General features: G+C 40.7%; 10 protein-coding genes and 2 long non-coding RNA genes across 13 annotated transcripts; all 12 read left to right on the top strand.

The window, feature by feature from the left end:
* The first annotated feature begins 38,884 nt into the window (after window positions 1–38,884).
* On the top strand, window positions 38,885–55,673 carry chrnb4 (cholinergic receptor, nicotinic, beta 4 (neuronal)). Its single transcript, XM_084409920.1, has 7 exons — window positions 38,885–39,154; window positions 44,091–44,236; window positions 47,870–47,914; window positions 48,096–48,205; window positions 49,299–50,037; window positions 51,161–51,448; window positions 54,301–55,673. The coding sequence occupies exons 1-7, from the start codon at window positions 39,052–39,054 to the stop codon at window positions 54,460–54,462; spliced, it is 1,593 nt and encodes a 530-aa protein (XP_084266046.1). The 5' UTR covers window positions 38,885–39,051; the 3' UTR covers window positions 54,463–55,673.
* A 1,072-nt stretch (window positions 55,674–56,745) lies between these two features.
* chrna3 (cholinergic receptor, nicotinic, alpha 3) lies at window positions 56,746–75,200 on the top strand. Of its 2 annotated transcripts, XM_084409208.1 has the most exons (7): window positions 56,746–56,887; window positions 57,647–57,792; window positions 58,985–59,029; window positions 61,112–61,221; window positions 61,815–62,590; window positions 63,780–64,063; window positions 73,890–75,200. In XM_084409208.1, the coding sequence occupies exons 1-7, from the start codon at window positions 56,827–56,829 to the stop codon at window positions 74,016–74,018; spliced, it is 1,551 nt and encodes a 516-aa protein (XP_084265334.1). In that variant the 5' UTR covers window positions 56,746–56,826; the 3' UTR covers window positions 74,019–75,200. The 2 variants fall into 2 exon arrangements, with proteins under 2 accessions (XP_084265334.1, XP_084265335.1); XM_084409209.1 differs by lacking the exon at window positions 56,746–56,887 and having other exon boundaries at window positions 57,720–57,792; window positions 58,948–59,029.
* A 5,614-nt stretch (window positions 75,201–80,814) lies between these two features.
* Window positions 80,815–83,353, top strand: LOC311290828 (galectin-4-like; the record flags this gene model as incomplete). The annotated part of the gene is made up of 9 exons (XM_084409541.1): window positions 80,815–80,883; window positions 81,030–81,118; window positions 81,206–81,404; window positions 81,503–81,616; window positions 81,946–82,131; window positions 82,261–82,377; window positions 82,617–82,705; window positions 83,053–83,251; window positions 83,321–83,353. Exons 1-9 carry the CDS (start codon window positions 80,827–80,829, stop codon window positions 83,351–83,353), a joined length of 1,083 nt encoding a protein of 360 aa, XP_084265667.1. The 5' UTR covers window positions 80,815–80,826.
* Window positions 83,354–83,909: 556 nt separating this feature from the next.
* On the top strand, window positions 83,910–84,674 carry LOC311290827 (galectin-4-like; the record flags this gene model as incomplete). Its single annotated transcript, XM_084409540.1, has 3 exons — window positions 83,910–84,025; window positions 84,374–84,572; window positions 84,642–84,674. 3 exons carry the CDS (start codon window positions 83,910–83,912, stop codon window positions 84,672–84,674), a joined length of 348 nt encoding a protein of 115 aa, XP_084265666.1.
* Window positions 84,675–85,230: 556 nt separating this feature from the next.
* LOC311290826 (galectin-7-like) lies at window positions 85,231–86,615 on the top strand (the record flags this gene model as incomplete). Its single annotated transcript, XM_084409539.1, has 5 exons — window positions 85,231–85,346; window positions 85,695–85,893; window positions 85,986–86,099; window positions 86,223–86,339; window positions 86,607–86,615. 5 exons carry the CDS (start codon window positions 85,231–85,233, stop codon window positions 86,613–86,615), a joined length of 555 nt encoding a protein of 184 aa, XP_084265665.1.
* Window positions 86,616–86,634: 19 nt separating this feature from the next.
* On the top strand, window positions 86,635–87,415 carry LOC311290341. The gene is made up of 3 exons (XR_014627364.1): window positions 86,635–86,667; window positions 87,105–87,303; window positions 87,396–87,415. It is a non-coding gene; the product is annotated as an uncharacterized lncRNA (long non-coding RNA).
* A 546-nt stretch (window positions 87,416–87,961) lies between these two features.
* On the top strand, window positions 87,962–90,053 carry LOC311290825 (galectin-4-like; the record flags this gene model as incomplete). Its single annotated transcript, XM_084409538.1, has 7 exons — window positions 87,962–88,077; window positions 88,426–88,624; window positions 88,717–88,830; window positions 88,954–89,070; window positions 89,310–89,398; window positions 89,753–89,951; window positions 90,021–90,053. 7 exons carry the CDS (start codon window positions 87,962–87,964, stop codon window positions 90,051–90,053), a joined length of 867 nt encoding a protein of 288 aa, XP_084265664.1.
* A 1,137-nt stretch (window positions 90,054–91,190) lies between these two features.
* LOC311291090 lies at window positions 91,191–91,687 on the top strand. The gene is made up of 3 exons (XR_014627514.1): window positions 91,191–91,272; window positions 91,365–91,478; window positions 91,602–91,687. It is a non-coding gene; the product is annotated as an uncharacterized lncRNA (long non-coding RNA).
* Window positions 91,688–91,930: 243 nt separating this feature from the next.
* Window positions 91,931–92,701, top strand: LOC311290824 (galectin-4-like; the record flags this gene model as incomplete). Its single annotated transcript, XM_084409537.1, has 3 exons — window positions 91,931–92,046; window positions 92,401–92,599; window positions 92,669–92,701. The coding sequence occupies 3 exons, from the start codon at window positions 91,931–91,933 to the stop codon at window positions 92,699–92,701; spliced, it is 348 nt and encodes a 115-aa protein (XP_084265663.1).
* Window positions 92,702–93,257: 556 nt separating this feature from the next.
* LOC311290823 (uncharacterized protein) lies at window positions 93,258–100,939 on the top strand (the record flags this gene model as incomplete). Its single annotated transcript, XM_084409536.1, has 29 exons — window positions 93,258–93,373; window positions 93,722–93,920; window positions 94,013–94,126; window positions 94,250–94,366; window positions 94,606–94,694; window positions 94,782–94,980; window positions 95,073–95,186; window positions 95,310–95,426; window positions 95,666–95,754; window positions 95,842–96,040; window positions 96,133–96,246; window positions 96,370–96,486; window positions 96,726–96,814; window positions 96,902–97,100; window positions 97,193–97,306; window positions 97,430–97,546; window positions 97,786–97,874; window positions 97,962–98,160; window positions 98,253–98,366; window positions 98,490–98,606; window positions 98,846–98,934; window positions 99,022–99,220; window positions 99,313–99,426; window positions 99,550–99,666; window positions 99,906–99,994; window positions 100,082–100,280; window positions 100,373–100,486; window positions 100,610–100,726; window positions 100,916–100,939. 29 exons carry the CDS (start codon window positions 93,258–93,260, stop codon window positions 100,937–100,939), a joined length of 3,684 nt encoding a protein of 1,227 aa, XP_084265662.1.
* Window positions 100,940–101,438: 499 nt separating this feature from the next.
* lgals4 (galectin 4) lies at window positions 101,439–111,602 on the top strand (the record flags this gene model as incomplete). Its single annotated transcript, XM_084409535.1, has 39 exons — window positions 101,439–101,546; window positions 101,670–101,786; window positions 102,026–102,114; window positions 102,202–102,400; window positions 102,493–102,606; window positions 102,730–102,846; window positions 103,086–103,174; window positions 103,262–103,460; window positions 103,553–103,666; window positions 103,790–103,906; window positions 104,146–104,234; window positions 104,322–104,520; window positions 104,613–104,726; window positions 104,850–104,966; window positions 105,206–105,294; window positions 105,382–105,580; window positions 105,673–105,786; window positions 105,910–106,026; window positions 106,266–106,354; window positions 106,442–106,640; window positions 106,733–106,846; window positions 106,970–107,086; window positions 107,326–107,414; window positions 107,502–107,700; window positions 107,793–107,906; window positions 108,030–108,146; window positions 108,386–108,474; window positions 108,562–108,760; window positions 108,853–108,966; window positions 109,090–109,206; window positions 109,446–109,534; window positions 109,622–109,820; window positions 109,913–110,026; window positions 110,150–110,266; window positions 110,506–110,594; window positions 110,682–110,880; window positions 110,973–111,086; window positions 111,210–111,326; window positions 111,594–111,602. 39 exons carry the CDS (start codon window positions 101,439–101,441, stop codon window positions 111,600–111,602), a joined length of 4,905 nt encoding a protein of 1,634 aa, XP_084265661.1.
* Window positions 111,572–115,827, top strand: LOC311290983 (galectin-6-like). The gene is made up of 12 exons (XM_084409795.1): window positions 111,572–111,654; window positions 112,003–112,201; window positions 112,293–112,406; window positions 112,521–112,637; window positions 112,878–112,966; window positions 113,315–113,513; window positions 113,606–113,719; window positions 113,834–113,950; window positions 114,097–114,185; window positions 114,511–114,709; window positions 114,924–115,037; window positions 115,594–115,827. The coding sequence occupies exons 1-12, from the start codon at window positions 111,611–111,613 to the stop codon at window positions 115,600–115,602; spliced, it is 1,404 nt and encodes a 467-aa protein (XP_084265921.1). The 5' UTR covers window positions 111,572–111,610; the 3' UTR covers window positions 115,603–115,827.
* The last annotated feature ends 2,800 nt before the right edge of the window (window positions 115,828–118,627 follow it).

The following is a 118,627-nucleotide window of genomic DNA, read 5'->3' as shown; positions in this document are numbered from 1 at the left end:
CTGGGGCGGGGGTAGGTCCCGATAAGCCTAGGGCTTCTACCGATCCCTTTTCGAACAGTTTGATTATTATGCAAAAATAAAAAAAAAATGTTTTTTTTTATTTTATTGATGGATATTTCATGTGTTGCTGTATTTTGTTTAAATTATTTTTTAATTGTTCCAAATAAAGATTTCATTCATTCATTCATCGACTAAAATATTTAGCTTCCGGCAGATGGCCGTACGCATCGACTTCGACCAATCGACCAAAAGAGTAACACACTCATCTGTGTGTGTGTAAGATACGTGGTGTGAAGGCAGATGACAGGAGTGTGTGTGTGTGTGAGAGAGAGAGACAGAGAGAGAGAGAGAGAGAGAGAGAGAATGTGTGTGTGTGTGTGTGTGTGTGTGTGAGAGAGAGAGAAAGAGAGAGAGAGAGAGAGAGAGAGAGAGAATGTGTGTGTGTGTGTGTGTGAGAGAGAGAGAGAGAGAGAGAGAGAGAGAGAGAGAATGTGTGTGTGTGTGTGTGTGTGTGTGTGTGAGAGAGAGAGAGAGAGAGAGAGAGAGAATGTGTGTGTGTGTGTGTGTGAGAGAGAGAGTTTATTTCATGGTCCTCATGTTATGTCTACGATGTACCACTAGCTGGTGCTAGACATCCACCATCTCCATCTCCATCTCCATCTCCATCTCCAGCTGCGTCTGCAGAAACACCCAGGGCACTTTAAATAAATCAAACTATAATAAATTACATATACAGCCTATACAATAAATAAGTTAATGGAAAACAGTGGTGCCTTGACTGACTGTAGATCAGACGAGGCTATGAAGAGAGATCTGTGTGTGTGTGTGTGTGTGTGTGTGTGTGTGTGTGTGTGTGTGTGTGTGTGTGTGTGTGTGTGTGTGTGTGTGTGTGTGTGTGTGTGTGTGTGTGTCACAAGTATTATATTTTAATTAATTTAATTTTAGTTTGATAGTATGCTTTAATTATTTTGATAGAACTTTATCATATCTAATAAAAACAGTATAATGAGTATAAAATTAATAAATTAAAGGAGAACTCCGGTCAATTTTAACATTGAGCTCATTTTTTTGTACATTTGGAGTGCTGTCAGTACAGAGAACAACGACAAAAATTGGTGTTGCCTACACCGTGTTATCCTCGTTTTAAAATTTGCACCCTGTTGACTTCAATGGGGCAAGTTTTAAACCTGCTTTTAGCCTCTTAACATCCTTGATGTGTCATTACAAGTGCACAGGTCATGTGAGTGATTCCTTCAGAGTGAACGCGGGTGAATCTGACTGCAGTAGATGTGAAAGAAATATATAAAAAATGATGTTTATTCAGCCAGCGCTCATACCTGTATTTACATCCTGTTTTCGGTCGAAGTCCACGGTAGTCGATTGTCGAGTTCACGCGCGTGATCATAGGTACTAAACCTATGCGCGTGAACTCGACAATCGAGTTTCTTTCACATCTACTGCAGTCAGATTCACCCGCGTTCACTCAGAAGGAATCACTCACATGACCTGTGCACTTGTAATGACACATCAAGGATGTTAAGAGGCTAAAAGCAGGTTTAAAACTTGCCCCATTGAAGTCAACAGGGTGCAAATTTTAAAACGAGGATAACACGGTGTAGGCAACACCAATTTTTGTCGTTGTTCTCTGTACTGACAGCACTCCAAATGTACAAAAAAATGAGCTCAATGTTAAAATTGACCGGAGTTCTCCTTTAAAACAAAGAAAAATATAAAATGCTGAAAAAAATGCTAATAATTGTTGACAGAAAAAATTATTGCAAATTTTGTTCCATGTACTCAGAATATTTTGCACCAATGTTTAATTCTATGTATATTTTTTCCGCTCTTTCTGTACTTTACATCGTTCAGCCAGTAGATGGCGACAAGTGACCATCGTTACGAGTGAATCACTGAATCATTCACTGAACCGATTCGTTCAGTAACGAGGCCGTGTCGCTCGTGTCTTCGGCTCTGGCCCAAATAACACACTCTTCATGTGCACTTGCTGTAGTGGACTTGGCGCCATGTGTTCACATGTCGAATGTCCAGAGGCGGACAGAGTACACAGCTTCATTACTTGAGTAAAAGTACAGATACCCCTTGCTAAATTTTACTCAAGTACAAGTAAAAGTACTACAGTCAGATGTCTACTTAAGTAAAAGTACTGAAGTACTTGTTTTTAAAAGTACTTGAGTATCAAGAGTACAAGAGTACATTTTCTAAATATTGCATTACTACTGCCACAGTGCTTACAACACAGCAAACACTTGAAGCGAAAACTATCATTAACTTGTTCAGAAAATTGAAATAGTCTGGCAAAGTGGGGCCACGGGTTGGCATATTCCCGGGATGGACCTGCTGCGTCTTCATCCATTGTTTCGTCCATGGTTTCGTCTCTTATCTAAATCTGACCATGGAGTTGACTTTGGCGGAAATTGTACTTAAGTACTGTACTCAAGTAAATGTACTCCGTTACTGTCCTGCTCTGCGAATGTCCGACTTTGAGTGGCATTCCAGACGATATTCCAGAGAACGAGGTGGAAAATCCCAGTTCCGAGCTGTGGTTCTGTGTGGGACTAGCTTTGCTGGCGGAGCATAAACAGACAGAGTAACCGGCAACATTGTGTCAGAAATGTAAGTTACCAAACCTTCACTTCTTGTAAACAGTTGATTAAAGCAACAATGAAGTAATAATGAATCATGAATTTAAAAATAAGTTGCTGAATGAACTCGCAGCTGTGCTTATATGACATCATCATCTACATCTCATCACTTTCCTTTATTAGATTGTGTCGTATTAAAGGGATAGTTCACCCAAAAATGAAAATTCTATCATTGTTTACTCACCCTCAAGTTGTTCCAAACCTGTATGAGTTTCTTTGTTCTGCTGAACACAAAGGAAGATATTTGGAAGAATGTTTGTAATCAACAGATCTCGGTCCCTATTGACTTTCATAGTAGGAAAAAAATACACTATGGTAGTCAATGGGGACCGAGATCTGTTTGGTTACAAACATTCTTCCAAATATCTTCCTTTGTGTTCAGCAGAACAAAGAAACTCATACAGGTTTGGAACAACTTGAGGGTGAGTAAACAATGATAGAATTTTCATTTTTGGGTGAACTATCCCTTTAATGAGGCAGTGTTTGTCTGAGAGCTGTCACACATACACACACACACACACTGAAATCTTATCTTTCATGACTGAACCTCACACACACACACACACAGACAGACACGCACGCACGTACACACGCGCACGCATATACACACACAGACATGCACACACACAAACACATACACACACACACAAACTGAAATCTTATCTGTCATGACTGAACCTCACACACTCACACACATGCACACACACACAGACACGCACGCACGCACACACACACAAAAACTGAAATTGTAGCCTATCTGTCATGACTGAACCTCACACACACACACACACTCACAAACTGTAATCTTATCTGTCATGACTGAACCTCACACACACAGACACGCAACACAGACACGCACGCACGCACACATACGGGAACGTCAAAGCCAGTGTGTAAAAGACCGGGGCTTGTTGTCACACTGTTTTCTAAAGCAAATATTTCTCGGGGTGTTGTTTATTTGGGGTAAGTTGTCACAGTGTGAACTTGCCATTAAATTCCATTTTATATTCATTCATTCCATTCATTGTTTTAATATTTTATTATAATGTAAATCAGCTGTTTTCTATGTGAATGAATTTTCAGCATCATTACTCCAGTCTTCAGTGTCACATGATCCTTCAGAAATCACTCTAATATGATGATTTGATGCTCAAGAAACATTTATGATTAAATGTTGAAAACAGTTTGAAACAAAAGCTTTGCTCCCGTGACAACTTGCCCCGTCCGTTCTGCGTGATGTGCGAGTGTTGAAGAGGTTTATTCCTCTGCTGTGTTTACACTGTCATCCACTGTTAAACCACACGTACGTGTGTGTGTGTGTGTGTGTGTAGGGCTTCACCCCTCATGTCTGAAGTGTTTTACGGTCTGTAGTCTCTGAAATCAGAGCCTCTGAATCACAGTCTGTATCTTGTCAGGCTCTATTATCATCAGAGGAAACGCATGAATCATTTACACTGGTGTGTTTCATCAGATCTCGGCTGCGTTTGGCTGATGGCAGTTTCCTAAAACTGATCGGTAGTCAGTCGGGGGTTGGGGGTTATAACTTGAGAGGGGATTTAAATTTGAGACAACATAGGACTCGGAGAACGCTCAAAAGTATGTGTATTTCTATTTGTGGGGTGCTGTTGTGGAATGGTCTGAGCAATTCGACCAAACAAAGTGTTAACATGTTGCAATCAAAAAAAAAAAAAGGTACAAAAGTTTTATTTTTAAAAAGTCACTTCCAACAACACTCATCCCGAACACACACACACTCAAGTGATCAGTGCTGTTGTGGAAACACAGGGAAACAGGGATGCAGTGGGTGGTCTGGATGTCAGGAGCTTTGGTATACACACACACACACAAACAGTATGTCTGGTTTGTGGTTAGAAAGTGTTTTTTTTTGTGGTTTTGTTGCCGTAGAAGGACTAACTGCGGAGGGAGGGAGGGAGGGAGGGGACTCAGGAGGAGGACGGAGAGCGGGTGAGGGCAGACTGAAGGCAGGAGGGACCAGGGCGGAGCAGGCGGAGCAGGCAGCCGGGGCGGAGACGACGGAGGGAGGAGCCATGGAGGAGGCAGGGCTGACGACTCCAGGGGGCCGACTGACGGGTGCGGAGCAGGTGGGAGAGAAGACCAGGGTGGAGCCGGAGAGCCGACAGGACATGGCGGGGCCGCCGGCTCTGGCGACTGAGGTGCAGGCGGGGACACAGATGGGCGCGGTGGAGACAGAGAGAGAGTGAGGACCAAGAAGGAACTGAAGGGAGTGAGGAGTCCAATAGAGCCGGGGGTTCGAAGGGATGAGGCGTAGCCAGAGGAGTGCAGTCCAGAGGTGAGGGAAGGTCGACGAGCAACCACGGTGGATCCGGGGGGACGAGGGAGCCTGGCGGAACTGGTGACCGGATGGGCCACGGTGGAGCTGAGGGAGGTAGGAGCCAAGGGGACGTTGATGGAGTTCGGGTTGCGGAGGTTGGAGGTGGAGACCGGGGATCCACCGACCAGGCTGTAGGCCGGCAGACCCACGCGACTTCACCTCCCTGAAGGTGCTAGGAGGAGCTGAGGGGCTGGCAGGCAGTGGAGGAAGGGTTGAGAGGTGGTAGATGGGAGAGGGAGGCTGGGAATTCGGATTCAGACTCTGGGACAGAAGATTCAGGCTCGGCGGAACGAGACTCTGGACTGGGCGTGACAGTGGCCATCCTGGGTGAGGGCTCAGGTGACGAGGCGGCGCCCATCTTAGCTGAAGACAAGGGCTCAGGCATGGCATGAGGAATCCCTGGCTCTGGCTGTGTTCCTGATCGAGGCCCGACACTTTCCAGACACCGGAGGACAGTTTCCCTCCAGTTCAGTCCCGTGGTGTCGGGGAGATCAATGGGACGGTTGAAAGTGGCCCCGATCAGGAACAAGGTCCTCAGGCTCTCGTCGTCGAGGGCGCTGGAGACGGCAAGGCTGCGAAAGTTCAGGGCAAAGGAAAAAAAGCTCTGGCTCTCTTTTTTTATATATATAAAAAAAGTACTACCTTTTAACTAGTAAGTCATTTAGCAGTTTCAACTAAACCTCATGTTAGCCAGCTTGAGTGAACATTATATCGGTGACAAATCAGCAGAATGTGCAACATATGATAACATATATCAGAGAAAACCAAACGTTTGAGTGTGTTAAACCAGATTAAAAGAGAGATGAGCAGATCTGTTCTTCCTGCTGTCTCTGTCTAAACATTCTGCTAAACGCCTCAGTTTGAGTTCAAGAGCCGTAAATGATGACAGACACTTTCCCTTAAAGTAGAATTTGAATGATCTGTCAGAAAGAAAGACATGAACATCTTGGATGACTGTAATTCTGAAGTGAGCTAATCCTTTAAAGGAATGAGCAGAGGCCAGAAAAATGAAAGTTGTCATCATATGTGAGAGTGTATCGGGTCGGCATCAGCGGATGTCGCATGAGGAATACACAGCTGCCGGATTTCATAACACAATACACCATACACACATGTACACGTAGCTTGTATAGATCTGTAAACTTTGACGAGGCAGATTCCCTCCAGCACAACAGAGCAACGGTAAAATGAAAACCAGACACATGTTATTTATGAATGTTAACAGACTAGTTATTCATTCATATAGTCTAGTGTGTTTGCTTTGACATGTTGTGCGTTTCGGTGACATTTAAGAGCCCGAACCGTGTGCTAGAGCTCGACCGGTGAAGGATGACCTTCTAGAGTATTATTCCACAACATGCTCACTTGAAATACAATCACATTTTCACTAACACATTGACCTTGCATGTCTTTTACGTACGCGTGTGTGTGTGTGTGTGTGTGCGTAAGCAATGTAAGCCTCCTAGTAACTACTGTAGTTCAAATATTGACGTGACGCCGAATGACAAAACCAGTCACGGGTCAATTTTCTGAAATTGAGATTTATACATCCTATGAAAGCTGAATAAATAAGCTTTGAATTGATGTATGGTTTGTTATGATATACTTGGCTGAGATACAACTATTTGAAAAACTGGAATCTGAGGGTGCATTTATGTTGTCCATCTATGTTGGCGATTGTGCTGCATTCACTCACAAAAACAAATGTTTTATATATTTACAAAATATCTTCATGATTTTAATATCCTCATGATTTTTGGCATATAAGAAGAATCTATAATTTTGACCCACACGATGTATTGTTGGCTATTGCCACAGATAGGCTATGGATAAAATTCATTAACTCACTTGATTTTTAGCAGTTTTCTAGTGATTTTCACATTGAGGCTTGTGTGTTTTATTGGAGAGCTGGTAAAAGTTCTGGTAAATATTGTTTGTTATAATGATCCGATGCGTCTTGTTTTGACCAGCGAGACGACGTTTGCACACCGTAATGATGAAGCGTTTCATTATCATTCCCAGCTCAAGCCTTCAGCTCACAGAGAGAAGACAGCGCTCATCGATGGACCGAATCAATGCTACTCCAGATGATAGTCTGTGATAGCTGAAAATCAATTGCAGGAAGGATGTAAGTGTTAAAGTACATATAGATCTGTGTGTTTTGTTAAGTGTAGCTTTTTAAGGGATTATCAACAAAACTGTACAAAATCAGTTTATTTTTTATCTTCCTGCTGCACGATTTGGGAAAAATGTTACAATTACTACCATTGTCATTTTTCTAAACTCCATGTTTGCTGCTTGTTTGTAGAGCTGCTCAATATGGCCAAACATTCTGTGATTAAATCTCAATATGACTATAAAATAATATAATGTGCTGTTCCGTTGTTGTTTTTCCTGTTATATGTAAGCCGGAAACACACACTGTATATGGAGCTTCTTAGAGAGAAAAGTTCAAAGCAATATGACACTGACCTTTTATAAACCTTTTCATTTTCTTGGCACTGTTATTTCTTTGATGTTTCACATGATTGGATAACGTTATAATATAGTCCTCATGTCAGTCAAAAACTCACGAGGAGCAAAACACTTTTGCATGCTATTTTTTGTGCATTATAAAGAGAATCAGGCACTAGAACAGTGTGTGCAGAGGAACAGTTCACCGAGCTCGATGGCCTGACACACAGAACGAATGCGTTTGGCTTTAACCGAGCCGCTTCTTTATGGTGTCAGTAGTGACATGTAGTTTGTCAGCCGGATATACGGCTTGCGCTCTAATAGAGAGGAGGATTGGGATTGCCGTCAGTGATTTATATATGACCGTGATGTGTTCAGATACTGGGGTTAATTAAAACATCAGACGTTCTTCCTCGTGTGCAGGAACGGATCCTGTGCTCTCGTGACTCCCGAACACATGCTAACAAAGGCACTAAAAACTGCTGGGTTAAAAAATAACCCAACCTTAACCACACCGCTGGGTCACTATTGGACAGAACACGCGCTGGGTTGGTTTGACCCAAGTGCTGGGTTTTACCATTTAACCCATATTACTGGCTCATTCATTTGACCCAACCAGTCGGTGAAATTAACCCTCTTGCTGGGTTAAGTCTTACTTATATGCTGGGTTATTTCGTTGCCTTAATAAAATTAGTAACAAATATTTGTTATATTACGAATGTAAAATGTTTAATACAATAATTTGTAATACAATAAACCAGAGAGGCCACTGTGATTTAAGTAAGGGTTAATGCCCGACGAGGTGTCCATTGTCAGGTATTAACGGCGAGGCGTGAACCGTCCGACGCGCAGCGGAGATACTTTGACTGCCTGTTGCTATGGTTACTCACAGCTGATGTAGGCAGCGCATTTATTTATTCATTTCGAACGGTTTCACCAGAACTCCTTTACTAGGTGTCCTCTATCACTTTTTAATGGACACCCGGCAGCCAATCAGAATCGAGTATTCACCCAGACCATGGTATAAATCTCGTTTAATTGTTTTGAAACATTTTTAATACATTTCTTTAATACTTTTTTTGTATACAATTATTACAATTATACAATGTATTCTCATTCTAAGGTAAGAAAAACATAACGTTCATTATGTAAGGTCTTTATACACCACTGAAAACATAGTTATGTATATGATATTGCATTTCTGTCAAAAGATCCTCGTAAATATTACACAATGCACCTTTAAAAGTCATTAAGCAACTTTGAACTTATATGATTATGATTTCATTTATTAAGATGTGCTGATTTATTAAGAACAGCAACAAACATTTAAAATGCGACTAAATATCACGTGGGCCTGAAACAACTGCTGTCCTCAAATTTTACAGAGGAGGACTCTTTTCCATTAATTTGATACAAGGCATGCTGGGAAAAAAAACCCAGGCGGGAAGACACTGCTCCGCGTATTTAACACTTTGCCTCCAGCAAAGACTTGGTCTTGATGGCGTGGCCTGGAACAATGGCAAAGGTCTGATATGTCCCCCTCGTCTCATCCTTGAGCAGCAATGCTCCAGTCATCTCATTTTGTGAATATTCAACCATGTTGGTCCCCACCTGTTGATTACACACAATGCAATATAACTAACATGCAAGATAAGCTTTTTTTGTGGAAGTATCAAAAAAAAATATTGCAAACATTACCAAATATTACCAAATGTGAAAAACAAACAAATTGTCTATTTATATTTAGTATTTGCAAACTGAATTATAGTAATAAAAGAGTACTTTGGACTAATATTGTCAACATTTAGGCAATAAAAGTCACAATATTACTGTAATGTTGATAGTGTCTTTAACATTAAAACTCACAAACCAACAAAGCTGTTTGTTAATCTCCTGACCGGCAGCACCGGCAGCGCTGATGATCGCCACGCTTAGATCAAATGAAAGATGACATGCGTGGTAGAGTATGTAAGTCTACATTTTTTAAGTTTTAAATATTAACAATCATTCTTAATCATTTTCTTCTCAAAACTAGTGCCTGTCCATTGACAATAATCCAGGCGGAAATTCCTTTACACTACTAATCAGATCACAATGTGACGGCACGTAGCCTACTGATGTTATTCTTCACCAGACTTTCCACACACAGCTCACTAGCTACATAAGCCTCGAGACTAACTTCCCACAGATTTTACGTGCGAGCCCTGTGAGGGACTACAACATACTGCGCTTGTATGGATATCATTCAAAACGCTTTCCTCACTTTTAAATACACGTCCACAATGAATACTATAATTACGTGATGAATTTACAATTTAAACTGCATATTTCAAAAAGGCTGCTGATATAGGCCTAGCCAGGGGCGTAGCAGCCATTCTAAAAGTGGGGGGGACAAAAGCTGTATGTGACCATAGGATGTGACCCAAAGGTGATGTTCATAACAGTGTTTTCCCTGGTTCAAAATTAGGCGGACGTGGTAAAATCCTAATAATGTATTTTAATAATAAGATAATTAAATGTGTATTTTTTTTGTAGATTATCATATCCCCTAATGTGTTTCCCACATTATTTTTGTGGGTGGAGCTTAGTACCTCTAGGGGGGGTCCGGGGGCATGGTGTTAAGCATGCTAATATGGTAACATATCACACTGAAGTAGGCTGATTTAAAATGAACATTTATTTAAAATAAAAGTTCTTCTTTTGGCAAAATTACATTTCCTTAATAGCCTAAACAGAGACTTTACGCCCTTAAATTTACTCCCTTCAAACTTAAATTGTCAATGTTTCATTAAATCACTGTTTGAAAACACCATTTTTTTTATACCTTTATAAAGGGCATTTTCCCCCTAATTTTATTAGCCTAAATGTATGCTCCATCTTTCCTTTCAAATTCTTAAATTTGATCAATATATTCAATAAAAATAAGACACAGGCTGTTACCAATCAAATTAAATAATTTACATTGAAAAAGTATAACTGTATTTATTTGGATTATTTTAAATATTTTTGAATATACAAATAATAAAATGTTGAAAAGAATGATACTTTATGAAACTAAACCGCCAGTAGGAGGCGGCAGGCGACCGTCTTAATGAGCGAGTCATTGAGTCATTCATTCAAACGATTCGTTCAATCGGTTGATTTATTCAGAATGAGGCAGTTTATGAATGGTTAATTGAATCTTTGACTCAACCGATTCGTTCAAAACGCCGAATCATTCAGTAATGCTGCTGCAACAAGTGTTGCTGTGAGATGCGCGATGATTCTGCTGTGATCTTTGTTTGGAACTATTTTCGCTGCTGAAACAGAACAAAAACAGTCATTGTGTCTAAAATGTAAGTGACTTAATTTTAACTATTTGTTTATTGAACTCTTATGAAACCAGTCACGGTTTCAATCTTGATGGCATTCAGGAAAACAGCTGGTAGTGTGTAGCCTAGGCTATATATTGTTTCTTAACTAAAATATGTTATAACTGCGCGAGCCTCAACAGCTCACATTAGGCCTATATTATTATCAACTATGGGCTATCAATCGCCACATCAAATTAAATAAAACAGAATCATCCTCACGTTTTCAGTGATTCCCTGGTTATTTTTTATTTTTATATTAAAAATTGTTTTAATCAGGGCATTTGTCCAGTTGGGTAAGTATTAGGCCTACAATTCTGCGTGTTTAAAAAAAGGAGGTAATCGTCCTCTGCTTTTTTCTGGGGTTCATTTTTTACCCCAGACGGCCAAACAGCAAAGTAACTAAACACAACGAACGAAAATTCGCAACAGCAACAAGAGATTTGAAGCTCATGACAGACTGTCTAAGTGACAGACACGCAGAGATGATTCGCGCTGTGATTGGCTGAATGTTAGTTCACTCAAGTCTGAGAACACGGGCAGAAATATTGGCGTTTGCTGGGTCAAAAAAAAAAAAATTAAAAAATGCGGGGGACAGAATCACCTGTTTCTAAAAGTGAGGGGGACGTGTCCCCCCCGTCCCCCCCGGTTGCTACGCCCCTGGGCCTAGCTGGTTTACAATTAAGGACTTAACGATGCGGCATTTTGTCAAAAAATCTGACCGGCTAGCTGTGGCTGTTTAAGGTTTCACAGAATAAATACGTTACCCCTCACATGTGACTTCCATATCAAAGACTGTATGTTGAACTGTGAAATTAGCGTGCTGTTACCACAACTTTTTTAAATATAGGTAAACATTCATATTAACTTACCATAAAACACTGCCTGCCCCCGTGCTCCTAGAGTTTGAAGTGAAGATCCAGAAAGTTCCGCAAAGATATATTTCCGTCAAAATAACCCAACCAGCTGTTTATTTGACCCAGCATGAGCAACCCAAGAATGTGTTTACAGTACCCCAAACAACCCAGCATTTTGACCCAGCACAATCAACCCAACAATTTGTTTACAGAAACAACCCAGCATTTTTTAGCTGACGCGTATTAGGTTTTTGAGGTGGTCACTGTTTTTGTATTTGTTAAAGTGCCCTATTATGGTGTTTGGGATATGACTTTTCATGTATTGTGTAATATGTCTGTTTGTGACTGTAAAAGCTCTGCAAAGTTTCACAGATCAGAGTGCAGATAAATGGTGTTTTTCTCACTTCCTGCTGTAGGTTTGTAACTCATTTGCATAATGCCCGCCTGTGGTCCTGATTGGCTGAGCAGCGTCTCTTAGCCCCGCCCTCAAACACTGTAGTGTATCTGAGACTGGAAGAGTTTGGTTCGTGTTGTTCGTGTCGAGAAGACGCTGTTTTCTGCTGACAAAGCAAATCCACTTTTCTGAGATTGATACGGTAAAACCCACGCCATCGTTACTGTTCATATCACTGTGATCAAGAGCTGAGATTCAGATATGCAGAGATGCAGAGGAACTCTCAGAGAGGCGGGGTTAAGAGAGACTGAATCCTCGATCGAAGCGTTTCAGACACTGAGGGAAAAGAGCTTATAATGCAATGGAGATTATGAGGACATTAAAGTGTTTTTTTTTTTTTTTACCTTGAATGGATGTAAACCTGTTGTAGGAGACCTTTAAGACAACATTAAGACAACATTAGATCCTGGAAAGAGCAGTGGCCGCCCAGCTTCAACATCACATGTCCCACCATGAGCTCTTCGAACCCCTCCAATCTGGTTTCAGAACCCACCATAGCACTGAGACCGCCCTTATTAAATTCACTAATGACCTCCCGCTTGCTGCTGACAATGGCCACATCACCATCCTCATCTTCCTTGACCTTTCTGCAGCTTTTGATATAGTTTCCCATACCATCCTTCTCCACCGCCTCTCTGAGCTCATCAGTGGCACAGCACTGTCCTGGATCCGGTCTTACCTCACAGACCAATTCATCACCCTAAATGACTCTGATCCAGCTCCTGCCAACCATGGCGTGCCCCAGGGCTCTGTGCTTGGTCCTCTGCTGTTCACCATTTACACACTACCCCTAGGTCATATTATCTGTAAACATGGACTCAACTTCCACTGCTACGCTGATGACATTCAACTTTATATCAGCACAACCCCTCCTCCAAGCTCCCACCCACACAACTTGCCAACTCCCTGCAGGAACTCAAATCATGGATGACCACAAACCTACTCAAACTCAACAGTAATAAGACAGAACTCATGGTGGTGGCCCCTGCACCACTGCTCAGGGAAGTTGGAGACCTGGCCCTGGTTGTGGATGGCTGCTCCATTTCCCCATCTCCTGAGGTGCGCAACCTGGGCATCACCCTGGACTCCACTCTCTCCTTCCGGTCCCACATCAACAATATCACCAAGTCTGCCTTCTACCACCTCAGAAACATCTCACGACTCCGGCTTTCTCTCACACATTCAGTAACTGAGGCACTCATCCATGCCTTCATCACGTCCCGTCTGGATTACTGCAATGGTGTCCTGTCTGGACTGCCCACCAAGGCCCTTAGCAGACTCCAGTGTGTCCAGAACTCGGCTGCCAGCGTTCTAACCCACACAAAGCCCTGGCCATATCCCTCCCATCCTCCAACAGCTCCACTGGTTGCCAGTCAAGTCACGCATCACCTTCAAGATCCTCCTGCTCACTTACAAATCTCTCCATGGACTCTCACCAAAATACCTCACAGATCTCCTCCACCCCTACACTCAGTCACGTTCCCTGCGGACTTCTGACAAGGACCTGCTGGACACCCCCGCACCAGGTTGCGAACTTTTGGGGACAGGGCTATCCCTGCCAATGCTTCCACACTCTGGAACAGTCTACCACTCCACGTCTGCTCTGCCCATGTTCAAAATGCACCTCAAAACACCCCCCCCCCCCCCCCCCCCCCATTTGTTAAGCGACCTTGGGTACCATGAAAGGCGCTATATAAGTCCAAGTTATTATTATTATTATCATTAGGGTATTGAAATAGCATAATAGGGGCACTTTAATATTTTACATCAACAATATGTTTTAATTATCATCATGATGTGTTGACTACACTGCCTTCTGTTATAAAGATCATTTAGTGAGAGTATCAGCACTGCGAGCGGCTCGATTGACGATCACAGACTCATTTGTAAATGATAAATGAGTGATGTGACATATTTGAGCAAAAGCCTTCATGTATCACAGCAGACATCTCAATGAATCAATACACTGGAATCAATTAAGGCTCAGACACTTTGAATTGCACTATTGCACAAAATCTAAATGCTTTCAAGCCTTTGAGACATTTCTGAAACTTCAACAATCTCGCTGATTTAGGAGTCTTTGGAGAACCGCCTGGTGTCTAATGAACTTCTAATAACTTGGCCACTTTTAAGAAACACAGATTTGTCCAAGCTGCCAAATTCAGATATTAGCGTTAATCTACCGGCCGGTGTGCGGAGATTTAATACGGAAACGCCTCTCTGACACCAAGTCTAAACGCAGCATTGCTCAAAATGACAAAAGAGCTCCATATAACGCAGTGTCACTGTAACATATTGGTGACGAGGTTTATGAATCTGAGCGGAAACACAATCACACAGCACTTCATCATATTTTCAGAAGCCTCTCTTGCTGACTCAGTATTTTCCATTGCAGTTTGTCATTCTGGAAGGAACCGTTCCCAACAACACGACAAGAGTAATCCAATTTTCTTTTGCCAACGACTGGAGATCCGTCTTGCCTGAAGGAAGATAGAGAGTGGGATCCTGAACATCACAGAAAACACCAGGACTGAACAGGTTTTGCTTTGAGCTCTAATGCTTCACAGCTAATATTTGCTATTATACCTTCGAAGAGACGTTATTGCTTTCAGTATTCCTGTGGCTCAACAGTAGGTCATGGGTTTGATTCCCAGGCAAAGCATGAACTGATAAAATCAATGCAATGTGGGAAAAAAAGCATCTAATAAATGCATGAATGTGAATGTTACTGTTTTTCTGCTCAGTGCTGGGAAACGGTTGATTCAGAAGGACGCATGAAAGGCCTGCAGAAACAGACACATCTTTCAAAACCTCTAAAATCCTCAAAATAAAACAAAACAAAACGTGGCTATTTTAAAATTAATAAACTCCATAAAACACGCTTTTCTCTAATTTAGTTTGTCTAATAACAATGCACAACTGTGGATATACTGTACATGCATCACTCATTCTGTGCAATGGCATTGGAAATTCATTTTTGGAATAAAGTCTTTACTCTTTAAAGATAATTCCACAGCTAGCCTTTTATACACCCTAAAAACACAACATTGAAAAATATTTTCATGCATAATCAGTGTTGGGGAAAGTTACTTTTAAAGGTAATGCATTGCAATATTATGTAACTCCCTAAAAAGTAACTAATTGCATTACTTAGTTACTTTTTAAGGAAAATAATGTGTTATGTTGCTTATGCGTTACTTTTTCTCACCTGGACTGGACTTTCATGTTTGTTTCTTAACTCTTTCCCCGCCAGTGTTTTTTTTAAGTTGCCTTCCAGCGCCTGCAGTTTTGACCATTACTTTCATGATCCCCATAATATTTTGTTGTATGAACATTAAATATATGAAAAGGAAGTACAGAGCCTCTGATTAAAAAAACAAAACAAATAATTTTATTCTAGCTTTCAAAAGCAACATTTTGAACAAAAAGCTGAGAAATGGGTTCAACTTTTCATTCACTAACATTGAGTTTTGATTTATCAGATTTTGATTTAGAGCTGTCAGTCAATACATGTGTAGATATGAAAATCATGCTTTTCCCCATTATTGTTGAATCACGGAAGCTTCACCAGTTACTTTTGCCAAGAGATTTCTATTTATGATTTAATATACATGTATCAGACAGAGAGAAACAGGCATAGAAGAATATAGGGCTATAGGTGAGGAGGTCTTCATTCCAGATTTCTCTGTTCCCCATTTCTCTATATTCTCCCCCCATCATGCCTTTATGTTTCTCTGAGTCAGTACAGTAAGGATTGAGCTTATATACACCACTGAGGGATTTACAACTTCCTTGTAAGGAAGAAAAACATGTTGCTTGAGCTTTAAAAATGGAACGTATCCCTCATGCTTACACATGGTACAATCCACTTTCCCTCAGTGTATACATTTGTGGTACATGTGCATCAGTTGAAAAACATTCCTTTCCTTGTAAAGAACATGCCAGCTGAAGTATCATCATCAGTGGAACATCTCAGTGAACGTTATATTGCACACATACGTCTAAGCAAAATATATAACTCTCCCATCTCCCTGCTCAGCACACATGTACAACACACTCTGACTTGACTAAATACATTATGAAATTATTATGAAAATTAATAAAGAAAAATAATACTAAAAAACAACATTAAACAGTACATTTTTAGTCTTCACATGGGAAAACATGCGTTAATTATTTGAAAAAGTAACTCAGATATTTTGTTGTAATTTAAAAGAAACGTGTTACTTTACTAGTTACTTGAAAAAGTAATCTGATTACTTGTAATGTGTTACCGCCAACACTTTGCATAATTATATTACATTTTGATTAGGATTACAATTATACTTTTTTTTTCTATATATACATAAACAACATTTGAAAAGTAGTAAAGATGAATGACGAAGGCATGCTAAAAGTGATGTGATCTTCATATGACTGGAATCTGTTATTTGTTATTCCACTTGATTTCGAAAGACAGACTGACTCTGTTCCTCCAACAGTGATTCTGCTAATCAGGCTATTGTTTGATGACAGGAAAGACAGCATCATTTAGCTCAAAAAGAACAGAAACATTGAAGCGTTTTATGACACTCGTGAGAGACATTAATATGTTAATGCAATTTCTAAAAGGACCGTATACCTTGAACTGTTCAGCTGCTCCACAACAAGCTCACTCTAAAAATGCTGGGTTGTTTCAGCCCATGTTTGGGTCAATTATGGACAAACCCAACCGTTGGGTTAAACATTTAATTTAAACATGTAAACCAATGGTTGCGTTTGTCCATATTTGACCCAAACAGTTGAAACAACCCAGCAGTTTTAGAGTGCAGAATCTGCTGCTGAAAAACAACATCTCTGGATCAGGCGGAAATATGATTCAACAAGAACCAATATTCTCCATCTTAACTCAAATACACTGTTAGCAAGCATGGTTTGGCCTCTCGTTAGCTTGACTGAAACCCTTGAGTTTAGTAACAGAACAGTAAATATTCTGCCTTTTCAGATGAAGAGAAACCCAATATATAAGGCTTGTGTTTTGACAGATGATGAGGAGCACTAATGGGTTTGTGAAGCTCGTCATGTCTGTGTCCTGTCCTGTAATACGGGTTATCAGTGTGTATCTTCACCAGCGTGTGTATTTGAAGACTGGGTAATATAATAATGGAGAGCACTGGGACGCTGTGATCGATGTGGGGCAGTGGGTCTGTCTCTCTACATTCTCTCTAACCAAGTAAACATAATCAGATCCAGTGCAGGAGTCTGTTCGGTTTGGTCACACATGTTCGTGTGTGTGTGTGTGTGTGAGAAGATCTCGTCTCATGCTGCTTTTTTACAGTCAAACCAAGATTTATTCAGACTCCTTCAACATGTCTCACACTATCACAGTTTATTCTCTATAGATTAGAGAACGGTGATAAAATATGAGCAGAACTCAGTTGATATTTGACTGGTTTTGTCCGTCCTTCTGTTAGACTGTCTCACACATGAATTATGTTGAATATCTGTCAGCGGTTAAATTTAACTACACAATTAGATAATACCAGTTTAGCTCAACCAATCACCAAGCAATGCTTCATTGTGTTCAGTCTGTGTGTAAAAAGAGCATTAGCAATTAAAGAAAACACACTTCAGCAAAACATGATCAGCTATAAATGTCACTGGTAGTCTCTGTATGAAGAGCTTCTGGGTGTAATATGTCACAGTTTACTTTATTCTGCTCTCCTCACTCACATTAATGAACTATAGTGTCCTGATCACACCAGTGGAACATATCACACATTATATCTGGTGTCTGAATAATCTTTGCTTTGACTGTATATTCTGTGAGCTGTAAAGCTGGTGTTCAGTCCTGAAGAGACTCATCGTACAGTTATCCAGCTAATGTAGTTTATGGGTCTGCGAGTGTCCTGTCACTGAGAACACAGACCTGGACTAAGTCAATTAGCTAAGAGGGCAGACCTGGCTTAAATCAGAGAAGAGAAGCTTAGTCAGGAGAGAGAGAGAGAGCGAGAGAGAGACTGAGAGAGAGGAGAGAGAGAGAGGAGAGAGAGAGAGAGAGAGAGAGAGACTTTTTTAACTTTAACAATCACTTTAATACAAAAATGAAAAAAATATATATATTTCCTTCATTTTTCTTCTATTTCTTCCTCTATTCTAAACAATTATACAGACAAAAAAACAAAAACAAAAAATTTAATTTCCATTGTAATCAACATCACAAATACATTGATTCACACCCCATTTATATTTAACGTTTCAATGTCATTAACCAATTTGTAATAAGTGTACTCAATTTTTAATCGTGACCTTATTAACCCACTTCGGACAGATTCAACATCACAAGACTCATTATCATTCATTTTTTCTTTCTGTGACACCCAAATGGCCATTTTAGCTTGTCCACATAAAAAGTTCATTAAGACATGGGCCTCTTTTTTACTCTTTTTATACTTCGGACCATATATGAAATACATAGGTGAGAAGACTTCTCCCAGGGTCTGACACCACCCTTCTATTATTGGAAACAACTGTTGTAATCTAGTACAGTCTAAAAATAAATGAAAAACAGTTTCTGGTATCCCACAGAAAGGACATCCCTCCCTCACCTGTAGATCAAGACGTGCTCTGTGTCTGTTTGAAGCTATTATACCATGCACTAGCCTCCACTGAAGATCTCCAGTTAGTTTTTCCAATCGACCCCGACACAAACCTGCTCGCAGCGAGAGAGAGAGAGAGGAGAGAGAGAGAGAGGAGAGAGAGAGAGAGAGAGAGAGAGAGAGAGAGAGAGAGAGAGACTGAGAGAGAGAGAGAGAGAGAGAGAGAGAGAGACTGAGAGAGAGAGAGAGGAGAGAGAGAGAGACTGAGAGAGAGAGAGAGAGACTGAGAGAGAGAGAGAGAGAGAGAGACTGAGAGAGAGAGAGAGAGAGAGAGAGAGAGAGAGAGAGAGAGAGACTGAGAGAGAGAGAGAGAGAGAGAGAGAGACTGAGAGAGAGAGGAGAGAGAGAGACTGAGAGAGAGAGAGAGAGAGAGAGAGACTGAGAGGGAGCTTCATATAAACCTCCTCAGTCGAGCTGCATCAGCTGAAAGACACGTTTATTAAAGGATTTTGTGTACAAGCAAAGCTAAAACACCACATGAAATCAAAACTGATCATGAAAGCTTTAGCATAAGTTGTGTCGGGAAGACTCAATTGTTACGTCACTTTACCTTCTCATCTATCCAATCACATTCTAATACTCATGGTATAAAAGATTGGTACTTACACTTTACTAGTTAAATGTTGTTTGAGTTCGCAGGTGCTGATGCTTCCATTCACCTCCATCCTCCCCACCACCACCAAGACGGATCCTTCCCTCCATCCTCCTCAACACCACCAGGATGGTCTCTTCCCTCCATCCTCCCCAACACCACCAAGACGGATCCTTCCCTCCATCCTCCTCAACACCACCAGGATGGTCTCTTCCCTCCATCCTCCTCAACACCACCAGGATGGTCTCTTCCCTCCATCCTCCTCAACACCACCAGGATGGTCTCTTCCCTCCATCCTCCCCAACACCACCAAGACGGATCCTTCCCTCCATCCTCCTCAACACCACCAGGATGGTCTCTTCCCTCCATCCTCCCCAACACCACCAAGATGGATCCTTCCCTCCATCCTCCCCACCACCACCAGGATGGTCCCTTCCCTCCATCCTCCCCAACACCACCAAGATGGATCCTTCCCTCCATCCTCCCCACCACCACCAGGATGGTCCCTTCCCTCCATCCTCCCCAACACCACCAAGATGGATCCTTCCCTCCATCCTCCCCACCACCACCAGGATGGTCCCTTCCCTCCATCCTCCCCAACACCACCAAGACGGATCCTTCCCTCCATCCTCCCCACCACCACCAGGATGGTCTCTTCCCTCCATCCTCCCCAACACCACCAAGATGGATCCTTCCCTCCATCCTCCCCACCACCACCAGGATGGTCTCTTCCCTCCATCCTCCCCAACACCACCAAGATGGATCCTTCCCTCCATCCTCCCCACCACCACCAGGATGGTCTCTTCCCTTCATCCTCCCCAACACCACCAGGATGGTCCCTTCCCTCCATCCTCCCCACCACCACCAAGACGGATCCTTCCCTCCATCCTCCCCAACACCACAAAGACGGATCCTTCCCTCCATCCTCCCCAACACCACAAAGACGGATCCTTCCCTCCATCCTCCCCACCACCACCAGGATGGTCTCTTCCCTCCATCCTCCCCAACACCACCAAGATGGATCCTTCCCTCCATCCTCCCCACCACCACCAGGATGGTCTCTTCCCTCCATCCTCCCCAACACCACCAAGATGGATCCTTCCCTCCATCCTCCCCACCACCACCAGGATGGTCTCTTCCCTTCATCCTCCCCAACACCACAAAGACGGATCCTTCCCTCCATCCTCCCCACCACCACCAGGATGGTCCCTTCCCTCCATCCTCCCCAACACCACCAAGACGGATCCTTCCCTCCATCCTCCCCACCACCACCAGGATGGTCCCTTCCCTCCATCCTCCCCAACACCACAAAGACGGATCCTTCCCTCCATCCTCCCCACCACCACCAGGATGGTCCCTTCCCTCCATCCTCCCCAACACCACCAAGACGGATCCTTCCCTCCATCCTCCCCAACACCACCAAGACGGATCCTTCCCTCCATCCTCCCCAACACCACAAAGACGGATCCTTCCCTCCATCCTCCCCACCACCACCAGGATGGTCCCTTCCCTCCATCCTCCCCAACACCACCAAGACGGATCCTTCCCTCCATCCTCCCCACCACCACCACCAGGATGGTCTCTTCCCTTCATCCTCCCCAACACCACCAGGATGGTCCATTCCCTCCATCCTCCCCACCACCACCAGGATGGTCTCTTCCCTCCATCCTCCCCAACACCACCAAGACGGATCCTTCCCTCCATCCTCCCCAACACCACCAGGATGGTCCCTTCCCTCCATCCTCCCCAACACCACCAGGATGGTCTCTTCCCTCCATCCTCCCCAACACCACCAAGACGGATCCTTCCCTCCATCCTCCCCAACACCACAAAGACGGATCCTTCCCTCCATCCTCCCCAACACCACCAGGATGGTCTCTTCCCTCCATCCTCCCCAACACCACCAAGACGGATCCTTCCCTCCATCCTCCCCAACACCACCAGGATGGTCCCTTCCCTCCATCCTCCCCAACACCACCAGGATGGTCTCTTCCCTCCATCCTCCCCAACACCACCAAGACAGATCCTTCCCTCCATTCTCCCCACCACCACCAGGATGGTCTCTTCCCTCCATCCTCCCCACCACCACCAGGATGGTCCCTTCCCTCCATCCTCCCCAACACCACCAGGATGGTCTCTTCCCTCCATCCCTCCATCCTCCCCAACACCACCAAGACGGATCCTTCCCTCCATCCTCCCCAACACCACCAGGATGGTCTCTTCCCTCCATCCTCCCCACCACCACCAGGATGGTCTCTTCCCTCCATCCTCCCCACCACCACCAGGATGGTCTCTTCCCTCCATCCTCCCCAACACCACCAAGACGGATCCTTCCCTCCATCCTCCCCAACACCACCAGGATGGTCCCTTCCCTCCATCCTCCCCAACACCACCAAGACGGATCCTTCCCTCCATCCTCCCCAACACCACCAGGATGGTCCCTTCCCTCCATCCTCCCCAACACCACCAGGATGGTCTCTTCCCTCCATCCTCCATTTTACCATCCTCCCCAACACAGATCCGGATCCTCGGATTGCGAGCTACGGACGGGGCCTACGCCAAAGAACTTTATTGCTTGCTGGGCTGTTAATAAATGAATAATTGTCACAGTATTTATTCTCCCGAGTCTTTCTGGTAGAACTATTGTTTTTATTCTCTTAAGGCTCTATAAAGCCTAACATCAAATAATAATCAGATTTTTTTTTTAAGACAAAAAGAAAGATGAAATTCTGATGCTTGCAATTAGTGAGATCTTTATAACAGTAGAGCAGATACTCACATAAAATGTATATAAATATTAAAAAAATTAAAAAAATGATTATGATACAGTATAGGCTTTATCTGGTTAATAAATGTCCCCGACCCTTATTGTGCACAATTCAGTGTACTTTGTGTTTCTACGACCCTTGCTTTCTTCTTTCTTCTTCTCTGTCTTTTCACAGGTCATTTGAAGGGAACAGAAGCTCTCAGTGTGAAGATACTGAACACACACACACACACACACACACACACACACACACTCGTGCGGATGAATCAGTGTGAGTCTCTGGAGAGTCAGCTGGACTCAGTGTGGAAGCAGTGTGTGAGTGTGTGAGTGTGTGTGTGTGTGTGTGTGTGTGTGTGTGTGAGTGTGTGTGTGTTTGTGTGTGTGTGTGTGTGTGTGTGTGTGTGCGTGCGTGTGTGTGTGTGTGTGTGTGTGTGTGTGTGTGTGTGTGTGTGTGTGTGTGTGTGTTCAGTATCTTCACACTGAGAGCTTCTGTTTCCTTCAAATGACCTGCGACTCTGAAAGCGAGTGTGTTTAATCACATCACACAGTTTATCAGGGGCCAGTGAACACTTACTTGACCGTAATTAGCTTTCTGGGGCTCATTTACACACTAGCATATGTTTTCAGAACTTAATGGGAACATTAGCAAAACATTCATAGAGCAGATTTTTGTTAGCTGGGAAAACTGGAGTCCAGTGTGATCATGGGATTTCAATGTGCAAAAACGGCTGATAAATACAAAAAACACTGTAAAGGTCAGAAAAAGACTTGATTTGAAATGATTGCCTGATAACTGGTTCACTGCCACATTCAGTTACTATAAAGTTTCACTCTAAAAAATGCTGGGTTGTTTTAACCCAATTATGGGTCAAATATGGACAAACCCAAATGTTGAGTTTGTCCATATTTGACCCAATTTTTTAGAGTGTTGCATTACTACTGAGAAAATAGCAGTAGATGCTTATATAATAACAAGAGATTATTCATTTACAAAAAAAGAATTGTATTGTTTTTACTGGTGTGTCATAATGTGATTTCTGAGGCTAGCTCTCATATAAAGAAACCAGTAGAATATTGCTTTTTGTTGGTTTTCTGAATGACTCTGTTTCAGCGGACAGACACTTCTGTGCCTGAAGAAATACATAAATAAATGAAACCTTGAGTGTGTGTCTGAGATGAAACCTGTGTGTGTGTGTGTGTGTGTGTGTGTGTGTGTGTGTGTGTGTGTGTGTGTGTGTGTGTGTGTGTGTCTGTGAGTTTCACACAAACGCTCCAGTAATGACAGATGGAGTCGGACTCTCAGTGTGAGTCTCAGAAAGAGTCCAGTGTTATTCAGAGACCAGGAGGATTTCACCGCTGGTCATCAGGAGTCCAGAGAGCAGGACCGATCCAATCTCACACACACACACACACACACACACACAGAGAGAGAGAGAGAGAGAGACAGGCTCTCTGACCTTCAGAATGAGCCATTCTGATTCTGAGATTCTCACAAATTTACAATTAAACAAAAAAATATATAATTATAATAATCTGTTGAAACCACTAGAATGCAAGAAAGAAAGTACCATTTCTTTGGAGAAAAAATATTTTTATTGTTCATAATTTGCTGGGGGGGTTTAAGCACAAACTCCCTTAATTTTGATGATTTATTTTAAATAAAAGTCATTTTGCTCCTCAAGTAAATGTATCTTGATTTGAGAATAAAACCAGATAAAGATCAGGAAGCCGGCTCTGACCTTCTCAGCTCACGGAACAACACTCACAAATCTTCAACATAAGAATAAAATATGTTAAAACCACTGAATCAGACTCAGAATCAGAAAGAGCTTTAGAGAAAGAAAGAGCCATTTCATTTGTAAAAAAAAAAAAGATCTTACAAATTATCAAATGCATCACAATCTTATATATAAAATTTAATATGTTATATAAAATTATTGTACATAATTTGCTGGGAAAAGAAATATATATATATATACACAGGGAGAGAGAGTTACTATGACTATTACTAAATGAATGCTATAAATTCAATAACATTTCATATATATATATAAAGATGATAAAATCTAAGCGGGTCCTACTAGTAGCTACTGAACTTCTACATGTAATAAATGTTCAGTTCAGTAAATGTTGCTCACTGAAATTAATTTTACTGTAGATTCTGATCCATCCAAAATAATTATTTGCCAAATAAAGTTTTATTATCATTTTATTTACTTTTTACAGCTTTGTAGGCCGTTCTGTTCCCGTCCTCAAGTGTCACGCTGCGGATAATGATGTTCTTCCTCAGTGTTTCTGTCTTGTTTTCCAGCACATTAAATCAAGACACATTTACTGGAGAAGAAGAATGACTGAAGTTTTCTGAAACGTGTCAAAATTAATAGAGCAGTTGCTTAAACCAAGAACAAATATCTGAAAAATAATCTTGTTTTCCTTTGCATTAAGATTATTTGTCTTGTCACAGATTAGTTCTTAAGCACAAACTCCCACAGTTTTGATTATCAGTATTATTTTAGATAAAAGTACTTGTTCTCCTCATCTTGATTCAGGAATAGAGTGTGTTTTGCAGCCTCGTCTGCGTGTGTGTGTCACTGCAGGACAGATGTAATGAGATGACGTGAGCTCCTCAAGCCTTCAGTCTGAGGTTTGATCTCATCACTCGCCCGGCTCCGGCCGTGAGGAAGACTGGACTCGGTCCAGGAGTGGAGCAAACACGAACTCACCTCAAGATTGGCAAGACAACGCAGTGGAGAGACGAGAAACACCGAGCCCGATCTGAAGGACGTTCCCTGACCCCGCGCTGAGCTTCATTACCATCCCCTAATGAGATCCTGAAGTTCAAAATCAACTCAAGATCAAGACTGGCGTGAAATATGTTAATATCACATTAATATCTCTGGTGTATGACAGACCAAATCCTCCACAATCCCATTCCTTTAAAGGATTAGTTAACTTCAGAATTAATTCATAAATTTACTCACCGTCATCCAAGATGTTCATGTCTTTCTTTCTTCAGTGGAAATGAAATGAAGGTTTTTGAGGAAAACACTCCAGGATGTTCCTCCATATAGTGTCGTCAATGGGGTCCAACGGGTCGAAGGTCCAGATGTGAGTTTCAGTGCAGCTTCAAAGTCTCGACACGATCCAGCCGAGGAATAAGAGTCTCATCTAGACAAACCAGCGGACATTTTAGAAGTAAATAATAACATTTATATACTTTTAACCACAAATGCTGGTCTTGGTATTTGAAGAAAACTCTTCTCATAATCTCTATATCTCTATAAAAAAACTCTATACTCGTAATCAGGTTGAAAGGTCGAGCGTGATGTATTCTTCCGCCTACGTCACGCTTGACCTTTCAACCTGATTACGTAATGTGTGTTGCATCACAACCCGAGCAAGACCAGAATTTGTGGTTAAAAAGTACAGTACTGTGCAAAAGTCTTAGGGATGTTAATACAATAATAATAAATAAATAAAAGGTTTTAAGTCAGTTATTTCTATCTTTTGCTGTAGTGTGTCAGTAGGAAATATCAGTTTACATTTCCAAACATTCTTTTTGCCATTAATTGTAATAATCCAGTGAGATTTGTGTATGCAGAAGGAGTCTGACAACAGCCGGTCTGATCTGATCTCACCATCATCGAGTCCGTTTGTGATCACATGAAGAAACAGAAGAAACTGAGACAGACTAAATCCAGAAGAACTGCGGGAACGTCTCCGAGACGCTTGAAGAAACCTTCCTGCAAAGCTCCCTGAAAAACTATGAGCACGTGTACCTGGACAAAAGCCGTTTTAAACGCATTAAAGTCGTTACACCATATATTGAGTTGAATTAGTTAATAGAAGGTAAATCATAAATAAATTCTGTTTGTGATTTTATTTTTGAAAGAATTCTCACTTAACACAAGTGCCAGTGCTCTTCACAGTACTGTAGCTTTGCAGGAAGGTTTCTTCAAGCGTCTCGGAGACGTTCCCGGAAAAATAGGAAAAATACCGTGAGATTAAACCGGGAAACTTGACAGTTAACTGGCTAAAATGTTGCTATTTGTTTCAGAACGTTCAAAAGTAACATTCCCATAATGTTTGAAGAATGATGTTCACATAACCTTCAGAAACAACATTTAGATTCTCGGAACAAATATACAATAAATAAACAGAAATAATAGATTTTGGAAAATGTTTGTAACCAAATAGTTTTAGTGCACATTGACTTCCACTGCATGGGGAATAAAAACTCCTCTAAATATCTTCTTTTGTCCTCCAGAGAAGAGAGAGAGGTTTGAGTTAGAGATGAAGGAGAACACGAGGAGAACTCGATCCGCTGGTCGGGATCGCGAGTGATTTACAGCGTGATGTGCATGAGCTCAGGTCAAAGTTCACGCAGGGTTCAACGGCCAAAAACTAAATCCATTTCCTCATTCAATTACGTTGCTTCTCCTTCATCCGCGTCTACAACCCGCGACTGAGGTTTGGATTGTAATCATGTGTGAATGTTTTATGTTTTGTGATTAAATTACTAACAGTTAAATTGTATAATTCATTCTTATAGATAATATTTTCCTTCTATTGTGCTGTAATATCAGCCGATGTTAGACCGAACACTATAGAGAGAAAGCAAGGCTTCGTCTGAGATGAACATTAATAAACATTCAGCGTGATCATTGATCCGTCGTCTGACTTACACAAGGACATGATGTGGCTGATCCAGAAACTCGTCAGACTCGTGTAAATCATTTTGTGCTTTGCCTTTATTCTCTTGATTATTTATGTAGTGTTTTTAAGGCTTGTGTTCCCTGTCCTTGACCTCTGCTGTGCGCCGGCCCTGTAAAACTGCACTTACAACACTAACGGTCTCCATTCTGGCATTTCCACAGAGATAAACGCTCTCTATGAATCCAGCGGACTTGTAAAGATTTTACAGGTTGTATCAGAATGTGTAATCGGCTGATGCTAAAGCTCTGTGAACATTAAACACGTTCCTTCACCTTCAGAACGGTACAACACAAGTCTTTCAGAACATCCTTAACCAAATGTTCAATGAGCACGTGACCCTTTGTGACAACATGCCCCAGTTGCAATAGGCCATAAGGGGTGAATTGTCAAAATAGAAATCTCAAACCACTATTTTGGCACAAAAAGAAATATATTGTAAAGGATAAACAAACTCGTGACACCCTAACCTGACCCTGCTGGTGTTTTACTGCAGGTGTGGGGTCAGGGCGGGTCAAAGGTCACGGCTCGGGTGGAAGGCAGGTCACTCGCTCTGACCTCTGACCTCCTCAGATGACGTTTCCTACATCACCTCTTCTCTTCTGAGTTCAGGAACACAGTGAGACATTCTGAACGGGACGTCCTGGCAGTTCTAGAATAAAAGTACGTGCCACAGCGAACAGATGGACTTTAGTGTCAAAGTACAAAGTTTAGTGTAAAAATACCAGTTTTACTTGCAATATTGGGTAAAACTGAATAGAAGAATTAATGTCCCTAATGGCCCAGACAGCAACACACTGTAGTCCGGCCCAGATCCGGCCCACATCCGGGACACGACACTCTGTTGCCTTCTGGGAAATCATAATGTAAGATAAATGGGGGCATCCGGAGGGTGTATTAATATCACATCATCAGCCGTTCATGTGTGTCATAATGACATAATGTCATGGAGCTGTGATTGATTTATAATTACTGTAAGAGAATGTTGCTGATTGTAGAGGAGATTCTGTCTCATGTGTTTCTGATGTTATAACGATCATTGGTCTGTATAAATGTAAAATGTATTGCTGTTGTAGTGTTATGAAACGATTGCTAGAAGGTTTACAAAGGAAATCACACAAACAGCCGTAGGCAAAGTAACTTATAATGAGGTCCATAAATCATCATAGTGGCAAAAATAACCGTTTTACTAACAGAACCCATGTGGAAGAATATATGTCCACGACGCAAATTATAATGGAAGTGGTTTAAAAATATGTGTGTTCGGGCATCTGGAGGATGCAGTGATTAATATTTAGCATTTTATAGACTTATGAAGAAGCATAGCAGTGTTTTCTCCAGTAAAGCCTCTATCGATGCGTTAGTGCCGTAAGGCTCTTTGGGAGACGCGTTCGGTTTGTGTTCAGATCCCTAAACTAACACTATCAGTGTCCTCGTCTCTTCTCTCGCTCCGGTCAGAAGCCTGTCTCCTCCAGATCTCCTCATGTAATCAGAGAGCTCGGGGTAAGGACACCCGTGAGGTTTGATGTGTGTGAGAGATTTAAACAGTCGTCTCCGGCTCAATCACACAGATGCTGATTTATCACTGAATCTCAGAGGATCTGGCGTTGAGTTTGACGTTATGTTGACATGCAGGAGAGTTTAGTTTTCTGGGTGGATGAAACTGAACAGCGCAATATGACTGAAGCCCAGTTGTGCCATCAATGGTCTGTTATTATATCAGCTGTAATCATATCCTTATTGCAACAAATACAGTTAAAATTACAAGAGCTATGTTGCATTGACAACGTATAAGAGCCTTAAGGTGACATATTATGCCCCTTTTCACAAGATGTAATATAAATCTATGGGGTCTGTGACAGCTAAAAATTCCCCCCAGATCATTTATTACTGTATAGCTTGTCAAATGTACCCGTTTATGTGCGTAAAAACGCGCTGTTTTTGTGTGTGTCCCTTTAAATGCAAATGAGCCGCTGCTCCGCCTCCGTTCAGAAGAGGGCGGAGCCTTCCTAGGAGTTTAGGAGTGACATCAGTAGCGAACAGCCAATCACATGCTGAGGAACAGTGAAACTGCGACTCATTTCTCTCTTCTGCAGAATATTACGAGATTGAAAAATATTAAGAATTTAAACAAATTTACACAGAAGGAAGAAAATAGCTGTCTATGAAATAAGTCTTAGATGTGAAAAACTCAGAAAACCAACTTCCTTTAATGTGCAGCGTCACGGAGTCATCAGTAACACCTGCCACACCATCAGTGTCCAATCACCCGACTCCGCCCATCCGCCAGACTCCGCCCATCCGCCGGACTCCGCCCATCCGCTCGTTATCACCAGAGTACTGACTCACCACACCTGCACCCGCTCATCACCACCACATAAAAACCCACACATCCCTTCACTCATTGTCTGGTCAGAGATACACCCGACTCTCTTTGCTCTTATATACTTTGTCTCATCTGAATACCCGAACTCTGATCGTCCGTCTTCAGCCTACTACCATCTGTCATCCGTGACCTGTCTGTTCCTCCTGAGTCCTCCCGTATTCAGTACAGCAAGTATCCCAGAAATACCATCTTTACATCCCTCTCAGAACAGCCATTTCTCTGCAAGCTTGTGTTCATCCGTTTGCAAATAAATATCAGCTGACCCTTTTATCCCGTTGTCTCTCTCTTCTGTCCGTGACACGCAGTTTATATATCACACAATTCAGACTTTATAACTTGCAATTCTGATGGAAAAAGTCAGAACTGTGAGATGAAATGTCACAATAAGCTTTTATCTTTTTATTCCGTGGCAGAAGCAACTCTGTAAAAGAAATTCTGTTAAATTTACAGTAAAAAACAGCAGCTCAGGTCACCAGAAACTTACCGTAAAAAGTATGGTAGGAACATTTTAGGTTTTACAGATTTAAGTTAAATTGACAGAAAAAATGCGTATTTCATTAACTGATGTAATGTTAATTTACCAACCTACTGTAATATTTATATCTGTTTTGTACTACTCTAATACACTGACAACCACCAATCACAGTGATGATGAGAGTCACATGATCAATCAAAGCTCATCACAAGCAGCTTTTACACTAGTTGAGTAATTTAATACTAACATATAGAAGCTGCACAGTGTCATTCACACACACACTAAACACCATCATGGTAACACACCTGAAATAAAAAAAATGCAATAAACATTAAATTAACAACAACAGATGTAACATAAAACTCTAATGTACTGATTAGAAAAAACTAAGAAGAAACATATTTTCAACAAAAATACATCAAATGTGAAGGGAATTATGGGATTGTCAATTTACAGTTTTCACTGTAAATTATACAATGACTTGTTTTAACGTGCACTTACAAAAACTGTAAATTTAATGGTATTTTACTGTAAAATTACATTAAATGTAGTTACTGCAGCTATTACAGTTATTCACCGTATATAATACGGAAACTTTCTGTTTTAACCATTTAATAGTTTTTCACCATATTACAGTCTTTTACCGTTAAAATCACGATATTTTTTTACAGTGAAGCTTCTATAGTTTCATATTAGTAGAATCTGCTGTAATGTGTGCGAGAGCTCATGCTCATATATACAGTAGTACAGTAGTACAGTAGACACTTCTGTCCTGTGCTGATGATGAACATCCAGAACTGAGATATGAAGAACACTTCTGCTCTTCAGGGACATTATCACTGTCCAGAGCATTTCATTGGACAAAAAGTCATCAATAGTTTCGGTGTTTATTTTGAGTCATCAGCCACGCTAAAAGTTTATATTTGCTAAATGCTGTAATAAACTTTCAGGAGTATTCCAGCCGACAGGGAATGTTCTGGCAGTGTCCTCTCGAAGTTACGCTAGAAGAACTGAACACCACAGATCTCGATGTTGAAGACCTGACAGAATTATAGAGTTTAAGCAACAGGACGGACGATTAGCATGTGTTTCCTCTCGTTCACAGTGCATGTGTGAGGCGACTGATCTGAGAACTGCTGCTGTTGCAGAGTGTGTTTCAGCGCTAGATATATCAACCGGGCAGTTCATTACCTCGAGTGCTCCTGATCCTGAGCTATTGATTAAAGCCTGAGATCTGACCCGGGAAGGGAACATCCGTGCTCTCCCGCGCTGTACACTTCTCTCTGTGTGCACATGCATCTTTATGATTCGATCGGGGGACTGTGTTTATGAAGTTAAAATAGATTATGTGATCAATAAAGACAATATACATACTGGCGGATAAGCAGCATGTGTGTATGATTACAGTCAGATAATAATCGATGGACAGCAGCAGTGATGATCGAGTGAGGTGATGATGGTCTCTGGTGCTCTTCGGTCATTTTTGGTCAAAAATATATATATATATATATATTTTTTGATTCTTTCTTCATCGGAATGGTACGAAACTTGGTAAAGGTGTTGGCACTTGCTGTGTGAACACACAAAAAATCATGGACATGATTTGAACAGGTTAAATGGTCCTGAAATAAATCGTCACACTTGTGCTCCTCACGGGGAAAAACGAGCGCATTGGAAATGAATGTGAGACGAGTTTCCTCTAGTGGAAGCGTTTGGTACTGCAGCCGAACACACTCGCACTGAAAGATCATTTACTGAGATATCAGGCTCAAATTTTGAACACAAGTTGTTTAGGTTTAGGGCTTTAATTTTCTTTCAGTTTTAGAGTAAAATGTGTTTTTGAAAATGTATATTAAAAAAAATAATATTTAAATAGTATTTTTGCAAATTGTTAATAACAATAAACGTAAAATTCTGTAACTTTTTTTAAGTGAACGTTTTAAAAACTTTTTTCACTTCAGCAATAATCTGCCAAGTGTCGTCTTTGAGAAGAGATCAAACTGAAGTCTGTCGCTCTAAAGCATTCAAGATTTACCAGTTTAAGTTGGAAATTTAATATGCTCAAAAAGTGAATAAATGGATTATAAATACAGCGTAAATATAATTTAGTATCATAAAATCTCCTCAAAATATGATATAAATATTAAATAAAAAACATTATCGAACTAAAATATATTACATTCATTTCATTGAAATAAAATTTTTAATTTCTGTAATTTCTGACCGACAGGTGAAGAGCACCAGAGGGTTCAGAGAGAGAGAGATGCATTTATATAGAGTGACAAACATGCAGACAGACGTACAGAAGTGGATCAATATAACCAGTCATTCTCATTCTGCTGGTAAAAGCGTGATAATCTATTTCTTAATGATGTTTTATAAACAAAGTTCGGGAGGAGCACGTTCAAATAATCAATCCAATCTACTTGTCATCAAACAATTACTATGTCTACCCTATCAGCATGAGAAGAAGCATATATTCACTCTGTCAACTCACCTAACATTCCTTGACAGTTTTTGTTTAACTAACCCATTTGGTGCAATGTCAGAGATCGAAGTCGAACTCTTCCCGTCTGACGACGACGCCCTCGCTGCCCAGGATCCATCGCAGCTTCCCAGCACTGCAACGAGCTCCCATGCTCAACAGGAGACCGCAACTGAACCCCCAGCAACACCGCGAGGCCGCCGGCCTAGCCGAGCCGCTTCCCGTACCCCGAGGCGCTGTGGCTTGCCCTCACCTCCACCATCAAGATTTCCACCACCTTCTCCAGCATCTTCCTACACTTCAGCACAACCCACCATTCCTGCAATAGAAAAATGGACAGTATTGGGGTTGAGACAAGCGCTAATCAGCGCTGATGTTCATTTTTCCAGGAGAATGAATAAAGCACAACTGTACAACCTGTATGTTTCACTCCAGTCAGCTTTCGCGTCTCCAAAATCCACTCCACCTGCAAAATCTGCAAAAAAGGCAAGTAATTACAAGGCCCCGAACTCACGTTCCCAGAAAACACCTACTCCCTCTCTCGCAGGGTCCAGTTTTCCGCGGCGAGATTCCGCCGCTGCTGCTAGGCCCCAGTTTCCTCTCCGCTCCGACGAGCTACAGACCGCAGCTTTCTCCAGCACCGCGCCTCACGTCTCAATGCCATTTCTAAGCGAAACAGGCCGCCCTTTCAGCGTGAGTATGCCTCCACCAACGGCGCAGGCTCAGCTACCATATAATTTTCCTGTCACTTTTTCCAACTCGTCCCCCTGTCCGTGGCCTGCAGCCCCACCTCCAGACTCTAGCGCGAGGCTGCCTCAGCTAGAGGCGCAGGCCCAGACACCCTTTCTGCCTACCCAGCTCCCTTCCTTTCCCACTTTTTCTGTTCCTCCACAAGCTCCAGGGGCCGACCCAAGTGTGAGGTTGCATCCACAAAAAAGCCTCGGGCCCGGGGTTTTTTCCTCCTAACGCTTTTTCCCAAAATCGTTCTCCTTTCACACTGTTTTCCACAACGCCGATGCCCATCCCGCCGAACGCTACAGCTATGGAACCGCCCCCTGTTGCCAGTAACATCAGAGCCCAAATCCTCACAGGTGCGAACATCGATTTATCTTCCCTTCTCTCTTTACTTCCTCCCTCTGTCTCAAACCGCCCTGAAGTCACCCTCAAAAACCCAGTTCATAATTCATCCCGCATTCTTTCGTTCTCTGAATTTGCTATTGCTTTCAGCCGGTATAGCGAAATAATTTGCGCCACACTACCCCACAGGAGACGAGAGTTAAACGTCTATCTCGCGATAATCGCAGAACTCATGCTATCATACGGAGGAACCCATTTCTATACTTACCACAAATTGTTCTCAGCAAAATGAGCCGTCCGCGTAGCCCAGTGCCCTAGACACAGAACTACACAATAGAGTGTTCCTAGGCTGCCGTAACATATCCTGCGCTGTTTGCAGATCCATTTCTCACTCCACCACAGCTTGTCCCTTGGTTAACCCTCCAAATCCTCCCCGCCCAGATTCATCACCAGCTGAAAAATCAACCAGTTACGTCCCACGGCTAGTAAACATAAATTTCAACGACTTAGCAATAGATTCCAAAAGAAGAAATTTCCCATCCAACAGCCAAGTTTGCAATAACTTCAACTCAGGACGTTGCTCACGGCAACGCTGCCATTATTTACAGATTTGCAGCTATTGTGGCGGCGCTCACGCCCGCACTATATGCCCTGTAAAAAGGTCCGTAAATAAAGATTCAAAAAATTACCTGTCGACTCCTGTGAATATTTCTCGTCTGTCTACTGAATTGTCCCACCACCCTAACAATGACTTAACCAACTATTTACTGTCTGGTCTCGAGCACGGCTTCAAACCCGGCGTTGAAAGCCTCCCCACTCAAAGTATCATATGTGATAATCTCCAGTCCGCTCTCGCTGAACCCGACACAGTCGACATCCTGATTAAAAAAGAAATCGAATCAGGCTTTATGATTGGTCCTTTCAACATTCCTCCTTTCGAGTGTTTCCGCATCAGCCCCATTGGAGTGGCTACCAGAAAATTTTCAGGCAAAAAACGTTTAATAATCGATCTCTCAGCCCCACACAATTCCCCGTTTCCAAGCATAAACAGTCTCATTTCGCTTGAACAATTTTCTCTTAATTACCACACCATTGACCAAGCTATAACCTTGATTAAAGACGCAGGTTACGGCGCTTGGCTTGCTAAAGTCGACATCACCTCTGCTTTTAAAGTGATGCCCATTCACCCAGATTCATGGCATTTGTTCGGCGTACGCTGGCAAGAAAAATGTTACTTCGCTGTCCATTTAACTTTTGGCTGCAAAAGCAGCCCCAAGATTTTCGACATGCTATCAGAAGCCATTTTTTGGTTCTTTCCAATAACTACTCAATACCCTACTTAATCCACCTGTTAGATGATTTCCTAATCATCTCACCGCCCGACACCGTCCCAGCCGCACATCTTCTCACAGTCCAAAAAGTCTTCGCTGAGCTCGGGATTCCAATCGGCCCAAGAAAAAACCATGGGTCCAGCCACATCCATCAAATTTCTGGGCATTAATTTGGACACAGTTAACTTCCAGACCTCACTGCCCAAGGAAAAAATTTACAGGATTATTCTGGTCGCATCCACCCTCCTAGAAAATCCAAATTGTTCTAAACGAGAGCTACTATCTCTGCTCGGCCACTTAAACTTTGCGATGCGCATCATCCCGCAAGGCCGCCCTTTCATCTCACATCTCATCTTTCTCGCATCATCAGTTCACGTGCTAGAGGACCAAATCTCCCTAACTACTTCATGTTGCAAAGAGCTCAGTTTATGGATAACCTTCCTTAAACAATGGAACGGCCTGTCCTTTTTCTATAATGATCTTGTTTCTCTCCCCGAGGATATTCAACTTTTTTCCGACGCAGCTCCCTCCATTGGTTTCGGGGGGTATTACCAAGGCCGTTGGTTTGCGTCTACATGGCCCGCCCAGCTGTTAGACTCACCGCAGTCACTAACATCCTCAGCGCTGTTCGAGTTGTATCCTTTAGTGGTAGCAGCTTTCCTGTGGGGTAAAGAATGGTCAACTAACAGCATCATAGTACACTGCGACAACGAAGCAACTGTGCATTGCATCAACAAAAAAACTGCAACAGTTTTGCAAACATGCAACACATTTTGCAAACACATTAACTGCAAAACATGTTCCTGGGTCCAAAAACCAAATAGCTGACTCTCTCTCTCGTTTTGCTTTCCAGAAATTCAGGCTGCTGGCACCAGATGCGGACCCATTCCTAACCCCAGTACCTCACTATTCAGAGCTGATATTCCCATAAACCACCCATTGAAACCATTACTCGATGCCTCTCTTAATTCCATTCTTCAAGCCATTTCACCCAGCACCCTCCAATCCTACTTAACCGCATGGAAGTGTTTTAAGTCTTTTCACTTCACATACAACCTGCCTTTTCCCAATTTTTCTCTGCTCACCATCACTTCATTCATATCCTATCTCAACAGCATCAAGAACCTCAAAGCCTGCTCCATCAAGGGTTATCTAAGCGGAATCCAATTCTTCCACAAACTCCTTTTTGGTTCACCTTCCACAGATATAGCAAATTCTCAGACATCAATGCTCATCAAAGGCATCCAAAAAAACCAACCCACCCGCCCAGATGCCAGACAACCAATAACGTTAGACATACTCACTAAATGCATCTCCACCCTCCGCAGAGGTTACCACTCCACCAACACTGCCCGCACACTGGACGCAATGTTCATATTGGCTTATCGGTTTTCTAAGATGCTCAGAACTCACCATCACTTCCAGCTTTAACCGAAAAATTCACCCCACAACCACAGATCTATCAGTGCTAGACAACGAAACCATCTCCTACTTCATTAAGCAAAGTAAGACAGATCAAACCAGGAAAGGCCATTTCATATATATTTTCAATCTCTCATCACCAATCCAACAATACGAAACTCTCTCAGCCTACTTGCGTTTCAGAAATTCACAGACTAAATCCCCTTCGGACCCACTTTTCGCAGACGACTCCAACCGCCCCGTCACACGTTTCTGGTTCCAAAAACACCTTAAATCCGTTTTGCTCCATTCATGCATCCCAGCAGAACACTTTTCATTTCGCATAGGCACAGCAACCACAGCTGCTCAAAAAGGCCTCTCTCAGCAGCAGATCCAATCACTTGGCCGCTGGTCATCGGAAGCCTTCAAGAGTTACATCCGCTCAAACCGCTTCCATATCAAAGAAGCCCAACGAACCCTCATCAGCTAATTCTTTTGCCAACTCCTCATACACCCAACTCTACAGGTCACCACTCCTGCAGGAGCCACGTTCCCCATCCTACCTCGCTTTTCTGCCACAGCAATGCTATTTCCGTTCCAGCCAGAGCCCAGATTTCCGTCCCACTCACCTTTCAGATCACAGTTTGAAAGCAAGTTATTTTCAACACCACAGCAGCATCACCTCTTCCTCCAAAAGGAGCCCTTTCTCTACCCAACTGGCTCTCCAGTCAGTTAAAAGCAAGTCAACCAAGTCCTCCTACTACAGCTAATCTACTTCACTCCCGCAGAAGTTCCGTCACTCCGTCCAAACTTGTCCACTGCCACAGCAGTGTCATCTACTCCGCTCCTGCAGGAGCTCAGTTCTATGTCCAAAATAGTTTGGATATTTAAAAGCAAATTGAAAAGCAAGTTTGGTCCACTGCTGCAGCAGTGTCATCTCCTCCACTCCCGCAGGAGCTCCGTTCCCCGCAGCAGTGTTTACTCTTCCGTTCCCACAAGTACTCTATTATCCATCCTTTTGCCATCAGATAGTTGGATAGCAAGCCAAAGCAAGTTTGACCCACTGCCGCAGCAGTGTCATCTCTAGAGCTAGTTCTTCATCAAACTCGCTTCCACTGCAGCGGTTATACCATTCTCCTCCGCTTCCGCAGAAGTACATCACATATGACCATCCCCAGCCTACCACCTTAGAGGCACACCCATCTGACGTCACAAGAAGACTTCCAGCGACTTACCCCTTCCCACTTCCGATACCTTAAGCTTTGCACTCTGCAAGTTTTTGGGGGGGTCATCAACATCATCATGGCGGCTGTCCTGCATTTATTTGCAGCTTTTGGGGGGAGTACTCTGGGTTCGGGCGAATACCGAGCCCGGAGCCCTCTCCTCGGACAGCACGCCAAATACGCTTTTATTTCTATCTGACTTATTTGTAAGTGTGAACTCGTCAAATCCCAAATGTCTTACATTTGCCTTTTAATTTGAAGCGCACTGCATGACTAATCTGGTGAAGATCTGATTCACGCTGAGAGCTTTGGAAAGTTTAAGACGTAACGTGTTCAGAGAGGCACTAAATGACCTGAGGTCGTAATCTCTTACTGTAATAACAAGTGTCCACTGAAGCCCACTTAATATTTCTTAAGGTCCAACACTCTCTCCACTATTACATCTCTCTCTTCTCACCTGTCTGATCATGATTAAAGCCCTCATCTACATCTCTCCTCTGCGTCGGAGATGGATGGAGCCATTAGGCCTTTAACGGGTTTTAAAGATTACGACTGAAACACACTGATGATGGGACAGTCTGATGAAACTCTCACACCAACCCGAAGAACCTCCTGAGATTCTACGCAATGTGGACCTGCCAAGACATATAATGAATTTCACAATTTGCGCAATTAAAACATGAAAAATTGTAATCATGTTCATGAGATCATGCATTCTCCTTTTGCCATTCTAACTGCATAATAATTAAACTATTTCATATAAGGTTATAGTATATTTTAGTCATGTTTTATTCATAATTAATAATATTTTTATTTTATCTTATTTTATTTATTGTATAGTAATACTGGAAAAGTTGGGCAACTGCAGATTCTATGAAACTGTTATTCGAGACATTTTAAAGTCAGCATTTCAGAGGATTTTTATCCAGAGTTTCTGGCTAGAAGATCATGGTTTGTTCAAGGGTCTGATCCATCATCCTGTGTTGTGTTGTAATGGTCTGTGTTGTAATGGTCTCTCTGTGTGTGTGTGTGTGTGTGTGTGTGTGTGTGTGTGTGTGTGTGTGTGTGTGTGTGTGTGTGTGTGTGTGTGTGTGTGTGTTGTGTTGTAATGGTCTGTGTGTGTGTTGTGTTGTAATAGTCTATGAGTGTTGTGTGTTGTAATGGTCTGTGTGTGTGTTGTAATGGTCTGTTATTAACAGGCCTGTAAATTGTATTCTATTGGACATAATTCTGTGCTGTTGTTCATTGCTGCAGATTAACTGACACTGAGCCTCAATCAATCTCTCAGCGCTGAAATACAAGTGTAAAACACATGTGTGTGTGTATAGACCCTATAGCCTACTGATTTTCACATTGACAGAGTCATGGACAGAAAACACTGATATTCTCCAAAGCTCTTCTTCTGTTGCTCACAGAAGAAAGAGTCACACTAGATCGACACTAGCGTGAATTAGCTCTTTTGTTCTAAATTAAATTAAGCTTTTTTAGACCAAATCAGAAATGTCCCATAAACGGTGTTGAAATCTTCAGTCTTTAATAACGCTAGAAAATATGTATTTTTGCAGCCGATACTTCTAAAGCCTGACCCTTAAACGCAAAACTGGCTTTAAAAAATGAAGCTAAAAAACTGTGACAACTAGCCCCGGTGTCCTGAGCGGCGGAGACGCGCTGTGTGTGTGTGTGTGTGTGTGTGTGTGAGAGAGAGAGGCTGATGCAGGAGAGAGTCTCTGGATGCCTCGCGCGAGACGCACGCGCTACCGGTTCCGTGGATCATCATCTTCATCTTCATCAGTGTGTGTGCTCTGTGTTGTGAACTTCTGCTCCTGATCGCGATGTTTGAACGCGACGGAAGAGCCGCGACGCGTCTGGAAAACACGCGCTCGAGCATGACGCGCGCGCTGCCCGTTCTCCTGTGCGTGTTCACGCTCATCAGAAGTAAGTGCTTTACCTTCAGTTACTGTTCAACGTCTTGCTTTAGCTTTAGAGATGTCTTTTTCCTGAGTTACTGCGGTTTGTAGAATTGTGTGACGCCGTGTTGATTTACTGGGATGCCAAGATCATTCAAATGATGCGCGTTCTGCTTAAAACACCATTTCTGTTTGCTTGTTTGTTTGACTGGATGCTTTTGAGCAAGGCATACGATTACAGCTGAACAATATTAAAGATGCACGGTATTTTTTTTTTTTTTTTTGGAAGTTTGTCATTAAAATGATGTGCACTCACATGAGATGAAGACTCAGAGATGAAGAGTTTTAGAAAAGTCTCTTTTTATCCCACACTCCGATATTGAGGTCACATGACCAGCCCTGTCATCCAGTTGAGTTACTAATATTCATGACAATCATTAATGATGTGTATTTTATCGCACATTCAGCTATAGTGTAGTAGCCTACAAGGTACTTTACGAAAGGTAAAAGTAGCTAATTTATAAGTATAAATATTAAACCCAATGATAGACCAAAGTTTTAAAACATTTTAAACGATGTTAGAATTTGCACCAGTTGCATGGCCCTGATTATTAAATGAATATCAGCCGTATATCGAGTGAAACGCTTCAGGAACAAGAACAAATGTGGGCGGGGCTTGATTGTGTCTGAAAATTACAAGACCCATGTTTCAATTTTCACAGTGTGTGTGTTACTGAGCGGCGTGAGAAGTGTGATCACACTGATGCTCAAACACACACTGATGTTCAAACACACACTGATGTTCAAACACACACTGATGTTAAACACACACTGATGTTAAACACACACTGATGCTCAAACACACTGATGCTCAAACACACACTGATGTTAAACACACACTGATGCTCAAACACACACTGAGGTTCAAACACACACTGATGCTCAAACACACTCTGATGTTAAACACACACTGATGCTCAAACACACACTGAGGTTCAAACACACACTGATGCTCAAACACACACTGATGCTCAAACACACTCTGATGTTAAACACACACTGATGCTCAAACACACACTGAGGTTCAAACACACACTGATGTTAAACACACACTGATGTTAAACACACACTGATGTTAAACACACACTGATGTTAAACAACACTGATGCTCAAACACACACTGATGCTCAAACACACACTGATGCTCAAACACACACTGATGCTCAAACATGCTCAAACACACACTGATGCTCAAACACACACTGAGGTTCAAACACACTGAGGTTCAAACACACTGATGCTCAAACACACACTGATGCTCAAACACACACTGATGTTAAACACACACTGATGCTCAAACACACACTGATGCTCAAACACACACTGATGCTCAAACACACACTGATGCTCAAACACACACTGATGCTCAAACACACACTGATGCTCAAACACACACTGATGCTCAAACACACACTGATGCTCAAACACACACTGATGCTCAAACACACACACAGCTCATCACTCTTTCGGAATGACAGTGTTGCTGGAGTTTATATGACTTTTTATCTCTAAATATTGGATAAGATAAACATGGTAAAAGAGTTGAGGATCTGGCATTTTGTATGTTTCTAGTTTTAGTCGTATAATAACTCTGCTTGGTAGTTGTGAAAAGTAAAACACACAAAATATGTGACTATTATAGTGGCTTTAACATGACTATGGGTTACAGCACTTTAAAGTCACCATGTGATCAAAATGTTCAATTTATGTTTGTTTTTTTATGGAATATTGCAGTGTTTATTGTAAATGATTTCTCGGTGCACATGATTATTGTGTTAATAATCTTGAATCAGAATAACAGCAGCATCTCTTCTCTGATGACGAGGGCGGGGCAACCTGTCACTCACATGAGATCAGCCAATAGCAAACCACAACCATCCAATCAGTTCCCCACAGACACAATCAAGCCCCGCCCACATCTGCTCTTGTTCTTGAAGCGTTTCACTCGGAAACGCTATATATCATATATTATAATGAATAATTATACATCTGGTTTTGCTGGTTCTGTCACTTTAAACCAGTGTCAACGTTTATTCCCGTGTTTGTTCCTTTGGGCCTGCGGTTAATTTCTCCTGCTGTGTTTCATCAATCACATTACAACGAGAGTGCTTACAGTGTAGCTCTGGGTGTTTCTAATTAATGCAGATCACTGCTCATTAATATTAATTCATCATGATTAAAGCTTGAAGACTTAGCAATACACACGTGTGTTTTATACCGCATTAACCGAGCGAGTTACACACACTCTGATCCACAAGTGTAAAGCGCATCAGGAACTTCAGGGATCTGTAATAAATATTCATTTTATTAGAAGCCAATAAAAGCTCATTTGAGTGTTCCTGAGTCTGCAGTGCCAATCAGACGTGCCAAAGAGAACACTGCGTCAGCATTATTATATCAGTGCATATTTACAAAGAATCTGTTTGCACATGAGTTTTCAACTACTAATTAATTGTTACAGTGATACACTGCATGCATAAAAGAAGACTGGTTATTTTCAGTTATTTTAGGGCTTTTTTTTTGCTTTATTCAGATTGCAGACTATATATATATATAATTATTATTATTATTATTAATAATTTATTTTATATATATTTTTTTATTCATGTTCATTATCCCAACTAACAGGAACTCATGTTCATTATCCCAACTAACAGGAACGTTCTGTCAAGGTTCTCTCAAAGTTATGAACGTTCTTCCAGTAACGTTAATAGAACATTGATTCAGAATTATATAGTCTTTAATAATGTTCTCTAAACATTTGCACAAAAACATTTTTATATCGTTCATGTGACATCTTTTCTGAATCATTTTAGTTGGATGTTCGTCTAACGGTTTTTTAAATGTTTCTACTTGTTTCAGAACGTTCAGAGAACATTCAAAAGTAACATTCCATAATGTTTGAAGAATAATAAAGTGGAATGTTTCATTAATATTTTCTCTCATGTTCACTTAACCAGAAAAAAAAAATTTCAAAACATTTCAAAAACTGGATGTTTTTGTGATAAAAATAAGCAGAAGTGGTTTCTTTGCATTGCTGAGAGAGAGAGAGCATCATGATCCCACAGAACACACATCTGGGCTTTTACAGTTTGCTTTGAGAATCTTCTTGTTATTTGATGATGAAGATGATGATGATGATGATGATGATGATGATGATGTGTGATGATGATGATGATGATGAAGATGATGAAGAAGATGATGATGATGATGATGATGTGTGATGATGATGATGATGATGAAGATGATGAAGAAGATGATGATGTGTGATGATGATGATGATGATGAAGATGATGAAGAAGAAGATGATGATGATGATGATGATGATGATGTGTGATGATGATGATGATGATGATGAAGATGATGACGGTCGACTCGTTGATTGTTTTATGTTCTTCATATATGTGTGTGTGAAGTTTGCCAGCTGATTCGGTTCTGCTGACTCGGGTAATAAACTATCGGCTGTTACAGTTTTTTTCAACTGTTTACACACATTTTCAAAACTTTGCCTCTTTTTTATCAAAACTTTACACACAAATCCAAGACTTGCACACAGAATGTAAAATGCCTCACATCTCTTGCAAAATGAAGCACTGCATTCAGAATATCACAAACTCATCCATAATATATATATATATATATATATCACACACACAGTTATTCAAAACCTAAAGCTCTTCTTCGATGAGCTCATATTTACATTTACAAGATTGAAAGTAATTGGCTGAGAGATGCTGAAAAAGTTCTGTTGACTCGGCGGGTAATAAACTATCGGCTGTTAAAAACACCTTCTCAAGCCTGTGTGTGTGTGTGTGCGCAGGTTGAGCGTGATCTCAGGTGTGTGTGTACTTGTACAACTATCTTTGTGAGGACCAGTTTGAGTTTTAGACCATTGGAGTGAGGACAAAGAGAGTAAAGTGAGGACACAGGGCTCCAGACTAACTTTATTTACTAGGAGCGCTGTAGCCCCTGACTGAAAATTTTAGGAAAATTTTAGGTGCAATGCAATTATTCCAATTTCCCCCTAAATAACTGTAAGACTGACAAATTCTTTAATAATAAATAGACTTAACGTAGCCTACAGATATTACAATGTGCAGTTTATTTTAAGTTCACAGGGCTCCAGACTAACATCTGAGGGCAGCGGCACCGGAGCCACTGAGTAAAATATCTGGTAGCACTGGGGCTGACAATAAAGCACTAAGCTTAATTTAGGGTGTAGATGAAATTAACTTTAATTATAATAATTCATAATGTCTTAATATTAATTAAAACGCAAAACGAGTAAAAAAAAAAAAAAAATTTATGGAGTGAAAATAGCCACTAGGCATCCTACTGTTTACAATGGTAATTATTTTTATTTATTTATTTTTTAAATGAGTGTTTAAGAGTTTTCCTACATCTTAAAATGTTTTGTTTTAGGACAATCTTTGAAGGGTGTTCAAAAAATGTGGTGGTCATCACATACAAAATGTGATATTATAGTTTTGAAGTGCTGGAAAAAGATGTGTAGTACTTGTAGTGTTTGACACTTTCTGCCACTATAACATTACCAAAGTTATGGTTAGAGTTACTACATTAGCCTAAATCCATGGTGAATGTTGCTGATTTGTGGACTGAAAGCCTTCTGTAAGTGTTTCTCCTGGTTTCCACGTCAGCGCTGTTTGATCTGATATCTATGGTTTATAACAGAGAACTCTCTGTTATCAACATCAGCGATGATGTTATTAATTCTGAGGCGAATTCAATGGATTTCTTCACTGGATCTCCAGAGTCTGGATCTCCTAGTAACAGCGTCGCGTGATCGAGATCGGAATGTGCATTGTGTCTCATAAAGATAGATGTACAAGAATGTGTGTGTGTGCAGGTGGACCGTGATCTCAAGTGTGTGTGTGTGTGTGCAGGTGGAGCGTGTGCAGACTCAGAGGAGCGTCTGATGAACTGGCTGCTGGGTAAAGAGCGCTATAACAAGCTGATCCGGCCGGCGCTGAACCGCAGCGAGAGAGTGACGGTGGTCCTGCAGGTTTCTCTGGCGCAGCTCATCAGTGTGGTGAACTAACACTCCCTCACTCCACAACACTGGGGGATCTGTGTGTTACAGTGTGTTACAGTGTGTTACAGTGTGTTTCAGTGTGTTACAGTGTGTTACAGTCTGTTTCAGTCTGTTTCAGTGTGTTACAGTGTGTTTCAGAGTCAAGTTTTTATCATCAGTGTGGTGAACTAACACTCCCTCACTCCACAACACTGGGGGATCTGTGTGTTACAGTGTGTTACAGTGTGTTACAGTGTGTTTCAGTGTGTTTCAGTGTGTTACAGTGTGTTACAGTGTGTTACAGTCTGTTTCAGTCTGTTTCAGTGTGTTACAGTGTGTTTCAGAGTCAAGTTTTTATCATCAGTGTGGTGAACTAACACTCCCTCACTCCACAACACTGGGGGATCTGTGTGTTACAGTGTGTTACAGTGTGTTTCAGTGTGTTTCAGTGTGTTACAGTCTGTTTCAGTCTGTTTCAGTGTTACAGTGTGTTTCAGTGTGTTTCAGTGTTACAGTGTGTTACAGTCTGTTTCAGTGTGTTACAGTGTGTTTCGGTGTTACAGTGTGTTCAGTGTGTTCAGTGTGTTACAGTGTGTCTCAGTGTGTTTCGGTGTGTTTCAGTGTGTTACAGTCTGTTTCAGTGTGTTTCAGTGTGTTACAGTGTGTTTCAGTCTGTTTCAGTGTTACAGTGTGTTTTAGTGTGTTTCAGTGTGTTTGTGTTACAGTGTGTTACAGTGTGTTTGTGTTACAGTGTGTTACAGTGTGTTTCAGTGTTACACAATGTGTTACAGTGTGTTTCGGTGTTACAGTGTGTTTCAGTCTGTTTCAGTGTTACAGTGTGTTACAGTGTGTTACAGTGTGTTACAGTGTGTTACAGTGTGTTTCAGTGTGTTTCAGTGTGTTTCAGTCTGTTTCAGTGTGTTACAGTGTGTTACAGTGTGTTTCAGAGTCAAGTTTTAATCATCAGTGTGGTGAACTAACACTCCCTCACTCCACAACACTGGGGGATCGATGTGTTTCCGTGTTTCAGTGTGTTACAGTGTGTTTCAGTGTGTTTCAGTGTGTTTCAGTGTTACAGTGTGTTTCAGTGTGTTTCAGTGTGTTACAGTGTTACAGTCTGTTTCAGTGTGTTTCAGTGTTACAGTCTGTTTCAGTGTGTTTCAGTGTGTTACAGTGTTACAGTCTGTTTCAGTGTGTTTCAGTGTTACAGTCTGTTTCAGTGTGTTTCAGTGTGTTACAGTCTGTTTCAGTGTGTTACAGTCTGTTTCAGTGTGTTTCAGTGTTACAGTGTGTTACAGTGTGTTACAGTCTGTTTCAGTGTGTTTCAGTGTTACAGTGTGTTTCAGTGTTACAGTGTGTTACAGTCTGTTTCAGTGTGTTTCAGTGTGTTTCAGTGTGTTTCAGTGTGTTACAGTCTGTTTCAGTGTGTTACAGTCTGTTTCAGTGTGTTTCCGTGTTACAGTGTGTTACAGTCTGTTTCAGTCTGTTTCAGTGTGTTTCAGTGTGTTTCAGTGTTACAGTGTTACAGTCTGTTTCAGTGTGTTTCAGTGTTACAGTCTGTTACAGTGTGTTACAGTGTGTTTCAGTGTGTTACAGTGTGTTACAGTGTGTTTCAGTGTGTTTCAGTGTGTTTCAGTGTGTTACAGTGTGTTACAGTGTGTTACAGTGTGTTTCAGTGTGTTACAGTGTGTTACAGTGTGTTTCAGTGTGTTTCAGTGTGTTTCAGTCTGTTTCAGTGTGTTACAGTGTGTTACAGTGTGTTTCAGAGTCAAGTTTTAATCATCAGTGTGGTGAACTAACACTCCCTCACTCCACAACACTGGGGGATCGATGTGTTTCCGTGTTTCAGTGTGTTACAGTGTGTTTCAGTGTGTTTCAGTGTGTTTCAGTGTGTTTCAGTGTTACAGTGTGTTTCAGTGTGTTTCAGTGTGTTACAGTGTTACAGTCTGTTTCAGTGTGTTTCAGTGTTACAGTCTGTTTCAGTGTGTTTCAGTGTGTTACAGTGTTACAGTCTGTTTCAGTGTGTTTCAGTGTTACAGTCTGTTTCAGTGTGTTTCAGTGTGTTACAGTCTGTTTCAGTGTGTTACAGTCTGTTTCAGTGTGTTTCAGTGTTACAGTGTGTTACAGTGTGTTACAGTCTGTTTCAGTGTGTTTCAGTGTTACAGTGTGTTTCAGTGTTACAGTGTGTTACAGTCTGTTTCAGTGTGTTTCAGTGTGTTTCAGTGTGTTTCAGTGTGTTTCAGTGTGTTACAGTCTGTTTCAGTGTGTTACAGTCTGTTTCAGTGTGTTTCCGTGTTACAGTGTGTTACAGTGTGTTACAGTCTGTTTCAGTGTGTTTCAGTGTGTTTCAGTGTGTTTCAGTGTGTTACAGTCTGTTTCAGTGTGTTACAGTCTGTTTCAGTGTGTTTCCGTGTTACAGTGTGTTACAGTGTGTTACAGTCTGTTTCAGTGTGTTTCAGTGTGTTTCAGTGTGTTTCAGTGTGTTACAGTGTTACAGTCTGTTTCAGTGTGTTTCAGTGTTACAGTCTGTTTCAGTGTGTTTCAGTGTTTCAGTGTGTTTCAGTGTGTTTCAGTGTGTTACAGTGTGTTACAGTCTGTTACAGTCTGTTTCAGTGTGTTTCAGTGTGTTACAGTCTGTTTCAGTGTGTTTCAGTGTGTTTCAGTGTGTTACAGTGTGTTACAGTGTGTTTCAGAGTCAAGTTTTAATCATCAGTGTGGTGAACTAACACTCCCTCACTCCACAACACTGGGGGATCGATGTGTTTCAGTGTGTTTCAGTGTGTTTCAGAGTCATCTGTCTCATACAGACACAAATACTGATACTTTCATTCACGAAACATTCGAGGTCTGACAAATAAAGAGCATTTCTCTGAGCACACCAGTAATATTGAATATGTCCTGATGAAATCTCTAATTGTGTTTACAGTAGACTTATTTTAGCATCAATGATGTGCTATCATAGTTTCTGTTTTTAATATTGCCTGTTTTCACTTTAATTTTAGTTATTTTTAGTAATTTTGTTGTGTTTATTAGGTTTGTTATTAAACGTGTCTGTATAGTTTTTATTAATTGTTATTTATTAGTTTTAGTATTAGTTTGAGTTATTTTAGTATTTACTAAGTTTAACAGTGTTTTTCTTTTTAGAATTGTGATACTATTGTAGTTTTTATTAATATTTTTAATACATTTTTATTTTAATATTCTATAATACAAAAAAATTGTTTTTAACAATTTGTATTTCAGTTTTCATTTTAGTTATTTTAGTACATCAGGTTAAACTAAATTAAATGTGTTAATTAATAATGTTAACTTAAGTTTTTATATTTTATTTTATTTCAAGTAACAGTTTTAGTTAACTATAATAACCCTTAAGCTAAACAAAAATGAGAAATGTTGCCTAAAATAATTAAAATAATTAAAATCTCACAGAGAAGTGGGTAAAATATCTGAATGAGTCCTTAGTGTTTTCCATCTATAATCTAAACTAGTTTTCACAACCCATTAGCTGCAGTCCAGGTTTAAATGTACGGTAATGATTTTGATCATATAATGATTATGTCTAAAGACATTTCTGTGTCACTTCAAAATCACTGCATCTTCACTCTTATACAATTATTTCAAAAGTCCTCTTTCTGATTTCTTTGCTTTCAGAATGAAAGAGAGCAGATCATGACGACGAACGTCTGGCTCACTCAGGTCAGTGTCGATCCTTCCTCAGGTCTCGTGAGCTCAGTGTCCTTCAGCCGGTCCCGGATCCGTCCTCTGTTCACTCACGTCCGCTCCGCACACTCATAACACACTGTGTAATTATGGCTAGTCTGAGCCAGGGAAAGCTCATATATGAAGTAATAAGACTTATTATCAATGTAATGTGCAGAACTGGAATGATTACCGTCTGTCGTGGGACCCGGCTGAGTACGAGGGAATCGACAAGCTCCGGATCCCGTCGAGACACATCTGGCTCCCGGATATCGTTCTGTACAACAAGTGAGTGAACGCCTGAAGGTTATCGATCAGAGAAAGATCCTTACTGTCACTTTACATCCGTTTACTGCGTCCTTGCTGAATAAAAGTATTATTATTACTATTATTAATGAAATCCCCAAACTTTTGAATGGTAGTGTATGATTGTTTCCATACAAATCTGATTGATAATAATCATAAATATTTCTTGAGCATCAAATCATCATATTAGAATGATTTGTGAAGGATCATGTGACACTGAAGACTGGAGTAATGATGCTGGAAATTCAGCTTTGATCACAGGAATAAATTACACTTTACTATATATTCACATAGAGAACAGCTGATTTACACTGGAATAATATTTCACTATTTTTACTGTATTTTTTTGAACAAATAAACACAGCCTTGCTGAGGCTCTTTCAGAAACATTCTTGATTATTCCAAACTTTTGTCCACAAGTCTATATGTATTTTAATATATGTAATAATAAATTGTTAGCAGCTGTAGCTTAAAATGCCCGTTGACTGAATCGTTATGCAATCATGAGACATTTATCCATATATATAGAACCTTTTTGACATAAAGTGTTCTTTAAAATTGAGTCAAGAGTTCTATATAGAACGTTTTCCCTAAGAGTGTATGTAATGCTCTAGTACATTAGACATGATTCATTATCAAATTAATAGCATGTGTTGTTTGATGTTCAGTCATGTATTAAAGGCACAATATGTAAGTTTTTGCCGCTAGATGTCACCCCCCCCCCCCCCCCCCCATTGTTTTATCAAATAAATGCAGAAGAGACTTACTTCTTGATTTTTCCAAACGTTTGACCGCAAGAGTATATGTATTTTAATATATGTAATAATAAATTGTTATTTTATATGTAAATAACAAAAAAAAAATAATGTGTATATATATATATATATATATATATACATGCATATGTGTAAAAAATTATTATACACAGCACACACACATATATTTTGTAAACACAAACTTTTATTTTGGATGCAATTAATCGCGATTAATCGTTGCGCAGCACAAATTTTAATATATTTAATAATAATTGTAAGTAGAATGCCCGTTCAGTAAATGTATTGTGTGTGTTCCCTAGTGCCGACGGCACGTACGAGGTGACGGTCTTCACCAACGCAATCGTCCTGTTTAACGGCAGCATCGCATGGCTCCCCCCCGCCATATACAAGAGCGCCTGTAAGATCGAGGTCAAGCACTTTCCCTTCGACCAGCAGAACTGCACTCTGAAGTTCCGGTCCTGGACGTACGATCACACCGAGATCGACCTGGTCCTGAAGACCGCGGTGGCCAGTATGGACGACTTCACTCCCAGTGGAGAGTGGGATATTCTGGCTCTGCCGGGCCGGAGGACGGTCAGCGATCTGGACCCGACCTACGTGGACCTGACCTACGACTTCATCATCAAGCGCAAGCCTCTGTTCTACACGATTAACCTGATCATCCCGTGCGTGCTCATCACCTCGCTGGCCATCCTGGTGTTTTACCTTCCCTCGGACTGTGGAGAAAAGATGACGCTGTGCATCTCAGTTCTGCTGGCGCTCACCGTATTCCTCCTGCTGATCTCTAAGATCGTGCCGCCCACTTCACTAGACGTTCCTTTGATTGGGAAGTACCTGATGTTCACCATGGTGCTGGTCACGTTCTCGATCATCACGAGTGTGTGTGTGTTGAACGTGCACCATCGTTCCCCGAGCACACACAGCATGCCGGCGTGGGTCAAGCTGGTGTTCCTGGTCCGGCTCCCGGCGCTGCTGTTCATGCAGAGACCCCGAGGGAACTCGACTCGTGGGAACCGGCGTCTGCCTGACCACACCCTGGTAAAAACAAAAAATATGCTATATATATAATATACTTGCAGGCAGACTAATTCTGTATACTTCAAGATATGATGCCTATCACTGTATTCATATATTAGCTCCTTCAGAATTATCAACAGCTATCACGTTTCTCATGAACTAATTTTGGCATGCTACTTATTATATTTACTCACTTTGCTGTGGAAGTTCGTGTATGCCAAGTCTTCGAAACATTCAAGCAAAATACCATAATTGTATTATATTTGGGTAAAAAGTACATGCTCAGTAATACCTTTGGCTTATTCCAAATACTACACATTGCACTTTGTCTTCAATAACAAATGCACATTAATAAACAAATATTACTTAGCTGTACTTTGTACAATATACTATTGTATACTATAATGTATTTTGATATATACTTTCAATGCATTGTTACAATGATCATTTCCAGCACACAGTTAAAAATATACCTAAAATATGCAAATAAATACACTTTTTAAAAAATAATTTTTAAAATATATTTTTAGAAAATATACTAAAGTACAATTATGTTAAAGTGTTAAAAGTTGTATTGTGTAAATATGTAAAAGCATGATGCTAATATACTATTAATATATTTTAATTAAATGTTTTGTTAGTACATTTGCAATGTAGTCAAGTCACCTTCATTTATACAGCGCTTTTAACAATATAGATTGTTTCAGCAGCTTTACAGTGATAAAAGGAAATTTAAGCAACATAAATTGTTTTGGCTTTACAGCTGCTCTAGAATAAAGTTATTGTCCAGCTAAAGTTAGTTTTGATTGTACATACTTTCGGTTCTGGTAAGAACTCGAGCTGCTGCGTTTTGGACCAGCTGTAGTTTGTTTATTAAGCGTGCAGGGCAACCACCCAGTAGAGAATTACAGTAATCTAGCCTTAATGTCATGAACGCATGGACTAACTGTTACGCATTTGTCATTGAGAGCATATGACGTAATTTAGATATATTTTCAAGATGGAAGAATGCGGTTTTATAGATACTAGAAACGTGACTTTCAAACGAAAGATTGGTATCAAACAGCACACCCATTTGCGGCCCAATGTACTATTGAAAAAGGGAATTATTTCAAATACAATAAAGTGTACTTTTTTCCTCCAGGGCAGGTCTCTGCTGGGTCTCGGATGCGCAGCTCCTGGTAAATCCGGCATGTCCTCGTCTGCGTCTGCGCTGCTGGCTTCGACTCTCTCGTCACCGGGACACTTTTACAACAAGGGCCCTCAAACACACTACAGCTCCAGCTCTCGGAGAGGAGACCCGCGGGCCTGTGGCTCACAGGACCTGAGAGGGAACAGGCCGGCTGCAGACTGGGGATCTGAGGTTCAGGAGGCTGTCGATGGCGTTCGCTACGTGGCCGATCACATGATGGGAAATGATGATGATCAAAGCGTGAGTGACTTTCTCTTCCCAGATACATTATTGTTTAAAGAAAGTCTCTTCTGCTCACCAAGGCTGCATTTATTTGATCAAATGTAAAACAGCTGTTTTCTATGTGAATATATAGTAAATTATATAGAATTGATAGTAAATAGTACATATATAGTCCAGTCTTCAGTGTCACATCCTTCAGAAATCATTCTAATATGATGATTATTATCAATGTTGAAAAACTATGGAAGCTTGTTTCCGTCACAGAATGAAAAATAAAAAAGGTAATTGCAACTTTTTATCTCACAATGGTGAGTTTACAGAATTGCGTGATATAAAGTCGCAATTGTGTTATAAAGTCAGAATTGCAAGATATAAAGTCGCAATTGTGTTATAAAGTTAGAATTGCGTGATATAAAGTCGCAATTGTGAGTTATAGAGTCAGAATTGCGTGATATAAAGTCGCAATTGTGTTATAAAGTTAGAATTGCGTGATATAAAGTCGCAATTGTGAGTTATAAAGTCAGAATTGCGTGATATAAAGTCGCAATTGTGATATAAAGTTAGAATTGCGTGATATAAAGTCGCAATTGTGTTATAAAGTTAGAATTGCGTGATATAAAGTCGCAATTGTGTTATAAAGTTAGAATTGCGTGATATAAAGTCGCAATTGTGTTATAAAGTCAGAATTGCGTGATATAAAATCGCAATTGCGAGTTATAAAGTCAGAATTGCGTTGTAACGAGTTCAAATAATAAGGAAGGAAGAGGACAGGGTCGGCTTAACTGAGACTCGTGTTTTATTCTCTTTTTCCACAATCAAAACAAAAGTCACGTGTTACAGCGCATCAAAATACTCAGTCCAACACAATAAATGATACTGCTCTCCAGAGCATTCACACACAGCTTGGCACAAGTCCTCAGTTCATCTCTCTCTCTCTTGATCTCGTTTCCCGGTGGCTTTATCTCTCCATGTCTCTCCATGCCAATTACTGAAACAAGACACAGGTCTTTGTCATTTACACTTGACCCACTTACGCACCGCTTGTCTCCCGGCTCTCTCTCCTGTCACCTCTCTAAACCATGCCCCCCTCGCCACATGCCCCTTTGGATACTTTGGATACAGGCTATAAAATCAAATAAAACCGAGCGGTGCCTAGCTGATCAAGCAATTCATCAGCCTGCGGCATTGGATATGCATTGAATTGCAACACAGCATTTACTTTGCGGTAATCCATGCAGAATTGGACAGAGCCGTCCGTTTTAGGCACTAAAAGGCACTTGGATCCTTCTACTACCCCTATATCGAGCATCGCCTCTAATTCGGTCCGAACAACCTTTTTCTTGTGTTCAGGTAAGCGATACGGCTGACTGCGCACCACCACGCCCGACTCGGTCTCAGTATGGTGCTGAATGAGATTCGTTCGACCGGGTAGCGGTGGGAACATGTCGGCAAACTCTGCCTGCAACCTGGCCACATCAGTGATCCGGGATGGCGAATATGATCTCCTCCAGGGGCCAGAGCGAGAGATTGAACCTTAGCGCTCACTTCTGGCCCGACGTTCTCCACTAACTGTCGTCGCCAGCATCACCGACTTCGCCTCACTACATTTTTTAAGGAGGTTGAGGTGAAAAATTTGACGTGCTCCACTCCTATCCAATCGAACTACCTCATAATTGAGAGCTCCAATTCTTCGCAAGTAATTTAGAACTCGAAGTTGGGAGCAATACAAGGACTTAAATTTTCAATGTGCGATTAAATCGTTCCACCAGGCCGTCAGTTTGTGGGTGATAGACGCTGGCGTGAACTGATTTAATTCCCAATAATTCATAAAGTTTGCATAATGTATGTGACATAAACGCTGTGCCCTGATCAGTGAGGATCTCTTTCAGGGTCTATACTCGGGAGATTAAACGAACAATCTTGGCACTCTTCTGTGGAGCGCCACTGCCTCTTGGTATCGTGTTGCATAGTCCACTATCACTAATGCAAAGTGATGCCCACGTGCTGATCATTCTAATGGCCCGAGGTCCATCCCAAGTCTTTCGAAGGGGACCTGCATTAGAGGAAGAGATCGCAAAGGCGCTTTTGGGGAGACTGGCGATTTTACCAGCTGACACTCACGCCGAGCCGCGCACGACCTGCACACGTTCTCGTGAATGCCCGGCCAAAATAATTGGGACGATTTAGTGTCGTTGCTTGTCCTGTCCAGCCATGGGGTAACAATGAGCCGTCTGGGAAAGCATTTCCCGACGGCTTTTTGGCACTAATAAATAGGTTGTATTTTGTTTGGTCTGAGTGTCTTTGAAAATAGCAAAATATGGATAGGAAAGCGGACAAGCAGAATGGAGAGGTTGACCGTCGATAGAACGGACCTGTTCAATAATCATCGCGCTCAGAGAGGATCAGCCTCACAATTACGCTCTGTTCCCCTGGTTCAACTCTCGGAGGTCCCGGTTCAGCCTCTCCCACCTGCACAGACGATCCCTTTTCCTGCTTTTTCTTCCCACAATAGACATCCGCACATAAATATCCCAATAATTCAGTAAAAGCAGGATTTTTTCCCAAAATTAGCGGATGTCAGAGGTGCGGGTTAACTGCCACCTCTACACTGTGCTTTTGTCCCCATCTTTTCAGTGGAAACACAATTAGCAAACAGAGGTTACATTCATGCTTTAGCCAAAGCACATCGATCGTGTCCTTAAATCAATGCTGGAGGAGAGAGAGAGAGAGAGAGAGAGAGAGAGAGAGATGCTTGTTCAATAGCAGTTGCTCAGCACTTGTTGACACTCGCATTCTCATTCTCCCTTGTTCTGTTTCCTAGTCCCTCATTAGTGGTCATTAACTGCATTAATGAGGTTTTCTCTGTCTAGGTCATCGAGGACTGGAAGTATGTGGCCATGGTGGTGGACCGCTTGTTTCTGTGGATCTTCGTGATCGTGTGTGTGGTGGGAACTCTGGGTCTGTTCCTCCAGCCGCTCTTCCAGAACCAGGGCGTTCCCATCCAGGAGAACCCCAAACGGGACGGCATATGAGGAACTCACACTCTCTGTGACACAACTCTGAGACTTTATTCTGATTGAGTGTCTGAGAGTGAACTGATTTCCACTACTGTAATCTGTAGAGTGTTTTCCTCAGATCAGGAATCATCTGACCCAGAAGACGACAGTATTGAAGCTCAGATGCACTAGTGGCACTAAATGGAATTGCAGAAATTATGATTGTTTTCAGACAGGTTTCACTCCCCTTGTCTGCCATTGGTCAGATAAAGCAGTTAACCCCACCCCCAGACTCACGCTATTGGTTGAGCCATTGTTGGTCACTTTTTTTTTCACTTTTCAAGGATGTAAACCTACAAATGGCCCATTTAGTCTCTGCATATTAAACTGGGATAAGATTATTTTGATGTGAACAGAAATTACACACTTTTAATGATTCTAAATGTGTTTACACTGAAAAAAATGGGTGTTTTGGTGATTTACTTTTAGTTAGAAATTGCTAGTTAATTTCACAAATAATTACAAAGAAACGGCAAGTAAGACATTTAATTAAATTGGCTTTTTTTTTAAGTAGACTGAAATCGTATTTTCCAATAGTCTTCATAGTCTTTAATTTATAATTTCGAAAAATCATTTTACAGTGTTGCACCTTGTAACTCCTCATGTTCTATCAGGTGTAGAAGTAACAAAACACCTGAATCTCATCAATAACACCATGTATTCACTGGGTTTATGAGACAAGTGGTGTGGTATTAAATAACCACACACACACACACACACACACACACACACACACACACACACACAGGTGCTGAGAATGGTCTTTGGGGGCAGGTTTACATATAAACTACAATGTTTCTCTTTCTGGGATCTCTTCTTGTTTTCAGAGTTAAGACTGTGCTTTTGTTTTTTCTTTCCACTTTTTGTGCATCTACAGACTTTTCATTTAATACCACACATTTTGTCTTATGGGCCGAGTTATTCTTTATTTATAATGAGATGAAGGATGTGCGCTGTTTGAATTTTGTTGTGTCCATAATGCATGCTGTTAATGATGAGATTCATGTGTTTTGTCAGATGTATTTGTGGAATGTAACTTGTGCAATCCATTATAAACTTAAGAGAAGCCTGTGGAAACGATAAAACTTACAGAAAGAGTTGCATCTGATACAAGTGTTCTTTATAGAAAAACAAGATTGTCCATGTCCATTATGGGAAAGTCTTATTTAAATAAAACTAAAATCTTATATATGTGTGTGTGTGTGCTTTAGTTGGAAAGAAAGGAAGACCTACTCACCATCATTTAATTTCCGATGTCAGCGGGAGTGTGTTCTGCACACAGGCTTTATCAGTTTTATTCCTCATCTTCTGTATTTGAGAGCTGACCTGAAATGGACTCATGAAGTGAACAGTGTTGCAACATCAGTGTGTACAGCGCCACCTGTTGGCCATAGCAGATCTCTGGACAGAATCCCGTGTTTGAGGGTCATCTAACCCAGACAGACTGCAATGCATCATTCACAGTGCAAAATACCTCATCTTTTTATACAGTGCAAATTACCAGCGGTTACTCTTAAGTGTAGGAGATTTTATATTTCCCGCAGCTCTTTGAAACACAAGGATGGAGAACATTAGGATAACTATGATAGGGACGTTATCTCATATAATACTAGACAGAGACAGAGAGCAAAGTGGTTTGAAAAATACCCAGGTAATGTAGTTGTGACACCGCTATAGGAGATTAGCTTTATGTGTTCAGCTATTCTTTGCTTTGCGGGATCATCTTCTGTTGGATTAGAGCCATTCCAAGTTTTTTGACAAATATATTAGTTGGATTTGCTCTGAGGTATAAAAACGTTCTCAATATTAAATGTGCTCTTCATGGTAAAATTATATAAAATCCTCATGTACTTTCTCTTGTAAGTCATAGTCTGATGCTTTGCGTTTTTAAGATGCAATATCAAGTTAAATTTAGTTTTAAAAACGCGCATTTTCGTTTCAACGAATATAATTACTACTGGTGAATATAATCAAGTATCTTTACCATGCTGGACAAACCTGGAGTTACACCCAAAGAAATAACTCGTTTCCATCCTGGAGAGTGACTGACAGCTGTTTTCTCTCTCTCTCTCTCTCTCTCTCTCTCTCTCTCTCTCTCTCTCTCTCTCACACACACACACACACACACATACTCTCTCTCTCTCTCTCTCTCTCTCTCTCACACACACACACACACACACACACACTCTCTCTCTCTCTCTCTCTCTCTCTCTCTCTCTCTCTCTCTCTCTCTCTCTCACACACACACACACACTCACTCACTCTCTCTCTCTGCGCGCTCACGCTGCGCGCGCACTGGACTCTCCTGATTATTATCAGCATTATTCTCCGGACTGTACAATGAAAGCCAAAGCGATCGTACTTTTCCACTCTTGCTACTTTCTATTTTTTCTTCTGTCAGGTGAGTAAAACACCCCTAATGCCCTAACCCGAATGTTCGGATACTTGTTGCTGTTTATTGGGATATTTTGTGCTGTCTATGAGCGACTGAAGTGTAATTTCCAAGAGAGCACATGAGCAGAGAACGGCAACAGACGAGTCAGCTTATTTACTGAGCGTAATGCCCAACATGTGTGTGTTTCGTGTAGTTTGGATTTTGAACCATTAAACATTTCCACTTTTCGCAGGAAAAATAGTTTCTCGAAATACACGGTGACCTTTTTTGTGACAACATTCCCCAATATGCTTTCACACTGTATGCGGTAAATTGTATTTTTTTTTTTTTTTGGAACATCTTTTAGGCACAATAAAGATACTAAACTGGAAAATTATCTTTCTTTATCATCAGATTATTATTATTATTATTATTATTCTGTATTCTTTATTCACAGTGCAGTTTAACATTAGTAAAATTCAAAACATATTTATGCGTGCATTTGCAAATCAAATCTGAAGTTTTAACAACGTTTGATTACTTGTAATCAGGATTACATGATTTTCAAGATAAAGGTTTCAAGACGATTTCTATAATGTTTGAAACTTTGTTACTGCTTCCATAACATCGAGCGCTTTGCTGCATTCCTCATTTGAGTCAGATCTGCTAAATGAATGTAGTTGAGTAGTGTGTGTTCAGCAGCCTCAGATCCTACAAGTAAAGCACTGTAGTTCATCATCCTCTGCTGGCTCATCATGTGCTGTAATGAAGTCTGTCTCTGGCCAGATTCAGGGGTCTCCAGCTCTGATCATGAGCACAGGCTGTTCTCCATCATCTTCTCCAGTTATAACCAGTACATCAGACCAGTGGAGAACGTGTCCGACCCGGTCGTGGTTCAGTTTGAGGTGTCCATGTCACAGCTAGTCAAAGTGGTGAGTGTCTGCTTCTGCTAGTGTCTTTCAGTGAAGAGTTTCCATCAGTCATGATGAGTCTGCGTCTAATTCAAAGAGCGAGTGCTATTCACTCCAGAAGCCTTGACCTCTGACCTCAGGCATGCATGAATCTGTCAGTGTGAGCGAGCTCGTGATTTAATCTCCTCATCTAACCTGCAGTGTGACCCCCACATCTCACTTTAATACAGTTCCTGTCAAGCTGTCTTTCCTTTGTTCTTTCTTTTCTCTAGATCGTGTAATTCAGCTTGATGATGCGTCTGTAATGTATAATGGAGTGAGCTAGCCAAAAAAAGAGGCATTTTCACAATTTCTGCGAATCCAATCATGTCTGTTTGTTATGCTTTAAGGTTTTTAGGGAGGAAATTTCATGCATTTTGGGTTTGAAGCACAAACAACAACACAAATAACAAAGAATGAGTTAAGTGCTATATCGCAGAGGACGTCTGCCAGCAACATTAGTGCACTGAGTTTATATTTTGACATTCGATTGGATGAAACATTTTGGCTCCTATTGTAATAGATGATGTATCAAGTTTTATTGGTCATAAATTAAGTTTCAACAAATCAAAATGGTTTCATTATTTGTGTTTCCATCCAAAGTTGCAAATTTAACTTGTGCACAATATTGAAATATCGCAAAACCAACATCTGAGATGCTGCGATGCGATTGGTCCGCTGGTTAGTCCAGTTATCCAATCACAGCCTCGGCTGAGTTTCCTGTTGCACATCCAGGGATTTATTCAGTAAATGTATTTCCATTGCAGTTTATGTGCGTGACTTCTTATCAGATTAAAAACTGATCTGCCTCAATTGTGCGTGTGCATTTATAATTTTTTAGGCAATATCCCAAAATGTGCATTAAAATAGGTGGATGGAAACATAGCTTTTGATTGTGAGTGTCGTGCGCATTAAAAACAATGTTGTGGAAACATGATTTGCTCTGCGTCCAGCATGTGTTCTCCGACAGCTGGGGGTCTCGTGTGCATCATGAAGCATCTCGAGGCGAAGGGACTCAGGTGTTCCTCGAAGAACAGCCCGTCTGTGAGACTTGCCTGGAGAATGATTGCTCATGACAGCATGTGTCTTCTTTAAGCTCTGAAATATTAATCTAGAGCCGTCTTGTATCCCCCGCAGGTGATTTCTCTGAGACTCTCTGTTCCTCTTTCCACAGGATGAGGTGAACCAGATTATGGAGACCAATCTTTGGCTGAGACATGTAAGCTCATGCTTTATTCATGCTCATCCAATGGCCAGTGATTCATTCAGATCACTCAACACTGTTTCATTCGCTGTCTTTGGGGTCACTGTTTAAAATGATCGGTAGAGGAATAATGATGTGAGCTTCTCCTGTAAAATATGAATCATGAACAGACCTTTTAATAGATAATAATAGGTCAAACCCATGTTAATGGTGCTCAAAAGTTCCATTAAGTCAAGTCTGTCCACTTTATAGATAATTCAGATTTAGACTGATAATGCATTTAGGATCAGCAATACAATGTGTTAGATTTACAAACCATGCATTAATAGGAAAAACATAGGAAAGAAATAGGAAAAGAGGCTGGAGTCTTAAAGATCGGTGATGTCGGTGATGTGAGCGGTGATGTCAACAAGCAAAGTTGGCCGAAAACTATGACTATGATTACCTAATGATGATTAACCTAAAATTCTAGTTCCTGACAAATGTGTTCTGTGGCTCGCTTTAAAACATTGAAGATTGTGTATCATGAAACCGAGTTGATTGGGAAAGTGTTGAGCTTGAGCTCTGAAAGCTTTGGAAATTTTCTTTGTGTTGAAGTGCATCTTAAATATTGTGCTATAAAAGTTTGAAGATTGGCATAAAAAAGGCTGATGATGACGATGATGAAGATGATGAAGATGATGTTAGCTCATTTGGTGATTGCAGAAAATCGGAACTTAAATTGATTACATTTACTCTGAATGTGTTTAAAGAATCAAAAAATTGTTGCAATGAATTTCTTCAAGACATTTTTCAATTATATTATGATTCTAAGCACTATTACATTTGAAATATATTAGTCCAAACTCATTATTACTGCTTTATAAGTTTCTGTATAAGAATTCCTCCTTCTGTCAGAAGATTAATAATGGTTTACATAGACAGCGCACCAGATGAAGAAGTAAGCGTTCTCCAGGACACGATGATGAGAGGATTGTGATCTCAGTAATGTTGATTCCCAGATGTCTAATTGTCTAATATTTTAATTAAATGAAGACTGGAAATGCTCTACTTAAACAACACAGCTTAAGATTGCCAGAAATGAAGGAAGTGCATCTCATAATTTGTTGAGTGATTATGCGAAGAGGATTTTTGAAAAATCTCTGTCCAAGAAAAAAACTAGCAAAGATGGCCAGCTCAAATTAAGCAAGATCGACCTCATGTTAAATCTTCTGGAGATAATCGTGCCGGTCATTAACGTTTGAATGGTCAAGATAATCTAATTTAATGCATAGTTCATTCTCCTGGCTGGCAAGTCTTACAAAATATTTTAGCAACTGACCTAGACAATAGAAATAACTATAAAACGATCCTTTTCTTTGTCTTTTATTACTGTATGTCCTTTCTGCTGCAGAGAGGGTTTCGCTGTTGCTCTGAGACGACCTGGAGAATAACAAATGAGAGGATGGCTTATAGCCATGTCTTTGAAACACACTTAATATCTTAATGTCAAACGATTCCTCGGCCAGAGCCCAGCAGTCCTTCAGCAAACTCTCCTGGTTCAAGTTCTCCTGGGAAACGATATTACTCAGCAAATACTTGGGAAGGAATTTAAAATGCTTTTAAAAAAAAACTTGTATATAGGTTTTTAAATAGCTATTTTACACTATTTCAACTTGTTACTTGCCATGAAAATAGCCAAGGATCTTCCTGAACATCTAGTGATTGCCTTAGAATACCTGATGTAAATCAGCATTATACACTAGTCTGATGCAAATATAATGTTCTCAAATGTTCAAAACATGCTTTTTCTTGGTTATATGAAACATTCCATCGTATCATTCTTCAATCATTATGGGAACGTCACTTTTAAATGTTCTCTGAACGTTCTGAAACAAAAATGTTAGATGAAGATCCAACTAAAATGTTTCAGGAAAAAACCTTCCATGAACGATGTATAAATACTGTTTTTGTTCTAACGTTTTGAGAACGTTATTAAAGACCAGGGAACTGTTGTATTAATGTTACTGGAAGAACGTTTGATCATAACTTTGAGAGAACATTTCCTGATATTGTGTGCATAAAAAAACCCCTCTGAACTCTTTCCAATCTCCATAGATTTGGAATGATTATAAGCTGAGGTGGAATCCCAAGGATTTCGGAGGGGTCGAGTTTATCCGTGTTCCCTCCAAGAAGATTTGGAAGCCGGACATTGTGTTGTACAACAAGTAAGTGCGCCGGATCCGTTCTGCTCCTCGTTTCATTATTACGGATTTCATAGGGGTGTAACGAGACCCTCATGATCACGAACTCACGATATTACTGCGATACTCTAAGACTTATGGTGAAAGGTTAACAAAAGAATAACTGTTGATTAAAATGCTAAATTTGATATTACATTGTGTGTGTAAATGAATAGTCTTGGACTTGGTGCTGAAACCCAGAGCACAGGACAATAGAGACGCCAGAATAACTATATTCATGATTCTGAAGATGAAAACGGAATTATTGTAGATGAATATGCTTGATCTCTGTCACCGACTAAAATAATGTAGGACTCTTTATACTGTAACATCAGACATCTGGCATTATCAGGACACACAAATATTCCCCCATTGCATTATTCTACATTATATTCTACATTATATATAGTAGTTTAATGTAGTTCTGACACTAAAACTCTGAAAACTTGATTTTTTTCTCACACAGTAATTTTCATTTCGGGTGAACTATCCACAATACATGTTGTTGCAGTTTAGTATTGCGATATACTGCGCCAGCCCTCGTCCTTCACGGTGTGTCTCTGTTTCCGAAACCGCAGTGCAGTGGGAGATTTCCAGGTGGACGATAAAACGAAAGCTCTTCTGCGCTACAACGGAGACGTGACCTGGATCCCGCCGGCCATCTTTAAAAGCTCCTGCAAGATCGACGTCACATACTTCCCGTTCGACTACCAGAACTGCACCATGAAGTTCGGCTCGTGGACCTACGACAAGGCCAAGATCGACCTGGTGCTCATCGGATCCACCGTCAACCTCAATGATTTCTGGGAAAGCGGAGAGTGGACGATCATCGACGCGCCCGGATACAAACACGACATCAAGTATAACTGCTGCGAGGAGATCTACACGGACATCACGTACTCGCTCTACATCCGCCGCCTGCCTCTGTTCTACACCATCAACATGATCATTCCCTGTCTGCTCATCTCCTTCCTCACGGTCCTGGTGTTCTACCTGCCCTCGGACTGCGGCGAGAAGATCACGCTGTGCATCTCCGTCCTGCTCTCGCTCACGGTGTTCCTGCTGGTGATCACCGAGACCATCCCGTCCACGTCTCTCGTCATCCCTCTGATCGGAGAGTACCTTCTGTTCACCATGATCTTCGTCACGCTCTCCATCGTGATCACGGTGTTCGTGCTGAACGTGCACTACCGCACGCCGAAGACACACACCATGCCGGGTTGGGTGAGGCGGGTCTTCCTGGGTTTGCTCCCGCGGGTCATGTTCATGACGAGGCCTGGGAAAGACCCGGAGAGACCCGGGAGACCCGAGAGACCCGAGAGACCCGGTGCTCTTCACGCTCCAGCTTCCCCTGGTGAAAAACTTATATGCTAAGTATACTTGCGGCCAGACTAAATTAGTATACTTCAAGTGTGTTAATGATTAGTTCAATTGAAGTGTGCTATTTTGAAACAACTCATTTTGTACCAAGTATATTTTAGTTGTAATTAAATTGTAGTAAAGCATAACTTTTAGTGTACTTTTGTGTGCTAAATTGGAACAACTTCAAGTATACTTAGTATACGTTAAGTATATGCCTGTGCAGGGACTAATCGCATGCTTGATTAGTGATACTAAAGTGTACTTTATTTTAGTTACAAGTACATCACAAATTCATTACGAGTGTCTTCGAAACATTCAAGCAAAATACCATAATTGTATTATATTTGAGTAAAAAGTACATGCTCAGTAATACCTTTGGCTTATTCCAAATACTACACATTGCACTTTGTCTTCAATAACAAATGCACATTAATAAACAAATATTACTTAGCTGTACTTTGTACAATATACTGTTGTATACTATAATGTATTTTGATATATACTTTCAATGCATTGTTACAATGATCATTTCCAGCACACAGTTAAAAATATACCTAAAATATTTTTTAAAGTAAAGTTTAAAGTTTTTATGTAAAAAAAATGAACTGAATTTTCATTTTAAGTAATTTTTTTCTAAAATATATTTTTAGAAAATGTACTAAAGTACACTTATTTTAAAGTGTGTTAAAAGTTGTATTGTGAAAACAGACAAAAGCATGATGCTGATATACTTTAAAGATATTTAAAGATAGTACCAATTTTTGTTAGTATATTTGCAATGTACTTTTGAAAAAGGGAATATATTTCAAATACTATACAGCAGTGTTACTCAATGCACGGCTCGTCAAGCTTTAATGTCGGTGAATAACACGGTGATATGATCATGCAGTCAATATACAGATCTTTCATAAAAACATTAAAAACAAGTAGGGTTATATATTCTGGGATGAATATATTCTATAAGTCCTGCTTTTTTTGTCATTAAGGGAAGCATCTTGTCTCAGTTACAAATCTGACTGGTAAATCATAAAGAATGATTTTTGCATATTGTATGTTCAGGGATGACAGATTGATAAGCAGAAATGGTATTTATGTCTGGATGTAACTTTTGATTCTTTGCGATGAAAGTGTCTCTCCTACTGACAGTAGGTGAAGAATAAAGTCTACCTTTCCTTCACTAGGGTCCACCAAAGCTCGCCGTCCTCATCTGCTCCTGTGCTCCACTGAGCTCCACAACCTGGCCGAGGCGTCTGGGTTTCTGCGTGGAGAATGCAGATGTACGTGTTGCTGGAATCATCACGGCACCAGCGAAGCGGGAGAAGACGCCGGAGCGAGTCCCGGTTCCAGCTCCCAGTCCTCGGATGGGTTTCTGTGCGCGTCGGCTCTCTCGCCGCGGGTCCGAGAGGCCATCGAGAGCGTCAAGTATATCGCAGAGAACATGAGGCTTCAGAACGAGGCCAAGGAGGTGAGAGAACTGCAGCTGAAGCATGTCATTCAGCCGAGCGAGGCGTCCTTTGACTTGTTTTAACCCTGTGAAATAGTTGCATTTATGCATTTGACATTATATTTCATTAAAGGGATCATTTTAATGCATTCCATGGAAGTTAAACAAACTTGCGTCACTAACACCTACGGCTCCACGATTATGACAAAAATCATAATTGTTGATTAGTCCTTTGAAATTGTGATTGCGATTATTAATTACGATTATCACAATATACATTGAATAGCTTTATACCAGTGGTTCTCAACTGGTTTGGCTATGGGACCCACATTTTCCCATGATCATCAAGCCAAGACCCCCTTTATTAGGATATATATATAGTCAACATTTGAAGTGGATCAAAAAAGTTCATCACAGTTGTCCAAAGACATGAACGGGTATTGTTCAAAATTATTGTATTACTTTGATGAACTGTTTTGATCCACTTCAAATGTTGACTACTGTATATATATATATATATATAGGCCTATTATAATAAATTTGTTCACATAAAAATTGTTGACACACACACACACACAAGTACTGTCCCCCTTTACTTAACATACACATACATTTTAAGAATTTGACTAATACTGATAAATAAACATAGGATTGTTGTGGTGTTGTTTGTGTTTATTGCTGTTAATATCCACTGTATTAACGACTCTCTCAACTCCAGGATCGCTCTCCTGACTCTCGCGATCACTCCTCTCTTCCCAACCATCACTACACTACATCCCTCCCTTTGTTAGTATTAGAGAACTTAAATACTACACAAAAACAAATTACCCTTCATTTTAACAGCTTTGTTAAAAGTGTTAAGTGTTTCCTAGCTCCATCTTCTTGTGTCTGAAGCAAAACTGCTCCAAGTCCGACTGGACTTCCATCACTGATCACAACTGTTGGAGCATTTATGTTGAAGTATGCTAGGCCTGGCTCACTAGTCTTTTAAATGCATTTTCTGCTTCAGATGACCACTGCCACTCTTGTCCTTGTCTGGTCAGTTTTCGGAGAGGCTCAGACAGATTTGCATAATTGAGAACAAACATAATCAAAAATCCACAAGTGCCTAGGAATGAAGGTCTGGGAGCGTTACAGACTGCTTCAACCTTTCGTGGATCTGGTTTTATTCCGTCCGCTGTGACAACATGAGCCAAAATCTCAATCTGCTTAAGTCCAAAGAAACATTTTTATTTATTCAAGGTCAGTCCCTGTTCTTGGAATTTTTGAAAAACATTTCTCAGTCTTTGCTCCAGCTCATTTTTATTTTCAGCAAACACGACCACGTCATCCATGTAGCACACCACACCTGGCATCCCACATCACATAGGGCCCTATCTTGCACCCAGCGCAATAGACTTTGTACACCGACGCATGTATCATTCCTATTTTGCACCCGCGCAAAGCGGACTTTTCCCTCCACAGGTGCACGTCGGTTAACTAAGAAATACACTTGCGCTCCTGGGGCGGTTCAGCGCAAAGAGGAGGCGTGTTCCGGCGCAAACGTTCCCTCATGCTATTTTACAGGTTTAGAAAACAATTGCCCCACTGACCGAAAAAAAAAACAGTTTAAAGTCAGTGGCGCGTTGCGCATGTTATTCATATGCTATTTTAAGGGCGCATGCTTGGCCTTAATCAATGTAGCGTGTGCACAACGCGCATACACTCTCCTTCTCTCATCTACACACAGACACAGCAGTTATCATTTTTGCAAATCATACATTATTACGATAGATAGATAGATAGATAGATAGATAGACATTTTATTATAAAAGCATACATCTAGCTTACACATTTACCCAAATTATCATACGCCTGTTTAACCGAAGTTAATTTGGGTGTGTTTCTCCATCCCCAACGTCCCTGACGAGAACGTCGGTCTCCTCGGCTGTGAACCGCTCATGTCGTGCGTCTGACAAATCCGCCGTTATAATAGCAATCCGCCATGGAACAAGCACGCCTGCTCTTAAAGGGAATGTGAGATGACGCTCTGATTGGTTTATATCACGTTACGCCCAAACCACACCTATGAGTAATGAAGCTACTTCAGACCAACACATTTTAGATTTGCGTCGGGAGCAAGAGTCATTTATCCCGCCGGTATAATAGTCCGAAATTTTCGCATGTGTTTTTCCGTATTCGTGAATATTCGTGATTCGGTGGCTCTAAACTGTCAAAACACCATTCAAAATGCTTGCTACGGACGCGAAAAACGCAGAAAATCGAACCTGATTAGATTTTTTTTTTGACGGACGAAAGTTTCGGAGGCAGTGTGCAAGCGTGAGTGACATAACGTGAGGTCGTATTTATTTTATAACGTGCGAAAACTTCGGATGTGAATTTCGGACTCAGTGTGCAAGGGCCTTAAGAGTCTTTCCACGTTACATGCTCGTACTTTCTTTTGTGCTTTATATTTAGTGAAGTGATATACAGCGTGTGCAATTGAAGAGTGTGCGCTATTAGCGCAGGATAACGACTGACAGTTCAGCTCGGTTATTCTGAGGTGAGAGACTCTTTATTTCAGCGGACACTAACGTCACTGGTAGTTCCTGTTGTGCTGGTTCTCTGAAGTAATCGTGATTTGCCTCTCACAACGTAACATGCTCTAAACACACATGCTCTAAACACACACACATGCTCTAAACACACATGCTCTAAACACACACACATGCTCTAAACACACATGCTCTAAACACACACACATGCTCTAAACACACATGCTCTAAACACACACACATGCTCTAAACACACATGCTCTAAACACACACACATGCTCTAAACACACACACATGCTCTAAACACACACACATGCTCTAAACACACACACATGCTCTAAACACACATGCTCTAAACACACACACATGCTCTAAACACACACACATGCTCTAAACACACGCATGTTCTAAACACACATGCTCTAAACACACACACACATGCTCTAAACACACATGCTCTAAACACACACACATGCTCTAAACACACATGCTCTAAACACACACACATGCTCTAAACACACACACATGCTCTAAACACACACACACATGCTCTAAACACACATGCTCTAAACACACATGCTCTAAACACACACACATGCTCTAAACACACACATGTTCTAAACACACATGCTCTAAACACACACACATGCTCTAAACACACATGCTCTAAACACACACATGCTCTAAACACACACACATGCTCTAAACACACACACACACACACATGCTCTAAACACACATGCTCTAAACACACACACATGCTCTAAACACACACACATGCTCTAAACACACACACACATGCTCTAAACACACGCATGTTCTAAACACACATGCTCTAAACACACACACACACATGCTCTAAACACACATGCTCTAAACACACACATGCTCTAAACACACATGCTCTAAACACACACACATGCTCTAAACACACACACATGCTCTAAACACACACACACATGCTCTAAACACACACACACACATGCTCTAAACACACATGCTCTAAACACACACACACACATGCTCTAAACACACACACACATGCTCTAAACACACATGCTCTAAACACACACACACATGCTCTAAACACACACACATGCTCTAAACACACACACATGCTCTAAACACACGCATGTTCTAAACACACATGCTCTAAACACACACACATGCTCTAAACACACACACATGCTCTAAACACACACACACATGCTCTAAACACACGCATGTTCTAAACACACATGCTCTAAACACACACACACACATGCTCTAAACACACATGCTCTAAACACACACATGCTCTAAACACACATGCTCTAAACACACACACATGCTCTAAACACACACACATGCTCTAAACACACACACACATGCTCTAAACACACACACACACATGCTCTAAACACACATGCTCTAAACACACACACACATGCTCTAAACACACACACATGCTCTAAACACACATGCTCTAAACACACACACATGCTCTAAACACACACACATGCTCTAAACACACACACACATGCTCTAAACACACGCATGTTCTAAACACACATGCTCTAAACACACACACACATGCTCTAAACACACATGCTCTAAACACACACACATGCTCTAAACACACACACATGCTCTAAACACACACACACACATGCTCTAAACACACATGCTCTAAACACACACACATGCTCTAAACACACACACATGCTCTAAACACACACACATGCTCTAAACACACACACATGCTCTAAACACACGCATGTTCTAAACACACATGCTCTAAACACACACACACATGCTCTAAACACACACACATGCTCTAAACACACATGCTCTAAACACACACACATGCTCTAAACACACACACATGCTCTAAACACACACACACATGCTCTAAACACACATGCTCTAAACACACATGCTCTAAACACACACACATGCTCTAAACACACACATGTTCTAAACACACATGCTCTAAACACACACACACATGCTCTAAACACACATGCTCTAAACACACACATGCTCTAAACACACATGCTCTAAACACACATGCTCTAAACACACACACATGCTCTAAACACACACACATGCTCTAAACACACACACACATGCTCTAAACACACGCATGTTCTAAACACACATGCTCTAAACACACACACACACACATGCTCTAAACACACATGCTCTAAACACACACATGCTCTAAACACACATGCTCTAAACACACACACATGCTCTAAACACACACACATGCTCTAAACACACACACACATGCTCTAAACACACACACACACATGCTCTAAACACACATGCTCTAAACACACACACACACATGCTCTAAACACACACACACATGCTCTAAACACACATGCTCTAAACACACACACACATGCTCTAAACACACACACATGCTCTAAACACACACACATGCTCTAAACACACGCATGTTCTAAACACACATGCTCTAAACACACACACACATGCTCTAAACACACACACATGCTCTAAACACACACACACATGCTCTAAACACACGCATGTTCTAAACACACATGCTCTAAACACACACACACACATGCTCTAAACACACATGCTCTAAACACACACATGCTCTAAACACACATGCTCTAAACACACACACATGCTCTAAACACACACACATGCTCTAAACACACACACACATGCTCTAAACACACACACACACATGCTCTAAACACACATGCTCTAAACACACACACACATGCTCTAAACACACACACATGCTCTAAACACACATGCTCTAAACACACACACATGCTCTAAACACACACACATGCTCTAAACACACACACACATGCTCTAAACACACACACATGCTCTAAACACACGCATGTTCTAAACACACATGCTCTAAACACACACACACATGCTCTAAACACACATGCTCTAAACACACACACATGCTCTAAACACACACACATGCTCTAAACACACACACACACATGCTCTAAACACACACACACACACACACATGCTCTAAACACACATGCTCTAAACACACACACACATGCTCTAAACACACACACACACATGCTCTAAACACACATGCTCTAAACACACACACACATGCTCTAAACACACACACACATGCTCTAAACACACACACATGCTCTAAACACACGCATGTTCTAAACACACATGCTCTAAACACACACACACATGCTCTAAACACACATGCTCTAAACACACATGCTCTAAACACACACACATGCTCTAAACACACATGCACTAAACACACATGCTCTAAACACACACACATGCTCTAAACACACATGCTCTAAACACACACACATGCTCTAAACACACACACACATGCTCTAAACACACATGCTCTAAACACACACACATGCTCTAAACACACACACACATGCTCTAAACACACACACATGCTCTAAACACACACACACATGCTCTAAACACACATGCTCTAAACACACATGCTCTAAACACACACACATGCTCTAAACACACACATGTTCTAAACACACATGCTCTAAACACACACACACACATGCTCTAAACACACATGCTCTAAACACACACATGCTCTAAACACACACACACATGCTCTAAACACACGCATGTTCTAAACACACATGCTCTAAACACACACACACACATGCTCTAAACACACATGCTCTAAACACACACATGCTCTAAACACACATGCTCTAAACACACACACATGCTCTAAACACACACACATGCTCTAAACACACACACACATGCTCTAAACACACACACACACATGCTCTAAACACACATGCTCTAAACACACACACACATGCTCTAAACACACACACACACATGCTCTAAACACACATGCTCTAAACACACACACATGCTCTAAACACACACACATGCTCTAAACACACACACACATGCTCTAAACACACGCATGTTCTAAACACACATGCTCTAAACACACACACACATGCTCTAAACACACATGCTCTAAACACACACACATGCTCTAAACACACACACATGCTCTAAACACACACACACACATGCTCTAAACACACACACACACATGCTCTAAACACACATGCTCTAAACACACACACACATGCTCTAAACACACACACACACATGCTCTAAACACACATGCTCTAAACACACACACACATGCTCTAAACACACACACACATGCTCTAAACACACACACATGCTCTAAACACACGCATGTTCTAAACACACATGCTCTAAACACACACACACATGCTCTAAACACACATGCTCTAAACACACATGCTCTAAACACACACACATGCTCTAAACACACATGCTCTAAACACACATGCTCTAAACACACACACATGCTCTAAACACACATGCTCTAAACACACACACACATGCTCTAAACACACATGCTCTAAACACACACACATGCTCTAAACACACACATGTTCTAAACACACATGCTCTAAACACACACACACATGCTCTAAACACACATGCTCTAAACACACATGCTCTAAACACACACACATGCTCTAAACACACACACATGCTCTAAACACACACACACACATGCTCTAAACACACACACACACATGCTCTAAACACACATGCTCTAAACACACACACACATGCTCTAAACACACACACACACATGCTCTAAACACACATGCTCTAAACACACACACACATGCTCTAAACACACACACACATGCTCTAAACACACACACATGCTCTAAACACACGCATGTTCTAAACACACATGCTCTAAACACACACACACATGCTCTAAACACACATGCTCTAAACACACATGCTCTAAACACACACACATGCTCTAAACACACATGCTCTAAACACACATGCTCTAAACACACACACATGCTCTAAACACACATGCTCTAAACACACACACACATGCTCTAAACACACATGCTCTAAACACACACACATGCTCTAAACACACACATGTTCTAAACACACATGCTCTAAACACACACACACATGCTCTAAACACACATGCTCTAAACACACACATGCTCTAAACACACATGCTCTAAACACACATGCTCTAAACACACACACATGCTCTAAACACACACACATGCTCTAAACACACACACACACATGCTCTAAACACACGCATGTTCTAAACACACATGCTCTAAACACACACACACACATGCTCTAAACACACATGCTCTAAACACACACATGCTCTAAACACACATGCTCTAAACACACACACATGCTCTAAACACACACACATGCTCTAAACACACACACACATGCTCTAAACACACACACACACACATGCTCTAAACACACATGCTCTAAACACACACACACATGCTCTAAACACACACACACACATGCTCTAAACACACATGCTCTAAACACACACACATGCTCTAAACACACACACATGCTCTAAACACACACACACATGCTCTAAACACACGCATGTTCTAAACACACATGCTCTAAACACACACACACATGCTCTAAACACACATGCTCTAAACACACACACATGCTCTAAACACACACACACACATGCTCTAAACACACACACACACATGCTCTAAACACACATGCTCTAAACACACACACACATGCTCTAAACACACACACACACACATGCTCTAAACACACATGCTCTAAACACACACACACATGCTCTAAACACACACACACATGCTCTAAACACACACACATGCTCTAAACACACGCATGTTCTAAACACACATGCTCTAAACACACACACACATGCTCTAAACACACATGCTCTAAACACACATGCTCTAAACACACACACATGCTCTAAACACACATGCTCTAAACACACACACATGCTCTAAACACACACACACACATGCTCTAAACACACACACATGCTCTAAACACACACACACATGCTCTAAACACACATGCTCTAAACACACATGCTCTAAACACACACACATGCTCTAAACACACACATGTTCTAAACACACATGCTCTAAACACACACACACATGTTCTAAACACACATGCTCTAAACACACACACATGCTCTAAACACACACACATGCTCTAAACACCTGCATGTTCTAAACACACATGCTCTAAACACACACACACATGCTCTAAACACACATGCTCTAAACACACATGCTCTAAACACACACATGCTCTAAACACACACACACATGCTCTAAACACACATGCTCTAAACACACACACACATGCTCTAAACACACACACACATGCTCTAAACACACATGCTCTAAACACACACACACATGCTCTAAACACACACACACATGCTCTAAACACACACATGCTCTAAACACACACACACATGCTCTAAACACACATGCTCTAAACACACACATGCTCTAAACACACACACACATGCTCTAAACACACCTCTTAATCATGTAGAATAATGTAAGTTGACTTTTTTTGTAATCACGGCTTTGATCCGTTCTCATAATCGCGATGAGAAATTTGATGAATTGTGCAGCCCTACTAACACCATGTTTTATTGTTTGAGCCACTGGAACATGAAATGGAATAATAGTCAGTTTATTGAACTTTTTAGACAATATTTAAAATAAAAAAAATCTAAAAATGTACAGATGCATTTTGTGTTGAGTGTCATATTTGATGCATCAGGCTTTTATGGCTCATATAGTCTGATAAAGTGAGAATATGGAGGAAAAAAACAAGTTTTATTCAAAAGCCCAAACTGAGCAACAATATGCACTTTTGTGCAGATGCTGATATTTATATGAAACTCTGATGCTTGTAAATCAAGGAGATCCTTATAACAGTTACAGCAGATGCTGACATAAAATGCATATAAATATCAATATTTGCCAGTAAGATGATATTTAATGCTTAGTTTTATGTTCAAAGCTCTGTAGTTTTAAAACATAATGCAATGATGATTGAGAGATGAACTAATTCCTCAAAAGCCTGATGATCATATTTTAAATACTCATGATTTTTATAAGAAATGATGGATAATCAAGTAAACCTCAGTTGCTTCTGTCCAGTTGAAATATTACTAACAATATTAAAGTTATTCTTACTTTTACAGTGCAGTTTTGACAGCAGAAAGACACGTGCAGCACAAGCTGAAGGAGGATGTTTGGTACAATATACTAAAATACTTTAACTTGATCAAAAAGTCTAAAGAATCCATCAGACGACAGAAGGACTGTGAGGTTGTGTGCGACAGGTTTTCCAGAAGCCTTGGAGTTTTGATTATCAAATATGATGCATCAGACTTTAATGTCCTGCTCTTCCGACTCTGGTCTCCGCAGGTCCAGGATGACTGGAAGTATGTTGCCATGGTGATTGACCGGATCTTCCTGTGGGTGTTCGTGCTGGTGTGTATTCTGGGAACGGCCGGACTCTTTCTCCAGCCGCTCCTGTTGGCCGAGGACATGTGACGCAGACTTTACATCGCAACATTTTGATAGTCGGAATCTAATTTTAGCAACCCTAGCAATGCATTTTTTACATATTTATATCATGCTTCGTTTAGAGCTGAATGAAAAGACAGTTTGCTGGACCTCTGAGGGTTAAATCATGGATCTACATCACGGACTTTAGGAAGGTTTCTCTGCATGCAACCCTGTCACCTTAAACAAGGCTAAAAACAGTGTCTTAAAGAATCATTTATTTGCCCTCGAGTTGTTCATTTTTTCTTTTGTGGTTCCAGAAATTTTGTATTCGGAAAAATTCTCAGTATTTTTCCATAGTTCATATACCTGCAAAATACGGGAACTTGTTTCCGCCATGAAATAACTTTTTATCTGACAATTCAGATTTTTTTTTTTTTTTTACTGATTGTTTTCTCAGAATTGTGTTTTTGTGTGTTTTGTATTTTAAATCAGAATTACCAGATAAAAAGTCTTATTTTTTTATTTTATTGTGGTAATGGGTTTCCATACCAAAATAGCATACAGGTAGTCTGTACAACTTGTGCTGTGTTAAACAGTGTCACGATGAACAGACTAAACCTGAAGCTGCGCGCGAGGATCGAGGATGCTGAGACATTAGAGGTCCGTGTCCTCGGGATGAAACGAGCTGTGAAGATTCCTCAGAGATTCTGCTTTGGTCTTCCAGGGAAAATTAACAGCATACAGGGTTTTTTTAATATATATATTTATTATCCCTTTAAAGTGTATTCAAATGTGACAACTCGAGATATGGCTGCTGTTTTTTGTCATTTATGATCATTTTGTTACATAAAAAAAAAAAAAAAAAAATTCTAACAAAAAAACCTGTCAGACTTTTTTTTTATTTTATTTTTTTTATAGACTTAGAAAAAGTCAAATCTCTTTGTGTTCACACGTACTTTCAGCGCCACCTAGTGGTTACTTTGAGCAAGTCCCAGGGAACTAGTCCATATGACTTGGCCATTACTGATAAAGTCAGTGAATAAATGTGTTGTAATTCAGTATCTAAAACTATCAATGCAATCCCGTGTTGTTTTCCCAACATGTAATAATTGCCTGTTCACTGTACATGTTAATATATTCTTAATGTATAATGTAAATCTTTGATGCACATTTCCAACAATCCTGCAAATAAAGAAACACTGAGAACATCATCTGTTCTTCTGTCAACGAGGATGTTCTTGTGAGAATTATGTATTTCACACTCATATCTGCCTTTGGCTGCATTGATATCGACCACATCTTTCTAACGCAACCTATTAATAATAGCAGCAGTGTGTGTTGTATTGAATTACATCTTCATATGCACATCCCTACCGAGGATAATTCAAGGGTTTCTCAGTTTACAGGGTTTTTTTTCAACTGTTTACACACATTTAAAAAACTTTGCCTCTTTTTTTCTCAAAACTTTACACACAAATCCAAGAATTGCACACAGAACACAAAATGAAGCACTGCATTCAGAATATCACAAACATCTCAAAAGCAAACATTTGTCTTGCACTGCACCTTTGCCATAATATATATTTTTGTATATATCATTTACACACAGTTATTCAAAACCTAAAGCTCTTCTTTCAGTACATTTCTGTACAAGATTGAAAGTAATTGACAGAGATATTAAAAAATTCACGGTAAATGTGAAAGCAAGATTGAAACCAAACTTTTTTTTTTTCTACTGTAAGCATTTGTGGTTGTGAATACGGTATTACACAGTCCGAAAAACCTAAAACTCGACCTTTGACCTGTTTATAGGCCTATTCTAAAGCCATGATTGGTTGGTGTTCAGTAAAGCAATGAGTGTTTGTGTGTGTGTGAGGAGTGTGTGTGTGTGTGTGTGTGTGTGTGTGTGTGTGTGTGTGTGTGTGTGTGTGTGTGTGTGTGTGTGTGTGTGTGTGTGTGTGTGTGTGTGTGTGTGTGTGTGTGTGTGTGAGGAGGAACTGGAGGAACACAGCAGGACAGTCGGCGGAAGTTAATAAGAACATTGTCACGGATTCAACCATCAACGCAGAGGCAATCATCACAACTGGCGACAACATCCAACTCCTTGACACTCAAAACATCAGAAGGACAATAATCGATCACTTCCATTTGCGTATGACACAGCACTGGACAGGCCTACGCCTACAGGGACAACTGGCCTGCCTGCCCTGTGCCGACCATAACGTATCACACACAGTTCTGAAGAACACAGCCCTACAAGATGACATCTACAGATTCACAATTAAAGCTCGTCTTCAGGTACTACCAACAAAGTCCAACTTAGCAACATGGTTTCCATCTGCACATGAGCCGTTCTGCCTGCAACATCACAGCCGGCAAAGAGAGACGATCGCGCACATCCTTAATGGCTGCTCTGCCTACCCAGGACTGTACATCGCACGCCACGACCGTATAGTTGCACTCTCAGTGAAGGAGCTCAGAGACAGTGCCAACCTTACCACAATCCATTGTAACGAAAAGATCAAGACAGACTGGTTCTCCCCCCCACACGAACAGTGCGCTACATTGGAAATTGCCATAAATCACTTACCAAATACACCTGACATAGTTGTAATTAATGAACACACTAAAGCCGTTACAATAATAGAAATTGGGTGCTCTTTTGATGCTTACATGGACACCTGCTATGCTTCAAAACTGTTGAAATATCAACCATGGTACAATGTTTTCAATAACTTTGGCTATTCTTGTAAAGTTATTGCCCTCATTTTTGGTAGTTTAGGCCATGTGCACAAGTTGTGTGTAAGAGGCCTGCAGATTTGCGGTCTACATAAGAACAAGGCCAAAAAACTGATAAGATATTGCTCTGTATCAGCAGTAATCGGTAGCCTCTACATATGGAGGCGCAGGCGCCACCTTTACCCTTAATGTGCATAATGGACTGAGATATTAGCTGCTGTTGTACACCTTTCTGTCAAATTTGGATTATGCCATTATATATGCTTATCTTCTAATTCAAATAAAGAATTTAAATGTGTGTGTGTGTGTGTTGATAGGTTGTGTTTGAAAAAGGAAATCAAGATTGTTCCTGTTAGATTGTTTTTTATTTCATAGAGAATTGTGTGTGTGAGGAGTGTGTGTGAGTGAGTGTGTGTGTGTGTGTGTGTGTGTGTGTGTGTGTGTGTGTGTGTGTGTGTGTGTGTGTGTGTGTGTGTGTGTGTGTGTGTGTGTGTGTGTGTGTGTGTGTGTGTGTGTGTGTGTGTTTATATTACATTGTGGGAACCAAATGTCCCCACAAGGATAGTAAAACCTGAGATCACCTCCATTGTGGGGACCAGCCAGCGGTCACACAGGATGAGTTGTTTTGAGAAAGTAAAAATGCAGAATGTTTCCTGTGATGGGTAGGTTTAGGGGTAGGGTTAGTGTGTGTGTGTGATGGGTAGGTTTAGGGGTTGGGTTAGTGTGTGTGTGTGATGGGCAGGTTTAGGGGTAGGGTTAGTGTGTGTGTGTGTGTGATGGGTAGGTTTAGGGGTTGGGTTAGTGTGTGTGTGTGTGTGATGGGTAGGTTTAGGGGTAGGGTTAGTGTAAGGGGACAGAATATACAGTTTGTACGGTATAAAAACCATTACGTCTATGGAGAGTCCCCACAAAGATAGTGAACCAGACATGTGTGTGTGTGTGTGTGTGTGTGTGTGTGTGTGTGTGTGTGTGTGTGTGTGAATGTGAGGAGTGTGTGTGTGTGTGTGTGTTTGTGTGTGTGTGTTGTGTGTGTGTGTGTGTGTGTGTGTGTGTGTGTGTGTGTGTGTGTGTGTGTGTGTGTGTGTGTGTGTGTGTGTGTGTGTGTGTGTGTTGTGATTTGCAAAAAGTGTTTTATGAAATTGAAAACTGAGTCGAAGGCCGAGAATTAGTGTGTGGTTCTGCAGATTTGGTGTGTGGATCTGGTGTTTGAGTGTCAGGTTTCAGAAATTGTGTTACAAGTGAGGATTCTGTGTGTAAGCAGTTGAAAAAAAATGTTAAAAAGGGGGTTATGATCCGCCTTCAGGCCCTTAATGATAAACACAAATGTTCAGCAAGATAAAGATTTTACATGCAAACATTCAAAAAATTTGCACATCGACAAAACAAGTTTTTCCCTGCCTTCAGTTGCTAACTTTATTACTCATCTTAGTATACTTGTACTGGCATGTTGGCAAAATTTTACTTGATAACCGAGATCATGCTTGCGATGTAAATGACATAATGAGTTTATGCAGGGCACTAGAGGGAAGACCACCGGCGCTTGATCAGTCAAGTCTCCTTCATTTATACAGCGCTTTAACAACACAGATGTTTCACAGCAGCTTTACAGTGATAACAGGAGATTACAGTAACAGAGATTGTTTTGGCTTTACAGCAGATCTAGAATAAAGTTATTGTCCAGATAAAGTAAGTTTTTGATCTAAGTCACATCAGATGTACTTTGAATTAGGTATTAAAGTACAAAACCTTATGCAATAATGTTGAAGCTGTTTTCAATCTGTCCTGCGCAAGCGTAACTAACAGCGTAACTTGTGCTGCGTCCCAATTCGCCTACGTACACTACGCCCTAAAAGTATGTACTCGTTTTGTGAAGACGTGTGTAGTGTGTAGCGAAAGAGTAGGCAAGCTTTGGGACACACTACTTCATCATCTTTAATGGACAGATCTGTCACCGTAAACTGCCCTGTCAATCATCTTGTCACAGTTCAAATCCTCCATTCAATCTAATTTAATTTCCTACTGTTTCGGAGAGAAATGTAGTTGCATGTTCATCTGCAGTCGTGGGTCTTTCATGCGGAGACTCTCCTCATGTGTTTACAATTTGACAATAATGATGCATTTAAAAGTTAATGGCTAAACGTATCTTTACAAAAGCTCACAATGCTGCGGCAGATGAAATATAATGTAGACAACATTGAATAAATATATTTTCGTCAGGTTAGATACTGATAATGAATCACTCAAACCCCTTTATCTCAGTGAACACAACCACAGAAGTGCCACAAATATAATCAAATCCAACAACAGCTTTATGTAACCTGTCCAGCTGTTAAGCAAGTCATATGCAAATTCATTAATTGAAACTAAATAGTCATAAACTGTTTGTGATATGGCGGAACTATATTGGACTGCAAATTGTGTTAAAACACAAATTTAGTTAATTCTGTAACTTAATATTTAGCCAAATTTATTGCTTGATTCTTATTAAGAAACATTCTTTGATAGAACTGTACAGTAAGTGCCTCAAACCACACAATAGCTTACAGAGGTTTTTATTTAATGAGTTTTATTGGAAATCCTTCCTTTCAGAGATGAGATGTGTAAAGCTTTAAGAAAGAACAGTATTGTGTTGTGATTTTCACTTTATGAACTTTATCAAATGCTTTGCTCAGTCAGCAGAATTCTCATTATCAGAATCCCAGCGTCTGCCCTCGGGCTCGAACCGGTCTGATGAAGATTTCACAATGTGCAATAAATTATACAACTGTCACACTCCTTCTTGAGATCATACAACAACATTAACGAGCTGAACTAATCCATACATCGTTAGCAACAATGAGGAGACACAACCTTGAAAAAAATTAACAATACTATTAGTAAAAAAGTAGTAAATGCACGCTGTAGTAGATTAGATGTAACACTGGAACCTTTAAGCATAATCAAACATGGATTTTTGCTTGATTACTAAGCTTAAACATTGCGATTGATGCATAATTCTAGATTGGTGTGAAAAACGGCAAAGCTCAAGATGAAGAAACATGCATTCTGGTTGTTTTTATATTCCAACTTGCCAACCAGGAGCTCAGCTGTACAAGCTCAAAATGTTGGATTTGTGCATCAGGCCTTGCATGGACCTGACAATGTCTATCATGAACTGCTCTTGAATTGAAGTTTAATACAATTTAACATAATGTTAAAAAAAAAAAATAGAAGCTACAGCTCCTGATTGCAGGTATGCTTATAATCAATTCTGGGTAGTAACTGATTACATGTAATCTATATTACGTAATCAGATTGCAGAAATTAAGCATTTGTAATTAGAGTATATTGCATTTTAAAATACTCATAATCAGACTACAGTTACTTTTTTATTGATTACATGATAACTTAAAATTAACAAAATGACAATATTTATTAAGAATATTTTCATTCTCCCTAATTCTTTTTTTATCAATACATTTTCCTTTCTTAAAAAGACAAAGCCTACACATGTTCAGAAAGCCGTTCAGTTTTGTGCAATTCAGGGGACTTTAATTATATACAGTTCCTTCCCAAACACGAGTTTGAGAAATCCTGACATAATGTACTGTTTAATGCACTTATTATTATTTATTTTATTTTTTTTCAATAATATTAGATATTATTCAAGTTAATGCTAGAAACATGTTAAGTCAAAAGTAATCTAAAAGTAATAAAAGTAGTCAGATTATATTACCTAAAATGTGTAATGTAATGGATTTTTATCATGTAATTTGTTTTCAGTAATGGACTACAATTTGTAAGTAATCTACCAAGAACTGCTTGTAACTAAAACTCTGACAGCAGGCGAATTATCATTTCATGCAGAGATCTTTGAACGCCGATGCACAATGTGGCTTTGGGCAAAACTGTTGCAAAAACGCAAATAATCCTATCCATCATAGCTTGAAATTTTTGCTAAGCTGAAATGAACCCATTATGCAATTTTGAAATGCCTTGTGGCTAAAAGTGCCCTGAAGACTGAACCACTCCCACCCACAGAGAGTATAAAACCCAAGACCACCACCTGCAGCACTCATCCCGAATCCAGAAGATCCAGCAGTGCATCAGCTCATCTTCCTGAGTGGCCGACAACATGAGCTTTGAGTTTCAGTCAACGTTCCAGTCAAGCTTCCAGACTTTCTCCGGCTTTGTGAGTGATCCCTCTGACTTTCATGCACTCCTGACTTACACTAGCCTTTCTACATTGTTTTCTTTTGTGCATTTTCAGAGTATATTTGAGTCATTTGCACATTGTGAACTTTACCATAACATACAGAATACCTTTTTACTATGCAGAGCATCCCCTACGAGAGTCCTATCTCTGGAGGACTGAAAGCTGGGAAAGCCATCTTCATTCAGGGAACTGTTCCATCTAGATCTGATAGGTGAATCTTTCTTTTCAAGACTAGAGAAAAGAAATGCAATTTTGTTTGAGTAACTAGTTCACTTCACATTGTTTATAATCATTGCAGCTTTGAGGTGAATCTGAAGTGTGGGAAGTCTGAAGGAGATGACATTGCCTTTCAAATCAGACCCCAGTTTAGCAGCAACTGCATAGTCCTAAACAGCCAGCAAAATGGATCTTGGGGAAAAGAGGAGACACTGCAACTACCTTTAAAACAGGGGAGCAGCTTTGATCTGGTCATTGCCGTAAATTCAGAAAATTATCAGGTTTGTTTTAATGTTTTGAATCTATTCAATGGGTAAATTGTGCAAAGGCTAAAATAAATAGGATAAGAAATCTGAACATAGTAATTTTCAATCTGAAGGTGTATTTGAGTGGATGTGAAGTTGGCCGATTTCAGCATCGTATATCTCTGGAACGCGTCATCGCTCTGAGTGTTGCAGGAGAGGTTTCTTTAACCAACGTGGTGTTCACTGAGGTGAGTGAGTGATCCTCCTCTTTTTACAGAATTTAGTTGTCATTACTCAAGCACAGGCTTTCCTGTTATTTTGGCATTAGGCTATAATACCGAAGACAGATAAATGCTTCAGTATGCTGACTGTGTCCTCATGTATGTGACTGTTGCAGCAACAACAATTGGAAGAGTACCTGGAATATTTTTTCAAAAATTCATGTCACTGCAGGACCACTTGAATAAGAGAAAGCAATGGTTTTTAAAGTGTGTGAAAAAAATGAAAAGTAAACAATATCACGTAGACATGATACAAATGTTTGTGTTATTCAACTCTTACAATCTTGCTTTAACAGAGCTGGGCTGGATCCTCCATATTTCGGCAGGGTGGAAGTTTGATCAACTTGCAGGATGGGACTATGACTTTTGATGAACAATCATCTGTGCTAAATGGAAGCTGGGCTTTGATGGGCACCAAATACAATCAGTCATCTTTCCAAACAACGACGGAATATTCATTGAGCAACCCAGTCCAAAATCCTGTGAGTAGCAGAAACTTTACAGGAACTCAGTAACACAATAAACTGCAAGCACTACTTTGTCAGAATCCAGTGAGAATGACATGAAAAGTAAAGAGCTTTCTAAATACACTCTCTCTGTTCCCTCATTAGAACTGGAGCACATCTTCATTTCCTACAGAAGTTACAACAAAAATCATCAGTTTGGGCAGCTCATGTGGGGGACGTTCCACCGTACAGTCAGAGATCTTGCAGCCAGTCCAAAACCCTGTGAGTGACCTTTCCATTCCAGTGACTTCTGAATGCACAACAAAGTGCAAGCCTTAAATGAAACAACAGTGCGTGAGAACTGTTTCACTCAAGAGAAATTGTTTTACCATAGTCTCAGGATTATGATGATCACTTTTTAAACAGTGAAATTCTAAATGTCCCATTTCATTGAGTTTAAAAACCTGCCAGAAGAATCTAGTCAATACAGGATAATGCCTACTTTCTTGTTCTTATTGCAGAGCCTTCCTTATGTGGGTCCAATTTTAGGAGGACTGAGAGAAGGAATGGCCTTGTACTTGCAGGGAGTTGTTCCTATTAATGCTGACCGGTAAGCAATTATTTATTTGGCCTCGGATATGCAACCAAATATAAAATGAATGCAATACTAGAGTTCAGTCAGGGATAGACCACATCCTCAGATATGCACCGACTTAGGGTTAGGTAATGAGGTTTACTTCCTTGAGGAGTTTCCTCCAACCTTGATCAAACCAACCTGCCTGTAACTTTCAGTAGTCCAGAAGATTGGGATTAAGATGTTCTGGTGTGTTTGTTTAGGGTTGGAGCTATACTCTGCAGGACAGTGGATCTCGAGAGCCAGAGTTGAGAACTCCTGAGGTAGAGAGATGAGTCATTATCTGGATTTGGTTAATTCAACATTTCTCAACTTCCATGCAGGTTTGAAATCAATTTCAAGACCGGGCCATCTGACACTGATGACATTGCTTTCCACTTCAACCCTCGAATGGACCAGAAGGTGGCCATGAACAGCTTCAGCAGTGGAGGATGGGGAAGTGAGGAAAGTGTCTCTGACAATCCCTTTAAAAAGGGAGAAGCTTTTGAGATGTTCACTGTCCTCAAATCCGAAGGATATCAGGTATGTGCTTTGAAACACAAAACTCATTGGGCACCCCTAAAAGATATCTAGGAACTTGTCCTCACACAGGTTGTATTGTTTTGGATCATCAGATATACGTGAATGGCAAGAAGCAGTACACATTCAAGCATCGTATACCACTGGAAAAAGTGTCAGCATTACATATCAAAGGAGATGTTTCCGTGAACCTTTTTGGCTTCATACAAGTAAGTTACATTTCCTGCAGCTGTGGAAATATTGCAGCATTACTGAAACTTTGTCAGAATCCAGTGAGAATGACGTTAAAAGTAAAGAGCTTTCTAAATACACTCTCTCTGTTCCCTCATTAGAACTGGAGCACATCTTCATTTCCTACAGAAGTTACAACAAAAATCATCAGTTTGGGCAGCTCACGTGGGGGACGTTCCAACGTACAGTCAGAGATCTTGCAGCCAGTCCAAAACCCTGTGAGTGACCTTTCCATTCCAGTGACTTCTGAATGCACAACAAAGTGCAAGTACTAAATGAAACAACAGTGCATGAGAACTGCTTCACTCAAGAGAAATTTTCTCACCATAGTCTCAGGATTATGATGATCACTTTTTAAACAATGAAATTCTAAATGTCCCATTTCATTGAGTTTAAAAACCTGCCAGAAGAATCTAGTCAATATAGGATAATGCCTATTTTCTTGTTCTTATTGCAGAGCCTTCCTTATGTGGGTCCAATTTCAGGAGGACTGAGAGAAGGAATGGCCTTGTACTTGCAGGGAGTTGTTCCTATTAATGCTGACCGGTAAGCAATTATTTATTTGGCCTCGGGTATGCAACCAAATATAAAATGAATGCAGTACTAGAGTTCAGTCAGGGATAGACCACATCCTCAGATATGCACCGACTTAGGGTTAGGTAATGAGGTTTACTTCCTTGAGGAGTTTCCTTCAACCGTGATCAAACCAACCTGCCTGTAACTTTCCAGTAGTCCTGAAGATTGGCATTAACATGTTAAGGAGTGTTTGTTTAGGGTTGGAGCTATACTCTGCAGGACAGTGGATCTCGAGAGCCAGAGTTGAGAACCCCTGAGGTAGAGAGATGAGTCATTATCTGGATTTGGTTAATTCAACATTTCTCAACTTCCATGCAGGTTTGAAATCAATTTCAAGACCGGGCCATCTGACACTGATGACATTGCTTTCCACTTCAACCCTCGAATGGACCAGAAGGTGGCCATGAACAGCTTCAGCAGTGGAGGATGGGGAAGTGAGGAAAGTGTCTGTGACAATCCCTTAAAAAAGGGAGAAGCTTTTGAGATGTTCACTGTCCTCAAATCCGAAGGATATCAGGTATGTGCTTTGAAACACAAAACTCATTGCGCACCCCTAAAAGATATCTAGGAACTTGTCCTCACACAGGTTGTGTTGTTTTGGATCATCAGATATACGTGAATGGCAAGGAGCAGTACACATTCAAGCATCGTTTACCACTGGAAAAAGTGTCAGCATTACATATCAAAGGAGATGTTTCCGTGAACCTTTTTGGCTTCATACAAGTAAGTTACATTTCCTGCAGCTGTGGAAATATTGCAGCATTACTGAAACTTTGTCAGAATCCAGTGAGAATGACGTTAAAAGTAAAGAGCTTTCTAAATACACTCTCTCTGTTCCCTCATTAGAACTGGAGCACATCTTCATTTCCTACAGAAGTTACAACAAAAATCATCAGTTTGGGCAGCTCACGTGAGGGACGTTCCAACGTACAGTCAGAGATCTTGCAGCCAGTCCAAAACCCTGTGAGTGACCTTTCCATTCCAGTGACTTCTGAATGCACAACAAAGTGCAAGTACTAAATGAAACAACAGTGCATGAGAACTGCTTCACTCAAGAGAAATTTTCTCACCATAGTCTCAGGATTATGATGATCACTTTTTAAACAATGAAATTCTAAATGTCCCATTTCATTGATTTTAAAAACCTGCCAGAAGAATCTAGTCAATATAGGATAATGCCGATTTTCTTGTTCTTATTGCAGAGCCTTCCTTATGTGGGTCCAATTTCAGGAGGACTGAGAGAAGGAATGGCCTTGTACTTGCAGGGAGTTGTTCCTATTAATGCTGACCGGTAAGCAATTATTTATTTGGCCTCGGGTATGCAACCAAATATAAAATGAATGCAGTACTAGAGTTCAGTCAGGGATAGACCACATCCTCAGATATGCACCGACTTAGGGTTAGGTAATGAGGTTTACTTCCTTGAGGAGTTTCCTTCAACCGTGATCAAACCAACCTGCCTGTAACTTTCCAGTAGTCCTGAAGATTGGCATTAACATGTTAAGGAGTGTTTGTTTAGGGTTGGAGCTATACTCTGCAGGACAGTGGATCTCGAGAGCCAGAGTTGAGAACTCCTGAGGTAGAGAGATGAGTCATTATCTGGATTTGGTTAATTCAACATTTCTCAACTTCCATGCAGGTTTGAAATCAATTTCAAGACCGGGCCATCTGACACTGATGACATTGCTTTCCACTTCAACCCTCGAATGGACCAGAAGGTGGCCATGAACAGCTTCAGCAGTGGAGGATGGGGAAGTGAGGAAAGTGTCTGTGACAATCCCTTTAAAAAGGGAGAAGCTTTTGAGATGTTCACTGTCCTCAAATCCGAAGGATATCAGGTATGTGCTTTGAAACACAAAACTCATTGCGCACCCCTAAAAGATATCTAGGAACTTGTCCTCACACAGGTTGTGTTGTTTTGGATCATCAGATATACGTGAATGGCAAGGAGCAGTGTACATTCAAGCACCGTATACCACTGGAAAAAGTGTCAGCATTACATATCAAAGGAGATGTTTCCGTGAACCTTTTTGGCTTCATACAAGTAAGTTTCATTTCCTGCAGCTGTGGAAATATTGCAGCATTACTAAAACTTTGTCAGAATCCAGTGAGAATGACGTGAAAAGTAAAGAGCTTTCTAAATACACTCTCTCTGTTCCCTCATTAGAACTGGAGCACATCTTCATTTCCTACAGAAATTGCAACAAAAATCATCAGTTTGGGCATCTCATGTGGGGGACGTTCCACCGTAACGTCAGAGATCTTGCAGCCAGTCCAAAACCCTGTGAGTGACCTTTCCATTCCAGTGACTTCTGAATGCACAACAAAGTGCAAGCACTAAATGAAACAACAGTGCATGAGAACTGCTTCACTCAAGAGAAATTGTCTCACCATAGTCTCAGGATTATGATAATCACTTTTTAAACAATGAAATTCTAAATGTCCCATTTCATTGAGTTTAAAAACCTGCCAGAAGAATCTAGTCAATACAGGATAATGCCTACTTTCTTGTTCTTATTGCAGAGCCTTCCTTATGTGGGTCCAATTTTAGGAGGACTGAGAGATGGAATGGCCTTGTACTTGCAGGGAGTTGTTCCTATTAATGCTGACCGGTAAGCAATTATTTATTTGGCCTCAGATATGCAACCAAATATAAAATGAATGCAATACTAGAGTTCAGTCAGGGATAGACCACATCCTCAGATATGCACCGACTTAAGGTTAGGTAATGAGGATTACTTCCTTGAGGAGTTTCCTCCAACCTTGATCAAACCAACCTGCCTGTAACTTTCAGTAGTCCTGAAGATTGGGATTAACATGTTCAGGTGTGTTTGTTTAGGGTTGGAGCTATACTCTGCAGGAAAGTTGGCTCTCCATTCCAGTAACTCTGGCTCTCGAGATCCCCTTTTTACATTTAAATGACTAAATGTAAATGTAAATGTAAAAAGTGGATCTCGAGAGCCAGAGTTGAGAACTAGGAACCCCTGAGGTAGAGAGATGAGTCATTATCTGGATTTGGTTAATTCAACATTTCTCAACTTCCATGCAGGTTTGAAATCAATTTCAAGACCGGGCCATCTGACACTGATGACATTGCTTTCCACTTCAACCCTCGAATGGACCAGAAGGTGGCCATGAACAGCTTCAGCAGTGGAGGATGGGGAAGTGAGGAAAGTGTCTCTGACAATCCCTTTAAAAAGGGAGAAGCTTTTGAGATGTTCACTGTCCTCAAATCCGAAGGATATCAGGTATGTGCTTTGAAACACAAAACTCATTGGGCACCCCTAAAAGATATCTAGGAACTTGTCCTCACACAGGTTGTATTGTTTTGGATCATCAGATATACGTGAATGGCAAGGAGCAGTACACATTCAAGCATCGTATACCACTGGAAAAAGTGTCAGCATTACATATCAAAGGAGATGTTTCCGTGAACCTTTTTGGCTTCATACAAGTAAGTTACATTTCCTGCAGCTGTGGAAATATTGCAGCATTACTGAAACTTTGTCAGAATCCAGTGAGAATGACGTTAAAAGTAAAGAGCTTTCTAAATACACTCTCTCTGTTCCCTCATTAGAACTGGAGCACATCTTCATTTCCTACAGAAGTTACAACAAAAATCATCAGTTTGGGCAGCTCACGTGGGGGACGTTCCATCGTACAGTCAGAGATCTTGCAGCCAGTCCAAAACCCTGTGAGTGACCTTTCCATTCCAGTGACTTCTGAATGCACAACAAAGTGCAAGTACTAAATGAAACAACAGTGCATGAGAACTGCTTCACTCAAGAGAAATTTTCTCACCATAGTCTCAGGATTATGATGATCACTTTTTAAACAATGAAGTTCTAAATGTCCCATTTCATTGATTTTAAAAACCTGCCAGAAGAATCTAGTCAATATAGGATAATGCCGATTTCCTTGTTCTTATTGCAGAGCCTTCCTTATGTGGGTCCAATTTTAGGAGGACTGAGAGAAGGAATGGCCTTGTACTTGCAGGGAGTTGTTCCTATTAATGCTGACCGGTAAGCAATTATTTATTTGGCCTCGGGTATGCAACCAAATATAAAATGAATGCAGTACTAGAGTTCAGTCAGGGATAGACCACATCCTCAGATATGCACCGACTTAGGGTTAGGTAATGAGGTTTACTTCCTTGAGGAGTTTCCTTCAACCGTGATCAAACCAACCTGCCTGTAACTTTCCAGTAGTCCTGAAGATTGGCATTAACATGTTAAGGAGTGTTTGTTTAGGGTTGGAGCTATACTCTGCAGGACAGTGGATCTCGAGAGCCAGAGTTGAGAACCCCTGAGGTAGAGAGATGAGTCATTATCTGGATTTGGTTAATTCAACATTTCTCAACTTCCATGCAGGTTTGAAATCAATTTCAAGACCGGGCCATCTGACACTGATGACATTGCTTTCCACTTCAACCCTCGAATGGACCAGAAGGTGGCCATGAACAGCGTCAGCAGTGGAGGATGGGGAAGTGAGGAAAGTGTCTCTGACAATCCCTTTAAAAAGGGAGAAGCTTTTGAGATGTTCACTGTCCTCAAATCCGAAGGATATCAGGTATGTGCTTTGAAACACAAAACTCATTGCGCACCCCTAAAAGATATCTAGGAACTTGTCCTCACACAGGTTGTGTTGTTTTGGATCATCAGATATACGTGAATGGCAAGGAGCAGTACACATTCAAGCACCGTATACCACTGGAAAAAGTGTCAGCATTACATATCAAAGGAGATGTTTCCGTGAACCTTTTTGGCTTCATACAAGTAAGTTTCATTTCCTGCAGCTGTGGAAATATTGCAGCATTACTAAAACTTTGTCAGAATCCAGTGAGAATGACGTGAAAAGTAAAGAGCTTTCTAAATACACTCTCTCTGTTCCCTCATTAGAACTGGAGCACATCTTCATTTCCTACAGAAATTGCAACAAAAATCATCAGTTTGGGCAGCTCATGTGGGGGACGTTCCACCGTACAGTCAGAGATCTTGCAGCCAGTCCAAAACCCTGTGAGTGACCTTTCCATTCCAGTGACTTCTGAATGCACAACAAAGTGCAAGCACTAAATGAAACAACAGTGCATGAGAACTGCTTCACTCAAGAGAAATTGTCTCACCATAGTCTCAGGATTATGATAATCACTTTTTAAACAATGAAATTCTAAATGTCCCATTTCATTGAGTTTAAAAACCTGCCAGAAGAATCTAGTCAATACAGGATAATGCCTACTTTCTTGTTCTTATTGCAGAGCCTTCCTTATGTGGGTCCAATTTTAGGAGGACTGAGAGAAGGAATGGCCTTGTACTTGCAGGGAGTTGTTCCTATTAATGCTGACCGGTAAGCAATTATTTATTTGGCCTCAGATATGCAACCAAATATAAAATGAATGCAATACTAGAGTTCAGTCAGGGATAGACCACATCCTCAGATATGCACCGACTTAGGGTTAGGTAATGAGGATTACTTCCTTGAGGAGTTTCCTCCAACCTTGATCAAACCAACCTGCCTGTAACTTTCAGTAGTCCTGAAGATTGGGATTAACATGTTCAGGTGTGTTTGTTTAGGGTTGGAGCTATACTCTGCAGGAAAGTGGATCTCGAGAGCCAGAGTTGAGAACTAGGAACCCCTGAGGTAGAGAGATGAGTCATTATCTGGATTTGGTTAATTCAACATTTCTCAACTTCCATGCAGGTTTGAAATCAATTTCAAGACCGGGCCATCTGACACTGATGACATTGCTTTCCACTTCAACCCTCGAATGGACCAGAAGGTGGCCATGAACAGCTTCAGCAGTGGAGGATGGGGAAGTGAGGAAAGTGTCTCTGACAATCCCTTTAAAAAGGGAGAAGCTTTTGAGATGTTCACTGTCCTCAAATCCGAAGGATATCAGGTATGTGCTTTGAAACACAAAACTCATTGGGCACCCCTAAAAGATATCTAGGAACTTGTCCTCACACAGGTTGTGTTGTTTTGGATCATCAGATATACGTGAATGGCAAGGAGCAGTACACATTCAAGCATCGTTTACCACTGGAAAAAGTGTCAGCATTACATATCAAAGGAGATGTTTCCGTGAACCTTTTTGGCTTCATACAAGTAAGTTACATTTCCTGCAGCTGTGGAAATATTGCAGCATTACTGAAACTTTGTCAGAATCCAGTGAGAATGACGTTAAAAGTAAAGAGCTTTCTAAATACACTCTCTCTGTTCCCTCATTAGAACTGGAGCACATCTTCATTTCCTACAGAAGTTACAACAAAAATCATCAGTTTGGGCAGCTCACGTGGGGGACGTTCCAACGTACAGTCAGAGATCTTGCAGCCAGTCCAAAACCCTGTGAGTGACCTTTCCATTCCAGTGACTTCTGAATGCACAACAAAGTGCAAGTACTAAATGAAACAACAGTGCATGAGAACTGCTTCACTCAAGATAAATTTTCTCACCATAGTCTCAGGATTATGATGATCACTTTTTAAACAATGAAATTCTAAATGTCCCATTTCATTGATTTTAAAAACCTGCCAGAAGAATCTAGTCAATATAGGATAATGCCGATTTTCTTGTTCTTATTGCAGAGCCTTCCTTATGTGGGTCCAATTTCAGGAGGACTGAGAGAAGGAATGGCCTTGTACTTGCAGGGAGTTGTTCCTATTAATGCTGACCGGTAAGCAATTATTTATTTGGCATCGGGTATGCAACCAAATATAAAATGAATGCAGTACTAGAGTTCAGTCAGGGATAGACCACATCCTCAGATATGCACCGACTTAGGGTTAGGTAATGAGGTTTACTTCCTTGAGGAGTTTCCTTCAACCGTGATCAAACCAACCTGCCTGTAACTTTCCAGTAGTCCTGAAGATTGGCATTAACATGTTAAGGAGTGTTTGTTTAGGGTTGGAGCTATACTCTGCAGGACAGTGGATCTCGAGAGCCAGAGTTGAGAACTCCTGAGGTAGAGAGATGAGTCATTATCTGGATTTGGTTAATTCAACATTTCTCAACTTCCATGCAGGTTTGAAATCAATTTCAAGACCGGGCCATCTGACACTGATGACATTGCTTTCCACTTCAACCCTCGAATGGACCAGAAGGTGGCCATGAACAGCGTCAGCAGTGGAGGATGGGGAAGTGAGGAAAGTGTTTCTGACAATCCCTTTAAAAAGGGAGAAGCTTTTGAGATGTTCACTGTCCTCAAATCCGAAGGATATCAGGTATGTGCTTTGAAACACAAAACTCATTGCGCACCCCTAAAAGATATCTAGGAACTTGTCCTCAAACAGGTTGTGTTGTTTTGGATCATCAGATATACGTGAATGGCAAGGAGCAGTACACATTCAAGCACCGTATACCACTGGAAAAAGTGTCAGCATTACATATCAAAGGAGATGTTTCCGTGAACCTTTTTGGCTTCATACAAGTAAGTTTCATTTCCTGCAGCTGTGGAAATATTGCAGCATTACTAAAACTTTGTCAGAATCCAGTGAGAATGACTTGAAAAGTAAAGAGCTTTCTAAATACACTCTCTCTGTTCCCTCATTAGAACTGGAGCACATCTTCATTTCCTACAGAAATTGCAACAAAAATCATCAGTTTGGGCAGCTCATGTGGGGGACGTTCCACCGTACAGTCAGAGATCTTGCAGCCAGTCCAAAACCCTGTGAGTGACCTTTCCATTCCAGTGACTTCTGAATGCACAACCAAGTGCAAGCACTTAATGAAACAACAGTGCATGAGAACTGCTTCACTCAAGAGAAATTGTCTCACCATAGTCTCAGGATTATGATAATCACTTTTTAAACAATGAAATTCTAAATGTCCCATTTCATTGAGTTTAAAAACCTGCCAGAAGAATCTAGTCAATACAGGATAATGCCTACTTTCTTGTTCTTATTGCAGAGCCTTCCTTATGTGGGTCCAATTTTAGGAGGACTGAGAGAAGGAATGGCCTTGTACTTGCAGGGAGTTGTTCCTATTAATGCTGACCGGTAAGCAATTATTTATTTGGCCTCAGATATGCAACCAAATATAAAATGAATGCAATACTAGAGTTCAGTCAGGGATAGACCACATCCTCAGATATGCACCGACTTAGGGTTAGGTAATGAGGATTACTTCCTTGAGGAGTTTCCTCCAACCTTGATCAAACCAACCTGCCTGTAACTTTCAGTAGTCCTGAAGATTGGGATTAACATGTTCAGGTGTGTTTGTTTAGGGTTGGAGCTATACTCTGCAGGAAAGTGGATCTCGAGAGCCAGAGTTGAGAACTAGGAACCCCTGAGGTAGAGAGATGAGTCATTATCTGGATTTGGTTAATTCAACATTTCTCAACTTCCATGCAGGTTTGAAATCAATTTCAAGACCGGGCCATCTGACACTGATGACATTGCTTTCCACTTCAACCCTCGAATGGACCAGAAGGTGGCCATGAACAGCTTCAGCAGTGGAGGATGGGGAAGTGAGGAAAGTGTCTCTGACAATCCCTTTAAAAAGGGAGAAGCTTTTGAGATGTTCACTGTCCTCAAATCCGAAGGATATCAGGTATGTGCTTTGAAACACAAAACTCATTGGGCACCCCTAAAAGATATCTAGGAACTTGTCCTCACACAGGTTGTGTTGTTTTGGATCATCAGATATACGTGAATGGCAAGGAGCAGTACACATTCAAGCATCGTTTACCACTGGAAAAAGTGTCAGCATTACATATCAAAGGAGATGTTTCCGTGAACCTTTTTGGCTTCATACAAGTAAGTTTCATTTCCTGCAGCTGTGGAAATATTGCAGCATTACTAAAACTTTGTCAGAATCCAGTGAGAATGACGTGAAAAGTAAAGAGCTTTCTAAATACACTCTCTCTGTTCCCTCATTAGAACTGGAGCACATCTTCATTTCCTACAGAAGTTACAACAAAAATCATCAGTTTGGGCAGCTCACGTGGGGGACGTTCCATCGTACAGTCAGAGATCTTGCAGCCAGTCCAAAACCCTGTGAGTGACCTTTCCATTCCAGTGACTTCTGAATGCACAACAAAGTGCAAGTACTAAATGAAAAAACAGTGCATGAGAACTGCTTCACTCAAGAGAAATTTTCTCACCATAGTCTCAGGATTATGATGATCACTTTTTAAACAATGAAATTCTAAATGTCCCATTTCATTGATTTTAAAAACCTGCCAGAAGAATCTAGTCAATATAGGATAATGCCGATTTTCTTGTTCTTATTGCAGAGCCTTCCTTATGTGGGTCCAATTTTAGGAGGACTGAGAGAAGGAATGGCCTTGTACTTGCAGGGAGTTGTTCCTATTAATGCTGACCGGTAAGCAATTATTTATTTGGCCTCGGGTATGCAACCAAATATAAAATGAATGCAGTACTAGAGTTCAGTCAGGGATAGACCACATCCTCAGATATGCACCGACTTAGGGTTAGGTAATGAGGTTTACTTCCTTGAGGAGTTTCCTTCAACCGTGATCAAACCAACCTGCCTGTAACTTTCCAGTAGTCCTGAAGATTGGCATTAACATGTTAAGGAGTGTTTGTTTAGGGTTGGAGCTATACTCTGCAGGACAGTGGATCTCGAGAGCCAGAGTTGAGAACTCCTGAGGTAGAGAGATGAGTCATTATCTGGATTTGGTTAATTCAACATTTCTCAACTTCCATGCAGGTTTGAAATCAATTTCAAGACCGGGCCATCTGACACTGATGACATTGCTTTCCACTTCAACCCTCGAATGGACCAGAAGGTGGCCATGAACAGCGTCAGCAGTGGAGGATGGGGAAGTGAGGAAAGTGTCTCTGACAATCCCTTTAAAAAGGGAGAAGCTTTTGAGATGTTCACTGTCCTCAAATCCGAAGGATATCAGGTATGTGCTTTGAAACACAAAACTCATTGCGCACCCCTAAAAGATATCTAGGAACTTGTCCTCACACAGGTTGTGTTGTTTTGGATCATCAGATATACGTGAATGGCAAGGAGCAGTACACATTCAAGCACCGTATACCACTGGAAAAAGTGTCAGCATTACATATCAAAGGAGATGTTTCCGTGAACCTTTTTGGCTTCATACAAGTAAGTTTCATTTCCTGCAGCTGTGGAAATATTGCAGCATTACTAAAACTTTGTCAGAATCCAGTGAGAATGACTTGAAAAGTAAAGAGCTTTCTAAATACACTCTCTCTGTTCCCTCATTAGAACTGGAGCACATCTTCATTTCCTACAGAAGTTACAACAAAAATCATCAGTTTGGGCAGCTCACGTGGGGGACGTTCCACCGTACAGTCAGAGATCTTGCAGCCAGTCCAAAACCCTGTAAGTGACCTTTCTATTCCAGTGACTTCTGAATGCACAACAAAGTGCAAGCACTTAATGAAACAACAGTGCATGAGAACTGCTTCACTCACGAGAAATTGTCTCACCATAGTTTCAGGATTATGATGATAACTTTTTAAACAATGAAATTCTAAATGTCCCATTTCATTGAGTTTAAAAACCTGCCAGAAGAATCTAGTCAGTATAGGATAATGCCTATTTTCTTGTTCTTACTGCAGAGCCTTCCTTATGTGGGTCCAATTTCAGGAGGACTGAGAGAAGGAATGGCCCTGTACTTGCATGGAGTTGTTCACACTAATGCTGTCTGGTAAAGAATCGTTTTGCTGGATAATTTGGACAAAACCAATCACTGTTATTTGGAATTATTTGCTTTAACGCTTCAAATTCAATGCAGGTTTGGAATCAATTTCAAGACCGGGCAGTCTGACACTGATGACATTGCTTTCCACTTCAACCCTCAAATGGACCAGAATGTGGCCATGAACAGCTTCAGGAACGGAGGATGGGAAAGTGCGGAAAGTGTCTCTGACAACCCCTTTAAAAAGGGAGAAGCTTTTGAGATGTTCACTGTCATCAAATCCGAAGGATATCAGGTATGTGCTTTGAAACACAAAACTCATTGCGCACCCCTAAAAGAAATCTAGGAACTTGTCCTCACACAGGTTGTGTTGTTTTGGATCATCAGATATACGTGAATGGCAAGGAGCAGTACACATTCAAGCACCGTATACCGCTGGAAAAAGTGTCAGCATTAAATATCAACGGAGATGTTTCCGTGAACCTTTTAGGCTTCATACAAGTAAGTTACATTTCCTGCAGCTGTGGAAATATTGCAGCATTACTGAAACTTTGTCAGAATCCAGTGAGAATGACGTGGAAAGTAAAGAGCTTTCTAAATACACTCTCTCTGTTCCCTCATTAGAACTGGAGCACATCTTCATTTCCTACAGAAGTTACAACAAAAATCATCAGTTTGGGCAGCTCACGTGGGGGACGTTCCACCGTACAGTCAGAGATATTGCAGCCAGTCCAAAACCCTGTGAGTGACCGTTCCACTCCAGTGACTTCTGAATGCACAACAAAGTGCAAGCACTTAATGAAACAACAGTGCATGAGAACTGCTTCACTCACGAGAAATTCTCTCACCATAGTTTCAGGATTATGATGATCACTTTTTAAACAATGAAATTCTAAATGTCCCATTTCATTGAGTTTAAAAACCTGCCAGAAGAATCTAGTCAATATAGGATAATGCCTATTTTCTTGTTCTTACTGCAGAGCCTTCCTTATGTGGGTCCAATTTCAGGAGGACTGAGAGAAGGAATGGCCTTGTACTTGCAGGGAGTTGTTCACACTAATGCTGTCTGGTAAAGAATCGTTTTGCTGGATAATTTGGACAAAACCAATCACTGTTATTTGGAATTATTTGCTTTAACGCTTCAAATTCAATGCAGGTTTGGAATCAATTTCAAGACCGGGCAGTCTGACACTGATGACATTGCTTTCCACTTCAACCCTCAAATGGACCAGAATGTGGCCATGAACAGCTTCAGGAACGGAGGATGGGAAAGTGCGGAAAGTGTCTCTGACAACCCCTTTAAAAAGGGAGAAGCTTTTGAGATGTTCACTGTCATCAAATCCGAAGGATATCAGGTATGTGCTTTGAAACACAAAACTCATTGCGCACCCCTAAAAGAAATCTAGGAACTTGTCCTCACACAGGTTGTGTTGTTTTGGATCATCAGATATACGTGAATGGCAAGGAGCAGTACACATTCAAGCACCGTATACCGCTGGAAAAAGTGTCAGCATTAAATATCAACGGAGATGTTTCCGTGAACCTTTTAGGCTTCATACAAGTAAGTTACATTTCCTGCAGCTGTGGAAATATTGCAGCATTACTGAAACTTTGTCAGAATCCAGTGAGAATGACGTGGAAAGTAAAGAGCTTTCTAAATACACTCTCTCTGTTCCCTCATTAGAACTGGAGCACATCTTCATTTCCTACAGAAGTTACAACAAAAATCATCAGTTTGGGCAGCTCACGTGGGGGACGTTCCACCGTACAGTCAGAGATCTTGCAGCCAGTCCAAAACCCTGTGAGTGACCTTTCCATTCCAGTGACTTCTGAATGCACAACAAAGTGCAAGCACTTAATGAAACAACAGTGCATGAGAACTGCTTCACTCAAGAGAAATTGTCTCCCCATAGTTTCAGGATTATGATGATCACTTTTTAAACAGTGAAATTCTAAATGTCCCATTTCATTGAGTTTAAAAACCTGCCAGAAGAATCTAGTCAGTATAGGATAATGCCTATTTTCTTGTTCTTACTGCAGAGCCTTCCTTATGTGGGTCCAATTTCAGGAGGACTGAGAGAAGGAATGGCCTTGTACTTGCAGGGAGTTGTTCACACTAATGCTGTCTGGTAAAGAATCGTTTTGCTGGATAATTTGGACAAAACCAATCACTGTTATTTGGAATTATTTGCTTTAACGCTTCAAATTCAATGCAGGTTTGGAATCAATTTCAAGACGGGGCAGTCTGACACTGATGACATTGCTTTCCACTTCAACCCTCAAATGGACCAGAATGTGGCCATGAACAGCTTCAGGAACGGAGGATGGGAAAGTGCGGAAAGTGTCTCTGACAACCCCTTTAAAAAGGGAGAAGCTTTTGAGATGTTCACTGTCATCAAATCCGAAGGATATCAGGTATGTGCTTTGAAACACAAAACTCATTGCACACCCCTAAAAGAAATCTAGGAACTTGTCCTCACACAGGTTGTGTTGTTTTGGATCATCAGATATACGTGAATGGCAAGGAGCAGTACACATTCAAGCACCGTATACCGCTGGAAAAAGTGTCAGCATTAAATATCAACGGAGATGTTTCCGTGAACCTTTTAGGCTTCATACAAGTAAGTTACATTTCCTGCAGCTGTGGAAATATTGCAGCATTACTGAAACTTTGTCAGAATCCAGTGAGAATGACGTGGAAAGTAAAGAGCTTTCTAAATACACTCTCTCTGTTCCCTCATTAGAACTGGAGCACATCTTCATTTCCTACAGAAGTTACAACAAAAATCATCAGTTTGGGCAGCTCACATGGGGGACGTTCCACCGTACAGTCAGAGATCTTGCAGCCAGTCCAAAACCCTGTGAGTGACCGTTCCATTCCAGTGACTTCTGAATGCACAACAAAGTGCAAGCACTTAATGAAACAACAGTGCATGAGAACTGCTTCACTCAAGAGAAATTGTCTCACCATAGTTTCAGGATTATGATGATCACTTTTTAAACAATGAAATTCTAAATGTCCCATTTCATTGAGTTTACAAACCTGCCAGAAGAATCTAGTCAATATAGGATAATGCCTATTTTCTTGTTCTTACTGCAGAGCCTTCCTTATGTGGGTCCAATTTCAGGAGGACTGAGAGAAGGAATGGCCTTGTACTTGCAGGGAGTTGTTCACACTAATGCTGTCTGGTAAAGAATCGTTTTGCTGGATAATTTGGACAAAACCAATCACTGTTATTTGGAATTATTTGCTTTAACGCTTCAAATTCAATGCAGGTTTGGAATCAATTTCAAGACGGGGCAGTCTGACACTGATGACATTGCTTTCCACTTCAACCCTCAAATGGACCAGAATGTGGCCATGAACAGTTTCAGGAACGGAGGATGGGAAAGTGCGGAAAGTGTCTCTGACAACCCCTTTAAAAAGGGAGAAGCTTTTGAGATGTTCACTGTCATCAAATCCGAAGGATATCAGGTATGTGCTTTGAAACACAAAACTCATTGCGCACCCCTAAAAGAAATCTAGGAACTTGTCCTCACACAGGTTGTGTTGTTTTGGATCATCAGATATACGTGAATGGCAAGGAGCAGTACACATTCAAGCACCGTATACCGCTGGAAAAAGTGTCAGCATTAAATATCAATGGAGATGTTTCCGTGAACCTTTTTGGCTTCATACAAGTAAGTTACATTTCCTGCAGCTGTGGAAATATTGCAGCATTACTGAAACTTTGTCAGAATCCAGTGAGAATGACGTGGAAAGTAAAGAGCTTTCTAAATACACTCTCTCTATTCCCTCATTAGAACTGGAGCACATCTTCATTTCCTACAGAAGTTACAACAAAAATCATCAGTTTGGGCAGCTCACGTGGGGGACGTTCCACCGTACAGTCAGAGATCTTGCAGCCAGTCCAAAACCCTGTGAGTGACCGTTCCATTCCAGTGACTTCTGAATGCACAACAAAGTGCAAGCACTTAATGAAACAACAGTGCATGAGAACTGCTTCACTCAAGAGAAATTGTCTCACCATAGTTTCAGGATTATGATGATCACTTTTTAAACAATGAAATTCTAAATGTCCCATTTCATTGAGTTTAAAAACCTGCCAGAAGAATCTAGTCAATATAGGATAATGCCTATTTTCTTGTTCTTACTGCAGAGCCTTCCTTATGTGGGTCCAATTTCAGGAGGACTGAGAGAAGGAATGGCCTTGTACTTGCAGGGAGTTGTTCACACTAATGCTGTCTGGTAAAGAATCGTTTTGCTGGATAATTTGGACAAAACCAATCACTGTTATTTGGAATTATTTGCTTTAACGCTTCAAATTCAATGCAGGTTTGGAATCAATTTCAAGACCGGGCAGTCTGACACTGATGACATTGCTTTCCACTTCAAACCTCAAATGGACCAGAATGTGGCCATGAACAGCTTCAGGAACGGAGGATGGGAAAGTGCGGAAAGTGTCTCTGACAACCCCTTTAAAAAGGGAGAAGCTTTTGAGATGTTCACTGTCATCAAATCCGAAGGATATCAGGTATGTGCTTTGAAACACAAAACTCATTGCACACCCCTAAAAGAAATCTAGGAACTTGTCCTCACACAGGTTGTGTTGTTTTGGATCATCAGATATACGTGAATGGCAAGGAGCAGTACACATTCAAGCACCGTATACCGCTGGAAAAAGTGTCAGCATTAAATATCAATGGAGATGTTTCCGTGAACCTTTTTGGCTTCATACAAGTAAGTTACATTTCCTGCAGCTGTGGAAATATTGCAGCATTACTGAAACTTTGTCAGAATCCAGTGAGAATGACGTGAAAAGTAAAGAGCTTTCTAAATACACTCTCTCTGTTCCCTCATTAGAACTGGAGCACATCTTCATTTCCTACAGAAGTTACAACAAAAATCATCAGTTTGGGCAGCTCACATGGGGGACGTTCCACCGTACAGTCAGAGATCTTGCAGCCAGTCCAAAACCCTGTGAGTGACCGTTCCATTCCAGTGACTTCTGAATGCACAACAAAGTGCAAGCACTTAATGAAACAACAGTGCATGAGAACTGCTTCACTCAAGAGAAATTGTCTCACCATAGTTTCAGGATTATGATGATCACTTTTTAAACAATGAAATTCTAAATGTCCCATTTCATTGAGTTTAAAAACCTGCCAGAAGAATCTAGTCAATATAGGATAATGCCTATTTTCTTGTTCTTACTGCAGAGCCTTCCTTATGTGGGTCCAATTTTAGGAGGACTGAGAGAAGGAATGGCCTTGTACTTGCAGGGAGTTGTTCACACTAATGCTGTCTGGTAAAGAATCGTTTTGCTGGATAATTTGGACAAAACCAATCACTGTTATTTGGAATTATTTGCTTTAACGCTTCAAATTCAATGCAGGTTTGGAATCAATTTCAAGACGGGGCAGTCTGACACTGATGACATTGCTTTCCACTTCAAACCTCAAATGGACCAGAATGTGGCCATGAACAGTTTCAGGAACGGGGGATGGGAAAGTGCGGAAAGTGTCTCTGACAACCCCTTTAAAAAGGGAGAAGCTTTTGAGATGTTCACTGTCATCAAATCCGAAGGATATCAGGTATGTGCTTTGAAACACAAAACTCATTGCGCACCCCTAAAAGAAATCTAGGAACTTGTCCTCACACAGGTTGTGTTGTTTTGGATCATCAGATATACGTGAATGGCAAGGAGCAGTACACATTCAAGCACCGTATACCGCTGGAAAAAGTGTCAGCATTAAATATCAATGGAGATGTTTCCGTGAACCTTTTTGGCTTCATACAAGTAAGTTACATTTCCTGCAGCTGTGGAAATATTGCAGCATTACTGAAACTTTGTCAGAATCCAGTGAGAATGACGTGAAAAGTAAAGAGCTTTCTAAATACACTCTCTCTGTTCCCTCATTAGAACTGGAGCACATCTTCATTTCCTACAGAAGTTACAACAAAAATCATCAGTTTGGGCAGCTCACATGGGGGACGTTCCACCGTACAGTCAGAGATCTTGCAGCCAGTCCAAAACCCTGTGAGTGACCGTTCCATTCCAGTGACTTCTGAATGCACAACAAAGTGCAAGCACTTAATGAAACAACAGTGCATGAGAACTGCTTCACTCAAGAGAAATTGTCTCACCATAGTTTCAGGATTATGATGATCACTTTTTAAACAATGAAATTTTAAATGTCCCATTTCATTGAGTTTAAAAACCTGCCAGAAGAATCTAGTCAATATAGGATAATGCCTATTTTCTTGTTCTTACTGCAGAGCCTTCCTTATGTGGGTCCAATTTCAGGAGGACTGAGAGAAGGAATGGCCTTGTACTTGCAGGGAGTTGTTCACACTAATGCTGTCTGGTAAAGAATCGTTTTGCTGGATAATTTGGACAAAACCAATCACTGTTATTTGGAATTATTTGCTTTAACGCTTCAAATTCAATGCAGGTTTGGAATCAATTTCAAGACCGGGCAGTCTGACACTGATGACATTGCTTTCCACTTCAACCCTCAAATGGACCAGAATGTGGCCATGAACAGCTTCAGGAACGGAGGATGGGAAAGTGCGGAAAGTGTCTCTGACAACCCCTTTAAAAAGGGAGAAGCTTTTGAGATGTTCACTGTCATCAAATCCGAAGGATATCAGGTATGTGCTTTGAAACACAAAACTCATTGCGCACCCCTAAAAGAAATCTAGGAACTTGTCCTCACACAGGTTGTGTTGTTTTGGATCATCAGATATACATGAATGGCAAGGAGCAGTACACATTCAAGCACCGCATACCGCTGGAAAAAGTGTCAGCATTAAATATCAACGGAGATGTTTCCGTGAACCTTTTTGGCTTCATACAAGTAAGTTACATTTCCTGCAGCTGTGGAAATATTGCAGCATTACTGAAACTTTGTCAGAATCCAGTGAGAATGACGTGGAAAGTAAAGAGCTTTCTAAATACACTCTCTCTATTCCCTCATTAGAACTGGAGCACATCTTCATTTCCTAGAGAAGTTACAACAAAAATCATCAGTTTGGGCAGCTCACGTGGGGGACGTTCCACCGTACAGTCAGAGATCTTGCAGCCAGTCCAAAACCCTGTGAGTGACCGTTCCATTCCAGTGACTTCTGAATGCACAACAAAGTGCAAGCACTTAATGAAACAACAGTGCATGAGAACTGCTTCACTCAAGAGAAATTGTCTCACCATAGTTTCAGGATTATGATGATCACTTTTTAAACAATGAAATTCTAAATGTCCCATTTCATTGAGTTTAAAAACCTGCCAGAAGAATCTAGTCAATATAGGATAATGCCTATTTTCTTGTTCTTACTGCAGAGCCTTCCTTATGTGGGTCCAATTTCAGGAGGACTGAGAGAAGGAATGGCCTTGTACTTGCAGGGAGTTGTTCACACTAATGCTGTCTGGTAAAGAATCGTTTTGCTGGATAATTTGGACAAAACCAATCACTGTTATTTGGAATTATTTGCTTTAACGCTTCAAATTCAATGCAGGTTTGGAATCAATTTCAAGACCGGGCAGTCTGACACTGATGACATTGCTTTCCACTTCAACCCTCAAATGGACCAGAATGTGGCCATGAACAGCTTCAGGAACGGAGGATGGGAAAGTGCGGAAAGTGTCTCTGACAACCCCTTTAAAAAGGGAGAAGCTTTTGAGATGTTCACTGTCATCAAATCCGAAGGATATCAGGTATGTGCTTTGAAACACAAAACTCATTGTGCACCCCTAAAAGAAATCTAGGAACTTGTCCTCACACAGGTTGTGTTGTTTTGGATCATCAGATATACGTGAATGGCAAGGAGCAGTACACATTCAAGCACCGTATACCGCTGGAAAAAGTGTCAGCATTAAATATCAACGGAGATGTTTCCGTGAACCTTTTTGGCTTCATACAAGTAAGTTACATTTCCTGCAGCTGTGGAAATATTGCAGCATTACTGAAACTTTGTCAGAATCCAGTGAGAATGACGTGGAAAGTAAAGAGCTTTCTAAATACACTCTCTCTATTCCCTCATTAGAACTGGAGCACATCTTCATTTCCTACAGAAGTTACAACACAAATCATCAGTTTGGGCAGCTCACGTGGGGGACGTTCCACCGTACAGTCAGAGATCTTGCAGCCAGTCCAAAACCCTGTGAGTGACCGTTCCATTCCAGTGACTTCTGAATGCACAACAAAGTGCAAGCACTTAATGAAACAACAGTGCATGAGAACTGCTTCACTCAAGAGAAATTGTCTCACCATAGTTTCAAGATTATGATGATCACTTTTTAAACAATGAAATTCTAAATGTCCCATTTCATTGAGTTTAAAAACCTGCCAGAAGAATCTAGTCAATATAGGATAATGCCTATTTTCTTGTTCTTACTGCAGAGCCTTCCTTATGTGGGTCCAATTTCAGGAGGACTGAGAGAAGGAATGGCCTTGTACTTGCAGGGAGTTGTTCACACTAATGCTGTCTGGTAAAGAATCGTTTTGCTGGATAATTTGGACAAAACCAATCACTGTTATTTGGAATTATTTGCTTTAACGCTTCAAATTCAATGCAGGTTTGGAATCAATTTCAAGACCGGGCAGTCTGACACTGATGACATTGCTTTCCACTTCAACCCTCAAATGGACCAGAATGTGGCCATGAACAGCTTCAGGAACGGAGGATGGGAAAGTGCGGAAAGTGTCTCTGACAACCCCTTTAAAAAGGGAGAAGCTTTTGAGATGTTCACTGTCATCAAATCCGAAGGATATCAGGTATGTGCTTTGAAACACAAAACTCATTGTGCACCCCTAAAAGAAATCTAGGAACTTGTCCTCACACAGGTTGTGTTGTTTTGGATCATCAGATATACGTGAATGGCAAGGAGCAGTACACATTCAAGCACCGTATACCGCTGGAAAAAGTGTCAGCATTAAATATCAACGGAGATGTTTCCGTGAACCTTTTTGGCTTCATACAAGTAAGTTACATTTCCTGCAGCTGTGGAAATATTGCAGCATTACTGAAACTTTGTCAGAATCCAGTGAGAATGACGTGGAAAGTAAAGAGCTTTCTAAATACACTCTCTCTATTCCCTCATTAGAACTGGAGCACATCTTCATTTCCTACAGAAGTTACAACACAAATCATCAGTTTGGGCAGCTCACGTGGGGGACGTTCCACCGTACAGTCAGAGATCTTGCAGCCAGTCCAAAACCCTGTGAGTGACCGTTCCATTCCAGTGACTTCTGAATGCACAACAAAGTGCAAGCACTTAATGAAACAACAGTGCATGAGAACTGCTTCACTCAAGAGAAATTGTCTCACCATAGTTTCAAGATTATGATGATCACTTTTTAAACAATGAAATTCTAAATGTCCCATTTCATTGAGTTTAAAAACCTGCCAGAAGAATCTAGTCAATATAGGATAATGCCTATTTTCTTGTTCTTACTGCAGAGCCTTCCTTATGTGGGTCCAATTTCAGGAGGACTGAGAGAAGGAATGGCCTTGTACTTGCAGGGAGTTGTTCACACTAATGCTGTCTGGTAAAGAATCGTTTTGCTGGATAATTTGGACAAAACCAATCACTGTTATTTGGAATTATTTGCTTTAACGCTTAAAATTCAATGCAGGTTTGGAATCAATTTCAAGACCGGGCAGTCTGACACTGATGACATTGCTTTCCACTTCAACCCTCAAATGGACCAGAATGTGGCCATGAACAGCTTCAGGAACGGAGGATGGGAAAGTGCGGAAAGTGTCTCTGACAACCCCTTTAAAAAGGGAGAAGCTTTTGAGATGTTCACTGTCATCAAATCCGAAGGATATCAGGTATGTGCTTTGAAACACAAAACTCATTGCACACCCCTAAAAGAAATCTAGGAACTTGTCCTCACACAGGTTGTGTTGTTTTGGATCATCAGATATACGTGAATGGCAAGGAGCAGTACACATTCAAGCACCGTATACCGCTGGAAAAAGTGTCAGCATTAAATATCAACGGAGATGTTTCCGTGAACCTTTTAGGCTTCATACAAGTAAGTTACATTTCCTGCAGCTGTGGAAATATTGCAGCATTACTGAAACTTTGTCAGAATCCAGTGAGAATGACGTGGAAAGTAAAGAGCTTTCTAAATACACTCTCTCTATTCCCTCATTAGAACTGGAGCACATCTTCATTTCCTACAGAAGTTACAACAAAAATCATCAGTTTGGGCAGCTCACATGGGGGACGTTCCACCGTACAGTCAGAGATCTTGCAGCCAGTCCAAAACCCTGTGAGTGACCGTTCCATTCCAGTGACTTCTGAATGCACAACAAAGTGCAAGTACTAAATGAAACAACAGTGCATGAGAACTGCTTCACTCAAGAGAAATTGTCTCACCATAGTTTCAAGATTATGATGATCACTTTTTAAACAATGAAATTCTAAATGTCCCATTTCATTGAGTTTAAAAACCTGCCAGAAGAATCTAGTCAATATAGGATAATGCCTATTTTCTTGTTCTTACTGCAGAGCCTTCCTTATGTGGGTCCAATTTCAGGAGGACTGAGAGAAGGAATGGCCTTGTACTTGCAGGGAGTTGTTCACACTAATGCTGTCTGGTAAAGAATCGTTTTGCTGGATAATTTGGACAAAACCAATCACTGTTATTTGGAATTATTTGCTTTAACGCTTCAAATTCAATGCAGGTTTGGAATCAATTTCAAGACGGGGCAGTCTGACACTGATGACATTGCTTTCCACTTCAAACCTCAAATGGACCAGAATGTGGCCATGAACAGTTTCAGGAACGGGGGATGGGAAAGTGCGGAAAGTGTCTCTGACAACCCCTTTAAAAAGGGAGAAGCTTTTGAGATGTTCACTGTCATCAAATCCGAAGGATATCAGGTATGTGCTTTGAAACACAAAACTCATTGCGCACCCCTAAAAGAAATCTAGGAACTTGTCCTCACACAGGTTGTGTTGTTTTGGATCATCAGATATACGTGAATGGCAAGGAGCAGTACACATTCAAGCACCGTATACCGCTGGAAAAAGTGTCAGCATTAAATATCAACGGAGATGTTTCCGTGAACCTTTTTGGCTTCATACAAGTAAGTTACATTTCCTGCAGCTGTGGAAATATTGCAGCATTACTGAAACTTTGTCAGAATCCAGTGAGAATGACGTGAAAAGTAAAGAGCTTTCTAAATACACTCTCTCTGTTCCCTCATTAGAACTGGAGCACATCTTCATTTCCTACAGAAGTTACAACAAAAATCATCAGTTTGGGCAGCTCACATGGGGGACGTTCCACCGTACAGTCAGAGATCTTGCAGCCAGTCCAAAACCCTGTGAGTGACCGTTCCATTCCAGTGACTTCTGAATGCACAACAAAGTGCAAGCACTTAATGAAACAACAGTGCATGAGAACTGCTTCACTCAAGAGAAATTGTCTCACCATAGTTTCAGGATTATGATGATCACTTTTTAAACAATGAAATTCTAAATGTCCCATTTCATTGAGTTTAAAAACCTGCCAGAAGAATCTAGTCAATATAGGATAATGCCTATTTTCTTGTTCTTACTGCAGAGCCTTCCTTATGTGGGTCCAATTTCAGGAGGACTGAGAGAAGGAATGGCCTTGTACTTGCAGGGAGTTGTTCACACTAATGCTGTCTGGTAAAGAATCGTTTTGCTGGATAATTTGGACAAAACCAATCACTGTTATTTGGAATTATTTGCTTTAACGCTTCAAATTCAATGCAGGTTTGGAATCAATTTCAAGACGGGGCAGTCTGACACTGATGACATTGCTTTCCACTTCAACCCTCAAATGGACCAGAATGTGGCCATGAACAGTTTCAGGAACGGAGGATGGGAAAGTGCGGAAAGTGTCTCTGACAACCCCTTTAAAAAGGGAGAAGCTTTTGAGATGTTCACTGTCATCAAATCCGAAGGATATCAGGTATGTGCTTTGAAACACAAAACTCATTGCGCACCCCTAAAAGAAATCTAGGAACTTGTCCTCACACAGGTTGTGTTGTTTTGGATCATCAGATATACGTGAATGGCAAGGAGCAGTACACATTCAAGCACCGTATACCGCTGGAAAAAGTGTCAGCATTAAATATCAACGGAGATGTTTCCGTGAACCTTTTTGGCTTCATACAAGTAAGTTACATTTCCTGCAGCTGTGGAAATATTGCAGCATTACTGAAACTTTGTCAGAATCCAGTGAGAATGACGTGGAAAGTAAAGAGCTTTCTAAATACACTCTCTCTATTCCCTCATTAGAACTGGAGCACATCTTCATTTCCTACAGAAGTTACAACAAAAATCATCAGTTTGGGCAGCTCACGTGGGGGACGTTCCACCGTACAGTCAGAGATCTTGCAGCCAGTCCAAAACCCTGTGAGTGACCGTTCCATTCCAGTGACTTCTGAATGCACAACAAAGTGCAAGCACTTAATGAAACAACAGTGCATGAGAACTGCTTCACTCAAGAGAAATTGTCTCACCATAGTTTCAGGATTATGATGATCACTTTTTAAACAATGAAATTCTAAATGTCCCATTTCATTGAGTTTAAAAACCTGCCAGAAGAATCTAGTCAATATAGGATAATGCCTATTTTCTTGTTCTTACTGCAGAGCCTTCCTTATGTGGGTCCAATTTCAGGAGGACTGAGAGAAGGAATGGCCTTGTACTTGCAGGGAGTTGTTCACACTAATGCTGTCTGGTAAAGAATCGTTTTGCTGGATAATTTGGACAAAACCAATCACTGTTATTTGGAATTATTTGCTTTAACGCTTCAAATTCAATGCAGGTTTGGAATCAATTTCAAGACCGGGCAGTCTGACACTGATGACATTGCTTTCCACTTCAAACCTCAAATGGACCAGAATGTGGCCATGAACAGCTTCAGGAACGGAGGATGGGAAAGTGCGGAAAGTGTCTCTGACAACCCCTTTAAAAAGGGAGAAGCTTTTGAGATGTTCACTGTCATCAAATCCGAAGGATATCAGGTATGTGCTTTGAAACACAAAACTCATTGCACACCCCTAAAAGAAATCTAGGAACTTGTCCTCACACAGGTTGTGTTGTTTTGGATCATCAGATATACGTGAATGGCAAGGAGCAGTACACATTCAAGCACCGTATACCGCTGGAAAAAGTGTCAGCATTAAATATCAATGGAGATGTTTCCGTGAACCTTTTTGGCTTCATACAAGTAAGTTACATTTCCTGCAGCTGTGGAAATATTGCAGCATTACTGAAACTTTGTCAGAATCCAGTGAGAATGACGTGAAAAGTAAAGAGCTTTCTAAATACACTCTCTCTGTTCCCTCATTAGAACTGGAGCACATCTTCATTTCCTACAGAAGTTACAACAAAAATCATCAGTTTGGGCAGCTCACATGGGGGACGTTCCACCGTACAGTCAGAGATCTTGCAGCCAGTCCAAAACCCTGTGAGTGACCGTTCCATTCCAGTGACTTCTGAATGCACAACAAAGTGCAAGCACTTAATGAAACAACAGTGCATGAGAACTGCTTCACTCAAGAGAAATTGTCTCACCATAGTTTCAGGATTATGATGATCACTTTTTAAACAATGAAATTCTAAATGTCCCATTTCATTGAGTTTAAAAACCTGCCAGAAGAATCTAGTCAATATAGGATAATGCCTATTTTCTTGTTCTTACTGCAGAGCCTTCCTTATGTGGGTCCAATTTCAGGAGGACTGAGAGAAGGAATGGCCTTGTACTTGCAGGGAGTTGTTCACACTAATGCTGTCTGGTAAAGAATCGTTTTGCTGGATAATTTGGACAAAACCAATCACTGTTATTTGGAATTATTTGCTTTAACGCTTCAAATTCAATGCAGGTTTGGAATCAATTTCAAGACGGGGCAGTCTGACACTGATGACATTGCTTTCCACTTCAAACCTCAAATGGACCAGAATGTGGCCATGAACAGTTTCAGGAACGGGGGATGGGAAAGTGCGGAAAGTGTCTCTGACAACCCCTTTAAAAAGGGAGAAGCTTTTGAGATGTTCACTGTCATCAAATCCGAAGGATATCAGGTATGTGCTTTGAAACACAAAACTCATTGCGCACCCCTAAAAGAAATCTAGGAACTTGTCCTCACACAGGTTGTGTTGTTTTGGATCATCAGATATACGTGAATGGCAAGGAGCAGTACACATTCAAGCACCGTATACCGCTGGAAAAAGTGTCAGCATTAAATATCAACGGAGATGTTTCCGTGAACCTTTTTGGCTTCATACAAGTAAGTTACATTTCCTGCAGCTGTGGAAATATTGCAGCATTACTGAAACTTTGTCAGAATCCAGTGAGAATGACGTGGAAAGTAAAGAGCTTTCTAAATACACTCTCTCTATTCCCTCATTAGAACTGGGGCACATCTTCATTTCCTAGAGAAGTTACAACAAAAATCATCAGTTTGGGCAGCTCACGTGGGGGACGTTCCACCGTACAGTCAGAGATCTTGCAGCCAGTCCAAAACCCTGTGAGTGACCGTTCCATTCCAGTGACTTCTGAATGCACAACAAAGTGCAAGCACTTAATGAAACAACAGTGCATGAGAACTGCTTCACTCAAGAGAAATTGTCTCACCATAGTTTCAGGATTATGATGATCACTTTTTAAACAATGAAATTCTAAATGTCCCATTTCATTGAGTTTAAAAACCTGCCAGAAGAATCTAGTCAATATAGGATAATGCCTATTTTCTTGTTCTTACTGCAGAGCCTTCCTTATGTGGGTCCAATTTCAGGAGGACTGAGAGAAGGAATGGCCTTGTACTTGCAGGGAGTTGTTCACACTAATGCTGTCTGGTAAAGAATCGTTTTGCTGGATAATTTGGACAAAACCAATCACTGTTATTTGGAATTATTTGCTTTAACGCTTCAAATTCAATGCAGGTTTGGAATCAATTTCAAGACCGGGCAGTCTGACACTGATGACATTGCTTTCCACTTCAACCCTCAAATGGACCAGAATGTGGCCATGAACAGCTTCAGGAACGGAGGATGGGAAAGTGCGGAAAGTGTCTCTGACAACCCCTTTAAAAAGGGAGAAGCTTTTGAGATGTTCACTGTCATCAAATCCGAAGGATATCAGGTATGTGCTTTGAAACACAAAACTCATTGTGCACCCCTAAAAGAAATCTAGGAACTTGTCCTCACACAGGTTGTGTTGTTTTGGATCATCAGATATACGTGAATGGCAAGGAGCAGTACACATTCAAGCACCGTATACCGCTGGAAAAAGTGTCAGCATTAAATATCAACGGAGATGTTTCCGTGAACCTTTTTGGCTTCATACAAGTAAGTTACATTTCCTGCAGCTGTGGAAATATTGCAGCATTACTGAAACTTTGTCAGAATCCAGTGAGAATGACGTGAAAAGTAAAGAGCTTTCTAAATACACTCTCTCTGTTCCCTCATTAGAACTGGAGCACATCTTCATTTCCTACAGAAGTTACAACAAAAATCATCAGTTTGGGCAGCTCACATGGGGGACGTTCCACCGTACAGTCAGAGATCTTGCAGCCAGTCCAAAACCCTGTGAGTGACCGTTCCATTCCAGTGACTTCTGAATGCACAACAAAGTGCAAGCACTTAATGAAACAACAGTGCATGAGAACTGCTTCACTCAAGAGAAATTGTCTCACCATAGTTTCAGGATTATGATGATCACTTTTTAAACAATGAAATTCTAAATGTCCCATTTCATTGAGTTTAAAAACCTGCCAGAAGAATCTAGTCAATATAGGATAATGCCTATTTTCTTGTTCTTACTGCAGAGCCTTCCTTATGTGGGTCCAATTTCAGGAGGACTGAGAGAAGGAATGGCCTTGTACTTGCAGGGAGTTGTTCACACTAATGCTGTCTGGTAAAGAATCGTTTTGCTGGATAATTTGGACAAAACCAATCACTGTTATTTGGAATTATTTGCTTTAACGCTTCAAATTCAATGCAGGTTTGGAATCAATTTCAAGACGGGACAGTCTGACACTGATGACATTGCTTTCCACTTCAACCCTCAAATGGACCAGAATGTGGCCATGAACAGTTTCAGGAACGGAGGATGGGAAAGTGCGGAAAGTGTCTCTGACAACCCCTTTAAAAAGGGAGAAGCTTTTGAGATGTTCACTGTCATCAAATCCGAAGGATATCAGGTATGTGCTTTGAAACACAAAACTCATTGCGCACCCCTAAAAGAAATCTAGGAACTTGTCCTCACACAGGTTGTGTTGTTTTGGATCATCAGATATACGTGAATGGCAAGGAGCAGTACACATTCAAGCACCGTATACCGCTGGAAAAAGTGTCAGCATTAAATATCAATGGAGATGTTTCCGTGAACCTTTTTGGCTTCATACAAGTAAGTTACATTTCCTGCAGCTGTGGAAATATTGCAGCATTACTGAAACTTTGTCAGAATCCAGTGAGAATGACGTGAAAAGTAAAGAGCTTTCTAAATACACTCTCTCTGTTCCCTCATTAGAACTGGAGCACATCTTCATTTCCTACAGAAGTTACAACAAAAATCATCAGTTTGGGCAGCTCACATGGGGGACGTTCCACCGTACAGTCAGAGATCTTGCAGCCAGTCCAAAACCCTGTGAGTGACCGTTCCATTCCAGTGACTTCTGAATGCACAACAAAGTGCAAGCACTTAATGAAACAACAGTGCATGAGAACTGCTTCACTCAAGAGAAATTGTCTCACCATAGTTTCAGGATTATGATGATCACTTTTTAAACAATGAAATTCTAAATGTCCCATTTCATTGAGTTTAAAAACCTGGCAGAAGAATCTAGTCAATATAGGATAATGCCTATTTTCTTGTTCTTACTGCAGAGCCTTCCTTATGTGGGTCCAATTTCAGGAGGACTGAGAGAAGGAATGGCCTTGTACTTGCAGGGAGTTGTTCCTATTAATGCTGACCGGTAAGCAATTAATTATTTGGCTTCGGGTATGCAACCAAATATAAAATGAATGCAATACTAGAGTTCAGTCAGGGATAGACCACATCCTCAGATATGCACCAACTTAGGGTTAGGTAATGAGGTCTACTTCCTTGAGGAGTTTCCTCCAACCTTGATCATACCGAGCTGCCTGTAACTTTCCAGTAGTCTTGAAGACTGTGATTAGCTTATTCAGGTGTGTTTGTTTAGGGTTGGAGCTATACTCTGCTGTAAAGTGTATCTCGCAGGCCTAAGTCAAGAACCCCTGAGGTAGAGAGATGAGTCATTATCTGGATTTGGTTCATTTAATATTTCTCAACTTCCATGTAGGTTTAGAATAAATTTCAAGACTGGGTCTACTGACAAGCATGACACTGCTTTCCACTTCAACCCCCAAATGAACCAGAAGGTGGCCATGAACAGCTTTACCCATGGAAAATGGGGAGCTGAGGAAAGTGTCTCTGACAACCCCTTTAAAAAGGGAGAAGATTTTGAGATGTTCTTTGTTATCAAATCAGAAGGATATCAGGTATGTGTTTTGAAACACAAAACTTACTGTGCACCCTAAAAGAAATCTAGGAACTTGTCCTCACACAGGTTGTGTTCTTTTGGATCATTAGATATACGTGAATGGCAAGGAGCAGTACACATTCAAGCACCGTATACCGCTGGAAAAAGTGTCAACATTAAATATCAATGGAGATGTTTCCGTGAACCTTTTTGGCTTCATACAAGTAAGTTACTTTTTCATCAGCTGATACAATATTGCAGAATTAATGATACTGTGTCGGAATCCAGTAAGAATGATTTGGAACGTAAAGAGCTTTCTTAAAACACTCTCTCTTTAGGACTGGAGTACATCCTCATATGTTACTAAAGTCAAGTCTAAAATCATCAGTTTGGGCAGCTCACGTAGTGAATGTTCCACCGTACTGTCAGAGATCTTGCAGCCTGTCCAAAACCCTGTGAGTGACCGTTCTATTTACATGACTTCTGAATGCACAAAAAATGTCAAACACTTAAATAAGCACCAGTGCATGAGAATTGTTTCACCCAAGAGAAATTGTCTCACCATAGTTTCAGGAGTATGGAGACCACTTTAAACATCAATGAAATTCTAAATGTCCCTTTTCAGTGAGTTTAATAACCTGCCAGAAGAATCTAGTCAATATAGGATAATGCCTATTTTCTTGTTCTTACTGCAGAGCCTTCCTTATGTGGGTCCAATTTCAGGAGGACTGAGAGAAGGAATGGCCTTGTACTTGCAGGGAGTTGTTCCTATTAATGCTGACCGGTAAGCAATTAATTATTTGGCTTCGGGTATGCAACCAAATATAAAATGAATGCAATACTAGAGTTCAGTCAGGGATAGACCACATCCTCAGATATGCACCAACTTAGGGTTAGGTAATGAGGTCTACTTCCTTGAGGAGTTTCCTCCAACCTTGATCATACCGAGCTGCCTGTAACTTTCCAGTAGTCTTGAAGACTGTGATTAGCTTATTCAGGTGTGTTTGTTTAGGGTTGGAGCTATACTCTGCTGTAAAGTGTATCTTGCGGGTCTAAGTCGAGAACCCCTGGGGTAAAGAAATGAGTCATTATCTGGATTTGGTTCATTTAATACTTCTCAACTTCCATGTAGGTTTAGAATAAATTTCAAGACTGGGTCTACTGACAAGCATGACACTGCTTTCCACTTCAACCCCCAAATGAACCAGAAGGTGGCCATGAACAGCTTTACCCATGGAAAATGGGGAGCTGAGGAAAGTGTCTCTGACAACCCCTTTAAAAAGGGAGAAGATTTTGAGATGTTCTTTGTTATCAAATCAGAAGGATATCAGGTATGTGTTTTGAAACACAAAACTTACTGTGCACCCCTAAAAGAAATCTAGGAACTTGTCCTCACACAGGTTGTGTTCTTTTGGATCATTAGATATACGTGAATGGCAAGGAGCAGTACACATTCAAGCACCGTATACCGCTGGAAAAAGTGTCAACATTAAATATCAATGGAGATGTTTCCGTGAACCTTTTTGGCTTCATACAAGTAAGTTACTTTTTCATCAGCTGATACAATATTGCAGAATTAATGATACTGTGTCGGAATCCAGTAAGAATGATTTGGAACGTAAAGAGCTTTCTTAAAACACTCTCTCTTTAGGACTGGAATACATCCTCATTTGTTACTAAAGTCAAGTCAAAAATCATCAGTTTGGGCAGCCCACATGGGGAACGTTCCACTATACAGTCAGAGATCTTGCAGCCAGTCCAAAACCCTGTGAGTGACCGTTCCATTCCAGTGACTTCTGAATGCACAACAAAGTGCAAGCACTTAAAGTGATAGTTCACCCGAAAATTATAGAATTTACTCACATTCATGTCATTCGATTTGGACTGATGCCTATTTTCTTGTTCTTACTGCAGAGCCTTCCTTATGTGGGCCCAATTTCAGGAGGACTGAGAGAAGGAATGGCCTTATACGTGCAGGGAGTCGTTCCTACTAATGCTGACCGGTAATTGACAATTCCACTAGTAGTGTATGCAAACAATCCTCAGATATGCACCGAATATGTGTTTGGTATCACCAAACACCACACGATAAGATACGGATTGCAATAAAAAGACATAACACAATATATGTCCATGCATCACAATATTACAATAATATTGATACCTCACCAAACATGCAAGAGAGGCCCAACCCTGCACTAAACATTAAATAATATGCAATCTATTGTAGTTCTTACAATGTAGACTAATCTCTGCAATCTCATTAGGTGGATGAGACGAATCATTATTTAGATTCAGATCATTTAACATATCTTAACTTCCATGCAGGTTTTCAATCAATTTCAAGACTGGGCCTACTGACAAGCATGACATTGCTTTACATTTTAACCCTCGAATGGGTTCAAAGGTGGCCATGAACAGCTTCACCAAAGGAAAATGGGGAGCTGAGGAAAGTGTCTCTGACAACCCCTTTAAAAAGGGAGAAGATTTTGAGATGTTCTTTGTCATCAAATCAGAAGGATATCAGGTATTTGTTTTGTGATTCTCACAGCCCCCTGAAAGAAAGCTCACATCTAGTTAATACAAAATAATTATCATATAACGATGCATGAACAAACAATTAGGCTAACTCATATGTTAAATGTTTTAGCAACTGCCAAATGACGATATGCTCATAAGAAGCAAAGCTAATGTTTATTAAAATGCTACCTAAATCTTAAAGCCTGGTTTTGGTTTGTCAGGTACAAATAAAAGGCCAACAGCACAGCATGTTTAAGCACCGCATCCCTTTGGAAAAAGTTACTACAATCAACATTTATGGGAAAGTCACCATCAGCTTCCTTGGTTTTGTCATGGTGAGTGATACCAGCCCACTTGTTCTTTATATACAATATACTAAAAATACAAATATAAAAATGCTGAATTGCATAATCTGTCTTGTATTTCTGTCAGGACCACTATCGTCAAATACGATTGACAATTAGCTTACAGTTATGATTGGTGGTATGGTTCTGTTCTGGGCAAGAACTCCCTGGCCATCCATGCAGCCTAGCCTAGATAAGAGCAGCAATAACCCTCCTTAGGGTGAACAGAACAGAACCAACACGAATGTATGCAGATAATTAATTCAAGATTTTAAAGTACAACATAATTCAAGAATGCCAAACTGACTGATGAGAGGAGGAGCTGGGGAGGGAGGAGGGTAATCAGCTCCTGGGAACGCGATAGCTGCTGATAATACTGAAGGAGCTTATATACAGTGATAGGCGCCGTATTCCTATAGGTAGATGTGGATCAGCTGAGAGTCAGCTGATGCCAGCTTGACTAACGTGACCTACCAGAACTGACGTTACGTTTGATTTAATTCAATATAATAGCTGAAGCTTATATAAACCTTCTTTGTTTTTACAGGGTATGTGAACAGGAGCATTTCTCTGGCTGCATTTCAAGAGAATAATTTTAAAATCCTGCATGTCCCCATCTTGATATTCACTCATCAAGTAAATCATTGATTTAAATCTGATCCATTACCACAAATCAAGGTTACTGCTTATATTGCAATGGAAGCAAATAAATCAGATTTTCTTAAACCACACTGCTCTAATGTTGCGAGTTTTGTGTCACAATACGAAACACATTTTAGCTCTGTCACCATATGGACATATAGACACCTGTAATGCATTATATTTATTGCAGGGTTTTTCTTTGAATTTTAAGAGAACTGAAGTCTAATGACAATGTGAGTTGGTTTTTATGCAAACTCAATGACTGCTTTTGGCAAACCATCCTTAAAGTAAACCTTATACAACAATAAAAACATCGTTCTAACTGCATGTTTCACACAGTGACACGGTGTCCAAAACAACTGAAAACTGACACTTGGAAAGTTTTACATAAATGGCCACAAGGTGGGACTCTTTCCACAGTCTTACAGACAGTGAACGGAGATTGTACACCCTTGACACCAGTAGGCTTTTGCCTGAAAGCATTGATGAACTGAGTACCATGTGCTTATTGTTATTATTACCCACTACAAAGAAAGAGTGATTAATGATTATCCTAGAAATATGTCACTACATCAGAGTATAAGTGTGAGCCAAGTAAATTAGCTATATTGTATCTTTTAAGATTAGTGTTGCTGACAGATGAGTCCACATTGAAAGAATTTGGTCTGGTCCTTAAGTACAGTATTTGTTCTCTCTCTGGAGTAATAGTTATTGTAGAGTGGTATATAAGTGAATAAACGTAAAGGTCCCTTTAAAAAAAAACTGATTTTAAAAGTACATTTTCACATACTTAAAAAAACAGTACTGAACATTATAATAGTTTACTTCAAAAGAACATAATCAACTGTGAACTGAAAGTAATGTTTTTAGACACTTGAATGCATGTTATTGACAATTAAATGAAAATGTATTATAGTTTATATTAAATGCAATTAGCAAGGTGTTTTTTAGGACTTTTGTACATATTTATATGTAAATTCATAATTGCTTCTAATCTTTGAAATAGGGTTAAAGTGTACTGTTGAATGTACTGACAGGCATTTATGGTAAACTGAAATATACTTTACTTTTCTATTGATACTTGTGTGTCATGTATTTGAATTGTATTTTGTTGCAATTTAGTACATTTAAAATATATTTACTGTAAATGTAATATTGAAGAACACACTACAGTTAAAGGTACACTACATAACTACATTAAAACAAAACTGCATGCATTTTGCAGAAGAACATGGTTCTTTCTCATAACTTAAAGAAGAGACGGAGATTATACTACTGCTCATAAAACATTTAGGCTTCAGAGATATAACCACTTTAGATGGAAAGGATCTCAAGCTGACTAGCTGAAGACGCTATACTGTAGTGTTATCAACCATAATGAAACGACCCTTCACAATAGATGCTTTACAGTGAACTCTGTTAGAGAGATATGGCAGTTTATCTGTTCAATACAATACCTTACTCCCCTGTAGAGTAGCCTAATAAAAACACATCAATTACAACATTTCAAATCGCTCAAATCTCGCCAGCTCCGAAAAGCCAAGCTAATGTTGATTCTTGTTTTATTACGAGCTCTGTCTCGTTCTCTTTTCTCCAGCAGACTCTCTACCAGACTTGTTTGTTTAAAACGGGTGATTCCCCGGAGAAACCATCGCGTCAGGTCTAAAATATAAACACTTATAAGTGTACTTCTTTAAAATACGACAAAAGATTATTAAAACAAAGATACTTTAAAGTAAACTTTGTGTAAAGTAAAAGTGTGCTTCAGTGTGTTAAAAAACAGTCATGAAAGAGTGCTCTTTAAGGCACCCTTAAGTAGCCCTTTCTTTCATTAATACTCTGCAATACAATACACTCATTAAGGCTACATAAGAAAGATAAGATATATGGTAGTGAAACCACAGTGGTCCACATTACCTCTCCCTATGCAGAACTCTGATCTTTTGTCCTGTGGTTTTCTTACTCTCTCTTGTCTTGGGCTTCCTCTAATGTGATGATATCTATGCCCTGTGAAAACTATTATCTCGGTGTTGCACAGCTAGGAGAGTGGATCATTAGTAATCAGTTTCTTCATGAAGAAAGAGCTCTGCTGATACCAGGATAGATGCAGGGTAAAGGGAAAGTCCACTGATTAGAGACAGTGGAAAAACACTCTGGTGTTGCAGTAGAGAGTCAGCCCACTAGGGCAGTACAGTAGCCGTGACTGTGGCGTATCTGTGAAGATGATGTAACGAGTCTGCAGTAAATCCACACCTAGTGCAAGTCTCATTATAAATCTGATGTCTGCGCCCTCAGCGGCCTGAGACGCTGCAAACTTTTCACCTCATAAATTAGACTCGAGATAAGTGGTTCAATACCTGCCCTCCTGCTTAGAGACTGTAAGATGGCGTTTAGCCTGTCTGAGCCACTCCACTGAATAGGCACCACTGGCAAGAGTTTGATTTACAGAGATCTGCTAGAGAGTGCAGAAACGTCCTTAGTGAATGAGAAATACAACGGCTGCATCCGAAATCGCATACTTCCACATATAGTAGGCGAAAAACAGTATGTGACAAAAGAAGTATGTCTGAATTCACAGCACTCATAAAAGAGTAGGAAATAAGAACCCGGATGATCTACAGCTTCCGATGAGATTCTGAAGTGTGGATAAGATGGACACTTTACTGTTCCATGAGGCCACGGAGAGGATTTGTGAATGACAGTCAAGCCACACAACTGATGCTGGAAGGTCACATGATAATGACATCATGACTAATGTACGTCCAGATTACATTCATACTATATAGAACATACTTTTTAGAGGCCGCAACTAGAGATGCACCGATACCATACCAGCGATACCGAGTTCATGCACTTGTAGGCCTACTCATAAAAATGCTTCGATACCAACAACCGATACCACGCAGCGTGTGTAGGCCTACGCGTGTCCAGACAAAGAA

The sequence above is a fragment of the Rutilus rutilus genome, assembly GCF_951802725.1.
Source record: "Rutilus rutilus genome assembly, chromosome: 5".
In the NCBI taxonomy this organism is placed as follows: domain Eukaryota; kingdom Metazoa; phylum Chordata; class Actinopteri; order Cypriniformes; family Leuciscidae; genus Rutilus; species Rutilus rutilus.
The sequence above is the reverse complement of the archived record's forward strand: the minus strand, read 5'-3'. Positions and strand labels throughout refer to the sequence as shown.

Excerpts from the sequence above, each read along its gene's own strand:
- chrnb4 (XM_084409920.1), top strand. The coding sequence starts at position 39,052 with ATGTTTGAACGCGACGGAAGAGCCGCGACGCGTCTGGAAAACACGCGC. Across the intron at positions 39,155-44,090 it reads CGTGTTCACGCTCATCAGAA|GTGGAGCGTGTGCAGACTCA; the intron begins GTAAGTGCTTTA and ends GTGTGTGTGCAG. Across the intron at positions 44,237-47,869 it reads TGGCGCAGCTCATCAGTGTG|AATGAAAGAGAGCAGATCAT; the intron begins GTGAACTAACAC and ends CTTTGCTTTCAG.
- chrna3 (XM_084409208.1), top strand. The coding sequence starts at position 56,827 with ATGAAAGCCAAAGCGATCGTACTTTTCCACTCTTGCTACTTTCTATTT. Across the intron at positions 59,030-61,111 it reads CCAATCTTTGGCTGAGACAT|ATTTGGAATGATTATAAGCT; the intron begins GTAAGCTCATGC and ends CAATCTCCATAG. Across the intron at positions 62,591-63,779 it reads TCACGCTCCAGCTTCCCCTG|GGTCCACCAAAGCTCGCCGT; the intron begins GTGAAAAACTTA and ends TTCCTTCACTAG.
- LOC311290983 (XM_084409795.1), top strand. The coding sequence starts at position 111,611 with ATGGCCTTGTACTTGCAGGGAGTTGTTCCTATTAATGCTGACCG. Across the intron at positions 111,655-112,002 it reads GTTCCTATTAATGCTGACCG|GTTTAGAATAAATTTCAAGA; the intron begins GTAAGCAATTAA and ends ACTTCCATGTAG. Across the intron at positions 112,967-113,314 it reads GTTCCTATTAATGCTGACCG|GTTTAGAATAAATTTCAAGA; the intron begins GTAAGCAATTAA and ends ACTTCCATGTAG.